The 144,179-nt window shown below is 37.0% G+C and overlaps 6 protein-coding genes, 1 long non-coding RNA gene and 1 pseudogene across 12 annotated transcripts in view; 5 read left to right on the forward strand and 3 right to left on the reverse strand.

Moving 5' to 3' along the window:
* Nucleotides 1–4,082: 4,082 nt before the first annotated feature.
* On the forward strand, nt 4,083–17,344 carry LOC122144211 (annotated as a pseudogene).
* A 3,589-nt stretch (nt 17,345–20,933) lies between these two features.
* On the forward strand, nt 20,934–21,780 carry LOC109085196. Its single transcript, XR_006159606.1, has 2 exons — nt 20,934–21,045; nt 21,187–21,780. It is a non-coding gene; the product is annotated as an uncharacterized LOC109085196 (long non-coding RNA).
* A 6,200-nt stretch (nt 21,781–27,980) lies between these two features.
* LOC109061883 (neuronal PAS domain-containing protein 2-like) lies at nt 27,981–79,385 on the forward strand. 4 transcript variants are annotated; one of them, XM_042754940.1, is made up of 22 exons: nt 27,981–28,204; nt 60,037–60,366; nt 60,507–60,558; nt 61,436–61,590; nt 62,473–62,564; nt 63,381–63,470; nt 65,779–65,902; nt 66,453–66,566; nt 67,191–67,309; nt 67,442–67,524; nt 69,543–69,649; nt 69,893–70,040; nt 70,492–70,573; nt 71,424–71,550; nt 71,648–71,751; nt 72,420–72,491; nt 73,043–73,201; nt 73,690–73,854; nt 73,941–74,131; nt 75,069–75,161; nt 75,335–75,545; nt 76,014–79,385. In XM_042754940.1, the coding sequence occupies exons 3-22, from the start codon at nt 60,527–60,529 to the stop codon at nt 76,179–76,181; spliced, it is 2,436 nt and encodes an 811-aa protein (XP_042610874.1). In that variant the 5' UTR covers nt 27,981–28,204; nt 60,037–60,366; nt 60,507–60,526; the 3' UTR covers nt 76,182–79,385. The 4 variants fall into 4 exon arrangements, with proteins under 4 accessions (XP_042610874.1, XP_042610871.1, XP_042610873.1 ...); XM_042754937.1 differs by having other exon boundaries at nt 27,982–28,204; nt 60,502–60,558; XM_042754939.1 differs by lacking the exon at nt 27,981–28,204 and adding an exon at nt 28,331–28,351 and having other exon boundaries at nt 60,502–60,558.
* Nucleotides 79,386–80,438: 1,053 nt separating this feature from the next.
* Nucleotides 80,439–87,918, forward strand: LOC109061895 (RPA-related protein RADX-like). Of its 3 annotated transcripts, none has more exons than XM_042754907.1 (16): nt 80,439–80,561; nt 80,773–81,330; nt 81,903–82,045; nt 82,135–82,327; nt 82,465–82,573; nt 83,308–83,408; nt 83,545–83,664; nt 83,746–83,838; nt 83,918–84,073; nt 84,515–84,666; nt 84,763–84,923; nt 85,511–85,558; nt 85,961–86,079; nt 86,300–86,587; nt 86,671–86,835; nt 86,977–87,918. In XM_042754907.1, the coding sequence occupies exons 2-16, from the start codon at nt 80,775–80,777 to the stop codon at nt 87,123–87,125; spliced, it is 2,553 nt and encodes an 850-aa protein (XP_042610841.1). In that variant the 5' UTR covers nt 80,439–80,561; nt 80,773–80,774; the 3' UTR covers nt 87,126–87,918. The 3 variants fall into 3 exon arrangements, with proteins under 3 accessions (XP_042610841.1, XP_042610843.1, XP_042610842.1); XM_042754908.1 differs by having other exon boundaries at nt 80,454–80,599; XM_042754909.1 differs by having other exon boundaries at nt 80,451–81,330; nt 84,766–84,923.
* On the reverse strand, nt 87,773–93,267 carry LOC109061896 (apolipoprotein O-like). The gene is made up of 9 exons (XM_019078976.2): nt 93,184–93,267; nt 92,653–92,763; nt 91,936–92,055; nt 91,808–91,862; nt 91,633–91,731; nt 89,488–89,579; nt 89,241–89,339; nt 88,538–89,135; nt 87,773–88,159 (listed from the first exon to the last, which is right to left on the reverse strand). Exons 1-9 carry the CDS (start codon nt 93,241–93,243, stop codon nt 88,071–88,073), a joined length of 1,323 nt encoding a protein of 440 aa, XP_018934521.2. The 5' UTR covers nt 93,244–93,267; the 3' UTR covers nt 87,773–88,070.
* A 5,349-nt stretch (nt 93,268–98,616) lies between these two features.
* On the reverse strand, nt 98,617–137,223 carry LOC122134590 (connector enhancer of kinase suppressor of ras 2-like). Its single transcript, XM_042754914.1, is given in 24 exon segments — nt 98,617–99,025; nt 100,528–101,229; nt 103,303–103,385; nt 103,537–103,607; nt 103,686–103,757; nt 104,012–104,085; nt 104,458–104,472; nt 104,474–104,631; nt 104,773–104,821; nt 106,189–106,237; nt 107,508–107,542; nt 107,876–108,114; nt 109,527–109,607; nt 110,852–111,012; nt 111,117–111,247; nt 113,009–113,155; nt 114,300–114,368; nt 115,951–116,010; nt 116,593–116,712; nt 117,574–117,615; nt 117,711–117,798; nt 118,136–118,338; nt 123,334–123,497; nt 134,708–137,223. Coding segments are annotated over 24 exon segments (3,099 nt in total). The 5' UTR covers nt 134,772–137,223; the 3' UTR covers nt 98,617–98,803.
* A 1,225-nt stretch (nt 137,224–138,448) lies between these two features.
* LOC122144179 lies at nt 138,449–141,787 on the reverse strand. The gene is made up of 3 exons (XM_042754912.1): nt 141,564–141,787; nt 140,599–140,791; nt 138,449–139,403 (listed from the first exon to the last, which is right to left on the reverse strand). The coding sequence occupies exons 2-3, from the start codon at nt 140,756–140,758 to the stop codon at nt 138,757–138,759; spliced, it is 807 nt and encodes a 268-aa protein (XP_042610846.1). The 5' UTR covers nt 140,759–140,791; nt 141,564–141,787; the 3' UTR covers nt 138,449–138,756.
* A 648-nt stretch (nt 141,788–142,435) lies between these two features.
* Nucleotides 142,436–144,179, forward strand: part of LOC122144180 (non-histone chromosomal protein HMG-17-like) — a 3,284-nt gene continuing 1,540 nt past the window's right edge. The window contains exons 1-3 of the mRNA XM_042754913.1: nt 142,436–142,613; nt 143,474–143,500; nt 143,840–143,869. Coding sequence (XP_042610847.1) covers nt 142,599–142,613; nt 143,474–143,500; nt 143,840–143,869 — 72 coding nt within the window. The 5' untranslated portion in view covers nt 142,436–142,598. The remainder of the gene's footprint in view (nt 142,614–143,473; nt 143,501–143,839; nt 143,870–144,179) is intronic.

The following is a 144,179-nucleotide window of genomic DNA, read 5'->3' on the forward strand; positions in this document are numbered from 1 at the left end:
ATATATAAATGTATAAATGTAAATATTTTCAAAATATATACTGTATGTGTGTGTATTTATATATACATAATTAATATTCACAATACACATACATGTATAATGTAAACAAAAACTTTTATTTAATCACGATTAATTTTTTATTTTGACAGCACTAATTCTACCTCTCTACCCTCTTACTGCTAAAATTATTAACATTTTGCTTATACTTTGGACTGCAACTGGTCTATTGCTTTCACTCAACTGGACCATTTATAATGACTGGATATGTTTTATAACAATTGTTGTTCTTCTGTTTTTGTTTGTTTGTTTGTTTTTCTTTCCTCAGGGTATTTTTTTTTCTGAATTTCCCTTCTTTCTGGAACATTTCTTTTCACACTGTGGAGAGATGGTGTGCAGCTTCATGAGATGTGAAGTTTACTGCCGATGGAGAGCTTCTGGGACATTGACAGACAGCACTTCCCAACAAGTTCATTTGGAGTTCTTTTTTTTATTATTATTATCAATTAATTAATTTATTTAGTCAAATTTGCATTCACTAATGCTGGGGTAAGATTTTGAAAGAAAACTTTCGGTCCTGTTTAATGGTGGTGCTAGTAAAGGTTTGAGAAAACTAATGGCCTTGTTTCACAGACAGGGCATAGTCTAAGCCAGGATCATAGTTCCATAAGGACATTTAAGTAATTTCATTAACATGCCTTAAAAAACATTACTGGTGTGCATCTTGAGACAAAACAAAGGCACTGGTATTTTTAAAGATCAGTCAGTGCAATTTCTTTCAGTTGAAACAGCTTAGAATTGCATTTTAGTCTGGGGGCTAGGCTTAAAGGGAAAAGTTCACCCAAAAATTAAAATTTGATGTTTATCTGCTTACCCCCAGGGCATCCAAGATGTAGGTGACTTTGTTTCTTCAGTAGAAAACACAAACTGAGATTTACCATTGATGGAAAAATCGTAGTTTGTGTTCTACTGAAGAAACAAAGTCACCTACATCTTGGATGTGCTGGGGGTAGGCAGATAAACATGGAAATTTACATTTTGGGTTAACTATCCTTTAAGCCTTGTCTGTGAAACCGGGGGTACAAGTTACAGTTTGGTAATGTTTTACAATAAGATCTCATTTGATGTAAAGGAATGATGATTTTCTTGATTTTTTTTTAAGTGTGTGTGGTGTGTGTGTGTGTCGTGTGTTTTGTGTGTTAGTAATCCTATACGTTATGGGGACCCAAGTACTCCTCAAGGATAGTAATACAAGTAAACTTTGACCTTGTGGACATTTTTAGGTCCTCAATGAGGAAACAGGCTTACAGATCATATAGAATGATGTTTTCTGTGATGGCGAGATTAGGTACCTTTGTATGTAAGTATGTAAGTGATTTTGCATTGTTCTCCAGACTGTAATAAGTGAGTTAAAGTGTTAGTGTTGGCTTTTTCTTGTGCATCAGCAAAAAATCGTTTTTGTGTATTTGTTTAAGAGATTGTTTTGTCAATAAATGTAGAGGGTTTCCCAATTGTGTGTTTGTGTTAATTGTAACTAGGTAATTAAGAGATTTTTTTTTATTAAAAATATACTAAATTTCAACTTCATTGCAAGAGATATATTGACATTGAAGTATAATTTAGTTCACATTAATTGCGTACTCAGAAGTACATATTTACCATATTTCAAAGAAAATATAAAATATACTCAAGTCCCACTTAAGTGGTTCAAAAATATCACTCAAAAATTCAACTAATTGCAATTAATGTAATTTTAAACAGTAATATATTTGAAAACAAGTACAAATATTATGCATTTAGGTGGTCGAAAACATTACATTTAATTCTCACTTATGTTTATTTATTAACTGACATTAAAGTATATTTTAGTTAAAATTAATTGCTTGTCATTTTTCTTTTATGCCAAAAATCATTATGACATTATGTAGTGATCATGTTCCATGGAATATATTAGTAAATTTCCTACTTATAAATATATCAAAACTTAATTTTTTTTATTAATAATATGCATTGCTAAGGCAGTTTCCTCAATATTTAGATTTTTTTTTGCACCCTCATATTCCAGATTTTCAAATAGTTGTATCTCAGCCAAATATTGTCTTCCTAACAAACCATACATCAGTGGAAAGCTTATTTATTCAGCTTTCAGATGGTGTATATATCTCAATTTAAAAAAAAAAGAAATTACATTTATGACTGGTTTTGTGGTCCAGGGTCACATATTTGTGTGTGAAACAACTTTTAACAAAAGAGTCAGAAAGTATTAGCATTCAGTGAAATAGATACAGGAATCTGGGAACTGACTCACAAATGAACCTTATCACAGAGTTTATTCAGTGAAAGCTGCAGACTGTTCTGACACATATGCACAATGAGGAATGACAGGAAGACTAAAACACTGGTTCGACAGAACCGGAAGACTCCACCGAGAATTGACTGGTGATATTGTACACTGGCGTGGAACATCCCTTCAGTTAAAGTGCTTTGCACTAGACAGACATTTAAATCACAGAATTGTAAACAAGACATGAGACACCTACAGGCATGAGCTCATGGTTGTTTATGATGCCTGTCCTCTGCTTCACTGCCTTTTCTGCATTATAAAATAACTGCATAACTTAATTTCCCCAGAAGGCACTGCAGTGATTGGTATAATATAGCCTCCCTCCACCGTTTCCCAGAAAGCTTGCACTTGTAGCTACACCATTGTTACACCAGTGTGAATGTAAATATGCATGAGATTAAATGTGGATGATTATTTTTAGCTACAGATTGTTTTCTGTTCAGCAGTCTCAGCTCTCAAGTCAGGATGCCACTGTTTATACGTGGCCTGCCATTGTTCGTCAGCTTGATTGTTGCAGCCTCTCAAACATCTGTAATATTGTTTTAAATTAACAAATAAAAATGAGCTTATTAATATCATGCAGCAGCAAGTGTGTGTATTTGTGTGGGTGGCTGGTTGAAGCGTTTGAGTGTTAATTTGTTGTGTGTGGCATGTTATATTATTTTTTGTGTTTTTGTGTGTGTTAGAAAAAAATTATATCGACGTATCATTTAAATTTTTTTTTTTTTTACTTAAATCGATCTTTAAAAAAAAAATGTAAAAAAAATTATTTCGACAAATTATTGAATGAATTCTATAAAAATGCATCGAATTTTGTTGAATGTGAAATTAAATAATAGGCTATATAAATATCTAATTTTGTGCGCATACACAGTTTGTGGAGGTTTGGCGTCGCTAGCAAAAAGTGGTCTTTTTAGACAACCTCTTTAAAATAAAAATAAGCAATTTATTTTAACTGACGTAAGTAAAACTATAAGGTGCTGTATATAAATTTCAATTATACAAATCCTTACTGAAAGCGCTTACTGTTGCTATGGTTGCCTCTTTACACCATCGTGAGTTCGCATCGCTAACTTTTCTGCTTACCCCCCAAAAAAATTATAATAAAATGTATGATATATTAATATACATATTTATAATATGTGTATGTAGCCTTTATTATAATGTGTGTGTATATATATATATATATATATATATATATATATATATATATATATATATATATATATAAACCTCCACACTCAGTTTTAACGGTTCGCAGAGGTGGTGGACTAGACTGAATCCCAATCTCGTTACGCTCATCGCGGCTCGGTTTGGAGCTGCACAACTGACCGTGCGCTGGAACGGAGACCGGGAGACTACGGCGCCGGGGATGCGACGCAGACTGTCGCTGATGTGTGTGGCGTCTGAGCAACAGCCCGGAGTGTGTGTGAGTCACTGTGATCCGAGGTGACTGACAATCCAGATAACTGTGGGGCTGACAATGCGCCGACTACCAAACATGCATTTGAACTGAATGGGAGCTACTGGGAATTTCGAAGGGATCCTTCTGTGACAGTTACCGTGTTATGGAAGTTATGTAAAAACGGCTTTTATACTGCATTCAATTTTCAAGTGCTCAGAGACATTTTATAAGTGGAATGGATTGGTTATATTTTCTGGAGGAATACCGGTTCGTTCCAACTTTGCCGTTTTTCCTCGAAGAGTGGATCAAAGGAGAAAAACTTTATGTGGTTTTACGCTTTTCTCTAAGAATGGAGTTGATGAAGGCGAACTTGAGCTGTCTGGATAGTTTATCCCGGGGAAACAACTGCCTCCCCGCCAGGGGCACGTCTCCCGGGGTAGCGGCCACCCTCGCCGGCGTGCTGATCTTCACCACCGTGGCTGATATCGTTGGAAATCTGCTGGTCATCCTGTCTGTGTACAGGAACAAGAAACTCCGGAATGCAGGTGTGAAGAGATACAGAAACTGTAATGTCAGGCAAACATCACACATCTTTAGATGAGATTACATTTTTAGATGAGAAATTAAAAATGTGTAGAGTAACCTATGCATCTTTAACCGTGTATAGCTAAAAAGCATCTAAACGTATTTAGGTTAAAGCAGCATTGGATATTTATGTTGGCTGAAGTTGTTCTCAGCTGCTGGTGTCAGTTTGGCATGAATCATATTTTATTTCAGTTGATAGTGGTTTTTAATTACACTATATTAAACAGAAGGTAGCCTACATAGAATTTATTTTCATGTTATATCTATCAAAACACCGGCCACATGCTTTTCTCTGTGTGTCCAATGTTTTGATGCACCCTTTTCTCCAGAATTACATAAGAGACACCAGCAAAACATGGCTGTCTTTTTAATGTTGTGCAACAACACAAGATGTTTAATGGCATAGTAACTTTTCATGTTTTTGATGTGAAAAGAAGTGTCAGGAGAATGTAACCCAAGGCACGATCACCTTAACAGAAGCACGTCAGCAAACAACTCATTTTACAGGGCTTCATTTTATACTGCAGGCAGTGTGATGAACAAACAATTACTAGATATGTGAGACTGTTATAGGGCTGCAGGAACATAAAATGCACACACAGTCTCTCCAGTGCACACACATACAGCGATGTCTAAAAATCTGAGTCCTTTAGTGAAAAATTTCTTGTATTGCTTTTTCTGATTTAATAGATTTTTATTGCAAATAATATGTTCAGCATAAACGTTAAACTGAAAGGCATAATGAATTTGAGAACTGCTTGGCATTTGCACTCCACAAGTTTGTGTAAAACCTGATGATCTACGTTAAACAGCATACTTTAAAAAAATATTCCAAAGAGCATCAGTCCTTCAGTGATGGAAAATCTGACCTTGGAGTTCACATGGTCAATGTCCCAAATTTGATTATTTGACTAGAAACAGTACAGAATCATTCTTATTCATTCACAACATAACAAAATACTGAAATGTATAATATTGCTTTCTAAATTGTCAGTGTCTTCTCAGACTTTTGGACCTTTGTATTTCTGTTAAAGGAGTCGTTTCTTTGCATGTAATCTTATACAGGTGAGAGCGAGAGAGCGGAGCTATGCCTGCGAGGGGTAGATATCTCTATCGATTTCACTGCTATGAGTTCAGGGTTATTTTCACGTGATTACGCTGTACTAGGTACGAGAATGATAATGATCTGAGCTGGGCAGACATAAACCCAAAAGATTCCATCAGAGCTGAAGTGCCTTCATCAGAAAGGTTCCATTTTTAGGTTCTACACACTAAGAAAAAATTATTGGAATTGGTTCTTTGAGGAACCCAAAGTGGTTCTTCTATTGCATCACTTGGAAAACCCTCTTTTGAAACCTTTATTTTGAAGATTATGTTTACACATGCTTAAAGCGCTCTGGGAGATGAGAATTTCTCTTGATTTGAAGACAGTGGTTAATTGTCCATGTTGGCTTCCACAGAAAGGCAATTATGAGATGCACATCATTTATAATGAGAAAATAATGCTTCAGTATGGGTAGTGTTGTTCTCTTTGCATATTTCTGTCATCAGACCGTTCCGATCTCTGCAGCTGCTCCTAACTGTTTTGGCATCGTGTCAAAATGTCTCTGCCTCAGATCGATGGGTGTTTTCCCAGCCTGCGCTGAGCCATGAGCTACTTGAGCAGATGTGCAACCCTGTATGTTTGCAAAAAGAATGGATATCCAGCATTAATCCTGACAGAGATGGACAAACACCAGACGCTTAGTTTCAAAATGATCAGTGTCTGCACATACGGCGCTGATTCCATCTCAGTGTTCAGGATGTGTCAGTAAGGCTGTTAGGGACAGTGTGGAATGTTAGATTCCGGAGAACTCTGTAACATCAGAATCCTGTGTGTGATGGTGGGAAAAAAGAGGCAAGCGATCTGTTTGTGCAGTTTCAGTGCTTGCTTTTTATATTCCTATTTATGGGTTTTAATGTCTTTAAGCGCAGGACAAGTGGAGAGAGACATGCAGGGAACCATTGGGGACAGAGACAGTGGGATCAGGACATGACACGGGCTGTTTATGTGTTGTGGGCATGTACCACAGCTAAAGTACGATTTTTTTATTTGTTTGTAAATGTTGTTGTCGGTTAATTTCATTCTTAGTAAGTATTTTAACCAGTGAAGGACAAACAGTTGTGCTTGTTTTAAGTATTACATAATAATACTACACTATGTTGTACTTTAGAATGACAACTGAATGCACTGAAAAAATCAGTAAATTTAACCATAAAAAGAATAATAGTAACTGCCAGAAATTTCATCATAAGGTTATATACATTTCAATCCATAAAAAGCTGTATCACAATATTATATACATTTTTATCCATAAATTAAACAAAAAACTTGCATAAATGTCTGTCACAATGATAAACTGATGTCAAAATGTTGACTATATGGGCTTGTACTTACTGCAGTAAGAAGGAAAATAATACTTGTATACGGCTTTGCAAAAACTGCACTAATATGTCAAGATATATGACTCAGAATTTTGGCACAAGGACACTGAAAACCTCATTCCTCTCTTTTCTTTTTAGTTTTCTCTCAGCTCAGCCTATTTCTATAGACGTCAGGTTCAGTTATGGGGCTTTGCAAGTTCTGGCAGCCTGAGTTGGGTTTAATCAATACTCTCTTACCTCCTTCTGCTGGCCCGTCTTTAGACTAGAGTGCTGATTGATAGCTTTTTAATGTCCAGCATCAGTTGGCGTTCCCACACGCTGTTCAAGAGATTCTGGCACATATTAGATCTGCCCAAGTCAAGCATCTCAACTGGTCTGAATCATCTAAAACCCAGTATAAAAAAGGTCTCTCATGCTTACCAAGGCTGCTTTTATCTGATGACAAATACTGTAAAAATAGCAGTATTGTGAAATATTATTACAATTGAAAATATCTGTTTTCTGTTTCAATATATTTTAAAATGTCATCTATTCCTGTGATTGCAAAGCTGAATTTTCAGCAGCCGTTACTCCAGACTTCAGTGTCACTTGATCCTTCAGAAATCATTCTAATATGCTGATTGGTTCTCAAGTAGGGTTGGAAAAAGGTGGAAAATTTCCAGTAAAGTTCGAAAAACATTCCAGATTTTTTGGAAACTTTTCGGAAATTTACCAGAAATTTTCCACTCCTTTGCAACCCCATGCTCAGGTAACATTTCCATTTCCATACAAAAGTCTGTACTCTCACGTTTGATCAATTTAATGCATCCTTGCTGAATAAAAGTAATAATTTCTTTCAATTACCAAAAAAAAAAAAACCCAGACTGACCCCAGAGATTCAAATGTTCTGATGGAAATTTTCACTTCTGCATTATGGTGTCTCCATTAGCAGCAGAAGCACACTGCAGTTCATCCATTACACCTCACCTGAATTAGCAGCGGTGTTTGGCATTGGCACACACTCAGGGCTCCTGATGGGCAGATGGCTTTCAGAGGAGAAGCAATGAACTACTCTCAGTGTAGTAATACTCACAGATGGTAACTGAAGGACGCATGACAGTGTTAGACTTCTCTACTCTTGCTAAGGCAAGCATACTGTTGCTTAAATGTAAAGTTAGGTATTGAAACAACCCCTAACTCTAGTCAAGGTTAGCTCTGCAGACTTCACTTCCAACCTACACCGTCACACTTGACTGTAATTTAAATAATCCTGAACACGCTGATTAGCTGGTTCAGGTGTGTCATTAAACATGATTTCTACCTTGATTTGTGCAGCTTGTTGAAGAGAACACCATGGCAGCTGCATAGCAACATCATGACAGTCACCACAACTTAACCCTTAGCATCCTGGCAGCAACTTTTGCACTTCTTCAGAAAATGTGAAAAATAGTTGCAATCTTGTGTTGTTATGCACTGTAAATTCTGTTAATGGCACATCAGTCTATGCAACACACACTCAGTCAATGAGAATGTATGGCCTCAATGCACCATTCCCTCACATAATATGCACACACACACACACACACACACATCTAGCGTCGTCAACATAATTGAATGTGTCTCCAGTTCACACTGAGGCATGTTAATGCTCTTATATGGTCATTTCTGATCTGAATGGGTTTGAATTAGATTGGAATGCATGTGTGCAGATGAGAATTATTGAGATGGAGCGTTACAATGATCGTGAAAGTCTTTGATGGCAATGGTAATGTTTTCTGGCTTGAGCTGCAGCCTCGGGCTCCACCGTCTGACCGCTGCACACTCTCACTGGACACTCTGCTTGGCAGACAAGCTCAACAGCCAATAGAATAGCTCACTACAAATTACAATGACCTCTTGAAAATCTAATAGATTTTTAAATAATAATAGAACAACATGATCATTTGCATATCGCAGTATGAAGATGTTGTTTAGATAGCTGGAGTGGGTTTGATCCGTCTGTTGGCAGAGCTCCTGAGAGGACGGTTGGCTGTTTTATATGACTGGCTGGTGTACAGGAATAATTCAGCATTAAGTACTTATGGAAATTAAGGGGGGAAATGTTCCCCTTCTTTCTTTTTCAGGCATACGCATAAACACTGGCACACACACACACTGCTTTAAAATATAGACTTTTAACTATTAACTACATTAGTTAACATAAACTACTAATGAAACATACTTCTGAAGCATTAATTAATCGTATAGTTAATCATTATTCCAACATTTACTAATATATTATTAACATCAGTTTTAAAATTGATTAATGTTATCAAATGGACCTGAGCTAACATGGACTAAAAATAAACAGTATTACCATTAACATTTACAAAGATTAATAAATATTGTAACAAATGTATTGTTCGTTGTTAATATTAGTTAATGCATTAAATACAGTTAACAAATAAATCATTATTGTAGTGTTACCAGACCAATCTTACACAACTTAAATATTCTTCCTATTTCATATATCTTTAGTAAATATGATTTTGACCAAATAGTTTTGAATAAAATAATTTGAAATTGATTTATTTTAAAATTATTTTTGTTTTAAAATAAAAAAAAAAAAATATATATATATATATATATATATTTATTTATTTTTTAAATTGAAAAAGATATTTTGTTATTCACTTATTTTGAAAGAGATTATGCAATGCACATAACTTGTATTGCCTTAACCTTCCTTTGTCCTTCATACCTTTTTTTTCTTTGTTTCTACTCACTGAGATATTTTTATGCAACTGGAATGTGAAAGGTAATGTGGGTCTGTGTGTACATAACCCTAGTACATGTGTATCTAAGGCTGTGGTTATACATGTGTTTTCAGAGTAGAATTGGTGGTGGTATCTCACCAGTATCTAATGAAATTTATAATCCAATAATTTAACAGACCATGGTTGGCAGATTTTAATGTTCCACACATATAATCCTGGACATAAGAGCGAGAGATAAAGATGAGGTGTGCAGAGTTATAATAGACTGTCTGATCTGTGTATTAAAATAAGACGGTAAAATGCATTTTAATATTAGCTAATTCCAGCAAATATATGCTCCAGACAAGCAGAGCCAGACTATCCATTAAATACATTTATGGCAGCACATACGCAGCCAGATCAGCGTCATCCTCACAGCTATACCGATAACCTTGAACTGGCTCACAGAGGTACTGGGGAAAAGAACAGGTAATTGCATTTTAATTGTCTCCTCTGAAACTCATCCACTAACTACAGATTTCTTCTGTTTCCGCACACAGCCAGATTTAGAAAAAGTTCAAGTCAGTCTTTCGGCTTTTTTGATGTTCCATCTCTCTCCAAAGAAACTATCAAACCACTCTTATATTACTGTGTGCTTCCTATTGCTTTGTTTAATGAAACTTTCATGAAAGTGTATATTGCCTTTCACAAAGATATAATAATTACACTATATTATTTTGTGTAATTTTAAGAATTAAATCAATTACATATAAAGTACATTTGTTTTATATGAATAGAGCAATAGGAAGCAAAAGGACATGTGCATGTCTGTGTAATTGTGCATGCATGTGTGTGTGTGTGGGAAGATTGCATAAGCACATTCAGCCTTGCTTCAGTCCATCAAACACCTCAGGTACTGATGCAGTCTGTGATATTTTCTAGGAGAGGTCACAATATATTGTGGCATGTTATTTTATAGATTCCTAACATTTGTTGTAGATTCTTTGTTTTAATATGGTATATTTCAAATGTCCTCAACGGATACCTCTCTCAATATACATCATTTTGCAAAGATCATAAGTTAAAAAATCAGATTTCATTAGAATGTGAGTTTTATGAAGCCATAATAAGTTGCAACAAAGATGTGAAATCTGTTCTGGTCTTTTCTCAGCATTGCAAGAAGTCTGCACTGTTTGCGTTTCCAAAGCCCAAACATCTGGATGGAACTCAGAACATGCTGACACCTTAAAACAAGCTTTCCTCAGACTAGATTTAAGTTTCTCTGCTGTTTGCAACAGAGTGAAGTTTGAGAATGAATTTGGATATTTTTGACAAGACGCTTGCCTGGAAAAAAAAACCTTTCATGTGCATCCATCTTCCGGTTTACTCTCCTATCAGATTCTTCCTTCCTATTGTTTGCCCAGGTCTTTTTTTCCCAGTTCTGCGCTGCAGAAACTCAAAAGAGCTTCTGAGTTTTTCGAAACAATATTTAATGTACTATATATATATATATATATATATATATATATTTGCATCAGGCTTTATTTTTTCATAGTGACTGACTGTCTGTACAAAAAAAAAAAATGTAAATGGTATCCACACAAATTGACATTATACATATAGAAAAAAAATTAATGAATGTGTTAACTATAAATTTCTACATTTTGTCTTTTCTCTAATATTATTAATTTATTAATTTCTGTTTACATATTATACATTTATTCATTTAGTAGATGCTTTTATCCAAAGCAACTTGCAGATGAGAAAGTGCCAGCAATTGTTACAATGCTGGTGTGCTAGCAAAACGCTTGACGAAGGAGATATAGAAAAGGGTACTTTTAATGATCCACAGGAGAACAGGGCCACGACCAAACACAGATCATCGTTGCATTCAACGTAGTCATCAAACGATAAACGATAGCGGACCAACTGGAACTAAACAGACAGGGTATTTAAACACAAGGAAAGTAATCAGAGGAATGGAAACAGGTGGGGAGTAATCAATTAACAAAACGAGGAATGGAACATGACCAAATAAGGAGAACTCAAAAGGAACAGAAGTCCATAATTGTAACAGCAATACGCAACATCGTCACTATTTCTTTGGGTTTTAAAAATTGAAACTATATAGGCTGAATTCAGAATAGCATACTCTTTCCATTTCTGCCAAATACCCTGAAGATATTACAGAAATAATAACATTAGCCTATACGATTTCAAATTCTGGAATAATATTTCTTCATACCTCCCCATTAGGAATAAACTCTTTAAAAATTGCTTTTTGTATTTCAATGACAACTTGCATCTTTCATGTCTTAACTCCTAAAAACACAGAACATTTGAGATATTCTGAATACATTTCAAACATTGTCACTTCTTTTATGGGTTTAACACTGTAAAATCATAAGCTGAATTCAGAATAGCATAAACAGCCTAAAGATATGACAGAAATAGTACAGCAGCCTATGCTGTTTCAAATTTAACAATAATACTTCTACATAACTCTGGTTAGGGATCACTGGCTTAAGTGATATCAGCTGTAAAGGAAGTCAAGGTGGAGCAATTTTGATATGATTCTGATGAATCATGCACCACCATATTAAGAATGTAAATAAGGTCTGTTTTGATCTTATGTTCTCCCATGTGTCTCCCATGTGACTTACTTACACATACTGCTCTTAAATATATGATTCAGGCTTGTAGAACATAAGTCTTTGTGTACAGAAGGAAACCAATTAAACCGTTCTGTCCAGGATAATCATGTGGATTTATAGAGATCCTCAGGCGGTCGCTCCTGCCCAGGGAACTGTCTGATCTGAACCGCAGACAAAATAAGTGCTCTTGTCTCTTTTCCCGCTCTTCCTCTTTCTCTCCCCAAATGTGATATATCAGCCTCTTTAAAATAAGCCTGTAATTATTACACTGTCTTTATGTCCTTCAACCTTGATAGGGAATAAAAAACAAGAGCAGATGCATCTCTGTTCAAGCTGGAAGACAGTGATAGAGGAAACGTTCAGCATTCACTCCTTATCTCTCATGATTTGTGGTGTTATTAGATGTTGAAATACAGCTCTCTAAAGGTTTGATACTCTGATGGTACCTTTATTGTGGTTCATGTGACAGGTTCATGCAGATATAAAGCGGCCAACTTCAAGATGACTGCAATTCAAATCCAGCTCAACCTCAACTTCTAGAGGGACCAAGATTAAAACAATGTAAAAATGCTAAATGAAAACTTGCAACTTCTATATCTTTGCTTAAGCGAGAGATTCTTTTTTAGTTTTTGTCCAAAAAACTTTCCCGTTCAGAAATGACGTCTTTGTCCGGCGCCAACAGCACTGACTTTCCATATAAATGTCATTGTAAATGTCAGCGCAAAGGACCCGCAGTGACCTGTGTGCAATTCCCTGACCATTTGGACTCTGTTGCCAGAGGATCCATTTCCAGTGACTGTTTGAAAAAAGTCAAAAACTGCTTTTTCAAGCCTGAGGTCCGACTTGAGCTTAGATTGAGGATTCTGCTCTGATCTCAGTGATGAGCTGCAGAGAGTCAGACCACTGAGGCATTTGAAAAGGGTTTCAGTTGAATAGATATTACAACCTTGAGGAATTGTATCTTGAAAATATTTCTAATTGTGCAAAATGGTTAAATTTGATCGGCTGAGTTACACAATAATTAAATAAGAAGAACTTATAATCAGGATTCCTACTGGAATGAAAGTAAAAAAGGCACTATATTTTCAGTCTAATATTATGCATACCTCATATTGATACCAAAATGACACAATAATTAATTTGCCTATTTATGTGCAAATAAAACGTTCTCACACCAAATAAGTTAGTTCTAAACAAAACCGGATTATTTTTAAATGAAAGAAATAGCTCATAGCTGCAGTAAATCAGAGTTTACATAAAAACATTTCTCTCATTTTGTCATTTATTAATATTTTTATTTATTGACACTCAGAAATAATTAGTAGGCTACTTTAAATTCTTTGTCAAGTCAATTAATTTCTAATAATAAATAATGTGTCATATATGTGTGTGATTTTAGTTTAAATGATACTGATTTTTTCGACTGGAAATTATTATTATTTACATTATATGTATTATGAACATAATATTTAAAAGCCATTATATAAAGAATAAATAAACTGTAAATTATGAGATCTCTGGATTCACCTCTAGATATTTTTTTTTAATGAACGTAACTTTTTTAGGTTACAAAACAACACTTTTACAGTGTATTTCATGATTTGTTTTTCCAATTGAATATTAATATTGAGAATTTGAGAACTGATGCTATTATGCAAGTATGTATTATAATTTTTGCATAAACTTTTTAGCACAGAGAGCTGATTGTTTGTTGTCCAGCGTGTAATGCCTCGGGTTATTGGACTCATGCTAGACTGATGGCGGGAGATGGTGATCTTGTCAAAGCACACTTCCTGTCAGCTGTGACTTCGGGTTGATAAATGTTTGGCAGGCTGAGGCACTAGTCAAAATGCACTGGTAGATTTAAAGGAAATGCTCAGATAAATCATTTCTGATGCTAAAGGTGGCACGACTGAAAAAGGTGCAGATTTAAGGCTGTCTAACAAAAAAAAAAAAACGATTTTGTGTAAGTGTGCAATTGCGCTCAGGATGATGTAATCTGTAACTGACTCTTGTTTCTCTATTTCTTTTACACGACAGTGTGCTGTTTGTTACAGACAGAACAGACCTTGAAAGTGTTCTTCAATCTCAAGTAGAAAATGACCATACACAATGCACTATTTAGGGGTAAATAAGGTACAAAGATGTAACTTTTAGCTTATGTGCCTTAGGGTACCATCCCAGTGACAGCATTCTACCTTTTTTCTGACAGTGTATATAAAGTGTGACCCAGTCTGAACACTTTATAACACTTTGCATGAGTGGAAGTCATAGGTGATGCCAGGTTTTACATGCACAAAAGGCTGCGGGTCTGATGCAATTTGAATCTGTTTCACTCATAAATGCAACCTTCGTGAGTTGTAAAGCATTTTTAGTTTTCTTGGCACGTAATCTTCTCGGCTCCTTTGGGTCGAAATGGAGATGGAGTGTGATGGAGGGAAACCGTCAATGAGAGTTCATGAATGGAAAATTGTGAGCAAAACAAGACCTGATCAGTGTTGCGCAGAGCCAAAGAATAATTGAAACTCTAGAAATGAGCTGCTTTTGAATTCAGCAAATGATTTGTAAATGGGTTTAAGGGGGCAGCTCAATCAGAAATGCATTTTTGCACAGACACAATGAGGTCATCTTTGGAGAAGATGGATGTTTCTGACCGTTTTTGTTTTTGAGATAGAACATAAGGCTGAATCACTTAGCTTTTAAAGACATTTTTTTCTCTTTGTTATCTTTTAGAGTGTTGTGAACAGTGTGAGGAGACTTAATTTTGGCCTCTCTAATTGAGTTATAAATTATACAACAGTGTCTGTATTCTGTGAGTCCACACACAGTCCTGACACAGACCTTCACATACACACTCTTTTAAAGGACACAGACACGCCGTCTCAGAGATGCACTATGCTGATATTACAGAGCAAGAAAAGTCAGTGAAAGAGACTTACTAATACTATCATATTATTATTATTCTTTTTCTTTTTTTACTTAAATTCAGATCATTTTCTGTTCTAGTTTTTGATAAATGCTGACAAATACAGTACATGTTTAGTGTCTAATCATTTGTTGCTTAAATTTTAAAGATTTAAAATGTATAATAAAAGAAATGAAATTAAATATTTATTTTACATTAAAATGTTAAATTTAAGTTACATTTACATTTTTAAATGCAAAATAAAGGATAAGGGTAAATAATGAAGTAATAATTAATAAAAAGTACAATACAATAAAACATACAATAAGTTGACGAAAAGGAGTAATAGCAATAGGCAAAGGCATCCTGTGCACAGCAGTCTTTGTGGTCCCCTAAGGGCCATTCACACTGACAGCGATTTGCAGCGACAAAGCAACCGGAAGTCATTCATTTTCAATGGGGAGTTGGTGATTTGAAGTGACATGAGCAACAGAGACCGACGGCGATGCAACAGAGTTGAGCAGAGTTCAACTCTATGCAAATGTACAGTGACATAATGTGACTATGAGATAATATGACAGTGAGAGTGCAGACAGCGGAGCATGTGTGATCCAACACATGATATCATTAGATACAGGATTTTTTGGATGAACTATCCCTTTAATTCACATAACCCCCTTGGGTTATGTGAATTAAAGGGATAGTTTATCCAAAAAAGAAAATTCTCTAAATTTACTCAACCTCATGTTGTAGCAAACGCGCATGACTTCTTTTATTCTGTGGAGCACAAAAGATGAAAAGAGGTTTTGAAAGTTGTCTCAGTGTTAGGGTCTAATTTATTATTTCTGAGCTGTTGTATTTGGGTTGTCCATAATCTTCTGTAATTGTAATATGGTTTATAGTCTCTTTCTTCATTTTTGTCTTCTGTAGAACACAAAAAAAGCTTTTTTTTTGGGTCCATGCTGCCCACAGAGGTCCACTGTTTTGGGACCTCAGTGATTTTCAAAAGATCTCATGTTTTTTCAACAATAAAAGTCAATGGGGTCCAGTTTTTCTTTGCTATTGTATTTGGGTTGCCCAGTAATCATAATTATACTATGATTTATAGTTTCTTTTTTCCTGTGGACCACAAAAAAAGGTAATTTGAAAAATATTTTGAAAGTCAATGGGGTCCAGTGTTGTCTGAAGCACTAGTGACTGTTATAAATATCTTCAGTAACACTTTAAGGTGTCCTTGTTACAGTGTTATTATACATACTGTACTGAGAAATATTAATTAACTACATGTACTTAATATATGATTAGGGTTCGGCTTAAGGTTACTCACATGTAATATGCATACTTGCAATATGGTATAATTTAAGTATGTTAATTTTCAAATAGTTACAGAATTAAGTCACTTGCTCATTCTCTCTTAATAGGTAACATCTTTGTGGTGAGTCTTTCTGTGGCTGACCTGGTGGTGGCGCTGTAACCCCTACCCCTTGGCTCTGGTCGCTCTCTTCCATAACGGCTGGACAATGGGCTCCCTGCACTGCCAGCTGAGCGGGTTTGTTATGGGACTGAGGTGTGATCGGCTCAGTCTTCAACAATCACGGCTATCGCCATCAACCGCTACTGCTACATCTGCCACAGTCTCCGATACGACGGCTGTATTCTCGTCAGAACACCCTGTCTTTACCTGCTCTGCTCACCTGGACGCTAAACCGCTTTGGCCACTGTGCCCAACTTCCTGGTGGGTTCCCTAAAATACGACCCACGCGTCTTCTCCTGCACGTTCACCCAGACAGCAAGCTCTTCTTATACCATTTGCGTTGTTCTGATCCACTTTCTGGTTCCTCTGGCCGTGGTTTCTTTCTGCTACCTGCGCATTTGGGTGTTGGTGATTAGGGTCAAAAGTCGTGTGAGGCCCAATCCGAAGGTCAGAGCGGCCGACCTGAGGAATTTCTTGACGATGTTTGTGGTGTTCGTGCTGTTCGCCGTGTGCTGGGCGCCCCTGCACTTCATCGGGCTCGCCGTGGCGATAAACCCCGCAAGAGTGGCACCGAATGTCCCGGAGTGGCTGTTTGTTACCAGCTACTTTATGGCGTATTTCAACAGCTGTCTGAATGCTGTCGTCTATGGGTTGCTCAACCAGAACTTCAGGCAAGAATACAAACAGATTCTCCGCGCTCTCTGCACCCCACGAGCACTGTTCACTGAAAGCTCCAGGTACAACACTGAAGCCATAAAGAGTAAACAGTCGCCGGCAGGAACTAATAACAATGTGAAAGAGGCAATATGTATAAGGGCGGTGTAACACACACTCTTTTCTAGTACATCACTCCCATTTAACTAACAACCACAAAATTAGGGTACAAAGGGGTTAAAGGCACAGTGGGGTAAAATGCACTTTTGTTTTTATTTTTCCACAGCACTTTTCTAAACATCATTTATTGTTACTATAAATAATAAATTATGAGATCTTCTTCAAGCTATATAGGAAGCTTTCAGAATTTGTATTTTTTTTCTGTATTTTTAAAAAGAACTAATCTTAATGACAGTGTAAAATACATTTTAATTATTTTGTTAATCAAAATAAGTAGAATATGGTGCTAAAAGTGTGCAAAGAAGACGAAAAATAAGGGCTTTATTGAACTATTTCTTCTCTTCCATTTCAGACTTCAACGCATGTTCACGCCAAAGTCATTATTTTTGTTTTCTTTGTGCACAAAATTATTCTTGTAGCTTCAGAAAATAAAGGTTGAACAACTGATGTAACATGGACTATTTTAACAATGTCCTTACTACCTTTCTGGGCCTCGAATGTGTCCGTTGCGTTGCTGACTATGCAGGGTCAGAAAGCTCTCGGATTTCATCAAAAATATCTTAATTTGTTTTCCGAAGATGAACGAAGGTCTTACAGGTTTGGAACGACATGAGGGTGAGTAATGAATGACAGAATTTTCATTTGTGGGAGAACTATCCCTTTTAGTTGTGAAATATATAATACTGTGTACAAGTCCAAGTCTCTTCTCAATTCAGTGGAGAACACTGTCTTGACCTTACACTACAGTCTCCAGGCTCACAGGCTTGTTGGGATTACTACAGCACACTGTGAGTGTATATTTAGACCATTTGTTGTTTGCTTTGGGATCTTGTCATGCTTTAGGACGTCAGACTTATGAACCGGATTGCATAAATATTTGTATAAATACTGGAGACCTTTTACCCCATGCTGGTGAGCTTTTTACTCTGAGTCTTTAGTGTGGGTTAAAGCCCCCCCTCACCACCACTTCATGCATTTTTATGACTTTTCAATAAAAGTAAAGTGAAGTTAAATCACATTTATTTATATAGAGCTTTATATTACTCAGATTATAAGAGCAGCTTCACATTTATAACAGGAAAATAACAATGTTAATGTTATAGAGATAATTCTCAAAAAAAATTAAAATTTCAGGGTGTAAAGCAGCTTTACAGAAATGTCATTGTTGAGCTTAGTTTAAGGTTAATAAAGCTGTTGATGTTGCAAAGTTCTTCAGGCGACCGTATAAGCAGCTTTACAGAAGGCAACAGTGTCATTATTCAGCTCAGTTCAGTTCAAGAACAGTGTCAGTGCATGAAATCAATAAAATTACTGAATATCGTCTTTCAAACTCCAACTGTGCAAGCCAAAGGTGACAAGCGACCAAAACTCCATCAGGTAACAGCAGTGGAGAAAAAAAAAACATCTTGGGAGAAACCAGGCTTAGATGAGGGGCCAGTTCTTCTCTGTATAAATGAGCAAACATAGGGGCGATTTATGATTCCAGGCTGCATCACAAAACAGATTTTGTGGGCTGATGTTATTCAAAAAATTTTGCATTCAGCTTCTTCTTGGAGATCAGGATACGCCCACGGTGGAATTCAGTGAGATAAAGGAAGAACAGCAGTCTATTCATAACTGGCTTATCACTGGCCTTTTTAACACTCATCTTGCTACTTGCTAAAGTCTGTGTTGAGGTCCTAACTGCTCATGTTCATAGCTGGCCAACAAACCACTACTATGCGTTCTTTTCCCACAAAATGTATTGCACCATCTAAAAAAGCACATTTTCACTCATGTGTGCCTTTAGCCCTGTGGTATCCTATCTACTCTACAGCAGGACGGGGGCCTATAAGATTGATTATTTCATGTTGAATGAAGATTCCTCAACAAATGACATGGTTGTCAGACTTTTAATGTATTTTGTTGGAGCAGACTTGAGCTAACAAACAGAGAAAATAAGACTGCAGACGGTTTGCGTATACACTATGTTGTTGAGTTCTTATAGAGATTGGCTGATACCATGGCAACCATCACTGAAAAAGACATGTTGATGCTCTGTGTGTCCTTTATAAAACTCTTTGTATCTATATGGATGGTTTTTTGTATATCAGGCAGTGTTTCTAAGTAATGGACATTTTATTTTTTATTTTTTTTTAAAGAAGACTGAGGCTTCTATAATTATTGTTGAGCCATCTTTAATTATTGTTATATGTTTTTACATTTTTGCAACAAACAAAAAAATATTTCAAGTGAAATCTTTTTGATATTTATCTACTTCATGTTGTGTAGTATTATTCTGTATAATCAGAGTTGGCATTTCCAATGCTGAATGGTCTGCATGCAATGGTGCTAAAAACTAAACCACATCTTTGTCTTTGTAGTTCTGTCTTTCTTCTGTCTCTGGTATCTTTCCCCTCCATTTGTCCAAATATCATATATCAGTCATACTTTTTCTCTACCCTGGTTATTTTACCTTCATTGTTTTCTGCACACACTACACACTCTTGCTCCTGTCCTTGAGGAAGATTTATCACTTTCTCCAGACAGAAACGCGCTGGCTGAAAGGGGCAGATGATGATGACCTGACGCAAGTTTCTCCTGATCTGTAATTTTCACAGAATGGCTTGAAGTATTAACCCCGATGCTCTAGCAGTGCTATATCCAGCACAGACATAAAGAGCTGAAGTATTTTTGGTTTCAAGTTCAAGTATTTTACTCAGTAACTAAGGTTTGATTCAAAAGTCTCTCCAGAAGTTGTTTGTTTTTTTTTTTTTTTTTTTTTTAATGCTGGTTTTAAGTTCAAATATCTCTTCTAGTTAAAAAATCTCTCAAATTAGAATAGTCTAATTTAACATAACTAATTTAACTAACTTTAAGCCTAATATCAGCCTTTTTTTTATTTTTTAATAAACAAGAAATATGTAAATTTTCTCGTAGCCATTGTAGTATCATAAAGACATTTCCATAAGTTTACTTATAGGGTTAATTATCTAACATACTTAATTTATAGTGCTCTCTTTCATAACGAACATCTGATTTGAGCCAGAAATACATTAAAAAAAAACAAATATGTGCAGCGCGATAGGTGCCCAAACCCAGGACTGAATACTACTGGTTCAGAGATGTTTCAGAAGTTTAGGTCCTGTACTGCTGGAAGCTCGTTACAGCGCCGCGGCGCCCCCTAGCGGACACGCGCGCAAAAACGCGCACACAACCGCTGTCACGGTCATCCGCATCATGTGACAAAAACCCGGAAGCGCAAATCACTCAGGATGTCGCAGCACGGGATTACGAGCTATTGAGTTCCAGCATCTTTCTTCTGTTTTTTTGTCCATAATTAAACATACAAAATGCAAAATTACGATAAGACAACTGTGGACCCCATACCTGCAACCGCGCCTGATTTCAGAGGGGTAAGATATTTTATATGATGCGCCTTTTCTGCTCAGAGTACACGTGACCTTACACCAAAATTACAATGACTAATGAAATTTTAAATCGAAATAGTCCATTTAATTAATATCGTTGTTGAATTTCAAATGATTTAAAGCTTATATTTCGACTAGTTGAATTTGTCTAATCTCTCCTCGTCTCTTTCTTCCTTGCATTCATTCAGGAATGACGGTTCACTTGTCTCTGTACTCAAGACGCTATTGTTTTTCACTCTTCTGATGATAACTTTACCAATCGGACTGTATTTTGCTTCGAAGGTCTTTTCTCTTTGAAGGTATTTGGTTCCAAAGGCTTATAAACCAGTCTTCTATTTATGCCTCTACAAAATAATAACAATAATAATATTTAATATCCATGTGTAACACTATATATTAAGTCCTTAGGTGCCGTGTTAATTCTCATCTTTTCTTCACAGCCTCTCTGGGATACTCTAGCAATGACAGCTACTTCTATGCCGCCATCGTTGCTGTGCTTGCCGTCCATGTGGTTCTGGCTCTCTTCGTTTACGTTGCATGGAATGAAGGATCACACCAATGCAGAGAGGGAAAACAGGATTAAGCGAGATGATAAAAACTAAAGGGAGAGATGGAAACACACATAACACTATCTTATTCATTCCTGAAGTGGAGAATCATAATGGAGTGACTCCATCTCTCTTTGTGTGTGTTTAATTTTCTCCTGAACGTCTCAGCCTATCAGAGAGAAGATGCCTGATTTCTCATGGAATGGTGGAGGTCATCTTTGGTCTGGCTGGAGGTTGTGTCAGAAGGTGTTAGATGTTAATCTGTGTTGTTTTTGTGCAGGGTTAATTCAGGACGGCAGAGAAGACGCACTCTTCTCATGAAAGTTCATTGTTCCTGCAGTGTCATATTCGGACCTATTTCAGTGGGGTCAGAGTTTTATGTTGACATTATGTGTTTTAGATCAATGTAGCAAACAAATCAACACTTCATCCGCCCATTGTTTGTGCCCCTTTTCAGGATCATATAAATAAAATGAATTATCAGAATATTGATTTAGATTGCTCTATGCCTGTAATATATCTTTATGATTCACATAAATATTTGATCACACAGAACCATGTGACATTTAATTAACTATTTTAACTATTTGTCTCTTTGAATAATAAGCTGTGAAATCAAAAGCTCTCACACTTAACCTCAATATAATAAGTTTTCATGACTAAATATATGTTCTGGCTTGAAAATCAGAAGTGGTTGCTACAGCTTTCAAGCTCTGCACATTTTTTATCAAGTGGAAACTCACTGTAATTAGGTTTGACAAGTGAATCCGCCTGAGACTAAGCTAGGGACAGTGACGGAGGGCAGTGAAATCATGATCATGGAGAGGGTTTCCCGCATTTCTCAGCCTAGTTTGGACAAGAAAACATGACCCCAAGGCAACACAGGAAGATGACTGCATGCAGAAATGTGCCAAAGTTTGCTAAAGAAGGGATACGTATATGTAGTTTCAATCAAATTGTAATTCAGAAATAAACCCCTGCATAGACCCATGGTTGAGACTATGACAAGAACAAGTCTAGAACACTGTTTTGAGATCAGCCTTGAGCTCTACCACACTAATGACCATTTTAAACTCTTTCCTCTAGCATTTTGTACAGAATAAAGCAGACTATATATTTCATATGCTTCATATTATACAAACAAAAAGGGGTCTTTGAAACCCTGAGACAGTCTGCATCAAGTTACATCAAATCACACCCCCAAGAATGCATTTGGGTTTTGATGAGTTTCATGATAGGTTCTGGTCTGGACAGATTCTTACAGCGCTGTTTTTCATCTGGTAATGGAAGGAATGAGGGCTTTTACATACCGACTGCTAAAGCAGACTAAGCCAAAAATGATGATGACTGAGAAACACGAAAGGGAAAAGTGAGTTAAATGGCTTGAGGGATGAAGCTGGGCAGGGAAACATCCCTGCGGAAATATTGAGAGCATGTCTGGATGGAAGAGGAAGAGCGGAAAAGGAGAATTAGTAGAATTTCCTGGTTTCCCATCCAGCTCTGTCGTTTTCTCTGTCCACTGTTTACTACTATATCTCCATTCTACCCCCTCTGTGAGCTGTGCAGCCCAGTCGAGAAACTCTACAGGACTCTACATTGCTGTCAGCAGAACTAGTCTACTGAACTCTAGATAATACAACAATAGGAGTTCATGTTTAAGCAATAAAATATGAGACGCCATGCTATAGTCAAGGCTAAAAAGTTAACACATAACCTGCAACCCATTTAACTATTACAATAAATAACCGATTGCTTTTCTAAAACATTAGGCCTGTCACATCATAAAATATGTAGGACTCATATTTAATAGATGTTATTTTATTAAGGAATAGTTCACTCAAAAATGAAAAACTGCTGAAAATGTTCACGCCTTCTAGCCATCGGAATAGATTTGGAATAATTTAGCATTACATCACTTAAATTGGATGCTCTGCAGCAAATGGGTGCCATCAGAATGAGTTATATTATGCAGAGAGGACTTGGATTTTAGAACTTTTTTTGATTTTTGTGAACTTTACACTTCACAAGATGCTAATTGATGGACTGGATTGATTTGGATTATTTTGATTTTTTTATCAGCTGTTTTAACTCTCATTCTGACGGCACCCATTCACTGCAGAGGATTCTTTGGTGAGCAAGTGGGTTAATAAATGCTGAATTTCTCATCTGTTCTGATGAAGAAACAAACTAATCTACATCTTGGATGGTCAAAGGGTGAGTAAATTTTCATATCATGATGAACTATTCTTTTAAGTAATTCTGATAATATAGTTCCTCCTAACAAACAAAACCTCACTATGCAACAAAAATAACAATCCACTAGTGCTGATACTGTACAGCAAAGCATTGTTATAAAACAATTATGTAACTATAAAATAAAAATATTTTTTTAAAAAAAAAAAAAAAAAAAAAAAATATATATATATATATATATATATATTTGAAAAATTACTTTTTTAAAAAAGTGAACCTGCCTGAGTATTTTTGTGTTCATAGCCATCTGTGTGTAATATTTTACCATGATGTGTGATTTACCTGAACGTACTCAATGGGGTGGTATAATTATAGCTCATCCAAGGTCATTGAATGGCTACCAGTTCAGTTCCTACTGATATCACCACTGTGTTGTAAGTGTGGATAAAAGTGTGTGAATAAGCATCTGATATCTAAGGGAGCAGATAACTGGCCTTATCTTCAGGATCAGTTTTCAGACAGGTACAGACATCCAAGTCTTGAACTGCTGGACTAAATGGAACCTACATGTTCTAATCATGTCTTGATAACAGAGATAGGACATGGATAGGCCACAGTTTATGTTACTGAAGCAATACTCTGGCACATACAGAAGAGAAAAGAACGGAATAAAAGACGAATGACTGAAAAATACAGGTTTTATTGTAAGCAACTGCAGTTCCACATGGGGGGGGGGGGGTATTACAGATAAATAGGGCAAGGATATCTGTTATCCAACTGTTCCTCAGACAGCAGTCCTGACCTGAAATCTAGACAGCACATGATAGAACCACTAGGCAGTCTGTCTATTTCTGTTTCACTCATTGTGTCTCCTCACTCCTGCCTCCCCAGACACAGAGATGATGGAGATATTTCATCCATTTGTGCGTCATCATTATAATTATTAATCCAGGTCTGTGTGTACGTATCTGTGAGGGTGCATACGTGCTTGAGTTTATGGGTGGGTATGTGTGTGTGTGCGTATGAATCTTCCCCTATTATTCCCTGTGACTCACTCCCGTCGTGTAAACACACATGCAGAGAGGTGAGAGGATGTTGTATAATCCTCCCCATTTCCTGTGTGCATGTGAATGTGGCTTTCTACAGTTAGACAATACATGACCTGACTGAGGTCAGAAAAGGCTTGACCATGCAGTTCAGACTTACAACCAACACTCTGATACACTGCAAACTGTACATAAATATCTCTTCTAAAATTAATCATTTATATAAACTGTCATTTTAAATGTATTAAATAATAATAAATCATATATCTACTGATGATGCCTGATACACATGGTAGAAAGCTGAATTAAGGAAGAGGAAGTACATGTCCATTAAAGATGGCTAGTGCGATGGGATTTCACTTTTTGGCTGTTGGTCAGTTGGCCACGTCACCTTGTCAGTACAGTTACATAACAGATGAAATGCATTTAATACAGTATTCACATAATTCTGCTCATATTTAGTGATTCATGTTAAGTATGAGACACAGATGTAGTCGGCTAAGTGTCTCATGGAACAAATCTACTGTAGTGCTGTAATGGGATCTGAAGCAAAACCAAAGGCAAGAAACTAGGTCAGACATCGCCAAATATTTTTGTCTAAGTATGAGTCCCGTCTCAACCTGCAAAACCAGAATCCTGTTCCCAAAGTGGAACACAGCCACTAAGTCGCCATAGACACAATTTGGGCTCTCATCCTGTATTTTGATTGTGCAAAAGTAACTAAGGGTGATTCACCGACTAGCGACCATTGCCATGGAGACTGGCTTCTCTCTCATATTATCTTGGAATTTTTTAGATAAGTTCAGTCTGAAAGAGAGAGAAAAGAAAGATGGAAACAAAGAATAATTCTAAATTCTCTCATAGAGTAATCCACAGAAGCTAATTTGAGGCTTGTAAACACATTTATCTAAACTGTCTGCACAAGAGAAATGTGTATGTGCTCAGCATTCAGTGGTAACTCTGTGAGTCATTTCTGATCAGTAATGATTTGCTATTGCTGATGATCTAGACTACTGGTCTAGAACTAGCCATCTCGACTTGCCGGGCACAGACTTGTATTTTTCATGCTGATCTTGGACCAGTTATTCATTGAGCTGAGGCTGGTACATTGGCGTGAGCCAGCACACTGACTCATTGGGTATTCTGCCAGGGCACTGGGACAGCAATGTGTGCTCTGATCTGTACTTAAACACCAAACACCCACTCTTTTCTTCACTCTCTCTTTCATGTCCCAATTTCCTTGATGGTACAGATAACTAAAAGTTATCCTGTTCTATGCATACTGTATCTATGTTATGTATACCATGTATATTATACAGCATTCTGCACTTGAGTATGTGTAATGAGTATATTCTGTATTATGTATAATACATCTAAAATTAAATAACTGAAAAAGTTTTTTAGGGTTAGTATCTTAAAAAGTATGAATTACCTTATATTTTACAGAGAAACAAAATGTATATTAAATGAATAGTTCACCTAAAAATGACTTTTTTTCACCATTTACTCAGCCTTATGTCATTCAAAACCTGCATGGCTTTTTTTTTCTTGATTAGGTTGAAGGAGGTTTTTTTGAAAAATGTTGGTAAGTAAAAAGTTTGGGTTAATTGGGAACCAAAACTGTTTGGTTACAAACATTAAAAAATCTTAACAAAATATCTTAATTTATGTTGCACAGAAAAAAAAAAAGAAAGAAAAAAAAAGAAAGTCAAACAGGTTTGAAAACACCTGAGGATGATGAGTTTTCATTTTGGGGGGAATTACCCTTAACTGAGACAATCCATGTGGGATTATTAACTTAACCATTACATGTATTTGGATTATATTTAATTGTGTATTGTGTTTTTCTTTTGTTCTGTTAATGTCTGCTGCATTCTTTCAGTGTCCTGTGTGTTACCACATACTGGTAAAAAAAATTGTATATCATGAATGCACTGTAAGTTGCTTCGGATAAAAGTGTCTGCTAAAATGCATAAATGTAAATGTACCCTGTCGGTATTTTGTGTATGTAAGGTAACACTCATGCTGTCTTAAGTTGCTAAAGAGGTCAGGATGAGGTTAATGATGAAAATAAGTCATTGTGTTATTTCTACACCATTTTTTTTTTTTTTTTTACTATCTATACATTTTACATTTTGCGGTTTACTGTAAATGAACTTTAAATTAGGGCTTTAATGATATGTTATGAGCAAGTTCTGGCAACCACATCTGCAAGTTACTATATAATTCTATTCTAAACCTCAAGTCTTATTTGATTGCTTGTGTATGTCCAACTGATAGGTGATAGTCTACGTTTACAGGTTGCACAACAACAGTGACTCAGTATAGATCAGCTGTGTGATTTCTGCCTCTGGGCTACAGCTGACTGTCCTCGACTGCCGTAGCGCGTTTCATTGACCAAGCACCGCTGAGCGAACCGTGGGCAGATGGCAATCACTGTCTGACATGACCTAGTTACAGTCCACAGCAGCACGATCCAATTAAACCCCTTCCCGCCCGCTGATCTGTGTACAGTTTGAAATAAAATCTTTCCGCTTCAAAGACTTAAGTTTCTTCGTCTTTACGGGCGCAAACAATTGGAATTTTAACGGTAAAACAAATAAACAAACAAACAACAACAAAAAAAAAAAAAAACGATCAGGGTACGAATTATGTGAATTTCTGGCTGTCAAGTTCTTCAAAGTAAGTCCTATGTGGAGACGCATATTTTGAGATGAGTTTTTCAAATTTGTTGACGTACTTGGAAAGGGCGTTAGTGGTGTACTGTTTCCATGGTTACCACCTCAGACAAACTCACCTGACGTTAGTGTTCGCCGGAATCTATTTGGAGACCGTTGTAAATATTATTTTAAATATACTTTTACGGTTGCAGAAACGTTCGAAAACACCGTTGACGGCGCATATACATATTGGTAAGTTATAGCCATAAACTGTATTAAAACAGGTTATAGCCTACAAAAATATGCAAAAATGGCACTCGTGCTCGCTTAAACTTGTTGGTCCAGATGGAGGTTAGTGATGACGCAATATTTCAAGGCATCGTTTACAGCCACAAACTAATAAGCTTTGAAATACACCTTATGAAACAACAGTCCTTACATAACATAACTGCCTGCAGAACTCCCACGCCATTTGGGAAAACTATGACATTAAAAAAAAAAAAAAAAAAAAAAAAAAAAAAAAAAGAAACATCTTCACTCTAACGTTAGTGGTATTTGTTATAACCCACTAAATCTGTAACCCAGGCTCCCCCCTTTATTTCCACACGAAGAGCTTGCCTCACTGAGACACGGCCTCCTTAATTCTCCGCCGATGACATTCTCTGGCCGCCGTTCAAACCGTTTTGAGAACGGAGAGAGCGAGCGCACACCCGCCGCGTTCCCCACCGCCGACTCTGGCGAATCCGGTCCGGCCACGCCCCTTCGCTCCTTTTAAGGTATGACGACAGCTAATGACGTAAAGCGTGAGGTGTGTGCGTTGGAAAATGAACATCAGTGAATGAAAAAAGCGCCCTGGAAGTCACTCATTGCCCACAGAAACGGTGCCGGTTATGTAACCCGATTGCATGTGTAAGGCAAGGAAGGCAAAAAACGCTCTCGGTGTGTGTCGTCGCTGGAGATTCCTAGCAACTTTTCTGTTGAAGTCGGGTTCTCATTGCTGCCTCTGATTAGGTGAGTACTGCCGGCTGTTGCTTGGTTTAGTTTGTGAAATTAGAGCACACAAGAAGAAGTGTGTCATTGTGTTAAAGGCGCCCATAACGGGTTTACATGGTGCTGTAGACGTTCTGGTCGTGCAGTTAAAGTTGCAACAGAGAGAACGTGAGTGTTTATGTCTTGTTTTTTATTAGTAGCGAGAAGTAAATTTGTTTTTCTTGAAATACATTCATGGTTTTTTCTCTGTGGTTTATTAATTTGTTTCTTAATTGTAAAGTACAGTATCTGTACTTGGTTCCTGTACTTCTTGTGAAGTGACATGTTCCAGGAATGTGATCTCTATGGAATGTGATATATGTCAGATGGTTGAACGGATTGTGTGAGTCTGCATATACATATTCATTCATTGGCCGAGTTGACGTCTCTCTGTATGTTTTTAATGGAGGTCAAGAGGAACAGCAGAGTAAAATCCAATCATACTCTGTTTTCTTTCACAGCCTCTTATGGACTGAAGTCACAGATGATGCTTTTAACGATGCCGATATGCCTGTTGAGAGTTTGAACGTAATAATAACCATCAGAATAAAAGCACTTTATGAAAAGATTGCAAGTTATGTAACGCATGACTTGAGAATCATGAGCCGGTGGCAGTGACGTCATGCCCTGGATTTCGTTGAGGGGAATAAAAAGTTTTCACTGCTGACGATGGGCTCGTTCAGACTTTTTTTTTTCACTCGTCACTCACTTATAATTTTCGCTCAAAAATGACTTTGATCTCGCTTATTGGCTCATCATAACTTTTCAAATCAGTAAGAGTGTTCTCCTCATGTAATGCTCAAACATATGTTTTTAGGCTGTTTTGTTTATAACTAGACGCTTTTTAACCCCCTACCATTCCTGTTGAAGCTAAACAGGAGTTGAGCCTGGTCAGTAACGGGATGGGGGAAACATACTTTAGGCTGCTGCTGCTGGAAGAAGTATTAGTGAGGCCAGCAGATGGTGCACACCCTGTGCTTTTTGTGGGTCCTAATTCCCCTATAAAGAAATGGTGACATTTCTGTAAAAAGAATGAGATGAAATGTGTAAATGAAGTCCTGATTCAATGTGGGCATACAGATTCCAAGAGGGATGTAAACCTGCTGACCAGACAGCTGCTGGTGTTGGCACCTTATGGCTGTTGCATGATCCACTTTGATGCTGCACACTGCTGGTGATTGCTCTGTAAAGTGCTTTGGCTGAGAAAAGTGATATATAAATGAACAGATCTGATGGAAAAAGTGGAAGGGGAAATGTGAGCACAGCACAGGTCAAATTCAAACTTGTTTGTCATTCTGCTCATTTGTAAAAGTATGTACCCATCTAGCCTAATAATCCAAGAGCTTTTTGAACAGAGCATTTAGAAACAGCTGACAGGATAAAACAAACATATAGTATATGATAAAACAAGCATGTAGTATATGATAAAACAAGCATGTAGTATATGATAACAAAAGCGTGTAGTATATGATAAAACAAGCATGTAGTATATGATAAAACAAGCATGTAGTATATGATAACAAAAGCGTGTAGTATATGATAAAACAAACATGTAGTATATGATAAAACACGCATGTAGTATATGCTTTAGGCAACGCTTATAACAAATTCAGATCTTTCTTGAACAAGAGCATCAGAACCATCAGATATCAAATTAGATTAAAACCTGTGCAGCTGGTTTCAAAACTCTGAACGTTCACCTGTTATTCTTTCCCTCAATGATGGTCCTCTTACATAATTGTTCCTTCTGTTTACTGTCAAGCCTACAAAGAGCATGAGATGCTATGTTTCATTTAAACTCTACATTGTTATAGCAGACTTTTTCAGAGTGTCTTTTTGTCACACACAAATTCTGATATCTTCTTTCAGTATATTGCCTATTTAAAGAGAGCAAAGTGAATCCTGATAACATGTGCATTTATTTTAGTGTTTCATGTGTATTTGATTTGTCTGTAGTGACTGTATTGGGGTGGGAGATTGAAAGGGAGAGATTGTGAATCAGCCTGTGTCATGGTTAATTAAGTTGGCAATTAATTAGCCATGTTAGTAACGCGCTGATTATCACCCAGTGGTCACTTAATGTAATGAAGCAATATGCTGTTTTGTAACTGTGCTGTGACGGATATTGAATCAGAAACGTGTTAAGATGTTTGCTAGTAAATTTAGTGTTGGTCAAGAAAAGAATAGTTGTTTGCAGTCAGTCACATGCTGTCCAAACCATGCAAATGGACATTTGGCAGAACCCTGGTTGTGTCTGAAATGGCCCAATACCCTTATATAGTACACTGCTTTAGGGGACAACCATTTGTAGTGTGTCCGAAACCATAGTGGACATTCAATCCCATAATGCACCTCAAAAAATAGTGCACAGTTGATGTACACTTTACGGCTAGGTGCTACAAAAATACTCATACGCTGTGTGCATCGTGCCGAATGAATTCCGTATTTCGTTCACAGCATTTCCAACGCAGTCAGTATCCCAATTTGCTCACCTGTTTTTTTGTTTACTTATGGACTATGTAAGCAGATTAATGTAGAGAACAGTGAGGACCATCTTATTTTATTTCAAAACATCTAGTTGTTCGTACTTTCCTGGCTCTTGATTGGCTCTTCCTGAGGTTGCCAGTCATTGATTATCTCAACGTTACCTCATCAGAATAATGCAGATGTATTTTTGAAGGATTTAGTGTTTTGTATAGCTCTTTTTATCTGTTTCATGTTGTATGAATAGCTCAGTCAGTTATTCTCTTACTTCAGTCCTGTATATCTGTTGCGCTGTGTGGGCAGATGGATGTGCCCTGTTCTGCTTTAAATGTTAAATTGTTCTGCACAAAGGCTCTCATTAGTAGAAAATCTCATACAGTGACTCAAAAAAAAAAAAAATAAAAACAACTCAGTGGAAACTTGGGGTTGTGGGTGGTGAGGGCATATGACAGGTACACCCCCTCTGGTGTGAGTGTGTGTGTGTGTTAGGTAACAGATGACACAGTAGCCACTGCTGGGCTGTTACGGAGCTATCACACTGGGGAAACTGGGTTACTGGGGCATGGCCTGTAAGCTTCGCCCTAGCACGCAGGCAAGCATGTCATTGTGACTCGGCAGGCAGAAATGGCAGTGAGCTGCTACTGCGCCTGGGTGTGTTAAAAAAAAGCGCCAGCCATATAAGAGCTCTCAGAGCAGTGGTGAATGTTCAAATTCTGTCTCAGATCTACAGCCATGTGAATAGAGCATGAAGCTAAAAAAAAACTGAGAAGACAGATAAAAATGAAAGAAACTCAGCAAATATTGACAGAGAATGGGTACAATGAAGGGGAGAGAGAAAGTGAAGAAGAAAAAACATTAAAGAAACCACCTTAATGCCTGACACCATTAATTAAGCAGCATTTAAAGCATAAATTGAGATTTATACATCATCAAATGAAGTCCTTAGCAAAAATTAAAGTTATACTCCACCCCAAAATGTCATTTTTGTCATTAATCACTTACCCCCATGTCGTTCCAAACCCGTAAAAGCTTTGTTCGTCTTCGGAACACAATTTAAGATATTTTGTATGAAAACCGTGAGGCTTGTGACTGTCCCATTAACTGCCAAGTAAATTACACTGTCAAGGCGCAGAAAAGTATGAAAGACATCGTCAGAATAGTCCATCTGCCATCAGTGGTTCAATTTAAATTTTATAAAGCGGCGAGAATACTTTTTGTATGTGAAGAAAACAAAAATAATGACTTTATACAACAATCTCCTCTGTGTCTCTCCACATCACCGTAGCGCCATTTTGGAGAATATCCACTGAGCGCAAGCAGCATGTGCTCTTCTGTGTCAGCCGTGACACAAGAATAAATTTTCTACATGTATTTACGCTTTGATTTGAATGAAAACTGCGCATCCATGCAGCGTGGCTGACACAGAATAGAGTACACCGTTTGCGTACAGTGGATATTCTCCAAAATGGCCTCCCCGTTTTCATCCAAAATATCTTAATATCTGAAGACGAATGAAGCTTTTACAGGTTGGAATGACATGGGGGTAAATGATTGACAAAATTTTCATTTTGGGGTGGAGTATCCCTTTAAGTTTTGATATATTATGGTGGGAAATTTACTAAATATCTTCATGGAACATGATCTTTACTTAATATCCTAATGATTTTTGGCATAAAAGAAAAATCGATAATTTTGACCCAATTTTGATAATTTTATACCCATACAAATATACCCCAGTGACTTAAGACTGGTTTTGTGGTCCAGGGTCACAAATATGAAATGCTGATTTTTTTTTTTTTAATAGTGTCAGGCATACAAAATCCCAGACCAGTCACATTTTCACTGTCTGCAAACTTTGGATGTGACTGACTTATTCCTACTTCTGGGTTTCCCAGACTAGTGTTTGTGAACCCCTGGGGGCTTTGGAGTTGATGAAAAGCTACTAATTTAAAAAAAAAATTAAAATTGAAAATAAATAATACTTTTAAAGAAAAACAATCCAAATAGAACACTTACTAAAAAAATATATTTACTTGCATGTCATGTGGCCAAGTAACTGAGATCATGGTTTAATGTATGAAATATTATTAATTAAAATCTCAGGAAGTATTTAAAGACATCTTGAACAGTGTGTATCACTTTGAATAAAAACATCATGCCAAGTGTATGTAAATTTAAATGACAACGTTCTCAATTTGCCCCCTAGTGGCAGTTGTGACGAACTTTCAATTTGTGAAGCCTCTCAGTCTCTGCACGAGGCGGCTTTATAGTTAGACTGTAAACCTATAAAACTGTACTCTGAAAAACACATTGTTAAAGTTATTTTGTCATGCCTAGATGACTTGATGTTTCTCAAAGATGTCAAGAAATCTTTCTAATGCAGTGAAGGTCTTTGATCTGAGGTGACAGACTATACCAAGAGTCAAAGGTCAGACTGTTGGTACTGACATAAATAAAACCACTGTCTTGAACATTATATGTTGTTGTTGTAATTAAAAATGTATTTCTATAATTGTTGTTGTTATAGGTTTTTTTTTACTAATAGCAGTAAAGTAGTAATAGCAATAGTAATAGCAGTAAAAAAAAAAAAAGTACATATAGCATACAGTATAGCAATAGATTTAAACTATTATAGTTGCCCACCCTCATGCCCACTGTCTCTCCTTTCCCTGAGGTCACTCAGGTGATTTTATAAGTTTGGCAGATGAATGCAGTGTGAATGATTTCTTCTCAAAGTTGTGAAACACAGTTTGAGGGCAGCACTGTTCTTTTTGGATGTGTTTTTTTTTTTTTTTTTTTTTTTTTTTTTGGAAGGATTTTACTACAGTTTTCTCAAAGCTTCTTACTGGTGACCACAACACAGTTAAACACTGGACGCTTCTTTTATCTGCCTCTTTCATTTCTTTTATTGCATACTGCTATATTTTACTCTATTATTCCTGAAATCTCATGTGCCTTTTCCTCATTGTTACTTTTTTCTTAGTCGTTTCTTCAGTGCGCTGTCCTTTCTTTGACTCTGATCAATTAGAGTCAGGCTAATCGATTCCTACATTCATGTTTAAATTAGATACACTTTGAGGCATTACTTACACTTCCTGTCTTTCCTTGATCTTGCTCTTTTACATTCTCTCTTAATCACTCTCCCCCATTAGTAGATGCTAACCTTTGTCAAGAGGCATACACAAGACCCCGAGCAGGCCCAGATAAAAGATACAGACTTTTTCACATTTTTGTACCATTCTGAAAGAAATATCTGCTGAATACTGCAGAATTAAACATAGATTATTGTCAGCAAATTTAACTGCATATTACAATAGAATATGCAGGAGATGGAGTGTGTGTAGAACTTTGTGGTGAGGCAGACTATACACACATCATCTTCCCCATATGAGCAAATTTTCTGATTTCTTACAATGTTAACACAGTAAAATAATAAAGTAAACTCAGTAATTTAACAAAAACTACATGTATAGTAAAGTAATAAACAAAGCTGCTCTTCCTGATAAGCCTCAGTTCTTATCTGCCTGTTCTCATATAGTTTACCCACTCAAGCATATTAACATCACAAACAGACTGCAAACAAAACAAAAATCAACAATTAGCAGAAAGACCATGTGATTTCTGATTTTATATGAAGCTGCCTAAAACTTGGCAGTGTGGTGTCTTTAGATATATGATTTTTTAAAAAATTTTTATGACAAAATATATACTTCAATTCTACATTTTTGTAAACATTACCACCAGGCCACAAACTTTCACCTTGTGTGTCCTTATCCATATATTTTGGAAAAGACTGTGCATGTTTATGTCTACGTCTGACTAATGAATAACCAGTGAATATCTAAAACTAACATGACTTTTTATTTAATGTCAGATATTTACACACACACACACACACACACACACACACACACACACACATAATCATCTGTTAGTTGGATTTTTCCTTGTAGTTTGCCATGAAGCTTCTGTAAACAGCCGTTTCAGGGCTTACTTACAGCTAAATGATGCAAAGTCTGATTGAGAGGTTGATAAGAAATTATGAATTAAATGTACAGTGGCTAGTGATTTATATTTGTGATGCATGTTTTGAGGATTGTTTGATGAACAAAACATTCATAAGAACAGCATTTAGTTGAAAAATAAATCTTTTGTAACCTTATAAATTTACCCTTAGTCTAAAACTCTTCGAATTTAGCTATTGCCATAGAGATTATCTCCTCTCTTGGTGTAATAAATGAGATACAAAGGTTAAAAGCTGGTACTGAATGCCTACAACCACCCCCAGTCATGATTATAAATTCTCTGATGAGAAGAAAGCTCATTGATTAAGCACTCTGCTGCAAGGCCAGAATCATGCTAAGAATATCTCCGTTGTGCCTCATTAGGTTCGGTATGCTTTGTTTTTTGCAGTGATCATATCAAAGTGTCAGCCCAGAGCAGGATGTGTCACGGATTTGGGATTAGGTCACTGCTACCACCATCAGCCATGTTTGCATTACTCACTGTCACTGACTCTTGGTCATGCTTGTTTTTATTATAAATATATATTCATGATAACATTAGGTCACATATAGGTAGCATTCTGTAAAAATACATGTTTATTTATCTAGACGTGCTTACTTGTGTATTGTTTAACTTTTATCAGAATTCAGCACTGAAATCACTGCCTGAAATAGGCGACTCATTATAAACGAATGACTTCATGTCACTTTACTGTGTTTGAAAGTTATATTTGTGTATGTAGAGTTTGTAGCTCTGCCCAGTGTCGGCGTCACAGGGAAAAGGGGGACAGGTGAAGCACTCAATGGAAATTCATCGTGATTATCATGTGAGCATTGCATCCAGCAAATGTATTTAGCCATGAACTGCATGTGCCAGAGAACTCTCTGGAAAGACATTCAAGGTTTAAAATGATTCATGGGCCATTTGTAAAAGTCATGCAGGTTTTTAAGCAAACTATAGTCTATAAACAGTTCAAAATGTGCTTTCTGCAGCATGCTAAAATTAAAGAGGTTGTATATGCATTGTAATGCAGTTACACAGAAATGGTTGGAATATTTTTACTTGGCCTGAAGCTGTAGAATTTGCATACATCATTTCTACATACAGTAACATGAAATATTGATGTCAGTGATGCAAGATGTACAGTAATACTGAAATAACAAAGACAATTTCAGTCTGTTCCTGGCACAAGGCTGTTATACGGCTTTAGAGAGGAGCTGAGATATAGTGAACAAGTCAAAAATAGACTACAATAGCTGTTTTCTGCTTGCAGAAAGTACATTTTAAATTTGTACTTATTCCTGTAATGGCAAAGCTGAATTTTCAGCAGCCATTACATCAGAAATCCTTTCAGAAATCATTCTAATATTGCTGATTTGATAATTAAGTAACATTTTGGTGGAAATCATTATATGCTCTCAGGGTATTCTCTGATTAATATAAGATTCAATAGAGCAGCATTCATTTGAAATAGAAAATTTTTAAAACATTATAAATGTCTTTACTGTTACTTTTGACCAATTTAATTGCTGAATAAAAGTATTAATTAAATAATCTTTTGAATGGGAGAATCTGGTTCTTTTTCTTTCATTCTGCTTAAAATCTCTTTTTATGTTTAATAGTGAAAAACATGTCAGATGGGTTTGAGGGGAGTAAATGATGACCTCAAACAAACCTGACATAGGTGCCCAGTCAGAGCACTTGTGAACGGCTGTAGATGGTGTTAGGGCAGATAAGTCTCTCTGAGTACAGATTTAATGGCCGTAGAAGGTCTCGCAGGGCAGGGGCAGCTGTATTGTGGTGGCTTTATGATTACGTTAAGCAAGTGGAAGTATGCTGCACATGACTGTAGAGAGAATGTCTGGTATCCATGTCGCTCTCTGTAACCTTCTAATGGTGACATACGCAATGTTCAGCACACGATTATATAACCGCTTGTACAGACGTCACTCTCTGCTCAAATGCCTCTCTCCCCCCATCCCTCCTCCTCTCTCCTTTAAGTGCTCTCTTTCTGTTTTTTTCCCCTCTAGGTCTCTTTCTCATCCCACTCCACTTTCCCCCAGCCAAGCTGACTAAAAATTAGTTTTTTTTTTTTTTTTTTTTTTTTTTTTTTTCACGGTTATAGATATGGGTGGATGTTTTCATGAAAACTAAAAAAAAAACTTTAATAGAATTATAAGTGGAAAAATGTAATCATAAATGCATGACCCTTTTAAACAGACTGATCTCCAGCTATGATTAAGTGTTGTCTGATTACACTTGCTAAAGCACTACAGTTGACTGAAAATGTAGCTATATGTGTGAGTGTGTACATGCACAGATGAGTGTTTCAGGTTAAGATTTCTTTTAATCCGTGAATATTCATCTCTTAGGCATGATTGGGGTCTTCTTTCTGTGTAAGCATGAGTGGTTATTTATCTAGGTTTCTAGGTTAGTCCTATTCTTACCACTGCTTAGAACACCAGAGTCTGTTCAGGTTAAAACTATTCCTGTCCAGGATTAATTCCATTACAGTTCATCTGTTTGGCGGTTGTTGGTTGTGTAGGGGTTGAGGATTTGGGCTTTTTTTTTTTTTTGTATGTTCACTTTTATGGCTGACTCATGACAATTCTGCACCATCACCAATGTGTCCTTAAGCAAAACATGGAAGATTATAGTTTTGTAATGCATCTGTTCTCATTTGCATTAAATTAATTTCATGCAGTGCTGTAGATTCATTCAAAATCAGTTAAAACGTGCCATATATTTAGGGCAGTTATTTTGCAAAATAAAACCAGACAGAGAGATCGCAGGCAGCCGAAGGTGGATCTCAGGAGGCGGGTCATATTTCCAAAAACCATTTCAGGGATCACTCTTAAGCCATTGTCTCGGTCTTGGAAAATCAAATCAAGCAAACCAGAAGGAGAGACAGATATTCTGAGCATGTATTTGCGGCTTTCAGCTTGTGAGATTGGAGATCAATAAACCATAAAAATAAAAAAAGAAAACATTTGAGATGCCACAGAAAACAGTAGTTTTTGATGCCGATGTAGTTCAAAGGATTAAAGCTGTCCTGTAAGGGAGGGTGGCATACAAGAAGCCATTACACAAACAGCACCATGTGAAAGCATGCCTGGAGTTACCAAAAAGCAAAATCTTATTTCGTGACCTAGATGCAGTATGAGAAAAGATTTTGTGGTCAGATGAGACCACGTCTTTCAAAGAACCATTTTCTCATGTATTTGATGTAAACTGATATGCTGTCATATGATGTTTACCCAACCTACAGTAAAGGATAGTATAGAATAGTGGCTGGTAAAGTTGGCATCTGCAAGAAGAACAGGTGGTGCAAAATACATGGAAGTACAGGTGAACCTTTTGGCTGCAAAACTGAGCTCTGAAGGAAGTTTCAGTTGTGGTTTGAAAAGTGTCATCCACCCTGTACACATATAGCTGTACAGGATGTTTGTCTGCTGGAAATATATATATTTTTTCCCCCAGCAGAATTTTGGCTGGCTTACCATGTAATAATAATAAACAATGCTTTTTTAGCAATATTTTTTGTACTTTTCATTGAAAATGAACTATTCTTTACATATTGTTTTTCTTTACAAACAGAACATTTGAAACTTTAAAAAGATGCCAACTGCTGCAAAACATGGCTGACTTTTTGGTTTTTCTTACTGGTGCTTTAAAAAATCCATCAAAAGACCATTTTGCTCATTTTTATATTAATCTTGGCGTCATTTACACAGAACATTTTTTAAACAGAATTTACGAAATTTACATTAAAAATTATGTAGAATAAAACAGGTAAAAAATGAATTGAAAGGATTCATTTGAATTGATGATTTTTTTTTTAAGCGATAATATAAAAATTTTAAAAGAATGTCAGAAAACGTCAAATAATCAAAATGATGAACTATTTAAAGAATGTTAATTGGTACACAATAGAGATCAAAATGAAGTAACACTCATTTTCCAGTAGTATTTCATGTTAGTGTGTAGCTTTTATCTGAGCTGGGTGTGCATGCAGTGATGCATTATGGGATATCCGACAGTTTGTTCTCCCAATCTGTGTACAGCCAGCTTGGGTGTGGCTCCAGTGATAGAGATTCAGGTCTGGACTTTGGTTTTGTGGTTTGTAGGGCTGACTATTAGCTAATATTAGCTGACATATATTAGTTTTTCCAGTATATCGTTATCCAGGATTTCTGTTTCCGAGCAGCCCTATGCAAATGTCTGGATGCACAAAAGTTGAGAGGGGGAATTTATGTTTGTGGCTGTTATTTTCTGTTTAATATTGCACTGTCCAGCTCATAACCAATGATGCCATCTAAGCTCATGAGTCATGACTCACTTTGACTGTATTGTCTTGTTTATTTTCCTGTTTGCTAAAAGTCCAGGAAGAGCCGTAGGCCCTTTGTGTCAGCTTACAGATATTCCAGAAATTAAACGAAAAAACAAACATCACTTCGGCTATACTGATGTGGAATCAGTGATGTCATGCTGATGTCATAGATAATGTTCTCAATACAAGTCTTTGTTGCTGTTATGCAAAACGTTAATTATCCAAGAGCCTTCAGTATGTGTGTGTGTGATGTTAGAGTTTGCTTGTAACTGTGCCAGCATAAATAATCAGTATTTCGGCTCTTGTTGCTGTTACAATCTTTCTCTCTGTGTTGATCGCTCAGTTTGCCTCTCTCACTGTCTCCCCCTCTTTCTCTTTGCGTTTTTACAGGACTGTGGGGATTGTTTGAGTGGTTAATATTAATGAAATCTAATGAAAGTTTTGAATATACAAGTAAATTATTTATGCTATGTTGGTGCTCACAGGAGAGATTGATGGTTCTTAAATTATAGACTAATGAGAGGAAACCACAACAGCCATTACACTAAAAACATCGGAGCATTAGCCAAAAGGCCTTTTAAATATAAAATATAAGTTTGATAAATGAATGCAGCCTGTATCATCAAATATTAAGATGGTTTGGTAGGTTATAAAATGGACGATTCGAAAGAGCAGTGCTTGTTGTCTTGGATGCAGAACAGGTTGAAAGATGTATTTATTATAAAAGTCAAACTGCAAAACTGAAGCTGCATTGACTGCCTGAACTGTAGCTGCAAGTGTCTGTCTTACCGACGCTGAATTGCATCTTGGGACAAGTATAGCTCTGAAGTGGCCCTAGACTAGAGTCAATCTAATCAGGTTACGTTTCAATGTGTCCCTCTGGCGAACTTACATAATGTGTTAAAATATCATGTTCTCTGGGTGTGTGTGTTTGTATAGGATGGAATACACTACAAAATTTTTGCCCTGATTTACAGTTGATGCTGGTTGCCGCAAGTCAGAGCCAGTCTGCAGATTTGAGATGAACGAGTTTTAATAGAAAATCGCGTAGTATGATGATCACATACTCCGATTTTTTTAGCTTTAGACTCTGATTCCATCCAGTCGGAAGTAATCAAAGGTTTGATATTTAGAGCCGATTTAGAACACGTATTGATTTAATTTTAAACTTTGCTGCTACCAACAAAGCACACGTTTCTGTGTAAGTTTGTTGTGTTCTGAACAACCTAAAAGTTTGGTTGTGTGTGATCCTCAATTGTTTATGGTTCATTCACATGGGGCATCGGCGTTCATGCTTCTCGTTTACTTTGGTGACATCATGCATTGAGTCATTGGAGTTGCTTGTGGCAGAAGTTAAAATTTTTTCAACTTTTCAGGTTTCAACGCAGGCATCTGCCAATCGGATCACCTTTAGATAAGCCAATCAGATCTGCATGTAACCTAGCGCAGAAGTTAACAATCATGTTCATGTAACACTGGAAAAATATTGTGATTGGGTGTTGTCATGATGATTGTCACATCAGCACCAAGTTTTAGATATGCCCTCTGTCAAGCGTCGACACTTGTACCCCATGTGAATGCACCGTTAGTGTATGATAGCCAGTTTCTCCTCTGTTTACAAAGTTGGTAAGTGTATGGTAAATCATTTTAAATGTCATGTAGTGTGTCCACATTGGGGTCCAAAAGTCCATGTTAAAAATATTCCTTTATATTCACTCTGTACATTGAGCCCTGTTTTTATAGATTTCATGGAGTGCACAGTCACTCTATTTGCTTGAAACTGCTTTTGGAAATAAATGTTTCAGTACGTGTATATGCATGTATACATTTTAAACTTGCATTACATAAATATGTATTTTAAATCATTTTCATTATGCTGAAAAACAAATATGATTATGCTGTAAATAAAGATTTTTTTTAGGTTCATTAGACTTTGTTCTGGTCAAGCTCAGGCACTTTATTAATTATAAATGGGTAATTTAACAATGGCAAGAAAGGATGTAAATAAAGAGATGGAGCCATTGTTCATTGAGGGATTGAGAGTTTATATTTTTAATATTATTTAAACAAGACATGGAAAAAAATATAGTGCAGGGCCTCTTAAGGCTTCCATACTAAAATACTTAATGTAAAAAGTGAATTTTGCACTTACAAAAACATGCTGGTTTTGCCCCAGAATGAAAATAGACTTCACAGCAGACAATCAGCCTCTTACCAAAGCCACCCTCCCATTTTCTCTCTCTCTCTCTCTGTCTCTGATGTTGCCTGTATAATTAAGTGATCACTGTTCTGTTTGATATAAAGTAGCTCACTGTTAAATTAAAAACAGACCATTTTAATTATAGTCTCTCTTCCCTTAATTAGTTTGTGTTTTTCCCCTCTAACTCTGTATAATAGACCCCTCACTCTCTCTTTTTCTTTCTGTCTCTCTTTATTCTCTTTTCTGCACAAACACATAAAGGGAGAGGTGGAGCATTGCATCCTTTTGATGACTCTTGACAGTAAAGTGAGAAAGCCTTTTACTTGATCTAATATGTGATGATTAGCTTTTTCATTTAGCTGGGTCAGACCACATTAAGATAATTACAATTATAAAAGAACAATGTGGGTTTACTACAGCAGCATAGGACACACACACATATGTGAATAATTGCAACACACACCGTCACACAAGCATAAAAGACCGGAGCACAGAACAGCCATATGTTATGATGACAGTGCTCAGGAATAAATAGAAAGATGAATGGATAGACTGAACGATGGCGCTTTTGACGTGTGAATAGATAGAGGAAGAGAGATCAGCAATTATCTCAGCTCAGAGAGTAAGATGACCTCCTGTGAAATGATCATAGAGTTTAGAGGTATATTTCTGGCTGTGGGGTTTTAAACATCTACAAGTCTTTCATGTCCTCTGAGATTTAAGCAAACTGCTGCTTTACTCCAGCTGACCTACATAATCTTGTGTAAGGCTCAACAAAAGAAGCTGAAAGGTTAAACTCACTCACTGAATTGAACATGAATCAAGCATTTTTGAAATTTTCTGCATGTTATGAATTGCATAGACTTACAATGATTGCCTTAAAAGCAATATGTGAAATGTTCCATCCCTCTGTTAAATGACTTGAGACTAAATCATTTTGTGTGTGTAAATATAATAATTTTTTTTTTTTCACAACACTTCTTTTTGGTCTTCGAATCTGATGGCTGAGGGGACTTTCCACTCATGATATATTCATCCAACATCACACAGGAACCTTTTCACCGTTTGTATCACTCTGCTTGCATTTATCGCAGCAAGTGTCGTGGCAGATGCCTAAATCCACTATAATTTTATTATACTGTTTTTGTGTCAGAATATAGGCTAGTTTTAAAAGTTTGTGCAAGAATTTAGTTGTTTAGACTTCAAATATGCAGTGTGATAATGAAGATAATGCTTTTACATTTTCAGAGACATTCTCGGAACCCGCTGAGAGCAGCCTTACCTCGGCCAGATCTTCTGGAATTTGCCGGTGGCTCTGATGTCTCTATAGTGGTTGAACATTAAATAATCTAATGGGCAGTCATTGTTCTCATGTCAAATAACATGGAGGGGAAGTCGTGGCCTAATGGTTAGAGATTTTGACTCCTAACCCTAAGGTTGTGGGTTCGAGTCTCGGGCCAGCAATACCACGACTGAGGTGCCCTTGAGCAAGGCACCGATCCCCAAAACTGCTCCCCGGGCGCCGCAGCATAAATGGCTGCCCACTGCTCCGGGTGTGTGTTCACTGCTGTGTGTGTGCACTTTGGATGGGTTAAATGCAGAGCATGATTTCTAAATATGGGACACCATACTTGGCTATATGTCACTTTCACTTTCATGTTATTTTATATAACTTTAATGATGTATATCAGAGCACTACCTTTGTACTTTTGACTGAATTGCCTAGTAACGTTTATGATGCTTGTTTGTTTTTTTTTGTTTTTCAATATTACCTATTATTTAGTATCAGATACAGGTAATCACACTGGCTCAGTCCATCTCTCTCTCTCAATATTCTACATAACACAGTTAGCTTTTACAGTAATACAATAAGCTTTTAATTAAACATTTTTATATACAAATATGAAAAAACAGTACATATAAATGCACGTACACACAAATTCAAAATTGGTTTTAAGACCAAGACCTGTTTGGTGTGTTCCTCTCGTCGGGCTCACGTCGGCGGCAGTTTGCCCAATTTAACATGTTGAATTGGTGTCGGGGCCATCGGATATTTATTTATTAATTTTTTTTTAAATAGAAAGATGGCTGGATAGACTGAACAATGGTGCTTTTGATGTGTGAATAGACAGAGGAAGAGCGAGCAGCAATTATCTCTGCTCAACTACCTCAATTCTCGCCATAGCATGAATACGTGGTCTATATAAATAAAGAAACTGAAAGCTCCCAAGAACTAGTGATTTTGATCAACTTTGTGTGTGAGAGAGAGATATAAAGATCAACAGAAACTGATTTACAGATATACACAGTAAAAGTATGAAAGATGAGAGAATGTCAGTATTTCTAATTTTTTTATTTTTTATTTTTTGGCATTTTTACCTTTTTATTAGGATAGGACAGATCAGAACTGACAGGGAGTGAAGTGGGAGAGAGAGGGGCAAGATTGGGAAAGGTCCTCGATTGGGATTCAAACATGGGATGCCCGTAGCGCTACAGAACTATATGTTGGTACACTGCCCACAAGGCTATCGGTGTTGACAGAATGTCAGTATTTCTGATGTTTGTCTTGACATATGAGTTAGGAAGTGATCTGTGGTATCAGGAAGCAGTGGTTTGTAATAGGTTATTAATTAACTGCTGAAATGAATCTGACTGTAATTTGTGTCAGTGCTAGACTAGTAAACAAACCACTGTCGGACAAAAAATAGATCTGACCTCAAATTTGGATGATTACCTGTTGCTTAATATAAACTATCAACACTTAAAATTGCAGATCAAATCATAAGCAGAAGGAACAATTGCATATTTGTGTACTGTATAGTGTGTCTGAAGAGAGGTGTTTGCTATAAAGGGAGAATATGATGACTAGATTGAATTCCTTGTGAACAAATCACTTGACCTTTTATTGGTTTGCCACAGAAACATGTAGGTTGTTGTTCTCACACATACACACACACACACACCCTTGACACATATCTGCTGTGTGATTCTAATGAGGAAGTTCTTATTGTTATTATTTCCTGAACTTCTGAATGTTGTTTGCTCATAAAAGTCCCCTATACTGACACAGGAGAATCAATTATTCTGCTGGTCCACTAATACTCTCAGAAACTCTGCTACAAATCATTAAATTCTCTCTCTCTCTCTCCCTTTCTTTCTCTTTCTCATTTCCTCCCTCGCGCTTGTGCTGGTGTTCCACTGACCCATATTCCTCTGGTAGTTCTTTAAAGCTACAGAGCCACAGTCAGCTTTCAGACCAAAGCAGCACCAACATCAAAAAACCATAAAGCAAAACACAAAAGAAATTAGAGAAGAAAGAAAGAAAGAAAGAAAAAGAAAGAGTTTTTTTTTTTTTATCTTATTATAAACCCAGTGACTCATGGCATGATGAATCTAAAACTCCCTCCATTAACAATTGTCATCAGACTTTAATTAGACTCCATTCCTTTTGATTTTATAATAATTAGCAAAGTTTTGAAGCTACTTTTGCAAGCACACCATGGCAACTAAAACTATTAAAGTATTGAGAATAATGCACAGCAATTACATCTATTTGGTGAGTACAGTAAACATGCACGGAGCCGGTAAAGCCACGCAGCTGATGTGTTTCAGAGGTTTAGCTGCTCTTCTGCCCAGCGGCTATTTGGACAGAGAGTCTGATGGAGGATTCTGTGTTTGCCATGGCAACCAATACGGTGTCCTGATACAGGCTTTCCAGCATCACACATTATTTCTGCTTTAGCTGATTAAAAAGATGTTCTGTAAATGTATTCGTTTTTTTGTTGACGGCATGTTTTATCCTTTAAACAATAGTTTTAATGCTTTAAGTGTACATGTATTTATTTGATTAATTTAGTGCAAAATTCTGCAATTTTACTTTATTATAAACATCAGTAAACTGTGTCATAAAGCATTGTTATTTCAGCTCCTGACACTGCTGCAACAAACCCAGTTTCACCTTTTGCTGCATCAGTGGAATATGTGAGAAAACTACCTCCAAAATAGAGCAGGATGTTCACGTGTGCCTTCAAAGGCAGCTCTGGGCTCAGCTTCTTGTAAATTTGAGCATCAACACATACATATATTAATCCTGGACATATTGCAGTAACTTCCAACAACAGCCATGGTCACTGTTGAATTGTCACATTGATTTATTTCATAGACATTTTGCATTGTGCTGTACACGTCTGTTCTACTTTTTCCCTGACTAATTGCTCTTTTGTGATTCTGTTTTTTTTTTTTTTATCAATCTGACAGAATCGCTTTTTTCACACAAAGTTCTCTGACTATATCTTTCCAGTCATGTTTAATAAGAATTGTCTGTTTCATCTCAAAATACTCTAAACTTTCAACACTCTTCATGGTCTTGTAAAGCAACCTTGAATTTTTGGAAAGACACTCTACAAATTAATCAAAGTTAATATTTATAGTACAATTTATTAATTAACTTTATTTTATTAACTCACACAGCACAAAGAGTTGTATCATCTTGCCAGAAATTGTTTCAGTAGGCTAACACTTTAGTATAGGGACCAGTTCTCAATACTAACTAGTTGCTTATCAGCATGCCTACTAATAACATATTGGCTTTTTATTAGTAGCCTACTTATAAAAGCACATATTCTGCATGAACATATTCTACATCCCTAATCATAACCAATACCTAAACTTAACACCTACCTTACTAACTAGTCAGCAAATTAGGAGTTGCAAAAGTCGCAGTTAATGGTTTGTTAATAAAGAGAATGGAACCTTAAAATAAAGTGTGACCATTGTTTCATTAATTTATTTTAAAGCAGCTATGTTGAGGCAAACGTGCATTTGAGAAAGGTGACCGTCAGCTCCACGAAGAGACACGGGCTGACAGCAGCACGACATTCATCAAAGCAAGAGCCAAAATAGCTGATCTTGTATGAAAATTATTTTTTATTTTTTTTTAAATGATTGCTGTCGAGCGTCTGACGTGTGTCTTTTCTCTGGCGCGTGTGTGCGAGGCTGCGGGCGGATAGTGCTGTCGTTGGTTGAGTACTGAGCTCCAGTCTGACCTACTTTCGTACTTCGCTTCAGCTCAGCGCTGTTTACAGGCGCTCGTCAGCGTACGATGTGGATCCGGTAACGAAAACACGTCGCCTAAACGCCGAGTCGCGTGCGCTCCCGTACCGCTTTTTATCCTGGGAATCTTCAGTTAGTGTGCTTTGAACATATTTTGTACCGTGTCCGACTTCAGAGTGGCTCTTTCGTGGGTTGTTTATGAGCTCACTCGTGGATTCAGTATGAGAGGCGCGGACGAGGGCAAAAGTGAAGTGTGGATCGGTAACGTTAGTCCTTAACGCAGGGTAAGATCTTCCATACATTATATATTGTAATGCCAGCAAGAACGTATAATACAATATAAGTATTCGGAGCTGTCTTTAACACATTTAAAGATCGCTCGTTTCCATTGGATTCTTCGCTTTTTGTGGAAACTAAGTGGAAATCTTAAGTTGTGGAGTTGTGAATATTAAGATATTGACGTGTGAGGGTCGCGTGGAAGAGGTTTGACGCGAGAATCGCCGGGTTCTGTGATGTTACCGCGCGCTTTCCTGCACCTTAATCTTTTTATCCCGTGCGCGATGGGTTGTATGACCGCGCAACCAAACACATTCAGTCCGGTTTTGGACAATGCAGTTATGGTAATGAAAGCTTATCAATATTTTGTCTGTGGCTTTTTCTTGTTTCGACTGTCTTGGTTTCGGATTGATCTGAAATCTTGGAATGCGGTCAAAATCGGTCACTGTACAGTGCGCTGAATCCAGTATCTCCAGCAGCATGACGCCTGCCTGCTTGGAATATATTTCACTTAATGTCGGGCTATTGCGACTTGAAAAATGACTTTTGCACTTGTGTGAGGAATTCATACGAGCTCCTGTCTGACTTAATTACACGGTACAGATGTTTTCATCCTCAGCATAGTTTCCATCAACTTGTCACTTTAATTTCTATCTTAATCAGTTTCTTCATTTAAAGTGGTTGAAAATGTGCATACAGTAGACTTACCTCAGGGCAGCTATTAAACATTTAAGAAAATAGCTGAGTGGTTTGATTTTTGTTTTAGGATAACTTATTAGTTCCGTGGCCTTGGTCTCCTTCTGCTGTTTGGGCTGGAAGTGTGTGTTTGGGTTCTGTTTGTTGTGGTTCAGGAAATAATTTGGACTTTGCAAGTAATTATTTAAGGGCAGCAGACGCGTAACGTGCCCATGGACTTTTTAAAGTTAAATTTAGACTAATGTATAAAGCAGTTACGAATTAATTCGCCTAACGTACATGTTTTAGTCAAATCTACTCTAGCAAACAGAAGTCGCGTTTTGTTTGAGGAAGCAACCATGGCAACAGAACGCCGCTTTCCAATTGCGAACATTAATGAACAAAGTTATGACGAAAAGATTATTTAGCACTTCATTACAAGTGTACATACCACATTGTTAATGTACTTTATTATGGATGCATCTTTTTAGCTTCATATTAATTATGTATACAATATTTAGAATAGTTATAAAAGACTAAAGATTTGAAACAAAATGCTGCTTAAATTGATTTTTTTAATGAAATGTATTCATTTAGCAATATCTGCGGCTTACAAATGAGGAATATCCCAAGCTCTTTATTATAAGAACCAACATTATCAGTATGCCAGTTGTGATGTGCAAGAGCAGAAATTAATTTTAGGATGTGGTGTCTTTGCTTTTGGTTGTGGATTAGTTAAAGGAATATAATCACCCAAAAATGAAAATAGTTTCATAATTTAATTACCCTCATTTCGTTCCAAACCTGTATGCCTTTCTTTCTTCTGTGGAACATAAAACAATGACTTCCATTCTGTGGAAGAAAAAAAAATTAAATGAGATGATGCTGTGTAAATCATGACAGGATTTTCCTTTTTGGGTGAACTATCAGTCCCTTTAAGTGATGGTTGTGGGTTAAGTAGGTTTAGTTCTATATTATTGATCAGTGGTTCTAACCCTTCCCAAAAGTATTTCATATCATTTAGAGGCAAGTGCGAGTATGCGTGAATCTGTGAGTTCTTGTAATATCACACATGATGGAGGCTGTTGCATGTTCATTTGATGGAGACTTGCGTGAACGCTTGTAAACTTGTGCAGTGTGGAGGAGTGTGTAGATGTGTATTGGAGCCTATACCTACATGGGCCCCTTGGTCAGTGGTGTGTGTGTGTGCGCGTGCGCTGCTGCTGTACGGTGGGCCCCTGGTTAAAGGTGGGCTCTCGGCTTCATGAAAATACTATAAACAGTAAGTGATGCAATAATTCCCTCACCCTTTACACGGGGGTCAGGCTGTTTGGCTCCTGGAAATCACTCTTTGTTGTTCTCTCTCTGTCCTTATCTGTTTTCCTCTGGCTCTTGCCCTGGTCAGGAGCCTGTTGTTACTAATTACTGTTTGCATCAATACTTCTGTCATTTCTGTGTGTACTGCACATATTGCCCTGAGAGACAGCTGTTTAATAAAAGCACAGAAGAATGCTTGATCCTCATTGCTTTTTCCTGAACTTTTCTTTCTCTAGGTTATGTTTTTGTTTGTGAGTGAGTGTGTGTGTGTGTGTGATTATGGATGAATGAGGTGCACTTGAAACATTCACCTGGCTGATTGAAACAGTGAAACATTCACCTGGCTGATGAATGCTGCATTTACAGTAAATGCGAGGAAAACACTGCTGCATGAATCATCCCAGCAGTGAATCAGCACTCCACAAAATCCACAGTGCCTTTTTTGTTTTTTACATAAATGCATTTGACATGCATTCTGCTTTGTGAATAATGAATAATTACAACTAGTTGATTAAACAAGAATTATAATTTAAACAAACTACATTTCAAATGATTTTTTTTCACTCCATTTATTGCTAATTTATAATTCATATTACTAAAATTACTAAATAGCAAATGCACTAAATACAAAATGCACAATAAATACTTGTGCCATAGATACATTTAGATATACTGTTGTTAACTTTATATTTGTAGGTGTGTGTCACTAATATTTGGTACATTGAAAAGCTATGCAGGTCTACACAGGCTATATTTGTGAAAATGTGTCATAGACTCACTTGTTTTCATTTAGTAAGGTCATGACAAAAGTATTCTTTAAAAATTGTTTCCGACCTCAAGATCTTGAACAGTAGTTTATCTCTATGTGAGGCTTTTAAGCTATTGACTATAAAGTCCATGCTTGTGTATATATAATGGTCCTCATTCATGAAGCACAAGCAGAACGAATTTCGGTTAATGTCGTTTTTACAACCATGCATAAATTTGCACTCAATTCAATAAGAAATTTGTTCTGCTCATGTTTCATGAATGAGGCCAGTACACGTCTCTGGGCTAACATCGCATTAACACTCCCGTGACACTGCACCAACATTGTGCTTAAACTGTGTGTGTTTTCCTGTTGCTGCTGTAACATTCTTGAGTGATTCCACCCCTTCCGGAATCCTCCTGGGCCCCCTATCAGCTCTCACCACTGAGTGTGACCCTTGACATCTTTCTGTACCAAACAGCTACTTTTACACACTCCTGTGTCCGATGTGTGTGCATTTATTTGGTCATGTTCAGGTGTTTGTTAGCTTTTGTTCATTGTGCGTATAAGTAGATAGGGAAGATTCTTATTAGTGAGATGTTATAGAGAATGGGGAAGGAGTTAACTCTCTGATAAAAGAATAATCGCCTTTCTTACAGTGACCTCTGTTCTCTTTGCTCAGTTTATTATTTTATGTGCTATGTGGTTGCTTTTAGCAGACAACACGCATACACACACACACACACACAGATAGATAGATGCATAGATAGATATAGATATATTAAATGGAATAGTTTATTGAAACAAACATGTATTTTTGTTGCATATCTTATTTGATAAATCAGGCTTTTATGGCTTGTAGATAGGATAATATGGACTGGAGCTCATACTTGAGGAGAATAAAACTGTCAATTCACAATGTCAAACTTTCCTGCTTGGTTTAATTTGTCATGATATGTGAAATTTAAAAATATAATTAAATAGTATCTTCACACTTTTGTATAATTAAAAAATTGGCAGAAATATTCTGTTCACATTTTTATTTGTTTAACCTACTGTATGTTTTCTTCCCACAAAACTGTTTTATAATTCATTTTAAGCTCTTCACTGGCACCTTTGTCTCCTTGGTAACCAACAGAGCTGCACGATTTAGGGAAAAAATGTAATTGCGGTTTTTCTAGTTAATGTTGCGATTTAAATGCAATTTTTTAAAACAAATTAAAAAAAAAAAAAACCCAAACATAACAATTAGATAAATTAATTAGAAGATATTAACAATACCAATTTTATTTTACAGAAAACTATTGTTTTACAGAAAACTGCAGGGTTACATGTTAATATATAGGGCTATAACTGTACATCATATGATATTGTTATGACAAAAATATTTGACAGTAATTTCTTAATTTTTATCAGGAAGTATGTAAAATCAAAAATGGAGTTCATATCTTTAATATGAAATAGGCTTTGAGCCTTTTATACATCCACTGTGAGGAAAGAAAAAATAAGGAAAGAAAGAAACTCCTGTACACTTCTATACACTGGATAAAAACATGGATTATCATATGTTTACTTTAAATTTCTTTAGAGAGAAGTATTATTTTTCCTATTTATGGCCAAAATAGGACTGAGTGCACATAACTGAGGGCTAAACTCATGTAATGTCTGTTTCATTCATACTGGATGCCAGAGGGCACGCTAACGCAGAAACTCCACATATACATCACAAAAGTAACAGAACTCAAGACGTTCCAGGAAATCCCTAATATGGACATATCTATGTGGAAAAAGGTATCAAGCTATTGCTGTGACTGAATTAAAAGAAGATATAAAAGTATGAACTAATTAAACATGAAAACAATAAACCTATGACAATATATGGTTTAACCGTGTTCTTCACGCTGTCTCTTGTATTTTCATAATAATAAAGTTAATATATAACGCAAAGCTAATCGACAAAGCCTTTATAACAGTATAGGATATATTTTCTGCCTCGTTCTGTGATAAGAAGCCACATCAGCTCAGAAAATGAACTTATTTTAAAACACTCCACTGATGTTGTGGAGTAAAATCATGTTAAAATTTTTCAACAACAGGGTTATAAACGCTTCTCATTAAGTTTGAGAGGATGTTTGGAGTGTGTTGCTTAATCGAATGCATGTTATAAGCTACTTAAACTCACAGCGCTTGCAGAAATGAGCAGCATTTACTTCTGGGGCTGTGTACATTTTTATTTCATTAAAAATCACAGCCTTTGACATTCAATATCACGATTTCGGTTTGATTTTGATTAATCGTGCAGCCCTAGTAACCAAGTAAACAAATATAAAAAAAAATTGTGGCAAAATGGCAGAACTTAGAGACAGTTATAAATATAAAGTCATCATAAACCATTTCAATGGGCCTGTTTTTACTTGGCCCCGTACTAGTTTGCTCGGATAGCTATCCAATCATGAAAAGACCAGGTGTAAATGTATTCTAAATGAATTGCAATCCGATAACACACACCACTTCAGGAGGTGGTTTGAGACTCATTCCAGAAGCAGCTGGACAAGTGTAAATGCATCTGGTTGTTTAAGGCTTGTATGTAAATTTTACTCCTCCCAAAATGGCCAAAAATAAAGATTTGACCGTGTGCAGCTTTTGGCTTTCAGTAGCTAGATGCCACAATGCTACTGCAACATGCATCATGGCCTGCCGGAGATGAGCTGCTCTCTTCAGCAACCATGTGCAAACTGATGCAAATAAAACACACTGTTTGCATCACAATTTCCGGCATCTTCGCATTTTCAACACAGTCATCATATTCATTAAAAGCGGTGAACACTACTCTCTCATCAGTATGGATGACACTTTCTCAACTGTTATGGTCTTGAAATCAGCTATTATTTATTTTTTCACACAATGAATGTGGAAATGGGTTATGATGATTTCATGTAAAAATAAACGAATATGTATGACAAAAAGTTTCCAATGGAGTTACAATGTGACCTACATACAACAGCGAGAATGGAAACCTTGGAAATAGAAATGACTGTAGATGCTTAAATTTATGTGCTTTTTTTAGTTGTTAATATCTATTAGGAGTGTTTGAAAGTTGCTCATCTTGTCTATGCTCTGTACTTTCCAAGAGGTGTCTATGTGTCTCAGGAAGTGACTGTTAATATGAACTTTGATTTGAACTCATTGCTCTCTCTCTCTATGTGTGTGTGTGTGTGTGTGTAATTTGAGGCCACGCTTTAGGTTGTAAACATGTATCTGTGTGCTACATATCACTGGGTGTGGCTGAAGGTAGATTATGTATGGACAGTCAGGTATGAATGCGCGCACACACACATTTTTCTGAAAACTAGATCAGATCATGTCCAGTATTTGTTTATGTCCTGTTTGAGGGGATAAACTTAGTATATTAAGAATGAGTGTGTGTGTATGTGCCTGTGTAAATGTGTTTGTTAAAATACTGGCAGCGGCTATTTGCACTGAGTGTAAATAGCAATAGATGCTGTTTACACTGTGTAAATAGCAATTAGATGCTATTTACACTAAGTGCAAATAGCATTTTTTTAGTGATATGCTATTTACAAATAGCTAGAGATTCTATTTACACTATGTTAAAATAGCAGGATTTTCTGCTATTTATATTTCTTATTGCAAATAGTGGCAATCATCTGCACCTCAGTATTGTAGTACATTATAAAACAGTATGCAATAATAACTTATTGAGTGTAAATTTCAATTTTAATTCAAATTATTAAATGGATGCCACCTTATTGGGACAATAAAGCCCTGCCTCCCAGCTAACAATGTTTGGTTACCAGAATGTTCTCAAGAACGTTCGCTTTTGGTTAGCCAGGAAAGTTTTCTTTACGTAAATAGAACATTCCCTTTAGGGTAGGGGAAGGTTCTGGGAACGTAACCTAAAGGGAATGTTCTATTTACGTTCCTAGGAGGTTCCCAAAAAGTTCTCTGAAGGTTCCCAAAACATTCCCCAAACCCAGTGGTTCCCAATCCTGGTCCTGGAGAACCCCCAACAGTTCACCTCAATAATCAGTACTACAAACCATGTCTTGCTTTAAACTAGTGTTTAATCATTAAAGATAATCAGAGCACATTTAACCATCATAAGGAGCATTAAATGAGATTGAATTATCTGTTAATATGTAAGATTTCTTTATAACTACCATTTAGTATAACTACATTTCTTAAGCACCAAATAACAATGACTTCAATAAAATATTGGGTTTTTAAATGTGAATTTTATTTTTACAGACATTAAAAATGAATAACATTTATTTGACTTTAATATTACATTCATTTCTTACCACTGAATTAACGATGATGTCCTTCCCCCTTTTTTAGTCCGTAAACAAAAACTTAAAAACTTGGTTAATATCATGTTCTCTTCGATTAGACTTGCAATATCTCTCTGAAATCACAATATTTACTCTCGTATATTTATTAATTATAAGTAGCCTAATTATTCAATAAAGTATAAATTTATGTATTGCACTGTATTTTATGCAACCCAAAATGATTGCACTATTTTATGTAAAATCATTTTCTATTCTTAAATTCATTTAAAATCAATTTTAAAAATAATTTTCAGTTTTTAATTTCCTTGTTTTATTTTTATGATTATCTTACTTTCTTTTATGTAAAGCACTTTGAATTACCATTGTGTATGAAATGTGCTATATAAATAAACTTACCTTGCCTTGCCTTGCCAGTAAAGCGATCAATAAATGAGTGTTAGTAAAACAAAATGACTGTTAATTTTTTAATTATGCGAGTGCGCGGCATTATGTGGAACACAGGAGAAAAGCGTGTGCTGGAAGGCAAGCACGTACAGATCAGAGGCACGTTGTAAAGAAAAATACAAACCAGTGTTTATGATATGCTTTTCAAACTGTGTTTAACCTCGGCTTAATTTCAGCTATAAAATTGGAATGATATTATCATTATAATGCGATTTGACTGCTTTGATGTCTACACTTTATTAAAAGCAAAAATAGTTTGTTTTTGTTTAAAAAATGGAAATTTTTTAGCATTAGAATAATCAGAAACAGCTTCAAAGTTTTAATTAGTTTACATGAATTAAAAATAACCTGCAGGGAACGTTCTAGGAACGTTCTTATTTGGTTCCCAAAAAATAACCAAATGGGAATGTAAGGGGTACGTTCTGTGTTTGTTGGGCTACACCTACCCGATACTTTATTTTCAACTTTTTGATTATTTCCTTCATTTTCATTGAAAATAAATGCTTTTCTTATGTAATTTGAAATTTGAAAAGGGAGAAAAAAAGTTCACCAAAAGGCGGATTTGAACTCGGGTCGATCGCGTCAAAATGAGTACAACACACGTCTTATCATCTTACCTTACCAAGGGGGACTATTTACACTTAGTGTAAATAAACACTCTGTAAAATATTTGGCTAAGGATGGGTGGCCAGTTTATAATTGATTTTTTTTTTTCGTATGTCTTTTGTTTGTGTTTCAGAGACAAAAAGAGAGATATTCAGGTCTTTCTGCAGGGGAGAAAAAAAGATCTTCTTTTCTCAGTGGCTTCCACTTGTTTCCTCCTTTTGTGTCTATAAACTTTTTATGAACAATGTATTCATGTTTAACAGTCCTGTTTGCTGTCTGAATGAGAATGTAGCACGTCCACATTGAGTAGACCGTGTGTTAGAGAGCAAGATGCAGCAACTCAAACTCAGGAACTTTATCAACATGATTCATGATGGCACTGAAGTTTTGTCATATGTGATGTGTTCTCTAGCAGCATATCTCTAGACGTTGTATAGTTTTAATTATTGATCTAGAAGTAGTATGCTGCTAAATCGGTTTCATCCTAACTCATCTTTATCTTAACCCATTCATCTTTAACTGTTGTATTAAAGTGTTTCTTAATGCAATCTTTTTTATATCCCTTGGTGGTAATTAATAAAAGTTTGTTTGTTTTCAACTTAAAACTTGGTGAAATAATTTCAGTGTGTGCATGAGAAGGCCTACATTTTGAACATTTCTATCATATTTTAACAATACTGTGATAATATTGAAAACCGTAATTATTTTGGTCACTATAATCGTGAGTTCATACCATTTCATCTTTTCTATTAGCACAAAATTTGTTATTATTGGCAAAGTTTTACACTGCTGTTTTCATTCTGATTGATCAGTTGCAGTGTGCAGTTTTCAGATCTTTTATATATATATATATATATATATATATATATATATATATATATATATATATATATATATATGTATATGTATGTGTGTGTGTGTGTGTATGTATGTATATATATATATATATATATATATATATATATATATATATATATATATATATATCATATAATACATACACAGTATACACACACATTTATTGTGGATGTGATTAATAATCACCATTAATCAATTAGATAATACTAATTTGAATACGAGTACATATTATTAGCAGAGTTTGTTTGTTGTATGTGCAATTATCAGTGTTTGTTCTGTTTATTGTAACTTAGAGTTGAATGTTTTAATAGGCTTTTAGTTGTACATCATTACTGTACATGTTTGTTATCATGAGAGTTGGCTGTGTTTATTACTCCTGGACAGTTTGCTGAATTCATTATCGACACATTGTATATTCATCAGAATGATTGCTGTTTATTATAAGCAGACAGTTTGCTGTTTATATTATTGCCAGAGAATTTGCATCATTATCATCAGTTTGCTGTTAATATCAGCTGAGAATTTATGTTTAACAGAGAGTGTTTACTATGAGAAAAGTGTTTGTTATGTTAGAAATGATTCACAGTTGTTAACTAAAACTGACTAGTCAAGTAGTGAGGTTGACTAGAATTTATTTGTTTTGATTTTAAGAAAATTATGCTTATTAGCATGCTGTGTGTTTGCATTAAGTCATTAAAACTTTTTGCTAAAACAGTAAAATCCTCTCTGAAATTTTTCTCTGAATTCATTCTCTTTAAAGCACAAGTGATACACACATGCAGATAGACATCCTTGGCCATTGCTTCACAACTCAACAGGTTTCTTGCCCCATGACCATTGCATTTTCAAGCAGTTTAATTTTACGAAATGTAACTCGAAACATTTGAATGCTGTTCTTTTCTGTTGTGCTCCATCCAGCTGCTCTAGACTTGAACACAAGAATGAATCCTATGTGCTCATTATACAATAGGCAGAGAATTTGCTGTTTATGATTAGCAGAAAGTCTGCTGTATTAATCATTAGCTGAGAGTTTGCTGCGTCTTTCTCTTTGTGTCACTTCTCTTTCATCATCTTTTTCATTTTCATTTTAAATGTGAATTAAATACGAAACTGTAGTTCAAAGGCTTGAACTATTTGTCAGACACAATTACTGTGGATTAGACCGAACAGTGTGTGCGTGCGTGATCTGTATACAAGCCTATGTGTGTGCGTTAATGTGGGTGGATATGTGTGTATACAGTAAGTGCTGTATTTATAAAGTTTGTGGAGGTCTGTATTCTAATTCTATCCAGCTGTATTCAATCTTGCTGCTTCTCCTTTGTGCTTGTCTGGTCATCACCACCGTTTTGCTGAAACTATTCTTAACCAACTCGTGTATGGTAAAAATCATAATGAATCTCTCTCTCTCGTTGTATTCTGAAGCAGCCTGATGGTAAGAAAAAGTTTTAAGTAAATTGCAAACACTCATGACTGATATATAGCAAGCACATTTCTCTTAGTAACATTAGAAATGCCAGCCCAGTTTTTGGTTAAGAAACTTTCCATTACAACCTAATATTTCTAAGGATAATAAATATTTGTTTTTTCATTTGGTCCTGAAATAAAAGCCAGTTGTATTACCATAGCTGATTTCACAGATCTGTCAGTGAGATGTTATGCAGAGCAAAACGTGTTTTAAAAAGGTGTGCGTGTGTGTGTGTGTGTGTGTGTGTGTTTGAGAGAGAGAGAGAGAGAGAATATAGGTCAGTCATTATCTCTTCTCAGCTGATAAGTAAAAACTGCCAGATTTCTGGAATTGTTTCATAAACCACAGTTGATGTGTGTGTGTATATGTGGTGATAGTTTAAGCACAGTGACAGAGTACAATAAATGTTTCCTAGTCATCTTTATTTATTAAATAATTATTTATCAAAAAAAAAAAAAATGTTTTAAAATGGACCACTGTTGTTTATTTCATAGTTGTGTTTTCAATAAATAATAATAAAAAAACTTGCTAGGAAAGTTTGGGTGAAGCTGGTTTCAGATCCTCTGCCTCTGAATGAAAGCCTCCAATCAGGGTCAAGTGACCTTAAACCAGCTTCCTCCAGTGCTAATTTAGTCAACTAGTTATTCAGGCATCCCACTGACTGTTTGATTTTGAAAACATAGTTTTGTAAATTCATCTGCCGTTTAGTGCCGTTTAAGCAGAAAGTGTATATTTTTTCATTTATATTCTTGGTGTAGGCGGTGCTGCTAACCAAATTGACTTACGTTACTGGCAAATGTCCAAACAAGAAGCCAAAAATACACTGAGCTTGCTAAGATAGGCCTTTTAATTGCAGAGAACCTCCTAACAAGACAAAAAATTCATATAACTAGCTTAAAAGCTTATGTTGAAATCCTCCTAATGACTGATGAAATTCTGTGTCAGGGTTCAGCATTTCTCTTGTTTGTTTTTATTTTCTCATGTCTTGTCTTGCTTTCCAGTTAAAATATCTAAATATCTTAATTAAAACAAGATTTGAGAAGCAAAATTGCATTTTAAAATAAGAGACAGTCTCTTGAATTAAGTTTCTTTTCCTTGACTCATTGACAAGTAGTTTTTCATCTCAACAGGGCAAGAAAAAACTATTTAATTCCAGATATATTTTTGAAACCACTACAACATATGTTGTTTTGAACACTGTCCATTCTCCACACTGCTTATCCTGTGTAGCGTCGTGTACCCAACCCAACGCATGACAAAACTACTAACTGAGAAAATGATTTTGTGTGGTGCAGTTGGAAAAGATTTGTCCCATTGATTATTTGTGTGCGCATGCAATTTCCACGCTCTCCTTTCACTCTCTCATACACTCTTTAACTACTCATCTCTCTCTCTCTCACTTTTTCCTCTTTATTCTTGTCTGTTGTGTTGGATTATGAAAAGAGCTTGGTGTAAAAGATGTTTCTAGGTCATGGCACTCCTTGCCGAAGCAGCATTTTGTGAGGGTTGTGCCAGTGTTGCATTAACGCTTAAGCGTAGGTGTCAACACAATATGTTTTGTGCATTTTAATTTCTTTGTCATCGGATATTGCATTAAACGTTTAATGCAAAAATTGATAAAGTGAGTAAGCAGCACCTCCGTTCAAACCGTTTATGTTGCCAAAGCAGAAGGATTATTGGCTGGACTAAGGTGGAGATCGACAGCAGATGTGTATATAATTAGGCTTGAGCTAAAACAGCTTTGATATACCCAGAATCTTCATCATTGTAAAGGTTGGCGTGAGAAACAATTGCAGGCAGTTATTGAATGAACGTGTAGCTCTAGATGATGAACAGGTTCTGTGGCGCATCAACAGATTCCTGTGACGGAGTTTGTTAGGTTGGGTTAAAAAAAAAAAGGATGAAAATGTATGAGTTTTATCAAACAAATTCCATATAGCATGAAGATTGTACATATTTTCACTGTGAAAGTAAAGGGAATCGGAATGGGGGGATGGTAACCTTTTACTTTTTTAATACAAATGTACCTGGTTTAAGAAACGTATATGGTTTATATACCATTAATAAACCTAAAGATTACATCATAATATTACATTTAATACAAGACAGAGTTACAATCAGTGTAACAGTTGAAAAAAATAAATGTATTCACTGTGTCTCTCTCAAGTAAGATCACGTTTCATAGTAATATTTTGCTTTAATATAATGATGTCACTGAATACATTTTAAAATAAAATATCTTAGCTGTCAGGGAATAACATGTTTAAAGCAAAAGTCTGGATGGGACTTTTCACTTGTAATTATCCAAAATCATTTTTTTTAAACTAATATAATACTTTTTTAACATTACTCTTCTGAGTTTTCAACTGTATACTTAGATTTTTGGCTGATTTTTGAACACGAAGCACACAGCATGTGGTATTTCTGCTGGCTTTGGTGAAGTGTAATGTGTCTGGAGAAGTGCCAATGTTTTATTCATTTGACCGAGAGGGAGAGAGAGAAAGAGAGAGAATATTTAATTAATGTCGGTGGTCTTTTTCCATTTTTTCGAGGCTTGTAAATACAGTTTAATAATAAAAAAAAATAATAAAATCACTCATTTGAAACTTTCTGTTGGTTGTGTACAAAACAGTTTGCCCTTTCACAAAAGGGCAATGAACAAATGTTCTGCTTGTATGATACTTTTAATATTGTTTATTATTATTATTCAGTAAAACTTGTATGTAAATGAACAATGTGTATTCTTTATCCATGTAACGTGCACCCAGGACTCCTGTTTTATTTGGCAGCAAAAATCCATGTGAACTAAAAAAACAAAGAAAGAATGAAAAATATATTTTAAATTACATAAAGGCCTACTTACAAGAGCCTCTAGTCTATAAAAAGCTTTTTTTGAGATGAGATCACCTGACCAGCCCAATACTACGTACCTAGAATTGTAAGACACTTTCAGTTACAGAATAAATTAGTCATGGGCTAAAGCAATCATAAATACAGGATAAAACCTGGCAACTAAAACACGCTTTTGTTTTCTTCAACAGGTTTCCATCATTAACTTCATGGAGAGAGAAAACAGTTTTGCAAGTGTACATTAGCAAGAGAAGACAAGAGTCAAGATAAACAGTATCTTGATGGTAAGCTAGTTATTGGCCTTTAAGGACTGGCTAGCTGTAAGAACATAACTGCAATCAACACCGGTGGCTTGCCATCAAAGATTTGTGAGTAGTGGCTAACCACTAGCATTAGGTGGAGGTAGAAGACACGAATGGGACACGCTAGCCCTTCCAGACGGCCTGAATGGGAGAAGGAGTGAGCATGGACAACCTTTTGGAGTTTGGAGGCCTTTGTCCGTCCACCCGGAGGGAATGGGAGTGAGTCTACACTAGCATGTGCTTTCTGCACATTTAGAATTCATTTTCCATGTTCTATATATTTTTTTGGTATGATTTTCAGAGTGCCAAAAATCAGTTTGAAATAGAAAACATTTTCTTGTGATTTCCTCTCAGCACAGGCAGCTGTGTGGATGATTTAATGGATGAAGATGAGAAAGACAGAGCAAAAAGGTCTGTGTGTTTAGCTCTTTATAGTCGTAGTACACATTATTGTGCAATGTTAGATAATAAAATCCCACATTAGACTGTAAACCTTTGAACTTTAATTGTGTCCAGAGGTGATTAAGAAATCACACCTCTAAAAGCTCTTCACACTTTCACTCAACACAATAGATTTTCCTTGAGAAAAAGTGTCTAGGGCTGAGAGAGAAAGAAGGAGAGTAATGAAAATTGGAGATAATTGAAAGGGTTGAAAGGATTTTTGATGGGAGGAAAAAAAAACATATATATATATATATATATATATATATATATATATATATATATATATATATATATATATATATATACATATATATATATACCATATATATTTTTTTTCTTTTACTCCCAATACAGCTACAAATGCTAATGGTCATGACATTTTCTTATTATTATTATTATTAAAATAAAGGGAAAAAAAATGTTTTCTGTAACATGAAAAAAAAAAAAAAATATTATTTGTCAGTTTGTATGACGTTGTGCACCACAGAAGGACTGTTACCAGCACAGGTGTTTGCAATTGTACTGAAATAAGGGAGCATTTACACCCTAGAGTAATCTTTCATTTGGAGACTTTATATAAACCATTAGCTGGAAGCCTATCCTCGACTGAAATTGAATTGAAATTTGTAAAATTGTTGTAGCATATAAGAGTGTGTTGTAGACATGTGTTTGTATTTCATTAGTTATCTGGGATTCTCATTAGAAATCATACACGAACACCATCATCGCATTCAGACATTTTCTTTTCGAAGATGTCATCTTGTACTTTCAAAGCAGAATTATCATTAAAACTATGTCATTAAAAATGCTTTTTGTCCATCTCTCTCTCTTACTTTCTCTGCAGGGCATCCCGTAATAAATCAGAGAAGAAGAGAAGAGACCAGTTCAATGTTCTCATTAAAGAGCTGTGTACGATGCTGCAGGGTCAAGGTCACCCCCGCAAGATGGACAAATCCACCATCCTGCAGAGAACCATCGACTTCCTGCAGAAACAGAAAGGTAAGGGAGACAGGGCACATTAAATAAAATTTCCAGATGGAAAAAATGAATGTAGTTTGATGGCCATTTATGTTGGTGCCTGTTAACACTTGTCAAATTTCTTCTCCCAACCTCCCGGGTTTTACTCTCATTGCCTTTATTTTTGTGCCAATATTATCTAATATTATTTATTTTGGATATTTCAGCAAAACTGAATTATATCCAACTCTCTTTCAAAACATCATCTCTCAGTGAAACGGCACCTGAAGTCGTGAATCATGATTTTGTTCCTCATATTTGTGTGTGCAAGGAATATTCTGCATATGTGTAGTCTCATACAGTTCTAGAGAGAAAAACAAAAAACTTAATTCTGATAAACTTCCAGAGAGGTAAACCCTATAGAAGACAAGCGAGTTGCAGATGTTGTGTTTGGTAGATGGTTTGATTTGATTCAAATTGGTTTGTATTATCAGTGCCACAATTGATTTAAACTTTGACTGTGTTTCATTTTTCACTAATGCCAGGGTTTACACATATTTTGGACTCTGATTAAAACAGAATAAATTATTTTTGCTTTGGTGAGAGGAGCTAACTTCTTCAAGCTCCTGGGAGTATCACTGCTAACACCTTTGTGTGCCAGGAGCTGCTGTGTGATGGGCCCAGTTCCATTTCCTGTCTGAATCCAGGGCACAGCTGTCAGGCCATCGGCAGAACGTTTACTGGCAGCAGATTTCACTGCTCCTATAAACAATCCCAGTGCCGTTTCCAACTTCCTTACTGTTTGCTTGAAATTTCTTTTCATTTTCACCCATTCCATCCAATCCTATTAGTCCACGCAATTCCTTTCTCAGAATTCCACACTCAAGTTCTCGCAACATTTTCCCGCTGTTTGATGTTTTCCAGAGATCACGGCGCAAACAGAGTCCTGTGAGGTCCGGCAGGACTGGAAGCCTTCTTTCCTCAGCAACGAGGAATTCACCCAGTTAATGCTGGAGGTAAAGGAATCTTGTTACCGTCAAATCTGCTTCATCAACCTTCAGTTTCTCTGTTGCCCTGTGGGAATACTCCACACACCAGCTGTATTTCTTAAGTACCTTGCTGTCATCACATGGTGCAATTTGCGAGGCTATGAGATGCCTTATAGCGCTGCTTCAGGCATAACTGTGGAGACTACTTAAAAAGAAACATTACAAATAAAGGAAACTCATGTAAGTTTATTCATGTAGCAGAAATACAGGATGTTAATAACATGTGCACAGCATTCCTATAGCCTTAAAACCGGAAGTTAAGCTTTATGGGGCATTTTTGAATTATCCCCAGAGTTTCCAGCATTAAGGAAACATTCACACTCGAACGCTTCCTTTCAAAAACAACCTCTGGCTCTTCTCGGTTCCCAGTCTAAGATTTGCCAAGGTACAAGTCTAGTGAATAAGGCATGTAAAAGCAGCAATGTGGGAGATGGTATGGGTTGGGGAATCCTTTATTTGTTTCTCGTTACATAAAGAAAACAATAAAAAAAAAACAGTGCGAACTCAAGAAGGCAGATAGACAACATTCTTCAGCTACCAAGGTTTTTCATAACCAGCTTTCTCAGTTATGATGAATTGAATACCCATTTATTACATTGTGTGAAGACAAGACCAATATTCAAAGTTCAATTCAGTCATTCACTGAATAATGACTGATGATTCAATATGGACAGAATTTTCATTGTTAGATAAACTATTTCTTAAATAACAAAAGGAACATTGTCATCAGTATATTATGAGAATTTCTGCAGATTCATAACAGATTTTTTTGTGTTATGACAGGCATTGGATGGTTTCCTAATAGCTCTTACCACAGACGGGAACATCATATATGTATCTGACAGTGTCTCGTCTCTCATTGGTCATCTACCGGTAAGTGAGGGATGGGATTCCAATAAACCCCAATCCATTGCATCCAAGAGGACTTGATTTGGTGCTTTACTTTTCATCAAATGAACTCATTACCTCTGAGAATGCCTTGACTAGTCTGACAAACTCATGTTATTAGTAATATAATTGTCATGTTTTTCTAAACTTAGATAAGGCAGCCCACACACAGCAGGTTTTCTGTAGGCTGTTGACAACAGTCCTTAGGAAATGCTTCAATTTTTTTTGGACCTTCAATTGTATTTGTGCAGTATCTAAAAATCATGAAATGTCAAGTGCTATAGCTCATGGAATATTTTTTTCTGAAATTGTCTGAAAAATATACCCCCAACTGAAGTGGAAGGTTATTGGCAGTTAAGTGGTTTCACTTATTACAGAAAAAAAGCCTATTTCATAAACCCAAATCAATGTTCCTCTCTTCTTAATGCTGCAAATGCGTCAAAATCCATTCATTGTGTGATCACATGCTGCCAGTCTAATGAGATTTGCTTTCAAACTTTACCTTTATTTCAGTTCCTGCTGTGTGTGAGTTACAAATGCGGTTGGATGATACTGATGGATACTTTCATAACTCTTAAACCCACCTTGACCTTTGGCCTTATTAAGCAGAGAGGAGGGCTTAGCAGACCCTTTTTACTGAGGAACAGAACAAGCTGAACTCAGGTGGCACCGAAGGCCATGTAACCATTATGGATCTACTTAGATTGTGCTAATACTCTTAAGATTTGCTTGAGATGGTGGTTGGGTTGGATGAAACTACTAGCTCCTATAACAGCAGAAAGCTGCCTTTGTCCACAAGGCAGTTTTAGAATTCTTATTATGTACCATTATAGTATTTATTAATAATATTTTTAATAGTATTTGATAAGGTTCAGTAATTTTGTTTTTATTAATTTTACATATTATTTGATGTGTGATTGAGATTTAATGCGTTTTAAAGGGATATTCCACCCCAAAATGAAAATTTTGTCATTACTCACTTACCCCCATGACGTTCCAAACCCGTAAAAGCTTAGTTCAGCTTCGGAACACAATTTTAAGATATTTTGGATGAAAACCGGGAGGCTTGTGACTGTCTCATAGAGTGCCAAGCAAAATACACTGTCAAGTTTTAGAAAAGTATGAAAAGCATCGTCAGAATAGTCCATCTGCCATCAGTGGTTCAACCGTAACGTTACGAAGCGACGAGAATACTTTTTGTATGTGAATAAAACAAAAATAACGACTTTATTCAACAATTTGTCTCCTCTGTGTCACTCTAAATCAACATAGTGCCATTTTGGCGAATCTGAGCTGTACGCTCTTCTGTGTCAGCCGCAACACAGGATGCACTGTTTTCTTTCAAATCAAAGTGTAAATATACGTAGAAAACGTATCCTTGTGGTGCGGCTGACACAGAATAGGCAGTTTTTGTACAGCTCAGATTCGCCAAAATGTCGCTACGCTGATGTGGAGTGACACAGAGGAGACAAATTGTTGAATAAAGTCGTTATTTTTGTTTTATTTACGTACAAAAAGTATTCTCATCCATTCATAACGTCACGGTTGAACCACTGATGGCAGGTGGACTATTCTGACAATGCTTTTCATACTTTTCTGAAACTTGACAGTGTATTTTACTTGGCAGTCTATGGGACAGTCACAAGACTCCCGGTTTTCATCCAAAATATCTTAAATTGTGTTCCGAAGACGAACAAAGCTTTGACGTTTTTTTAACGACATGGGGGTAAGTGAATCATGACAAAAATTTTATTTTGGGGTGGAGTATCCCTTTAAACATTTTAGCTTATGTATTTCAGTTAGTTGCCAACATTTCTAATTTATTTCAGCTTTATTCAAACGGACCTATTTCACATTTATAATTTTCATTAAAAAACACTTATATGACACTATAATTGGTATTTTATTACCTTTGCCTCAATTACAAATGGAAATGCAAAAAACACATATTTGATGTAGTCTACAGTTAGCCTCTATAGAAGTTACCCAACTATGACATCTGATTTTGAGAAACCCAAAAATGTGAAAAGGATCCATTACCGAAAGCTATTTTTTATAGATTTAGTTTTAGTAGCAACACTGCCACAAGGTAGTTTATTTTGATGGTGTAATTTTAATTGATCACCATAAATACTACTGCTGCTAATGCCACTACTACTTTTAATAATAATAATGTTACTATGTGAGTAATGTTACTACAAAGTGCTTAGTATTGTGGGAAATGTAGTGCATTGTGTAGCACTAATGAAAGAGAGCAAGTAGTGACGTTGTCATGGATACTGCTGTGTCTCAGTCAGATATGGTGGACCAGAACATTTTGAACTTCCTGCCAGAACGAGAACATGGAGAGGTATATAAACTTCTGTCATCACACATGCTCTTGACAGAGTCTTCTGCTGTGGACCTACTCAACAGCAGTGAGTATACATACAGTATTCATGCATGCACAGATCAACACACAATCTATCACACACACACACACTCGCACACACAGATGTATGCAGTATTCTGTGAGTGCGTGCCGTCTTAGTGGCTGGCTGTAGTGTGCTCTATATATAACTCATGGCTAATTATAGAGGCTCAGTGCGTGCAGTGTAACACAGATTATCTATTACAACACTCCGATAATCCCACATACATCTCTTACCCTGACCCCAATCCCTAAAACACACACACTCACCAATACTGAGAGATAATAATAAAACCGACACTGTCGATTATTCATCTTATTCGATCAGCAGAACCACCTCTGTTTCACTGGTCACACACACACACACAGAGAGACTGTTGTACAGTCAGTCAGGTTATTGTATTCTATTTTAGGATAATCATCAAAGTCACACTGGGGCCACAGCCATAATAGAACATTAGCCTCAACCTTGTGTAAACCGAATTGCTGTTATATCAGCTGCTAACAGTCTCTTTCCTTTCCCTGTGCACTCTTTTTCTTTTCTTTCATTCTTTCAGATGAGACACACATCGAGTTCTGCTGTCATTTAGCAAGGGGAAACATTGACCCAAAAGAACCGCCCACGTACGAATATGTCAAATTTGTTGGAGATTTCAAGTTTCATAATAACGGTGGGTTTTTATTTGTCACTTTTAGTACTCCCAGCCACATGCATCACAAACAGAGACACTAATAATTAATGGATAGGTTACGTCTTTGCTAATAGGAAATGTGAAAATGTGAAGAATCTTGGAATTGAAATAGACAGGGAACATTCAAGCCATGGCCAGAACTATGCTAGTTCTTTGTAAATACTTATTTTGCCATACATTTAAATACTTTATTATTTACTTTCTTATTTGGTTAGTATAAAATAATTAAAATATACTTGAATTCCCTAGTGAAAAATAAATGTACTAAAATGTATTTGAAATGTTAAGTATACTACAGATACATTTACATATATATGTGCCTAATAAAAATACCCTTTATATTTGAAAAATAAAATACCATTTTATACTAGTGCTGTATATAGTAGTGCTGATGTACTAAAGATATACTGAAGTATTTTTGTTTGTGCTAAAGTGGAACTATTGCAAATATAATTTAGGTACACTTCAAATTGGCCACGTTCACACTGCAAGTTTCATGAGTGACAGTCGAAAAATGTACCTTGGCCTAAGAATAATACTTGATCTCTAAAATCTGGTCATTGTAGTTTTTTTTAAACAGAACATGTTTTCTGTGTGTCACAGTGCCTCTGTCCTCATGTAACGGTTATGATCTGGCGTTCCCACGCACGCTGCAGTCCACATTAGAGGAGCAGATCTGTCTCGTAGCCACAGTGAGACTCGTGACCCCTCAGTTCCTAAAGGTAACATACACACAAACACACTGATTCACATGCACTTCAATCAATGCTCACAAATCAGTGCTCACATACTGCTTGCATCCATCCTTACGTCAAAGGAAGGACAGACTTATTGTCTGTGTGTGTGTGTTAAAGGATCTGTGCAACGTGGAGGATGTGTGTGATGAATTCACATCAAGGCACAGCCTGGAATGGAAATTTCTCTTCTTAGATCATAGGTGAGTCAAATACTGCTTCATTATGCAAACGACTCGTCTGATGTTGTGATTCTGCATGGTCTTTTATGCAACACTCATTTACGTCCATTTGAATCATGACTCCTTCTGATTATGTCATTTGTTTGATTCATTCATCAGTTGCTGACCCACTTACATCTGCTAATTCAGACTTTCCGCTGTCCCACGCACGGCTGCGAGGGCCAGCGATGTCATTAGATGTGCGTGTGCTTGAACCAGTTCTCTCACTCGTATTTTAATATGATTTTTTTATTCTGCTGTGGCCATTCATAAATTTCAGCATAGAGATTATTTACTCAGAAGGCGTTTGTGACCCCCAGAGAGTTACATAACCGTGTGTGTGCGAGTACTGGATGTTCCTGTTCCCTACAGGGCTATAATTGGACATTCGAGCTGTCTCGTCAAATTCTCTTTTAAAGGAGAAGTGTGTAATTTCTACATCACTCGCTCAAAATATTGTGGTTTTCAAACAGGTTTCCCAAATACTCCCTGTGTTTTTCATGCTCAGTCATACAGATGGTCCCGTACCAGAAATCATGCTATTGGTTGAACCAGTGCTGCTGTGTCAAGCTGGTTAAGAAAAGTGTTTTGAAACACAATGTTTACATCAACCTATAAAATGTACAAATGTTAAACTGTCTCTGAAAGTTTTTTTTTTTTTTATCAAATGTAAATTCATGTCCCAATCACATTTCCTTAGAAAAAGAAAAAAAAATACATTAACAATGTAATCAATATTTTATTTATTAAAGCCAAGCATGAATCTCAGCAAGTTAGTGATTTTAAGCATTTTACATTTATTGTAAAATAATAACTCAAGGAAGTAACAGTTTAAACAATATATTTTATTTGCGAATTTATGTCCAACTATGCTTTTTAATAGTTAACTTTTAACTATTTTTTTATTTTTCGGATCATCTGTCATCAAAGCTCAGTAAGTATTGGTAACAGACAAAATAAATTTCACCAAGCTGATTACGCTCTAAAACGCCCACGGATCAACAAAGTGGATATATCTTAAGTGTGTGAATTATTTGCTTTTTAAAATAGTCTTCCCATTAACACCATTATATTGTTCATTCTGAACACAAGAGGCGGGATTTATCGCATGAACCAACCACAGCTGAACTAACCAGTCATATCCAATCATATCTCTCATGTGACTTACCCCCATTCCTTCTCAGTTACCCCACTCCAAACTTATGACACACCATAGAGTGTCTGTTAAAACTCAATGGGCTCAGGGGAGGCGAAAGAGACACCGACTCCAACTGTAACCTTACCTACTGGTGTCACTGTTTGACAAACTTCTTTAGAAAAACGAGTGATTTATACATTTGCTTTAATGTTATATTTTGTAATATTGGTGTTGTTTTAGTTTTGTACTACAATTTTTTTTTTTTTCTCATTTAGTATTTTTATGAGGCACTTGCCTCCCTTGCCTCCTTGGAGGAAACGCCCCTGGTGTGTGTGTGTATTTTTAATGTTTGTATGTTTTATATATATTATTACCATAAAAAATATAATAACTGTTCTAAAGTTTGGGGTCAGTAAGATTTTTTGCAAAGTATTTTTATACAACAAGAAAATTACATTTATTTAAAATAGATTAACAGTTATTTTAAATTAAAATAATATTTCGAAGTATTACTGTTTTACTATATTTTTGATTAAATAATTGTAGCCTTGGAGAATCTTACGGGTCTCTTTATTCACACACAGACACATACATGACTCAGGCAGGCTATGGATACCCATCTTTCTTATTTCAGCAGTTCCCATGGTGATGAGTGTCTGCAGGTTCATCCGAGCCCCCATGATTCATTCCTTTAGTGCACTGCCAGTTTATTGGGTGTTAAAGTACATATATAAGACTGAGTTCTTGTTTTATAAAATGGGCCAATACTTGGAAATGTCCATGCGCTGGTAGCAGCTCAGTAGAAGCGTAGTATAAGTAGATAGTATGTACTGAATATGTGTGTGTGTGTGTGTGTTCACAGGGCCTCTCCTATCATTGGGTACCTGCCGTTTGAGGTTTTAGGGACTTCGGGTTATGATTACTACCATGTGGACGACCTGGAGCTGATTGCTCAGTGTCATAAACAATGTAAGTGTTATCTCTCTCACTCCTTCTCTCTCTCTTTAAAAACTAGGTCAGTATATTGTCTTGGAAATGTTGTTCTGCTTGTGTGAATCACAGAGGAGCTGAAAATGCCCCTACCAGGAAAGATGAAAGACCCTGTAAGAAGCTTTCAAATCATTTTTAGAGACTACAGATCTTGTGTGTGTGTGTGTGTGTGTGTGTGTGTGTGTGTGTGTGTGTGTGTGTGTGTGTGTGCGTGTTTTGCAGTGATGCAGTTTGGGAAAGGAAAATCCTGTTACTATCGGTTTCTGACTAAAGGGCAGCAGTGGATCTGGCTACAGACACACTATTACATCACATACCACCAGTGGAACTCCAAACCAGAGTTTATCGTCTGTACACACAGTGTGGTCAGGTAAAACACACACAATCATTATTTATCCATGTATATGGAAAGAATGTGCATGCCACACACTCTCATTTATATGTATATAAAAAGAAAAAAACATCTTTAAATAATGCTCACACAAACACATTCAAGCTTTTAAAAAAATATTTTAGGATTAATAATATTTGCAACTTACAGATATCTGTGTGCAAATGCCTGTTCATAATTACTTCAAGGGTAGTTAATATTCTTGAACTAGTCAGCACAATTAATTAAGTGTTTTACAGTATCTGTTTTCGTTTAACTTATGTTTCCATCTAGTGGTAAGATTGTGTTACTACAAATCTTAGTTTGGCCTTCAAAATTGAGCATATTCTCAGAAATTCATTACCTTACAGGATCAGTCTAAAGCTTTTCACAATAAATATATGAGTTAACGAATGAGAAGTAAAAACAAATGCTTCTTCCTGATCTAAAGCTATGCTGAAGTCCGAGCAGAAAGAAGGAGAGAGATTGGATTGGAGGAAAGCTCATCTGATATGGCAACATCCTCAGTCAAGGTTCTACACATGTCTACACAGTGCTTTATTCCTATTTGTTTAATAAATAGTTTTTCATGTTAAAGAAATAGATTACCCAAGATGTAGATGGATTTTGTTTCTTCTTTGGAACAGATTTGGAGAAATGTAGCATTCCATCACTTGCTCACAAATGGATCATCTGCAGTGGATGGGTGCCGTCAGAATAAGTGTCCAAACAGCTGATAAAAACATCACAATAATCCACAAGTAATCCACATGACTCCAGTCCATCACTTAACAACTTATGAAGCAAAAAAACTGTTTTTAATAAACAAATCTATCATTAAGACATTTTTAACTTAAAACCATTGCTGCTTGCTAAAATACCAGTCCTCTATCCATCATTTTGCTTTCTCCATAAAAAAAAATTAATCTCGTCTGAAGCAAGAGAGAAATGTGTGCAGATCAAGCTACATTTACAAGCAAAAACAGTTCTGAACAAATATATTGCTGTGTTCTGATGTGAGAGGAAAACAGGGGATATATGTTTTCTCTGGAAGAAGTATTATGATGGATTTTAGATTATGGATTTTTGTAATGGTTGAAAGTTAAAATCCCTTAATGATAGATTTCTTTCTCACAAACATGCAACATTTCACATCAAAAGACATTAATTGATGGACTGGAGTGGTGTGGAGTATCGTGATATTTTTTTCAGCTGTTTGGACTCTCATTCTGACGGCACCCATTCACTGCAGAGGATCCATTGGTGAGCAAGTGATGTAATGCTAAATTTCTCCAAATCTGTTCCAATGAGGAAACAAACTCCTCTATATCTGGGATGGATTGATGATGACCACAAATTACCTTTAATGTGTTTTGTGTGCAGGGGCAGGAGGTGTTTTTGGACATGTGTCCTCCTTTAGAAGCTCCACGGGAAAGAATCAGCAGCGCTCGATCAGTGTCATCACAAAGTTCTAGAAAATCATCACACACAGCGCTGTCTGACTCTGCGTGTAAGTACAAACACACCTCGGCTAACACTCTGCACTTATAAGGTGCACTTGTGCATCAGGTGATCATGTGAAAGCCTGTGTGTGTCTGTGTCCATAGCGAACTCATCGGTGAGGTACACAGAGGCATGTACGTCGTCACGGCAGTCTGCTTCCATTGGTCCTGAGAAGAGTTCCAGCAGAATGCCACATAGTGGATCAAAGGTACAAACGTGCACATCATCATCTTCATCTTTATCCTTTATAGGTGCAGTCTTCAGTCTTACACGATCCTTCAGAAATCATTCTAATATGCTGATTTTAACATATCTTATTAGCATGTTGAAAACAGTTGTGCTGTTTAATATTTTGGTGGAAACGCTGATGATTTTTCTCAGGATTACTTGATGAATAGAAAGTTAAAAAAAAACAGCATTTATATCTGACATAGAGATCTTCAGTTACAAAGTAAAAATCTTTACTCTTACGTTAGTTCAATTTAAAGCATCCTTGCTGAATAAAACTATCTTTTTCTTACAAAAGGAGACATTGGATGCCCATTTTCCACAAGTTGGTATCAGTGTACAACTGGCTGAGGGAGGAAATGCTAAAATGGGACAGTCCATCAGCACTTGTGGGCGGGGCTTTAGCAATATGACATCATACTGCTCTGAAAATCAGAACAGCTTTGATTATTGAGAATGTTTAGATTTTTGGGGGATTTCAAAAAATTGATTTTTATCATTGTAGGGTGGTTGTGTCCACACTGCTACAGTAAGACACATTTATGTGCAAACACCATGTAAAAGTGAATTTTGCATCTGATGTCCCCATTAAAAAAATCTTTATGGTCGTGTGTGTGTGTATCTGAATGTTTTTTCTCTCTGTTTTAGACCCTGATTCAGAGGCAGAGCTCCTCTGAGCCCACGTCACTCTCCCCCTCCTGCAGTCAGCATTCCACTGTGGTCAGTCTCTCCCAGCTGCTCTCTTTCTTTCCCCACTCTTTCTCTTTTTCTCCGCGTGTAAGCTACAGTTTAGTGTTTGTTGTAATCTTAGAATAGAAAAACTGTCAACATGGTGCCCAATCTAGAACCTCCCACATGTTTCTGCTGCAGGAATGGCAATGGTTTTGCACTGGTCCCAAAAATCTGCTGGACTTAAACCAAGGACTGCTAATAGCAAGGCTGTAATGCTGTCCTCATGCATACAAAAAACAGCCACTTTGAAATTATCTGAATAAAATTTGTGAATGTACTGTTGGTTTATTGCTATAAATTGTATTTGTTATAACTTCTGCCCATTGCAGCTCACAGTGGCATTCAAAATAGCTTTAAAATAGCTTTTCAAAATGTCATGCAATAATGTAGTCAGTCATGTCACCATTCGGCTCAGTGGAAACAATGGCCGGATTTGAAAGACGTTCACAGTTTCCGAAAGGTAGAAAAGCGATATATGTTTGCTCCTTTTGTATATTTGAGTGTGTGTTCTCAGTGTTCTGTGTGGATGTGGGTTGCAGACACAATCTCTGTACAGATTCCAGCAGCCTCAGTTAGGCGTCATGCATCAGCTGAAAGAGCAGCTAGAAGAGCGGACACGCATCCTACAGGCCGACATCAAAACACAACAACAAGAGCTGCACGACATTAAAGAGAAACTACAGCTTGCTAATCTACAGGTACAGGCACATAATTATAAACATGCAAATTGGGGACAGATAGAATACTTCAAACATAGAAAATAATACAAAAATATGAAGAAATATATACACTGCTTTTTCTTAATTTGTTTTTGAAAGAATTCTCTTATGCTCACCTAGGCTGCATTTAAATCACAGTAGAAACTGTTATATTGTAAAATATTAATAGTTTAAAATAACTGTTTGTAATTTTTATTTTGATATATTTAACAATGGTATTTATTCCTGTGATGGCGAAGCTGTAATTTCAGCAGCCATTACTCAGTGTCACATGATCCTTCAAATATAACGTTATTCTAATTTACTGCTCAAGAACCATTTGTTGCAAGTATCAGACAGTTAATATTTTTGAACTATAGTGTATTTATACCATATTCCTTCTTCATGAAAAAAAAAAGCTTCTGTATTCACAGAGGAAGTTTGTTTTGGAGTCTGACTTTAAGCTGTTTGGGTCTCTGTGCTTGCAGATGTTACTCCAGCAGCCGATACAGGGAGAATTTGCCAGTACTGGTCTGCAGCAGCAGGGTCCAGGCAGGCCGTCCCAACACAGCACCCAGCCCAAACCTCAACACTGTGTTTCACATTCATCACACACACTACTCAGAGAACAGCCCAGTAGCTCATCTGCTCAGGTACACATTACGCACAACACACACACATAAATATTACACACTCGCAGACTCATTCAGTTATGGATGTCTTTTTTGTGCGTGTTTAGGGCCAGCAGAGACTGGTTCAGACTGGACACATGCAGACCGTCAGTGTTCCAATGCAGACACACACCAGTCTCACCACACCCTTCTATAGCAACCCAATGATGTTCTCACCCAACCACGGACACCGAACCCAACAGGACACACACTGCCAAAGACTCGCACACACAGACTACAGCCAGGACGGACAGCTACGGTAACAACACACCTTAAACACAGTTTACTGTGGCAGAAGAACATTGCAAAGGCCTGTTCACAGCAAGACGAATGTTCAGTGTAAAAATTGGCTTGCGTACTCTTGAAAAATCAAGATCCTAACCTCAGAAATTGAATCATCTTTTATGAATTGTTAAAATATTGGTGTCCAGAATGACGTGAGTCCAGAGAATGTTGTGTGAACTATACACATTTTTTAAAAAGGCATAAATTAAATTATGTATGGTATGAGTAAATGGTGCTTATAAACAGCTGTTGTGATAGTATTCTACGTTGAAAAAAGTAAAGGCTTGGGGCCCAAAACAGTATTCCCAAAAATGAAAATTCTGTCATTAATTATTCACCTGACACGGAAGAGAAGTTAAATAAAGTCATTATTTTTATTTTCTTTGTGCACAAAAAGTATTCTCATAGCTTCATGACATTACAGTTGAACCACTGATGTCATATGGACTGTTTTAATGATGTCCTTAACACCTTTCTGGCCCTTGAACGTGTGGGAAAGCTCACATAGACAGCAATGTCTATGTGCAAATTAAGCAAAATCTTAATTTAACGACATGAGGGTGAGTAATTAATGACAGAGCTTTTATTTTTGGGTCAACTATCCCTTTAATACAGTATCTCTGATTGGAATAGCAGTTTCTAATGACATCTGAACCATTTTAGCAAAAAATAACTATTATTTGGCTGTTTTCAATAAATAATAGATTACAGTAGATCCATGATAGAGTAGTAACAATCTAATTTAGCCATGACTTTACTGGGAACAACAGAATAAGAGGCATTTTCTGATTGGTAGAGCGAGGAAGCTTCATGATTGGCTGATTTTGGTAGTATTACAGAATGTATAATTATAACAAACATGTTCCCTGATCTGATCAGTAATATCACACGGGGTGTTTTTGGATTGGTAGGATGCTACTAAACCAATCAATGCAGACGCTTGTACCAGACAGCAGTGGGGGGACCCAGTCTTCCCAATGCAGCTCAGCTATTCAACAAACCAAGTGAGTGTGTTTGAGCATGACGGCCTCATTCAAAATGAACATGAAGTCATAGGCCGAATGGTTGGCTGAATTTGGAAGAGCATACTACTTTTGCTATTTGTGTCATAACAGAAGTAGTACGAGTAGTATGCTAGCATACTATTCGAAATTCACTAAAAATGTTTGTGTTATAGATATCCTCTGGACCAGCAGATGATGGCTCCTTCCTTCCCTGTACAGCAGGTGAACTGTAACGCTGTGCTTGTCCCTTCCCCCGTCTTCACCTCACCAATCATGATCCCCCATAATAGTTTCATCACCCATCAGGCCACGCCCACCTACACGCCTCACCTGTCGGCTGCCCCACACAGCTTACCACTACAACAACCTCAGCAGTTCTTTCAGGTAAACAGTATTTTTACTGTTGTGTGACCCTGGACCATAAAACCAGTCACAAGAGTCCATTTTTTTAAAATTGAGATTTATACCTCACCTGAAGGCTAAATAAATAAGCTTTCCATTTATATATGGTTTGTTAGGATAGGCCGCGATACAACTATTTGGAAATCTGAGGGTGCAAAAAAAATCTAAATATTATTATATTATATCTTAGCAATGCATATCACTAATCAAAAAATAAGTTTTTAAATATTCATGGTAGGAAATTACAAAAATATATTCATAGAACATGATCTTTACTTAATATCCTAATGATTTTTGGCATATAAGAAAGATAATTTTGACCCATATAAATATACCGGTGTTTCTTATGACTGGTTTTGTGGTCCAGGGTCACATATTGTCTTGAATCATGTTGTCTGATTCATATGAATGCCTCAAAAACATGGTAACCTTTCTCTTTCTCTCTTGAAGATGCAGCCTCAGGGTCTGATTCAGAGTGCTCCCACTCAGGCCTTATTCCACACCCCTAGCGTTCCACAGCAAAGCACTGTGGGATATGTACAGCCACAACAACAGCAGCAGCATCATCACTCACAGTCCGGCAACCTGTCGGACTACAGAAACATGCTCCCACGGTAGCCCCGCCACCTGGGAAAAAAGCCAAGAGGTTGCCAGGAAAGCGCATTGAGCGTTTAGCTCTGAAAGGCATGATGGGATGGGACTCTCTCGGCTCAGGGGAAGGCTCGTTCCCGAGCCAAACCAAAATCAAGAAAGCCAAAGTCCCTCAAAGTTCCCATGACAGCAAATGATGGTGATAACGGCACAAGGCTCAAGGACTCTGCCTGGCCCTCGACTGCACACAGAGGATGCTGGGATACGTACGAGGAGCCAGCAGGCACACAGGGGTCAAGTCAAGCAGGCGCTTTGATCGATACGTAAAGGACAGAAAGCCGTGGAGCCGTGGTTTTTGGTACTGTAATGTTACAGTTATCTGGACTTTTCAACACACAAATAAGACAAAATCAACAAATCAAGTAATGCCTTGACAGAGCGTAAACTCCACTGCATGTGTTCTGTCCTCAACCGCTACTAAAATACTAACTAAAAGAGAAATCACCCCACCAACAAGAAGAAAAATACACGGTCATGAACTGATTTCACGCGTCATATTTCATGTATGTGTGCAGATGGTTGGAGCTGGGCATAATTCAGCGAAGACCCAAATATATTTCAAAACATTTGGCTTCCTGTTATCATCTGCAGAGCTCGTCGGCAACCTCCTGTAGTTATGTTAACGCTATCATAAAGAAACTTGAAACACGTTGTATATTATAAATATTTAAGAACAATTTCGCACTAGGGCAAACTTTCCTACTGCTGAGTTCAACTCAATCCCTGTTACGCTTTGTTTCTCAATCCACTGTACTGTATGTAGAGTTTCTCCACATATTGAGTTCTGGAGCATCGTATTTCAGTACTTTTTATTTCATATTAAGGTTCTAAACATAGCTGGTCAGGAGAAGCATGTTGGCTTCCCTGATCAAACAGTTCTTTGAGTTTTCAGACGTGCATGTGGTCTGCCTGTCCACACAGTAAACCTACATTGATTTGATGTCAATATGAGCACAACAGATGTGCTTTAAGATTTGGTTTCAGTATTACACAGGGATGAAGCTCTGTCTAATTTATGCTTCGTAGTAGAGGGACTTTGTTTTATGGTGGTGGGTGCAAGTGCTGCAGCAGTTAAACTGCAAACATGAAGATGTAAAATAAGACTGTAATGCAGGTTGAATGATTGAAGACGATCATAATGTCAGGGCTGCAGAAATGGAAATGTTCTCATCTGCCTGTCACTTGGGCAAAGTGTTTGACAAATACAACTCAAATATTAGTAAAAAAAAAAATGTTTCCCCATTACATTTTTTTTTTTTTTTTTTATTATTATTTTTTGGGGGAGTTGATGTAGACACGGAAGTGTCAGGCAAAGGGCAAAAAAAATGTTTAGATGTTCTGGAATGTTGTAAAACTCACAGACACGCAAATAGGCAAAAAAAACTCAAATAATCTTGACAATCAGAAAATCATTTACATTTTTTTTCTTTGCTGGGACTTCAAGCTTGCACTTTCCTCCATCCTGTCACGTATGGCACATTTAAGGGCTGGTGCTCATTATTTTATTTTTTTAAAACGAAGGAAATTCTGTTCAAGACAGTCTAAGATCATGTGCCCTTCTGTATGTTGTGCAATGCAAATCGAAAAACAAGAATGTGTGTAATTTATACTTTAGAAGAGAATTCTGTTTTAGTCTTATATTAGCAAGAAACACTTCATTTTAGTAAAAGCCAGCGTGCTGTTTGAATGAAAACCAAAAGTATTTTGGTACAAAAATCTCTTCAGCATTCCTAGAAGTCATGTGTAGAAAGTGTGAAACTCCAACTCTCTCATGTGTGACATCTCCACACAGATCAAATAAGATGTTTCAGATACTACAAGCTGTTCTCAAAGGAAGCACTCCAGAGATTTTACATCTACACCTTACAATAACAAATCCTCCATTCCCAAGAACTCATTTAGGTCCCAAACCAGCCCACCAGAACCATTTCGAAATGCTTTGAAAGTTTTGTGAGTCACATGACCGGTTCATCTCAGCGTTTTGTTCTGTCTCCCTGAAGTCACACTAGAAAAGATGAGGTAGATGTTGGTGTGTTTCGCATCGGTGCCTCCCATTTATCACCTTCTGCTGCTCTGAGATTATCTTTGGGTCTCACAAGTGCTCTTCATGTCTCTAGACATGAGAGAAACTACATTTTAAGTCAGATTTAACTGTTAATTTTAGGCTGCTCAAACTACGAAGCCATCCCAATATGGTAGATCTGGTCTAAGCTGGTTAATAGGTGGTCATTAGCTGCTCCAACCATCTAGGACCAGCAACAAACCCAGACGGAGGAGCTATAAAACATTCATTTTAAAATGAGTAGGGCAAATAAATGCAAAGGTTATGACTTCTGCCAGTTGCCACTGTGATGGCCATATAGAGTGTACACCATCCCCCAAACAAAATGAGCTGTTTCATCCTTCATTTATTGCCCATTTGCGGTGTTTTCATGAAATATTTTTTAAGGCTCAAATGTTTCTTGAGTTAAAGGTTTGATTGTTTTGCAGATGTGTTTGTGTTCATTGATTGGGTTGTGAGTGAAGGAAACTGTACTGACTCTCTCATCTTTGTTCTCTTTCTATGCTCTGGTTGTGGAGACTGCACTTTATTTTTTTTCCCTTCCTAATGTCTTTTGCTTTGTGCTCGCTCTCTCTGTCTCTCTCTCTCTCTCTGGCCTGAATTTCTCCCCAAAAGTGTCTGTTCTGATGAGGTTTTAGGCCTCATGGATTCATGAGTGTGTGTGTTATATGTGTTACCTGATCAGGTGACATTGTCAATGCATTTATATTCTCCCAGGTGAGGGGAAGAGACGGAAAATGACACCTGGCATAAACAGCCATCTCTGCTGATACCCTGCAGAAAATACATGGAAGATATTGTAATATAAGATATACAAAAAATGTTTAGAAAAATATAGTTGTTTATTTTATAAGATGTCAAATAGATTTAAATAAATTTATATGCGGTGTATGATTTGAAAGTAAAAACAGTTATTGAAGTGTCTTACTTTGGGGGGACGTAAAGCTTTCTGTTTCTCAGTTCAGCGAGTTGATGTTGCACAGTCAATGTATGGCTTGTTTTTCCCCCTTTCATTCTTCTGTGTACATATACCATCACGACAAGCTTTAACATATTGTTAATATTGTTTTAAAAGAAATTAATAATAAAAAAGTTTACATTCTGAAACAGTTTGGATATTATAGCGACTCTTAATTACTTTTCAATTCACAGTATTTCTACATAAAATATAACTGTTTATATAAAAGTAATACACATTTAAAATTATGTATTATCACTTTTATATAAACATTTGTTATATTTTATGCAAAGTTAAGATTAATTTGTGAAATACACATGAATTCAAATGTACCTTCAATACGTACACCATTCATTGATTAATAACGTTTTTGTGGTTATAAAGTACATTAGTTATCAAATGCATATTATGAATATATATTGGATGAGGAAAACACATTTTGCTTCACATTGTATCCCTCAGTTTTATGTTTCTTCTGAAATTGTGGTTCTCCAAGAATGTACAATTTGAAGATATTTTTCAGTGGTAATTTGGGACCTTAAAAACATTTATATCAAGGCCTGCTATTTTCAATGAGGATCAAATGTGACCCTGGACCACAAAACCAGTCATAAGTATAGCACAGCAATAGCCAAATATACATTGTATGGGTCAAAATTAATGATTTTTCTTTTAAAGATCATGTTCCATGGAGATATTTAGTAAATTTCCATAAATGTATAAAAACTTGATTAGTAATATTCAGTGCTAAGGACTTCATTTGGACAGCTTTTAAGTCAATTTTCTCAATAATTAGAATTTTTTTTTTTGCACCCTCAGATTCCAGATTTTCAAATAGCTGTATCTCGGCCAAATATTGTCCGATCCTAACAAACCATACATCAATGGAAAGCTTATTTATTCAGCTTTCAGATGATGTATACATATTAATTTCGAAAAATAGACCCTTATGACTGGTTTTGTGGTCCAGGGTCCCATATGTGGTTATAAAGTACATTAGTTATAAAATGCATATTATAAATATACAGTATATCGGATGAGGAAAAGCCACCTTTTGCTTCAAATTGTATTCCATAGTTTCTTGTTTTTTCTGAAATTGTGTTACTCCAACAATAAGATATTTTTCTATGGTAATACACCTTATGACCATAAAAAGGCGGCTTTTTAATGTGACACGGGATCAAGGCAGAACTCTGTGGTCCGTGAACTTAGGTGTCGCTGTTGTGTCCTCCGTGCCTGTAGGTGGCGCTGTGGTTTAGGGTTCAGTTGCTCGGGAAGAAGAAACACGAACTCACCGCGCGCTTGGAGTTTGTTTACATTCCGTGAGGTTTGAGCTGACTTCATGAGCAATAAAATCGCATACACGTAAATTATTTCAAAATATAAATAATTAAAACCCTGTAAATTTCATATAAGTAAGCTTAGTGAGTATCTGTCTCCTGTAAACAGTCGCTTCTTTATACTTATTCAACGTCGTTAAATGTAGAGTTAACAGGTTTGAGTCTGGATCTGGACGTTGTAACCGTCTGTGGTTTCAGTGATGGCAGGCCCGTCGGATCGCAGTGACAGCGGGTCCGGTTCTGCTCTCCAGGCGGTGTTTGAGCAGCTGCGGTCCGCGCACACTCTCTCCCTGACCCTCACCGGCCCGCTGTGCCTGGCTGTCATCGCTCTGGACCGCTACCTGAGCGCACAGCATCCCGCCGCTGAGAGCTACAGCTACGACCTGACGGTAACGGACGGCCGGTGGCGGATAAAGTGTCAGCTGGCGGAGAGTCTGAGTCGGTGGGTGAGAACGGGCTCGCTGCGCTGCGGGGCCGGGGTCCTAGTGTCCCAGCTGTCGATGGTCCACGACGAGACGAGGCTGAGTCACAGCTACATCAGGATAGACAGCATCCACAGCGTCGTGGAGCTCCCGGAGAGGTTTCTGTCCATTCAGGACGTGGGGAGTATCCCGGAGTGGTGTCAAGACCATGTGACCCGTTCCGATGGGCCCCTGCAGCTGAGCAGAAAATATTATTTACCACTGTGGATAAACGATGATCCTTATGGAAGCGTCTGGGTTCCTTATAGCCCACCGCCAGACGTGGTCATTGATGGTATGACATCATGTTCTTTTCAAAACTTCTTTCAAGACTCTGTTTAAGGTTCACAGTGCAGCCCCCAAAAAGTAATTTAAATTATTTACCCATCTTTGCTACTAGCCTTTAAACCACTATGTTTTGCGCATTTCTCAGCAAGAGTTTTTTTTATTTGGTATGTAGTACAAAGTTTAATTTATGCAAGTCAGAATAAGTATATTGTTTAATTTTTTTACTTGAATATATCTGTTACACTGAATGACGATGAAACATTTCGCCCATATTTTGTCATTTTATTTTGACGAAAGTTATTCGAAGCATTAACGTAGTAGACACTTCACTTATATTTAATGTTTTCTGAAGCTAGTTATTTTAGCACCAAAATGATGGCTTATGGTTATTATTAATAAACTTATAATAGTTTTAAATAAAATAAAATACTTGTATTTGAACACAAATGATTTGTGTAAAAGAAATGAGAATGTGGAATAAGACAGTTAACACTAAGTATCATTTTATCGCAGCTGCGCGTAATTTGTTGTGTAATAGGAGTGTGATCTTTTATTATATTTTATATTTCTGTGTGTCAGTGTCTAGAATCACACTTCTGGCAGATCTGGAAGCGTTCTTTCACAGCTCCAGACGACCTCTCCCTCTGCTTGTCCGAATTCTGCACAGGTCCAGGATACGGTACTATGGCAAAACAGGACAAAACATTGACTTCCCATTTCAGGTGAGTCAATGTCAAAGGTTCTTCAGCACCGCAAACATTTTGGGGCTATGATCTCTTTCTTTCACTTCCTCCCTCTTGCTCTCTTTCAGGTGTACTGTGAGGTGGCTGATCAGAGTGGCGTCATGTCTATGGTTGTATGGAATGATCTTTGTCCTGAATGGTTCAACAGACTAACAGTCGGCTCGGTTCTGTATCTGCAGCAGTACTCACTGAAACACAGTTATCAAAACCGGTCTAGACCACATATCCGCACACTCTCTCTTATGACTTTCCACTCCATTGGTATGACTCTAGAGCTTTTTAGTTGCTAGCTTTCTTATGCTGCATTTTCACCTATTTTATACAGGTTCAGTATTGGACAATTTCTTGAAAAAGTTTTATTTCAGCTCTTTGTTTGTGGTTGTTCTGTGGGTTTGTAGAGATCAGTCTGAATCCTCGAAGTCCTGCCTCTGTAGTGACAGTGATTCCTCCAAAAAGTGTTCAGCCTCAGTGGGATCTGCCTGATGTCCCATACAACTTTGCCACAAGGTACACAGATTTATTTTAAATTTCAGGGCACCCTCAGGTTGCATTATGTCCCAATACAGGATGTCCTGCAAGAATGTACACTACTAATCAAAAGTTTGGGGTCAGTTTTTTGTTTTTGTGTCTCAAAAAGCATACAATAAATTGTTCAAAAAGTGATCGTAAAGACTGGATAATATTACAAATGATTTGTGTTTCAAATAAAGGCTGTTCTTTTGTACTTTCTACTCATCAAAGAATCCTGAAAGAAATGATTACAGTTTCCACTAAATCATTAAACAGAACAAATCAGCATATTAGAATGATTTCTGAAAGATCACGTGACACTGAAAACTGCAGTAGTGACTGCTGAAAATTCAAGTTTGCCATAACAGGTATAAATTAGACATATTATAATATGTCAAAAATAGAAAGCAGTTAAATTGTAATAATATTTTACAATATTACTGTTTCACAGTATGGTTGATCAAATAAATGCAAACTTGGTGAGCATAAGAGAGTTGTTTTTTACAAAAACAAAATCTTACTGATACCAACCATTTGATATGATAACATAAATCAGTGTGTGTCAAATGCAAATATGCAAACAAAGCATAGCTAAAAACTAATGTGTTATTTTATTGGATTTTAATTGCATGTTTTTAATACCTTTATATTATTGATTTGTCTTATTTACAACACGTGTACATTTGTCATGAAGCCAATCAACAATTTTCTAAACTGCTCCCTGTGATCAGGTCAGAGGTGGACTCGATGAATAATAACCAAGCCTGTGACATCATTGGTCTAGTGACATACGTGGGCCGGGTTGAGCGAATTAGGAGCAAGGAGAAGACAGGTATAGTCTTTTATTAAACAGCTGGTTGTCAGTAACAGTGCTTGCTAATATAAGCTACATTATTACTATTCATACTTAGAGTTGGGAATTGATCAAATCATTGTTACATCTGCTTGTGCATGTGTGTGTGTGTCAGGACCTGAAAAGTTCTGGGCGTATCGTTGGGTACATGCAGTGGATGGGACAGCTGACTCACCATTTATCCTGGAGATCTTCTCCTCATCCCAGCCAGAGATCTTCAATAACATCTGCCCAAGTAAAACAGCAGTCCATGTACACATTCATTGCATTTATCTTAAGCTAACTGACCTTATTTATGATCTCTCTTGATCTGCAGTGACGTATCTGGTGTGCACCCAGATGAGAGTGTGTAAGACGGGCTGTTCTGTGTATCTGACCAGTAGCACAGAAACACAGCTCTTCATCACAGGTAGATTTCAGCCAGTGAGGTCACAGATAATCACAATCAGCTCAGCTTTAATTATTTGTCTGTGTGTGTGCTTTAACAGGCTGTCATAAAAAGCAGCCCTATGTCAATGAGCCAAAAGTTAAAGCATTCATTCAGTGGACTAAGACACTGAAGGACAGTGTCATGCTGCGGAGGACTTCGGTTGGAGGACATTACTGCTACCCTCCTGCACCACCCACCAACAGCAACATGACCAGTGAGATTTAGCCTTCCTAAATTTAAACAGTATTGCAAGATAATTGCATAGTCGTGCATTTTTTCTTTTTTGATTTCCAGTGTGTTCAAAAGACTACAGAATTGTTAATTGCTAAAGGGATATTTTAAAATTTAAATTCTGTCATTGTTTACTCATCCTCAAGTTTGTGTGGATTTATTTATTCAGTGGAACATAAAAGAAGATCTTTTGAAGAATGTTGGTAACCATACAGTTGCTGGTAGCCAGTACGGAAAAAATACTATGGAAGTCAATGGCTACCAGCAACCAAGCATTCTTCAAAATATTTTCTTTTTTGTGAAGACAAAAATTCATACAGGTTTGGACAACATGAGGGTGAGTAAATGATGACAGAATTTTAATTTCATGCTGAAATATGATTTAATTAGACACACTAAACACATGAATACCTGTGTGTTGCAGATGAGCCGATTACAGCAGTGGCTGATCTGAAGGGGGAGCTGCAGAGCCTGCAGTACAGAGAGCACAGGAGAGTGGCTGTACAGGGTTATGTGGCTGCTGTGCAGTACCACACATGGCCACCACAAACTGAAACACCACACAGTGAACAACAGGTCTGTACAACTCAATCAAGATGAAACAAGCACCATTAGGACATTTGCATTTTTTTTAGGAAATGTGCTGACAAAAATAATGACACGTCATTACAGCAGGAGGGTGTCTCTGTACGAGGAGTCAGTGACACTGGAGCTGCCGCTGCTCCCTCCACAATGGATGAGATGACTCTGACACAGAGAGAAATGGATTCGACCTCGCCTGATTCTGATATTACAGTCTCCCCCAAACGCAGGAGAGTGCAGACAGGCTCAAGGTAAGGCACTCTTCACCAGTAGTCATAATGTATTGTTCATTGTGGATATTGAGGATATTGTTCATTACTCCAGTCTTCAGTGTCACATGATGCTTCAGAAATTTTTAGTATATATGCGAGATTTGGTGCTCAAGAAAACAACTTTTTTTTATTATCATGAATTGATAGTTTGTGATAGTTATGATAGTTTATCTTGTGGCCTGCATCGGCTACATCCCGCTCACGATTCTGGGTAAGAGCAGCACTTGCAGAAGATTTTGTTGATGCAACCATGATACATTTTGTTTCAGGATTCTTTGATTGATAGAAAGGTACAAATCTTTTGATTGGAAATGACCTCAAACAATTAAACAGCGGCTTAAATATTTAAGGAAAATTCTAAAGCCAAATAATTACATTGTCAAAAAGGCACAAAAAATGTATGTCAATAAAACAGTGCAAAATACTGACAGGTAAGGCCTTTATGGCTGGTTTACTTACCATTGGCAGATGTGGAAACAAGGTTGAATGAATATTGCTTTAATACTTTTTATAAAGTGTTTTTGATTTCATTAGTGTGCCACAAATATTTTTCCCTCTTTATTCAGAGAAGTGCATCGGCAGTATTTCACCAGATCCAAAATGCAGTCCAACAGGTAATCTAAGCATGTCTTACTTCAGCCTATTCACATATTTTTGTGTAATTCAGCATATTAGTAATAACAGGACATATGTTTTTTTTTTCTTTAAATTATTGTGTATTTTAATCTGAAAACCTGCCTGTTGTATTTTGAGGTTCTACCCAGCTGAGATTAAAATAGGTCAGACTGACTGAAATTTCATTTGATGTACATTCAAACTTGAAGTTTTACATTTAATATGCATTTATTAAAATTTCCGTAATAATGTACATTTATTTAAATTGCAGTGCGTTGTCCTATAAATGTCCATCATAAATGCATAATGTCAATTTTAAATTAGCCTTTTTTTTAACTGAGGTGCTATGAAGTCAAAATTTATTTCCTGGAATAATTGACTGCTTCTGATTGGTCCCTCAGGCAGGTGGGCCTTTCCTCTCATGAAGAGGAGGAAGAAGAACGTCAGGATGAAGGGGAGTTGGAGTCAGAGGAATCTGAGGTTGAAGATGCATCAGTTAGACAGCCAGCTGTAGGAAAAGGTGTTGTACCCTCTAAACGTCACTGCCATAAATATATAAAATATGTAAATACATAAATTAATTTTAAAATAAACAAAAGAGAGTTCTTTAAAATTGTAATATTATTGTATTTTGATAAACAGCAGTCTTGGTGAGCATAAAAGACTTTAAAAATCAATATATTTTATTGATCTCAAACTTTTGAACTGTATTGTCATATAAATGTTGTTTTTTTCTAAAGAGATCGACCACACATTACAAGTCCCACACGTACAGCAAGCTGCCAGCCACCCCACTGTATTATGGGAAAGCGGAGTCTGGCCTTTAGTGAAACAGCAAGTGACTGATCACTTTTGCTGTGGTAGACTCGATCAAGAAAGCATTCCTGAAAAATTTCACTTTGACGACAGAGAAGTTCTACTACATCACCTGAACCTGAGCCCAGCCAGATGGACGCCCGATCTGACCTCACAGACACACACGCACACACCTGTGGCCTGCACCGGGTACTTCACGCTCACGATTCTGGGTAAGAGCAGCACCTGCAGCTCACCATATTGTGGACTGGAGCTATAGCTTCAGGTGATAACCGGACTTCTCTTTTTCTCTCAGGGCTGAATCAAAGAGCTGCATTAGATGTTCAGTTTGTGCCTGTCATCTCCCCTGATGACCCCAGAGCTGCTGGAGTGCCGCACACTCAGCATGACAACTCCCTGCTGTCCTGCATATCAACAGGACGACTGTGTGTGCAGCCAGATGGTAGCTGCCCCGCACCAGGTGTGTGTGTGTGTGTGTGTGTGTGTGTGTGTGTGTGTGTGTGTGTGTGTGTGTGTTCGGTTCACATTCTCCATCTCTTCTGAATAACCTGTGAGTCACTGTGACATATTGTAGCACTAAAGTGTGTGTGTTTTTCTGCAGGGTCGTTGATGTGTTCTGCCCCTCAGCTGGAGTCGGAGCGCGTGATGTGTATTGTTGATCTCTGTCTGCTCGGAGAACGCAGGGTAGAAATGATCTGCTCCAGACTCTACAGGACAGCAGACATCTGCCAGCCTGATGGCACTCAGTGAGACGCCCACACGTCATGAAAATAATCATGCAAAGAAAAAAAAGTCCTGTGGCGATCAGATGATGGATATTGGTGTGTTCCAGTCCTAGTTCAGCTGTTTTAGGGCACTGGAAAACTGATTTTATGTGTAAACGGGGCAGAAAGGTATTTTGTATTTGTAATAATAACATGTTTGTTTGTAATTTCAAAAAACATTTTAGAAAAATAAACTCAAACCCCAAAACTTTTTTAAATACCTTTATTTTTATCTTAAGCTTTTCTATTGCACAGGCAATAAAGATTTATGTAAAGAAAGCATAAATTAAACAAAAACACGTTAGTGCCCTTTGAGAAATACTGTCCAAAATGGTGCTGGACAATCCCACTATTGAAAAGCAGTTCCCACTGAGTCGTGTTTGATATATTTTGAAACTAAAGATGCAGCGTGAACTAATATTTTGAAATGGGTCAAGATTTAACAGCTGTTATCAGAAATTCTGACAGATTTCCAATTTCAAATTTACTCCTAACCCCTGTAAAATGTATTTTAAAAAATACATGTATACATCAAGTGTGTGTGGTCCAGTTTTAGATGTAAATTTGTCACAGTATAAAATGAACACAGAATTCTGTTGCTACAGGAATTGAGGTCAGAAATAAATCCGGAGATTAAGGGACCACAGGCTTTTTATTAAAGTACCATTACCCTGGGTTTTCCTCCATAGCGTCAACAAAATGTAGATAACGTGTTAACACAGAATGTGGCTTTGTGTGTGTTTGATATTCCTGCTGAGGTAAGAAAATTCTCACAAGTGTGAGGCAGCACAGAAAGAAAGAAACGTGGCATTACCTTCCTCCACATCACTGGTAAAACCTAAATATCCTAATCACAAAGTGATCAAACACTGCTGGAATCATGGCACATTAAAACATTTCATCATATGCTCCATCTTTCTCTGTCGCTCATTCAGCTCCGTGTGCTGTACATGTCTGCGTCCTCTGGATTAGACTGGCCGTGGTCAAGCAGAGAAGGGTCAGGAACAAAACGTGACTTCACTAGAATGGAAAGAGATGGAGTGGATTTTAGCATGGGGAAAAAGTGAAAAGTGCTTATGCTGTCAAGTCATCTAACAATTCTTGTTTTTGCAACATAAACATTGAAGATGCACATGAACGGTTTGTTATCAGTTTTTTTTTTTTTTTTTTCAAGAAATTAATACTTTTGTTTAGCAAGGATGCATTAAATTGATCAAAGGTGAAGTAGAAAATCATTTATAAAGAGATTTATAACATTTACAAAGTTAAGGTAGCATTAAAAAATTTTGAAAAGAAATTGATCCACAGGAACTATCTAGAATCGTTCATTAGACTAGTTGGATGGGGGAATGCTAAATCCAGACCAGACTTGCTTCATAACTAACTATGTTTCCTCACCTGTGGCTGGCTCATCTACAGAAGGTTCAGATGAAGGCTGGGCCTCCTCAGCTGGGAGAGGTGTCAGAGGAATGGCTTCTTCAGCAGGGGGCGGGCCAACAGAAGTGGGTTCCTCGTCTGCTGTAATTAAGTTGGCAGCTTCAGGGGGTGTGGTTTCCTCTACAGTAGGTGTAGTTGAGGGCGTGGCCTCCTCTATAACAAGTTTAGGTGCAGGAACATCAAGTTCTGAAGCAGCAGGGGCAGCTTCTAGGACTATTTCAGGATCAGACTCCACAACAGGAGTAACATCCATTTCAGCAGAAGGTGCTGGCTCGGGAACACGGGTGGATTGTGCATCTAGGACAGGCGCAGGTGCAGGGGGAGATTCAGATTCAGAGAGTGGGGCAGCGATTCCAGATGCTACATCAACAACAGGAGGAGGTTCTACAGAATCTCCTGACACATCTGCTACTGCGGCTAAATCCACTGAAGGGACAACTTGTGTTACTGGTGTGACATCCTGATCTGGAACAGCAGCGGCCGGCTCAGACTCAGGTGGGAGTTCAGAAAGTGCTTTAGCGGGTGCTTCTGTATCTGAGCTTGCTACAGCGGCAGCAGACTGTAAATATAGAGTGTTAGTGAACTTTACATTTGCATTTACATTGATTCATTTACCAGACACTTTAAAACCAGCATGGTTTTAATATGCAACTTTGTAGATTACCTCCACACTAACAACAGGCATGGTGACATCTTCCTTTGGTTTGGATTTAAACATTGAAGCAACAGATGAACTGACAGTATACACCTTTTTACCAGTAATCTATGAAAAAAAAAGAGAGAAAAAAATTAGGGGAAATTTATATATTTGAAAGTATATAAGCAATAATTTTCTAGGTGTGGGTGAAAAAATAACCAAGTATGTAGGGGATTTTTTTTTTTTTTTTGAGTGCGAGAGACAGAGAATGTACCTTCAGGACTCCAACAGTCTGTGTGGGGTAACATACTGCAGTACCAGCAGTAGCCAGACCAAGAGGAAAGAAAATCTTCTTTAAACGAGAGCCTGCGCAAAAGCACACATTTACACAGATGCTGCTTACTATTCAGTTAAAGTAGGGCTGGGTATCGTTCAAAAAAAGTTTCTGAACGATACCAATTTTATGAAATCCGTTTTAACACTATTACATTACCTCAAAAAACTTCTTTCAAACACTCGATGGTGATTTAAAGTGAGTTTTGAGTAAAAGTGTAGTGTAAATCATCTAAATTGTCTTATGTAGCATGGTGGTTTTAGGTTGTGTATTGTGGACGGAGATCTTTTCTGAAGTGCAGTGAAAACACAGTTTGGTCAAGGACTGTTTTTATTTTAAAACAAAAATGCTCTAGTGTAAACGTAGCCGTTCATCTATGGGTGTTGAGATTAGAGCTGAAACAACTAATCGATTTAATCGATTAAAATCGATTATTAAAATAGTTGTCAACTAATTTAGTAATCGATTCGTTGCTAAATAATTTTTATTTTCCGTAAGCGGTTCATTTCGTGCATATTTTAAATCTGCGGTGACCAAAGTGTGGCAGTAATGAGCCACCGGAGGTTTTACTCAGCCAGTACAGCAGGAGAAGTAGCGACTAGCCAATAGCTGGCCTCGTTTTATGTCACGTGCTTCCCGCACAGCGTCTCTCTGCAGCATTCAGCGGGATGGGTGAGGCAGGGCGGCAGTGAAGTAAGCTCGAGTAAGAAAAAGAAAAAAAGCGGAAGATAAAACTAATCGGACGAAGTCATCCAAAGTGTGTGGAGCAAAAAGAGAGCAAGCCTAACTGTTAAGCCCTGAACATTTGGACATGTTGACCTTTTTGCACTGCAATGCAAAGTTTTTTTCAAATAATGAGTGAATAGTGTTCTGCCTCATTTCCCACAGGTAGTCGAATTCCTGTCAGTTCAGGCATAAGCTGTTTTGTTAACATTTTATTGCTTTATCACATTTTTGAATTTTGCACTGTTATAAGGACCACTACATATTTAAATCCGATGAAAATCACAGTGTGCAAAGACTTTTATTTGTGTAGATTCTGCAGTACAATGTTGTTTGCAAATGTTTAGTCCTAAAAGCTGATAACATTGCTTTTTAACAATTAACATTTAAAGCTTTGTCGTTTACCAGTCCATAATTCAGTCTTGCAGCCTAATTATGACTGACTGAGAGAGGTTAATGTTTAAATGTATTTGAAATGCACTTTTTTTCTAAGCATTCACTGCTCTTTTTCACACAGCAGGTTTTTTGTGTGTATAATTTTTTTTCCTGACAACCTTCTGATGGATTTTACTTTAAATTTTACTTTAAAATGTGAGTTCCATTCAGGTTTCATGCCATTGGCACTTTATTGGAAGGATTGTTTACAATTTCACAGCATAAGCTATAAAGCTGTTTCCCAGGTATAAGCTGTGTGTTTACAGGAAAAAAAACAATAAAATGCAATTTACTGCAATTTTAATAATGTTTTATTCTTATTCTTCGTGATAATATGTTCTGAAAGATTCCTTAATAAGCTTTGTTTGGGATGTTAAAGTACTTTAGGAGCCCTAAGGATTGCCATGGTGAAAACATTATTTGAAATCTCCTTGTGAAATTTGCTAGAGTATGTATGGGTCAGTGTTTTGATTGCAGAAGAGTTTGACAAAGGATAAATAACACATAATAAAACACAACTCCAGGTATGTTTTTGATGAGGATATGACAATGCAAAATGGTTAAAATCTCTAAAAAGTCTATGTTGAATGATAAAGACCCTTTGTTAATAATTTACTTGTGGGGAAAAATGGGCAAAACTAAAATATAAGTACATAAAACCGATTCATCGATTAATCGTAAAAATAATCGACCGATTAATCGATTACCAAAATAATCGTTAGTTGCAGCCCTAGTTGAGATGCTTGCACACTATAGCCTTGATGCCTCACCAAAGCCAAATTAAACCCCTTGGGTATCAAAATTTGGTATATCAAACGACAAGACATTTTTTGATGCTCAATGGTATTGAAACAATTCGGTCAGTGCCTAAAAAAAAGTATCGAACGCGATACCAGCTCTATTTTTAAACAGTAAAACAACACTTACCCTTGCGTGCCAGTATCAGGCCACCCAATCCGGACACACAGATGACACCCACTCTAGGCAGGAAGCCAGGAGGTGGATCTCGAAGGAACTGATACGAGTCTAAAACCAGAGAATGTCAAGAGTTAAATGGCAGGTTCACAGGTCATTTCCTCCTCCTATCTGACATCAGGCTCACCTTGCCCTGCATGGTAAACAGATATCACTCCAACTTTGACTGAAGTGAAGGTGTTCTGTAAAAACAAGAACAGATAATCTTTCATAAACTCACACTACTAACAATGAGAAATGAAGTCATTATCTCACCTGCACTGCTCTGACGTACGGCTGCAGGCCCACCCTCACGGCCCCCAGCCCCGTCTGCACTACCCCAGGCTGTTCCTCCACAAACCGCACAGCAGGACCATCTGGAGAGTAGATAGACAACTGGACAGAGACAGAAAACAAGAGAGAGGTCATGGTGATATATTTAACATGGGTATTAATTTACATTCAAAAGTTTGGGGGTGGGTGAGATTTTTCAAAAATACAGTAATATTGTGAAAAATTATTCTTTTTCACAAAATCAGAATTTAAAAATCAGTGTTTTCTATTTCAACATTTTAAAATGTAATTTACTCCTGTAATCAACATTACTCCAGTCTTCAGTGTCACATGATCCTTCAGTAATCATTCTACTGCACTGATTTGCTGATTTCAGTTCAGAATATTAGCAGTTGAAAACAGCTGAGCTGCTTTATTTTTGGTAGAGGCCGTGATACATTGTTTCAGGATACTTGTGATGAATAAAAATTCAAAAGAACAGCATTTATTTAGATTTTTTTTAACTGAAGTCTTACTGACCCTACACATTTGAATGGAAATGTACATAATTTGTCTATAACATTTCAAACAATTGTATGGTACATTGTTCATACATTTTAATAAATATAGTAAGTCACTCAGGTATTTAACAAACTGCACACCACATAGATACAGCAAAAACAGTACTTTTAGTATGGTATATACATGCTTTTTTCTTACCTCTCTTGGAGATATTAGCTTCTCGTTTATCTTCTCATTTATGGAATAAATCCTGAATGAACTCAAACCCACTGCAACAACAGCAGCAGGAAGCGCAGCATATTTCAGAATCTGAGGATCAACACAACAGTTTAATAATACAGACTGGCTTGACCATAATATCAAGATATTAAATGACTGCAAATTCATATAACATAGTATGTAAATGGTACTACCATGGTTCATGTACAAAACGTTTTTAGCCTGTGTTGCGTACTCTTCATTGAACGCGTGTAGTATAATAACTATGAGCTTTGGCCTGGCTGATTGATGATCTTGCTGTGTCTGTGTGAGAGAGAGAGTGAGTTTATGAACAGCATGTTCTTCGCTCTGGTTTTAAAAACACCGTGCTTACGTTCTGATTAACAGATGCATCACCATGAAAAATGATACTTGTCAAGATGTTTGATACTATTCTGCAGATTGCACATATTATTAAATAATTTATTAAACACTTTCATTTGAACTAACTCAACTGGAAGTGTAACTCACCTTGGCCGCCATGCCGGTCCCGCCCCCTTCGGTCTTACTACGGAAAGCAGGAGGAGTCATGAAAGCCCTCAGAACGCGAGAGAATATTCCTGATGGGGTTCTCATAATAATAATAATAATAATAATAATAATAATAATAATAATAAATACCCAAATTACGCCATATGACAGATAAATTATTGTTATTATTATTTAAGTAATATGTTTATTATTAATAATAATAATAATACTAACAACAACAACAATAATTGTTATTATTATTATTATTATTATTATTATTATTATTATTATTATTATTATTATTAGCCTCATCACATTTGTTATTTTTCCACCCCATATGAGGTCATTTACAGTAAAATATAATATCATATAACATATATTCGTTCCTTCATTTTATTAATTTAAATTAATATAAATTAACCACGATTTAATATAACAAGGGAACGAATTCATAACTCATGGCCACGGTAAAGATATGTGCAGGGATCCGTACTTGGTAGTAAGCAGTTGAAAAGAACGTTATTTGAAGTACGAACTCATAAGTGGGAAAACGAGGGTAGAGAAGTTAGTCTTAAGGACATTTGTGGATGAATTTGACGAAAAGAAGGCCGGAGAGTGCAACTAAAACGAGTGAGTAATGTATTTTACATTTTTATGTCTGCGAATATTTCTTGGGGCCGCCGTGCCAAGACTGTTTGCATAGCACTAGTGTTTCTCAGCCGAGGTTATTATAGACTCGTCTTGTTAAGTATTGGGGTAGAGTATGCTACTCAAGGTTGCTTTTTATGCAGAGCACATTGGTTTATTATGTAGTTTGCTGAATAGACAACTATTAATTACTCTTATGTTGGATTTGGATGACTTGGTACTTTCTAAAGATGATATATTTACAGTGGTGGCAAAAATTATTAGAACACTAGTATTTTCACCAGCTAAAAATGGTTTTAAGTCAGTTGTTTCTATCTTTTGCTGTGGTGTGTCATTAGGAAATATCAGTTTGCATTTACAAACATTCATTTTGCCATTAATTGTAATAATCCAGTGAGATTTTTGTCTGACAACAGGCAGTACTCCACACAGAGATCTGATCTGATCATCATCATCCAGTTTTTCTGGAATGACATGAAGAAACAGAACAAACTGAGAAGAACTGTGGCATCGTCTTCAAGATGCTTCAAGAGACCTACCTGCAAAGCTACAGTACTGTTAAAAGTTTTAGGCACTTGTGTAAAAATGCTGTCAAAAATAATGTCATATCTCTGTGTGGAGCACAGCAAAAGATAGAAATAAATGAATTAAAACCATTTTTTAGCTGCTGAGAATACTAGTGTTCTAATAATTTTGGCAAACCACTATATAAGACTACTCGGATGAAAATAATATAGTGTCCTTTGTGAATGTGTTTAGTTTGGTGTTGTCATGATATATAGCGAACATCTATAAACACCCCTTTATGGTACTTTGATTTTGTTAATACTTTTTGATGTAGAAAGATAAACATGTATAGTGATGAAAGCCAAAATATTGAATGTCAAGGATGTATATTTATTGAGTAATCCACTATTTTCTAAATTTTCACCTGAGATTCAGAGCCAAATTAAAAGAGGGTAAAAATTACTTTAGAAAGCTCTGTATTTTAACACAGAGATTGGTAGGTCTAATCCCATAACTGTGGGACTGAGTCATTGAGGGTCTTTAAAATTAAGATACCAAAAGGAAAGTTTGTTAAAACCAGATTCTAAAAGGATATTAAGATATCTTTAATAATTTTAGGCTTGGTTTCACAGATGGGACTTAGCTTAAGCCAGGACTAGGCCTTAGTTAAATTAAGATACTTAAGCGGCTTTAATAAAATTGCTTAGAAAATTTTTTCAAGTTTGCATCTTGAGACAGAACAATGGCACTGACATATTTTAAGATATGTAAGAGCAAGATATTTTCAGTTGAGACAGCTCAAACATGCATTTTAGTCTAGGACTAGTCTTAGGCAACAAACACTAGAAGAATTTTTGAAACTGTCAGCATTAGCATATAATGGAACAAAGATTGCTAAAGTCAACAGATTTTACAAACAGATCTGTGTGTGAAAATAAAATGATGCTGCCAGCTTTCTCTGGGTGTATTCACACCTGTCTTGTTTGGTTCGATTCAATCAAACTCAAGTTTGTTTCCTTCTTGGTGCAGATCTTTTAGGCAGGTGTGAATACAGCAATCACACTTGGGTGTGGACTGAACAAACGTACTAAAACCCAGCTGAAGAGGTGGTCTCAGTCCGGTTCCAAACAACCCTTACCAAAAAGTAGTATACTTCAAGTTTATTTTATTAAGTATACTTAAGTAAAGTTCAAGTATATTTTTAGTTTTTGTAAGTATAAGTCAAGTACACTTAATTGTCATTATAAGTATATATCTTAGAAGTACATAAAGCCCATTTCTGAGAAGTACATAAAAAGTAAACTAAAAGTATACTTTCCTATTTTTTAGTTTAAACTAAGTATACTAATAGCACACTTGAATAAACTTCTTTTTCGTAAGGGAAACTCTAGTATAGTTAAATGGATGAACCAATGTGTGAACCAGTGTGAAAGCGAACCACATCAAAAAAAAGAAAACAAAAAAAATAGACATTGTATTTGGTCCTGACCAAAGCAAGTGAACTAGCAGACTTTCCTGGTGTGAATACACCCTATGATAATTTTTTACCCTCCTGTAATTTGGCTCCAAATCACAGGTGAACATTTTGACCCACCTCTACAAAATAGCGGATTACTCAGTAAATATGGCAGCTGTGGCCTTTTGGGCAGCTGTGGCCTAATGGTTAGAGAATTGGACTTGTAACCCGAAGGTCGCAGGTTCGAGTCTCGGTGCTGGCAGGGGTTGTAGGTGGGAGGGAGTGAATGAACAGCGCTCTCTTCCACCCTCAATACCCATGGCTGAAGTGCCCTTGAGCAAGGCACTGAACCCCCAGATGCTCCCCGGGCGCTGGATATATAGCTGCCCACTGCTCCGGGTGTGTGTTCACTTCTCACTGCTGTGTGTGTGCACTTGGATGGGTTAAATGCAGAGCACCAATTCCGAGTCTGGGTTACCATACTTTTCACTTTCAAATATACATCCATAGCATTTAATATTTTGGTTTTCATTGAGTTGACACGGAATGACCCATACGGGTCCAGGGCTGACTTTCTACCCTGCTGGCTCTGTCTCCTATTCCAGGTTAATGAGCCGAAACAACTTAAGTAATCAGGTGTTAACTCAAATTTAAATGATGTTGGTTTGGTGGTAAAGATCTTGCTTTTAAGCCATCAAGCCCCATGAAATCTTTGGTAAATCAATTACACACGCAGTTGTATTTCAGCCTGAGATTTCATTGGACACTGGAACCATCACATAAGATAGCATCACAAAACACAAATGCAGAGTGCAGAGAACTCAGTTTATTAGTTTAACATTTTACAATCTGTATTATATATATTTATATATGTATTTATATTTCTGAAAGCAAAGAGGGTTAGCTTTGAATAGTACTGTGAATAAATATCAGGCTCTTCCTGGTGTTTTAATATACAGAAGGGGAATTTTTGCAAGAAAACCTTGAAAAAAGAGCAATATGTTCCGTCTCAATGTTGCAGTGCAACTTACACCTTATACAGCATAGCCGTGTGGGGGAAAGAGGGGGGGACATGCCCTTAAAACCACAGTGAAACCCCGATGGAACACACTCACTCACTCACACACAAACATCTCATGAGATGAAACACAGTGAAGTGTAACAGTTAACTGCAATGGGCAGATGTGATTTTGAGAGTAGCTTTGGTAAGAAAGCATCGACCACGGACGTAAAAGTATTATTGTCTGTGTGTGGGCAGTGTGCGTGTGTTTGTTCCAATGAAATTTACAATTAACAAGCCATTGAATGAGTACATTCTATTCAATAAAAATACATCCCACAAGATTCTAAAAAGTGACAATCAAACATTACTGTAACACTGAGCACATATGCAGGGCTGTGTTTAAAACCAATGTGTCTGTAATGTGGACGAATGAGAACACACGCACAACATTTAGAAAGGGGACGTTTTGCGCTCCACCGCTGGGAATGAACCAATTGATTTTTTTGTATTATTTTAACCTCTAATCTCTCCCGTTTGACTTTATCCAATTCTAGAATCGTCAGCCACTGACGTCTAGAATTGCAAAAGGGAATTTATTAATTTATATGTTGGCTTTAGGCTTGTGGAGTCTGTCAAAGGGACACGTACATTAGCAAACAGAAACTAACGACCTGAATGTAGCCCATAGCTCAGAGGTAATGACCAGCAAAGACCCGGAAACAAGCAAAAACAGTCATAACATCAGAGAAGCAAAGCTTTTCATCTTTTGTCATCTTTTTTTGTAGAAAAAAAAATACAGAGTAGAAAGGTTCTGCGTTTGCAGAGTCAAAAGATTGCATTCACGAGTACAATTCACAGTTTTAAACAAGGAAAAAAACAGAGGATGCAGCTATGCAAATAATATGTTCTTATATACAGACTGTTCTCTGGCCTGATAGCATATAGTAATACTTTTTTAAACCATGCATGAGTTTAGCTATAATATAAATCTTCTAAAGAAGCCAAATTAAACACGTTACTACCTGCCAGGAGTTCATCTTTTCCCAAATGCAAATGTCATCAGACTCTCAAAAAGAGACTCTTCGGCATCCAACTGACTCGTTTTCTGTCTTTTCTCTCATTTCTCTAATACACACACACACATACGCACACACACACACACACACACACACACACACACACACACACTTTCCAACACTCTTGCTTGCTTTGAGAGTTGTATAGAGTAACACAGTAGGGCGGTGTTGCTTGGTAAAACAGAGTAAAGCCTGTTGCCCATGGCTACATGAGTGCTCTTCCTGCAGCATTCCGAGGGAAGGAAAAAAAAAAAAATAAAAAAATGAAATTATATATATATATATAATATATATATATATATATATATATATATATATATATATAAATAAAATAAACTTACAAGCAAAATCTTCAGAAGATATATTTAAAAAAAAAAAAAGAGAGAGATTTTTTTAAACTCCAATCAGAGAGAAAAAATAAAATATTTGTTTTTAAAATACGGTCCTACTTTGTTCAACAGTTTGTCAATTAATCTGAAAAGATGTTTCTTCAGGCATGCAGTGGGCACCTCACAGGGGCCTTTCTTCCATCCGTCTCAAAATGTGGCCGTGATGAAATATATTGTACAGAGTTTGCAGTGAGCCATAAATGTGCAGGTAACACTTTCGCTTCCGTGACTTTTTGAGCAGTTACAGTCGCCTTTCGGTTTCAGTGGCTGCGTGTCTGTCTGCGGTAGTTCTGGAGGCTGGGTCAGTTCTTTGACATTGATCTTACAGTGTATTGGTCAATCAATCCGGGTGCCACTCGCGGTCAGGAGGAGGGCAGTATCAGGTCATCCGTCAAGGAAAAAGTGAAGACAGTCTGGATCCACAGTGTTTTTCAAAGTGTGTGTGTGGGTTTGAAATGCACGACTCACTTTATTCATATACCTTTATGTCTGTATTTTAGCATGTGACTGTTTGTTAGTCATGTGGGTGCGTGACTGTGTTTCACACGTGTGTTTCTATGAAAGAGTGAGTGTGCATCATCAGCGTTGGCGAGAGAGGTGAAAGGTCGTTGGACTCGCTGGGCGGTTCCAGTGGGGCAGAACTGAACTCACAGACATCCAGGAAGAGCTCATGGTTACGTTGCTTCCATTCACGAAACTTCCTCGAGGTCAAACAAGGGTCGTCCAGCAACTGACTGATTATCGCCAAGTCGCCCTCCTTTGCCTGTTGGTGAAGAGGAAAGAGAGAGGTTGAAAATTCACTCAACTCCAAAAAGTCAAGGTATTATTTGTAATCTTCAGATTTACCAAAACATCAAAAATCTGTGCATAGAAAGAATGTGAAAGGTAAGGCAGAATTTTCTGAAAATTCAGTTAACACTACTAAACAAACATTAAGTCACCTAATTAGTATTCATGAGCTAAGCTAATAATATTTAAAAACATGCAATTTTACTGTTCAGGTAGTTCCTACACCCTTGCCAGGTGGCAGCTTACAATCTTGCTAAATGCTTGTGGAGATCCTCTAAAATTTTCCAATAGATTCCTCTCCATTTTTTTTACAGAGATATATTTTGAACTTGACCTATTCAGACTGTGATGGCATTTCTGTAATAATATTTTTTTTCTATTTCCTTTATAAAATTGGTAATGCATGCTACTATTGAACTGCTTTGGGTTAGTATGATTTTTTTTATATACTTTTATTAAAGGTTTAGTTTATGAAAAGATGGTTTTTGCAGTGGCGTTAGTGATTAATTGAAGTGCTCATCTGTGTGAAGACGTGCACAAGTTGGAACACAAAATTAGATATTTTTGAGGAAATCTGATGAAATCTGAGAGCTTTCTGACCCTGCATAGACAGCAATGCAGCTGACACGTTCAAGGCCAGAAAGGTAGTTAGGAAAACAAAAGTTGTTAAATTGGTAGATGTGGTGTTAGTGGTTTAAAGTATTGTTGTGTAGGTATGTGATTAGTTTTTGTGCAAAGAAAAAAAAACTTTATTCAACAATTTCTTCTCTTCCGTGTCAGCCTTTGATGTGCGTTGAACCACTGATGTCACATGGATTATTTTACAGATGTCCTTACTACCTTTCTGGGCCTTGAACGTGTCAGTTGTGTTGCTGTCTATGCAGGGTCAGAAAGCTCTCGGATTTCATCACAAATATCGTAATTTGTGTTCTGAAGATGAACGCAGGTCTTACGGGTTTGGAACGATATGAGGGTGAGTAATTAATGACAGAATTTTCATTTTTGGGTGAACTATGCCTTTAAAGCAAGGATGTGTTCAATTGATCAAAAAAGTAACACAAGACTTGTATAATGTTACAGAAGATTTCTTTTTCAAATAAATGGCATTCTTTTTTACTGTCACTATCACAGAAATAAACTTATATAAAATAAACACAGAATAAACAAATAATAAAAAAAATGCATTAAAATAGAAAACGGCTGTTTTAAATGTAATAATATTTTACAGTATATCTATATTATTGCATTTTAATCAGATAGGCTACATGTTTTGGTGAGCATAAGAAACTTTTAAAAACATACAGATCCCAAACTTTTACCACAGTAGAGTACTTACACTATTTTTTGTGTTGAATTTATCATTCATCTACAAAAAACATAACTGGCGTGGAGTTTCTAATAGAAGTTTACCCTGTTATAGTTTACATCCAAACCCAAAAGTAAAAAAGGGTCAAACTGCTTTCTGTGTTTGCATCCCTTTAGCGTGGAGCGGAGAACCCGTATACGGTGCAGTCGTTCATTTGTGGCAGGGTCATTGCTGCGTTTGACGAAGGAGCGTCTGAACTCTTGTTTGGTGGAAGGCCTCTGCTGGCCAAAAGCCGAGAGACTGGCCTGCTCTAACGATCGGTACAGCTCCTGCAGGCCATCCGTGCCATCGGACACTTTCTCTTCGCTCTCAGGCCTCCTGCTGCTAGATTTGCGAACCTGCTTTTCCTCCTCCTCTTCCTCCTCCTCTTCCTCATGGAGATGAGTTCTTGGCCTCAGAGTGCCGTGTGTGTGCGCGTGAGCGTGTGTACGGGCGCTGCGGTGCGAGTGTCCGTGTGTGTCGCGATGGCGAGGGAGGCTCTGACTACGCTGCTTGTGATTGTGATGGCGAGGCCGGGACTCTTCACTGTCCGTCAACGGAAACGGCCCGTCACGTTCCAGAGGACGCCGGCGCTGGGCGGGGAGCGTGGCCTGTCGGTGCTTGTCAGGTGTCAGCAGGGCTGGCTCCTCCGCTTCTGTGGTCTGAAGGTAGTGTAGGCCTGTGCTGGTCAAAGGAGTTTCAATCAGGTCCTGCCATGAGCGGCGTTCTCGATGGGAGGATCGGCAGGAAGAATGGGACTCTTCGGCGGAGGAATGCGAGAATGTGGAGCCACTGGAAAAATGGCGTTCAGGAAATGGACTGGACGAAGTTGCCTGAGGACAAAAAGAAACACTGGTCATTATCATTGTCAGCTGTCTGTCAGAAAAGTAGAGGTATAAGATGACAGTCAGAGAGAGCGGCAGTTTGTTTTGCACCAGTAAAGCGCTGGTATGGGAGCTGATGTTCAGCAAACCTCTCTGTGAGCAAAAAAAAAAAAATGACCCAAACTGACCATGTTACATCATATATTGCCATAAAACAAGCATGCAAATCACAGCTTTTATTTGCAGTTTATTTTCTCTTTGGAAGTAATGTAAATTACAATCTTGATGCCATTATTATGAGCTGGCAGGTCTTGGTAAGATTTTTAATACTTCTGAAAGAAGTCTCTTATGCTCACCCAGGTTGCATTTCTTCGATCAAACATAAACTAAATCAGTTATCCTGTGAAAAATTATTACAGTTTAAAATTACTGTTATCTATTTCAACATATTTCAAAATATAATTTATTCCTGTGATTGCAAAGCTGAATTTTCAGCAGCTTTTACTCCAGTATTCAATGTCACATGATCCTTCAGAAATCATTCCAATATGCTGATTTGTTGCTCATGTAATATTTATTATTTGGAAGATCATTTTTTTGAATGGATTAAATGGTTGTGTGTAGCCTATAATCTAAATAATTTTTACAAATAATTATAAATAAAAACTTTTTTACTATGAAGTTTCATTCATAAATTAAAATTTGAAAATCAATTTGAAATCAATTTGAATCAATTAAAAATCTATTTCAGACAGAAGGGGGAAGAGTGGTTGGAGGGAATAGGAATATGAACAAGGTGCTACAATGGGTTCTTATATTTGTATAACGAACCTAGATCTGTGCCATGCAGTTTTGTTTTGCAAATTATATTTAAAAAAATTGCATTATCCTGTCATCACCCTGATGCTTGCATTAGTCATTATCCTGATGCTTGACTTCTGATTTTACTGGTTCCTGATTTGAGGTTTAAGTGGAAATTGTTAACAGGCCCCAAAACCAGACGCCAATCACTGTGTTGAGGTCATCACCGTCATCACCACACTTTTTTTGCAAGGTATTAGCAAGAGGAAGCTAGAAGTCTGCATTCCCGCGGCTCTCCCCAGATTTATTGCAACGTTGGATTAAATTCTCGAATAAAACACGGTAACTCTGGTGTAATCTGAATGAGAGCGAGCGGTCTAACAATATCCCATTCCCGACGTCCTTTCAGAACAGCATATCTGCGCTTTACTCACTCTTATCGACCACCGTACAGCCTGCACTCAGGACTGTTATGCACACGCTGCACGCATGAACCAGTGCTTTCTGCTTCAAGTATTTTATTTGTGGGGTCTGTGCATGCAGCATCTGCATAACAGTCCTCAGAGCAGGCTGTACCAGCGGTGAATATACGGGCCTCAGACAGAACAGGCAGGTTGTCGATCAGTGACAGAGCAGAATAAGGATGGTGCTGTGCTTGAAGCACATTCAACTTGGACTGGACAATGGTGAGGTTTACTGTTAAGAAACCCATGCCAGGCAAGTCTGACTCGGGACATTCTTCTGTGATTTAATTTCGCAATGGCTACAAGCCAATGATTTTGTACATATTTTGCTATTAATTTTAAATGACAGATGTCGAATAAAAATAACATAGGCTACAATTTTTGTAAAACCTACATTTTTTTTTTTTTCTCTGCAACACTTTTTCCTATTGTGCTGACAGCAAAATGTAAAACTAATTTGAGTCTGGACAAGATAGATAAAATAACAAATAAAATTTTTGTGCAGACTACAGTTATCTCTCTCTCTTTCAGTAGTGGAAATTTAAATGTGAGATCCCCTAGATGTGGATCCAGCCACGCCCCCTGGATCTTGTGTTCTGCAGTGAGGGGCTACTGCGGTGCGGTGGGGTGGAGGGGGTTGTGATTAAACCATAAAACCACATGATTTGTTGCTTCTTCACCACAGTAAGAAAAACTCCCATACTGTCACAGCCCTAAGTGTGACGGTAGAAATAGAAATAGTTTCTGTTAAAGAAAATGAAAATGTGTTTTGGGCTGAATGTATGCAATGTGTACTTAGATGTGAGTTTAGACTCACAGAGGGGTTGTGGTGGTAAGTGGCTTCCTGTTTGAGTGTCATAGAGCCATCAGCCTCATCCTGGTCACTCTCACTCCAGTAATCTAAAAAAAAAAAAAAGAATCACATATACATGACATTATAGTTTATAATAGTCAGATTAGGTTTTTACAGAACAATGAAATGGTGAAAAACTAGAGTCAGTGAGATCACAGCACTATGGGCTCATGATTTCATCACAGGATGTGATCTCACCTTCATCAGGACGCGGTACCGGATCATCAGGCGTGTAGCCAATCGCAGCCAAGCCTAAACGGTTCATCCACCTGACACAGGAAACACAGACGTGAGAGGAAATAACAGAGTGGGGAGCTGATGTCTGAACGGGCTCTGAAACCACTTACCGGTTCATCTCCTCTAAATGATCTGTAGCAAAAAAGAAACTCTTAATTTTGGGATGACATGCTTTGAAGGCACTGAAAAAAAGACAAAGACAAAGAGACATTCACACACAAATACCTAGTTTACATGTGTGTGTGTGTGTGTGTGTGTGTGTGTGTGTGTGTGTGTGTGTGTGTGTGTGTGTGTGTGTTTGTAAAAGAAAGATCAGCAGTTCTGCAGTGACACAATTTCCGCTAGGCGATGGGTTTCAAACACAGACCCACCCAAAAACCAGCAAACCAAACACAATAGAGAGAAAGAGTGATTATTGTTGTCCTCTAACACTCACTGTTTCCTCCTGCACTCAATTGCTCTGTCTATCCGAAACTCTGGCAGACAGATGAAGCCCTCTGCTTTCTCATCCTGAACAAAGAAATAAAGAGAAATAATTTCGGCATCATAACTACGGCAGTTACATGACAGTATAAATGCACAGATTTTCTCTAAAACTGAGAGATGTGATGCATACTTTAATATGCAAAAACTAGAAAACTAAACGTCACTCCCGGGTTTGAGCCTGTTACCAGGCCATCAATGTAGGCAGCAGGTAATGAAAGTGTTGACAGTTGTGTAATTAGTGATAATAGTAGAGATTGACTGGCTGGATGTGGAACTGTAAAGCTATTTTAGATCCCAGAAATAGTTCAAGTGGAAATGGATAAAAGATTGAATTCTATACACTTCCATACATCCTACACACAACCCAAGAGAAGGGAATTGTGTTTGTTTACTTACGTTCTGATTGGTGTACCCAGTACAGGTTGGAGTCTTTGAGAACGAACCAGTACTTCTTCCATTTCTGTGTGAAGTAGCCGGTGGCATCCTTCTTTTTCCATAGCCAGCCTTCACAGTCACCATGACCCAGATCTTTGCAGGCAATACGCCTCCTGCTGGCACTACTGAGGGAACCTACACACACACAGCATATTAAATGACCGAATAACATTGTGATAATATTCTTCTTGACAAACACAGCACAGTATAACAAAACACACAACCCATGCGCTCAAAGTAAACCCAGGAGCTTGTATGCATCTCATCTCATTGTACCTTTGCTTTTTTTCCTGGACTTGATCCTCAGAGAGGCATAATGTACAGACTAGAGAGAGGAGAAGAAGGATGCATAAGAAACAAAGAATTGCTTGTGTCATTCTCATAAACCAAAACCTTGAGGATTTCTATAACAGACATACAGTATACATGTTCCTCCTTACATATATTACAAATCAATAGGGATGTAACGATTAACCGCGAGCCGGTCAAAAATCGATTAAAATATGTAATGATTCAAATCAGTTGAGATGCCATATAAATCGCGAAACATTTAGAGTAGGAGTTTAATATGAATGTATCTCTGAGGGGAACTGACTGTGTTTAGAAAAGTTTATGTGGTATTTATTTTTTTTTTCATCTTGCCTCTGAACAATGCATATTAAAGTAGTATTCATATTTCATCTTGCCTCTGAATTTACAGCGGTAACCAAGGAAACACTGTATCATTGCTGTTCATAACGCGCCACCTGCTGTCAGAGAGTGAGTCTGCGTCTCATTCAGCTCATTTGCAGTTTTGTTCAGATATGTTTTATGTGATATAGTTTCACAAAACTAAGTCAGACCATTCTGTTTTTTGCTTAAAATTTCTAAATTAATGCAGTCTTAGATTAAAAACTACTCATGCAGCACGCATGCTATATCTTTGTTTGGATCATGATTGAAATCCAGTAGTTGCCTCTAATCTCAAATGGAAAGAGCACAGAAAAATCCTTGTTCATACTAAGAGATTTATTTTATTTGTGTAACATACTTGTTTGATTGGGGGTTGTTGGGGTAAAATTTCAATTTAGTTCTGTTATATTTAAATTTCACAAAGAAACGTGCAGCATTAGCCTAATAAAATGACACTTTTTCATTTACTGTATAATGTCTTCAATTTCATTTTGTTAAAAAGAAATAATGAGAAAATGGATTTGTGAAATCAAAATCGTGAATTGAATCCTGAGTGAATCGTTACATCCCTACAAAGTCTACAAAATATTAATTTTGAATTTAATAAGTAATAAGAAGCATACATCCTCATTACTGCAGTGTCCTGAGCATGATCTAATCTTAAAACAAAAAAAGTATTTATATAATTAACAATATAGTTAGACAGATAGTGTGATTAATATTAAACTAAAGCATTTGTTTTAATCAATTAAGAATCTAAAGCATTTGTTGTTCATTTCTTATATTGATAAATGTACTTTTTGTCTTAAAGTCCAATCCTGAATAATATAATAAAAAACTGGTGTTCATCAACTAATTTCTAACTACCACAGCTCTTTTTTGCTGCCATATTGCAAATAAAAATTCTCTAATCAATCAATTAAAAAATTTAAACTTCTGAAAATTGTATCTGTACCTCTTGTTTCCAACAATATGTATTCGCATTAACACTACTGATGCTGTAATGCGCTTGTGGTTTACCTTCCTCATTGATGCACCTGCTTGTCGGTCCAGTCCTGAACTGGCATATCTGTAGAGAGGGACAACAGGACAAAGACAACGAGACAGTCAAGAGACAAGAAGAGAGTTCTGTTTTCAATGGCGTTTTTAATTATGTGATTATTAGAACTGCCTGAGCATAGCAGTGTAATTTATGATTCCACCTGCAGCAAGAATAAAATAAAAAAAAAAAAATTTTTTTTCTTTCTCACCTATTTAACTCAAACAAAGGCACAGGTAGTGGACAGGATGCTGGGGTTTGAGGTTAACTTCATAACTAAATGAAACCACCCTAGCACAGCACCCTCAAACATACACAACCCTCCTCTCTCTCACACACACACGGGCACACACACACACACACACACACACACACACACACACACACTAGTAAGGACTATACTCTTTAATCTAATTCTCTTTATGCATCGTAACGGCAGAGAAACAGAGATCATTCCATGTTCGCACTTACAGCTTCAGTCACAAAGCAAACAAAAACCTTCTTGAAACTGCAGCCAAGGAATTTCTGTTGCTCAATTTTTTAAATAAATGGCGGTTCATTAAGATCCTCACTGTGGTGACTGTTGTATGCTCAAACAAAAAGTGTGCAGCACCTCTCCTTCATATTTGTTGCACTAAGATGACATGCTGTCAATTAAGAACTCAAAACTTGATTTATGATGTAAAAAAAAAATTAATTACCATAAAACCGGCCACATTTATACATCAATGACATCAACTCTATGTTCAGAACCCTGGCTATTCCAGTGACAGTCAGGTAATAAGGAGGAAACAGAATTGATACTGTTAATCATAACACCACCCACTCTAATGATAAGAATAAAATATGGGGAAATCTACTTTCTAGACATCTGGCCATGTGTAGCACTTGCTGTCCTGAAAACCTTTCTGAATTAGCTCAGCGATGAGAATCAGAGGCTGAAGGTTATTCAGTTCGATTTAAACCATTTGAGTGTCACATGGCAGGGTAGATTATGATATATTATTGTCAATCTGTCACAGTGTAATGCAGACTATGCAAAGAGGCACATATTACAGCATGGACCAGTTCAAATCGATATTAGACCCAACAGTCAACCCACAGCTCATGTGTAAGCACTGTTTTTCCTAAAGGGAGCGTTTACAAAGAATTATTGAGGACAAAGCTGAAAATAACAGCCAAAAAAAGACATTTTTTGCCATAACCTTTACTCTTTGTGTTAACAAGTCAACCCCAGAGGATAATAATTCAATAATACAAACAAATATGATCATTTAAGGAAGGTATGAAGATTACTTACCTATCAGCATCTGCTCGAAGTGTGTCTGCAGCTCTCTGGGGCAAAAAGCAGAATGACAGAGAACAAGAGACAGAGAGGAAGACTGATTTGAATTTCCTGTTCAGTGTTATGAAAAAAACCCCACTGTTTCAAAGATGTGTGTGTGTACAGTCACGTGATCAAATTATGGATCAATAATTTGACTAGTATGTCACTAGATGAGGCAATTTTTAAATTTTTTATTAAACAAATATAAATGTCAGAATGTTTGATATGCCTCGAAGTTAAAACACTAGTATTTGAAGACCAAATCGATGTTGACTGACATCAAGCAATTGCAATTGCGTGAGAAAAGTCACAGCTCAGATCAGATTCGACATTTCACTTACATGGTAGTGTGGCATCGTATTAGAGTCGGGCACGGGGAAGGGCAGCCCCTCAGGGGGACCTGTGTCCAGACGCACGGGAGGGGCAAGCATAGAGGGACTAATGGGAAAACTGGGACTGCTGGGATTTCGGCTCTTCTTCCTGGATCGCCTGCTTGTGTCACGCTGGGAAAACTCTGCCTCTTCCTGGATCAACAAAATCCTATCATCACTGAGGAACCGCAAGAGGGAGGAATCCGAATCTGATGGGCAAAGACAGAAACCAAGCAGTGAGTCACATTCTGAGCCTAAAACATTAGAATGGGAACAAAAGCGTACTGCAAAATATTCAACTTTCCATGACTCCAGCTGCCTCGGCACGAAGCTACTCTTACACCTTCCTGTGTATGTGTGTGTGTGAGGTTTTAGAGGTTTATTTCCCCTCATGGAGGTTTGCTTTCTATTTACATCTGTGCTAATGTCACCTACGCAATCTCTGTTCTATTCTTAAAATTGTGTTTCCACAAAAAAGAAACAGGGAAGTAATAAATTAGTCATTTGACATGGTTACATGTCACCTTTCACACCCCAAAAACCAAAAAGTATAGTTGGTTACTGTCATTTTTTTTCCTGAATCTTTAAGTTAAATTAGATTAACACTCACACATTAAGAGGAGTTGGTAAAGATCAAAAATATCAGCTGAAAGCTACTAATTAAATATAACTTTTTCATACCTTAACTTTTATGTGTTAAGTCTTTTCTTTTTATTGTTGATATTCTACATTAATCAACTATTATAAGTTTCAGTGTTCTGTTGTTGCTTTTTGGGAGGGAAAGAAATTCTAAAATATATTCAGAAAAAAATGTACGCTGTACTGAACAACCAATGCTAGCGGTAATGGATGTATACATTTCCTCCTGCTTTCTGAAGCTCAGATGGCTTCTTCAAAGAAGTCTGTCTTACACTTTTGCTACTCTCAACTTTCACAGACAAGCCTGCGTAACAGTATTTCCTGCTTTTGGCTGCAAAGTTCACTAGAACAAAGTCACCAGCTTACAGCGCTTTGTTCTCTGTTCTCATGCTCTGAAAAGTCAGTTCTATAGTTTTGTGACATTTACATTCTTCATATATACTTATGAAATCAACTTACACTGCAAATGCCAGGATATGCAACTAAGAATGCCACGTGATGCTAAAAAACTTGATTGTGTTTACCAAGAAGCAGCTCCTAACTTTGTAGTTAACTTCAAATACCAACATTAACACAGACATTCAGATATTAAGAAAACACATGTTTGGTATAATGTAATATGTGATTTTTATAATCACAGATCTCTGAATATGAGGGGCACTTCCTGAATTCTAAGAAAATATGAGTGGGCTTACACCTCTTTTTATTAGTGATACTGAAAGCGTTAGAGATGGAACATTTATTACTGACACTGAGCTCTGACCTAAAATCCTCACAGAGGCCAACATCTGTCCATTTTTTTAAAAGACAGAACTGTTAATGCCATTTTTAAGTGGACCACCAAAATCAGTGTTGGCCATGGGTGTCAGAAATGTCTACAATAACAATAAGGCACATAAGGTTTTAATTAAAGTACAAGTTGGTGCCAGTGGAGTAAAAAGTAGTTAATTGGTTAAATGTGCCACCAAATTAAAATCCTCACCTCTGCTTCCTCTTTTGTAAACTCCAGATTCTTGAGGCTCTGCCAGCCATTCAGTTCCCATTGAAACCTGCCGGATATCACCTACAGGCAGAGACGTATATTATTTAAGTGTGTATCTGTGTATGTACTGGTGTATTTCAGAGCATCTTTCATCTATTCTCTTTGTGTGTATTATAGTGCATGTAGTAGTGCAACAGCAATATACTAAATGGCTGAGATTTGCAGTTTAAAGCCGGAGCTCTCGAGTGGCTTAATCTCCTGTAATGCACTGCGTCTATGTCCGGCTTAAAAAATGGCCATCCAGACATGATGTAAGATGTACATTATGTAACTTCGCATAAGCAAATACAACAGTTTATTTAATAATATATAAAACAGTGCGCAGTTCCATATATTATTTAAAACAGAGAATGCAGTATTCAGTATGTAGTGTATAGAGACAGTATGTATGTACCATAGTATGTTGTTCTGAATTGAGAGTACCTTATGTATATGAATTAGGACAGTAACAAAGAAGAAAACTCTTTTAAATTCAAACTGAAACATAGCAATCAAAATCATCCTGTACAGACACAATAATTATTTTTAATTAAAATGAGCATTAATTGTGTATATATATATATATATATATATATATATAAAAATACAATCCTAATATTTTTTAATCTAATATATATATTTTTTTTTTTTCATTTTTATATACATTTTCTAACTTAAAATCAGAAAGCTTTTATTTTGGTGGCTTGCTGGTAAGTAAGTATATGTGCCGAGTAAAGCGCGTCAGTGAATGAAATGTCACAGTTTTTCATTTTGCTCTGAAACCGGCAGTGCATAGCCTAGATTTGTGCTTTATATTTGAATGGAAATCTTATGCAGTATTACAGTTAGTCAAATTAGTGCATTGACAGCTGTCAACCATGTTGGTACACAAATGAGCGGTCTGAACTTATTTACCCAGCACAATTTTTATTTTGGTCATGCATGCTCACCTGTGCACCACTTTCTTTATATGTATTATTCCTGATTAAATAAATGGAAATTTGCAGTAAAGAAAGCTAGGGTTCCTCTGCTTCATTTTGAAAATAATGCTACAATGCAAAAAAAAAAAAAAAAAAAAATGCTCATGGTCCTAAAATAAAGCTCATTTTCTTAATAAAAAATATAACTTGAGGACATCAATAATAATTACATACAAATAACTTAATTTAAATTAAGGTTTAAATTAACCATAATTCATTTTAAAATCTGTTTACATGTAAATATTATTTATTTATTTGTTCATTCATCTTTTTGCATATTTGTAATTTTCAATTGCATCGTCTTACTGTGAGTTGGAGTCCGGTCTCTGCGTCGCAGTCCGGTATTTCTCCCAGAATCCTCTTCCAGGAGGGGGAAGTACTGACCCCCCAGTACTTCCTGTTCTACATAATACCCCGGGGAATCCGAGCCAAACACACCAAACCCACCCCGATCCAGATCATCCTCTCTAAATGAGTGAGAACAAGAGCCAACGAAAGAAAAAAAGGGGAATTACACCGACATGCTAAATTAAACAGTTTTGCATACATCTTATATTTCATATGTGAATACCTGTGTCCGTAGACAGGGGAAAGAATAAAAACATCATGTCCCCCAGGTGTGTCCACTCCAGGTGACAGGCCCACTGACCCAAGCGTGCTGGGTGGAGTGGGAGAACCACTGCAAGGACTGGTGGACAGTGGCTGTCAATCAAAAACATGCACAAAATAGCCTCAGTATGAAGCAAATGACACTTTGTTGATGTTATATTAATGCAATAGAAAAGAATTAGAAGAAAATCAGCTATTAGACCATACAAATACCAGACAAGTAAAAAACTTTTTTTTTTTTCAAATATAGTTGTACAGTATGTTAGTCTGGTGCAGTTAGTTTCACTAGAAGGCAGGACAGAGATCAGTCACACACACACACGTCTAAAGACCTTTGACTAATAAAGGACCAAGAGTGTGATGATAGTGTTGCCCTTAGCAACCATGAGCGCTGCATCAGTCAGTTAGAAATGAGGAAAAGCATAGCAACAAGCAGTAGACAGCAACCCAAGAACAAGAGACAGGAGAATCATGTACATTAAATACTCTGATGGATTTATCATTAGCAGTTATCAGTGGGCATTGTTTAATTGCACATAAATATTTCAGTACAAATATGTCCTTTTATTCTTTAGTCATTTTATCCAGTTGTTCATTTATAGTGCCATCTCTAGAGGTGAGCGATATACCGGCTGGTATGATTCATCTGTAGAAATCTGTCAACCGGTAGAGATTTTTGACTATCGTCTTTATCACTGTTACAAGCTCACATGATGTTGCTGTGCTACGTGGTCACGAAAACTTGTCGTTTGCAAGCATTTTTAAGCATTGCGTTTTAAAATCAAATGATTTTAAGCCATTGAAATGCAATCAGCAGCGAAAGAGAACTCATTAGGCTATATGCACGTGAAGTTGCTGCTCATAGAATGTGTTATTTTTGTCGCTTTATAGGCCTTGAATGGTTAAATACACACACTTGTATGTGAAAAAATTCCCGTCCCAGCAAGTTTCCTCTTAAACAGTAATTCAGGTCTTAAGTGAAAGCAAACAGCTGAGAAAGAAAACGTGTAGCAGTATATTAGATCTGGGCAGCTCTTAAAGTGACAGCAGTCTAATGTTCATGCTGTCTGTCATTCACGCTAATCAGACAACAAATGAGAGAAAATCTCTCACAGCTCTTGAGCTAAATCACTTTAATAAAAGGAAATATATTTTTTATTTACACGGTGAAGAATATGTAGTGTTTTTATTCATTTGATTACTTTATACAATGTAGTATTTTTTTTTGTCCTATTGCTTGTTATTAGTTTCAGATTTGTGTTTAATCTCTGACTGTTTACTTGTCTTCAGTGAGCTTAAGTTTTTTTTTATTATTATTATTTAGGCTAGTATTAGTTTTTTGTGATATTTGTGATATTGACACTGTTGACAAGAAATAACTATATTGTGATATATATCCTTACCGTGAAATAAAATTACTCATACCGTGATATATGATTTTGGACATATTGCCCACTCCTAGCCATCTCCATTCAGTAATTCACAATTGTACAATATATCTTCTCTTTAATTGTTTATTTATTCATTCAGGAAGGATTTAAAATCCTCTTTCACCGTAAGTTGATGTGTAATTATGTCAATAAGCATTATGTCCTTTAAACCACCAATGTGGATTCATTCATGAGTGAAGGTCCATTCCGCTCTGCTGTGTCGTGACTGTGAGGAGAGGACACATGTGCAAGCTTTAACTGCATCTGTCTGATACTTGTATCCAGAGAAACCACGGAACTCTGGCTGCCATGGCAACAAGCCGTACGGAACTCATTCACTGCTCTGAGATGCACTCATACGCACACACTACATATTAAATAGATACACTTGAACAAACACATTGAACTATCCTGACACACACACCTGCAGGGCGAGTGGTTTCCAGCGGGCGTTCTTCAGCAGTGCAGGGGTGGAGCCCAGAGTGTTCTGTGGCCTCTTCTTCAGTGTGAGGATGACTCCACCCGGATCCTCACGGAGACAGTTGACCAAATTCTTCAACTGCCAGCCCACCTGAAAGATAGAAATGATTTACAAATAAAAACTAAATAAATAATGTTAAACTACCCTAGTAAAAAAAAAAAAATGCCATCATTTATTTAAAATACATTTATTTCATATACTAAGTATACTTCAAATCCATATTTATTGACATATCATGTAAGACTTACTGATATAAAACTATAATTACACTTTATTTGGAGTATTTCTTTTCTGCACAATGCACATTTCTTAATATGTGTTTTAAAATGTGTTTTAATATTACTATTAATAAGGATTGCGTGATCTCTGTATAATATCAGTCTTTAAATGCAAAATATTTCAAGTGTAGCTGAAGTATACTTGCAATAGTTCCACTTTAGTGCAAACAAATATACTTTAGTAGGACTTCAACACTACTCCCGCATAATTAAAGCGCATTAAGCACAAAATTAGATGTTCCAGTTTAGCAGATTAAGTACGTATACCAGTTTAGTTTATCAAAAGTACAATTACAAGGTAGTTTTATTAAGCACATAAATATGTAAATGTATTTGTAGTGTAATTAGCACAAAATAAACATATTTCAAATGCATTTTAGTATATATTTTTTCCACTGGGGTAGTAGTGTGAAAGATTAATAATTAGCAAAAAAAGGTTTAGAATATAACATTTAAATTTGGAGTACCAAGTAATGGTGTCTGGGGTTTACATTATTGATTGAAGCCCTGTACGTGACAGATTAAGAATTAGTTTCCTCATTTTATTAATTCATTTCAGCATTTTCATTGATCCTGGTCGCATTGTAGTAATTTATTGAACAAATGGCCACATTTGACAAAAACGAGAAAACCAATTAATAAGTTGTGGAAAAAAATTCTTAATTCCTGGACACAATTTGACTAAATTGAGGGAATTAATTCTTAATCCATAATAAATTCTTAACTTGCGGCCACAATAAATATATTTTTGTCCACAGGTCTCTGTAGAAATCTTAATGATTTCCTTAATGAAAGGAATAATTTCATATAAAGGAAATGTTCATGATAGGTTTAATGAGATCCATCCTGAAAACCCTTGAGCATCAACTGATAATCAATCATACCTGCGCACACATTACTGCACATATGCTCTGATGCAAGGTCAAAACAGATGTCAACCACGCAATGATACACACCACAGTTTGGTGATTGACCTGAATGACCTCGTCACCGGCGTGGATCTTCTTACAATGATCTGCAGGAGACTGCAAGAGAGAGAGAGAGAGATTAATAACCCTGCTCATTATAGAAATAAATTGGACACCAGGTGTTTCTGTGTATTGCATCATACATGCCTAAATGTTGACCTTCCCTATAAAGAATGTTTGAGGGTCTTTTAATCAAAATCTCACTCATCCGGGCTGCATTTCCCAAAAGCATTGTAAGCCTGAGAAGATCGTAGAGCGCATTAGTGCCAGTGGTTTCTAGAATCAACAAAGCATACAATGCTTTTGGGAAACACAGCTCTACTCATTTGTTCTGCCTGTATATGTAAATAGCCAAACGTGTATTTCAAAGATTATTTTCATAATCTGTTCAAACACAGTAAGCAGTCATTAGATGATGATTCTATGCATTATCGACTTACAGTACAAATCTTGCAGCGACAGTCTGCCTGGGGCAATCTTAGATGAAATGTCTTTTTCAAGGGTACAACAGTAGACATTTTCAAACCTTTTGGGGTTTGAACAATTTTTCCCAAATGTTTAACCACTAAACCATGCCACCACACCAGTCCAGAATATTATCCAGATGATTTTGCGTTTGCTCTGATGTGTCGTTCTCTAAGCTTGATGAGGAAGATCATCCATTAGCTGAACAGTAAATGTGCATTAAAGAGTTAGAAATCAGTGATTTCTGTTTTTTCAGCAGCTAAAAAAGGCATGTAGCTTGAGTCCAACCTAATTGAACACGTGCATAAATGATTTAACAACAGCACTGGAACAATCCACCATTCCAAGCAGCTCTGAAATCAAGTGCCTGCTCTATGCGGATGACCTGGTTCTGCTGTCCCCACAGAAGAGCTGCAGCACAGCATGTGCTTTATAGAGCAACACTGCCTGAAATGGGCACTGACAATCTGAAGGAAACCAGAGCTGGTTTTCCTACAGATAAGAAGTCCTATCTCACAGCATCACAAATGATGATCTTAAAATTGACATGGGTTTAATCTAGGTGTTGAAGAACTCAGATGGTGCTTTACATAGGGCCCTATGAAATCTGTTTTTGTTTGTTTGTTTGTTTTTTCCCCAAATTCATTTTTTTCTGTTAAAATTTTTCTAGACTCTGTTTTAATGGTTCAATTAAATTAATCAGAAAGCATGTCTAATTAATTAAAATCATGAAACTTACACAATTTAACATCAATTTATTAAAAGTTTAAAAAAATTTTTATTTATAAGGCCCTATGAAACACTTTTCAACCTCTCTAATGCATTTTTAATGGTTTTATTAAAATTGTCAATTTGAATGGTTTTAATAAATGTTAATAAACAAAAGCATCTCTGAATAATTGATTTTATTTATTTGTTATTTCTTTCTCTCTCTCTTTCTTTCTTTTTTTTTTTTTTTTTTTTTTTGAAATACTGTGTTGTGTGATTAAATTTTTCTTAAACCTGTAAGACAAACCTGAAAAAGGTTGACAGTTTAAATGACCATCCTGGCATTCCCAAAAGGGATTCTCCAAAATTTGTGGGAAGTGAGGCATACAGCTGTTTATAATTTTAGGCTTTGGATTGGGGGAATTTATATGAGTCAGGTAAAGAATAAATCCAGCTCTGAACTCACATTCTCTGTGGTCCCAGTGATCACATGAAGACCGTCATATGTTGACTTGATGTACATGCCCTAAAAAGAGGAAAGAAGCTCTTGTCAATCATAAAATCAATCAATCATAGTGCATCACAGCTAGAGTTATACAGATTTTTCAAACGGTGCTAAAGTGTATCATTTCTGTCACCAAATGGAACTGCAAAAACAATGATTGTTTTCAAACAGCTTTCTCATTCTCGCTATTGGTCACACAAACAGACAGTCCCATGTATTCAGAAATATTGTAATAGTAATATGTAATAGTCATATTTACAATTGTGAAACTCAGAATTCTAGATGATACAATGTACAAAACAGCTCATAGATAAGTGCAAACTTAATCAATCAATTTACAGTGTTTGCTTTTTAAAACTATAAAAATTGTTAAGTACCAAATATATTTATGCACCACATATTTTCATCATTTTGAATTCAGATGTAGTACTTGGGTATTTATGCTACTTTCATGATATGTCTCCAACATTAATGCATGACATGCCATAATAATACAGGTACACTTTAAGGCAGCATTTGTCTACAAATAGTTGTCTCTTAATGTATAACTCAGCATGTGCATTCTCATATTTCTGTTGATTATAGAAGGGATTTTTTACTCACCAGGCCCTCGCTAGGCATTACGTTCGTCAGATGGACAACCTCTAAGTGGGCAGACTGTGACACCAACGAATCGGACGACAATGAAATAATGTGCTCACAGATACCTGATAGAGTCTTGCACTGCGAAGAGAGATAAAGACAGAAAGACAGACAGTGTTGGCAGTCCATGTTTGCGGTTGTACAATAAATCTCTCAGTCTAATTATAGCTGTTGAACTGGAAAGGAACAGTGAACACTGGCAACACTGCAACAGTATGAACCATTCACATGAAAGGCATTCAGCGTCATGAAATGTACCCATAATGTATAATGAATCAACGTTATTAAGTCATATGCTATATTCAGATTTATTCATGCTATATTTTTCTTTCATCTTTTTCTCTCTATTTGTCTCCATCCATCTATTCCTCCCTCCCTCTCTTTCTGTTCTACAGGCAGTGATCCTGAAGGGAGAGAAATTCACAATCTGCATTATTCAAGATATCCAACCTTAGGCTAAACACACACATAACAGCTTTTTGCTTCAGAGCATGCTAGATTCATGTGACTCCACAATCACGTTTTACTTGTGAGTGTGTGCTCCTTCACTATACTTGTAAAAGACTTCACAACTACTGTATAGCAAGATTATATTATCAAATTAAGTCTTATAACCAGCCTGTAGGGATAGAGGATGTTCCTCACTTGTAAAAAACTTTTATAAAGTGGCCAAATAAGGTCTATGTTATCGTCTAAAAGGATATTTTCTTTACCTAGAAAGGTGGTTGCTCCTGAAAAGCAGGATTTAGACATTTTCACAAATCAAACAATACACAAAAAAAAAAAAAAATTACTTTCCCTTTGGTTTTCCTTATGGCTTTCATTTTTATTGCATTACTGAGTCAAAGTAATTGCCTGTGGTATTCCAAATCAGATGTTCTCAATACAGTTAATCGGGACTGTACAAGTTTGTGTGTGTGAAAAGGCTTAAGAAACACTCACCACATGTAGAATCTTATTCTCAGTTTCATACACTGTGCAATCCTGAGAGGAAAAGAGAAACACGTACATTAAAATAATAATAAATGACTGTGCTGTTTGTGTGTGTTGAATACCAAAACACTCACACACACACACACCTGCTGTACTATGGTGGTTAGCTCTAGACAGAGCTGAACAATGTTGTTCTTCAGCACTGAGTACTCAGAAACACTGACAAATGGAGACCTGCAAACAAAGCAAAACACACACACGAAGAGATGAACACAAACAACTATCCATACCAATCAACAAGTGTTACATTTCCCTTTTTTTCACATTTAAAACATGACCTGACCCAGGCTTGGACTCAAAAGCTATGTTTCTGGATAGTTGCCATTATACAAGCAAAACATGAAATTAGTTTGCTTTCCGTCTGTTATTTTGGGCAGTTTATCCAGGCTGTTTGTCTCACTTTTGATTCAGTACCATAGAGTGTGATTCAATATTATGATATTGTATGACTTTCAGGTTTGTTCTGTTCAGCCCAGGCGAGTTCATGCCCTGTTTAGATCTGTTTAAGTACCTGTCCAGCCAGGCTAGTAGATTTTTAGCTGCTCCGATGAGGTCAACAACTGAAGTCAGGAAGTCGTTGGGAAGGCGTCGCGACACCCGTCCGTCATAATGGCCCCCGCGACGGCGGCCCGTGATAAAGTTCTGTAGATTCTTAGCGGATGCATTGAGTTTGTGTGACAAAGTCCGCAAATTCTCGGTCTCTAGACCATAGTTCTGCAAAGAGAGAAAGCAAATGGTTGAGGTGTTTATACTACCATTAAAAAGTTTGAAGTCTGTGAGATTTATTTTATTTTATTTAGCAAGCATGAGCAAAAGTGACAGTAAAGACTTATGCGCTATTACAAAAGATTTATATTTCAAATAAATGCTTTTCAGAACTTTCTATTTATCAAAGATTGCTGAAAATAAAGAATATATAAAGCAGCACAACTGTTTTTTACTGTGATAATAAGAAATGTTCCTTAAATACACCAAATCAGCATATCAGAATGATTTCTGAAGGATCATGTGACACTGAAGACTGGAGTAATGGCTGATGAAGATTGATTTCAAAATATATTTAAATAGAAAGCTGTTATTTGAAATTGTAACAATATTTCACAATATTACTCTTTTTTTTCTCTATTTTGCCTTGGTGAGCATAAAAAGATTCTTACATAACATTAAAAAAATCGTACAGACCCCAAACTTTAGTGTATGTAGTGTTCGACAAAGCCTGATAGATTTATTATTTTAAAATGTTCTTTTCACTAGAAATTCCAATATCAGTTTTGTTGAAGATGGTCCAGGTTAGTACACCAGAAATCAATCTTATGGCTGATTGTATCATTGAGACACTGTGTAAGTGTAAGCAGAAGAAAAACCCATCAAGCTGCATTCTCACAGCATGTACAGAGGGTCATCACTACACGCTAACAAAGTTACTCAGAAATAAAAGACTGCCTACACTGTGAAATGAAATAAGGCACACAATCAAGTCTCCATTCATATCTGGCAAAGGCATTACTCAGAATATATGTCATTTTCTCAGAACTGCTGCTTGGAGACCATGGAACTGCAAAACCCATCATTTCTGTTGAATCGATCAGCTGAATGGTTCAATAATTGGACCATTCTGATTCACAACTGACTGTTTCAAAGCTTTTAGTGGCAAACAGAAGATTTTCTCACATTTCTTTCGGGTTTGTTTATAGTATTAATCAACTGGACCCAACAACAGGAGGGGTTTTCCGACTCTCGATTTTTTTCTTTATATGGTGTTTGTTGGTACCTGCAGCACTGACATGTCATTTTCTACAGTCATGATTGTTGTTCTCTTATCTAAGTGCCACAATCGCTGCATAAATTAGAGCCACAATGCATATTAATATGCAGACACCCATTAAACATTCCAAAAATTATTATAAATAGATCCTTATATAAATAGGTTCAACAGTAAGATCTTTTTTTATGTTGTTCATGGCACCTTCTTAAAAGCTCTCCGAGGCTTCTTTAGAATTGAAATACGTTTTCAGGTAGCTATGTATGTCAGAAAAAATAGCAAAAGATTTTAAAAGAACAAACCCTGCAAGGTCAGCAGAATCCTGTGAGGATTTAGGAATGATCTGGTGACAGGTGACTCTTGTTTTAAAGAAGGTTCAATGCAACATTTATGAGGAGAAAAATACTTTGAGATGGTGCTTCAGAGGGCACCCGTTGTGTGTTGCCTTACTTCCAATTTTTTTATTCTGTTCACCTCACGATACCCAATAACAATATTCCAGCGAAATTCTGTAATGCATTTTTTATTTTCTATTGTGTAGACTGCTGAAAAATTAAGTATAATTTTTAAGCTGAATTTAATTTATGCATTTAATGAATTTGGATGTGCCTCACATGGTCTGTGTCACTGCATGGTAATATCAGGGATGCTAAAATATTTCTGTTGGGTTTTGTGAGGTATGCACTTTTTTCAAATATTATTTTCTTTTAAAGCCAAACCCCTCATTTTAGCTAAGTGGTTGACAGACTGGTGACTCTAATGTACAGTAGGCGAAATATTTATTTGATCCCCTGCTGATTTTGTAAGTTTGCCCACTTACAAAGAAATGAAGGGTGTGTCATTTTTATGGTAGGTTTATTTTGACGTATAGAGACAGAATACCAACCAAAAAATCAAAAAAAAAAACATTATATAAAGGTTAGAAATTGATTTGCATTTCAGTGAGTGAAATAAGTATTTGATCCCCAAACAAAACATGACTTGGTACTTGGTGCAGAAACCCTTGTTGGCAAGCACAGAAAGACATTTTTTGTAGTTGGTCTGCACACATCTCAGGAGGGATTTTGATCCACTCCTCTTTAAAGATTCTCTCTAAATCCTTAAAGTCCGTGTAAAGTCAATATTAAATGTGTGTTCTGAGTTTACCACCCATCCAAATTTGGATGTTTAAAAAAAACATCAAGTGAATAAAATAAGCTATCAAATTCTTGAAAAAAATATGCAGTATTCTCTCCTCTCAAACACTAGGGGCGTGTCCGCTGGTGGCCCTGAAACCACGCCCACTCGCAGAAAAGCTGCAGTCTCTCTCAACTGTCTTCCTCTGCAGCTTAGTTAAATGAGGAGACCGAGCTGTTTTGTAAATTATTGCAACCAGGTATTTATGCATTTACGTGATGAAGGCATAGCTAGCTAGCAACATCTAAGCGGTAGTAACGAGCAGCAGAAACTCGCGATTAAGCGGGCAAACCACTGCGCTGTAGTTATTAAGTGTGTTCAACCTGAAGAAGGGCTGTGCAGAACAATCAATGTATGACACGAGGGCGATTCGAAAGCATGAGGAGCCGGTCTGCCTCTCTATAGCTCTGTACTTTGATGTCACACACCTATCGATATGCCAGTGCTGCTTCAAATCGAACACATGTATTATACTGTTTGGGTAGGGGCCATGCTCAGTGACTCCGTTTCATCATTGAGTCATATTTTTAGCCCAAAAAATCCTGAACATGAAATTTGTGAAAACCTGTTTAACTCCACATTTAAGTGTTTCATAGTTCACAGGCTTTGTAATGTTTCCGCAATGCATTTCTAACAATTAGAATGTGTTTTAGAAACATTTCTCAGAATTGACTTTACATGGACTCTAAGGTTTCTTGGCTGTTGTTTGGCAACTCAAAGTTTCAGCTCCCTCCACAGATTTTCTATAGGATTGATGTCTGGAGACTGGCTAGACCACTCCATGACCTTAATGTGCTTCTTCTTGAGCCACTTCTTTATTGCCTTGGTGGTATGTTTTGTGTCATTGTAATCCTTGAAGACTTATCCATGACCTATCTACAGTGTTCTGGCTGAGGGAAGGAGGTTCTCGTCCAAGATTTTACAGCACATTTGCCCCTCAATGCAGTGAAGTCATCCTGTACCCTTAGCAGAAAAACAGCCCCAAAGCATTATGTTTCCACCTCTGTGCTTGACTGTAGGGATGGTGTTCTTGGCATCATAGTCAGCATTTATCTCCCTCCAAACATGGCGAGTCGAGTTAATGCCAAAGAGCTCAATTTTGGTCTCATCTGACCACAGCACTTTCTCCCAAGCTTTCTCTGAATCATTTAGATTTTCTTTGGCAAACTTTAAACGGGCCTGTACATGTGCCTTCTTGAGCAGAGGGACCTTCCAAGTGCTGGAGGATTTCAGTCATAGTGTGTTACTAATGTTTTGCTTGTGGTCCCAACTGCCTTAAGATCATTAACAAGCTCCTCCTGTGTAGTTCGGGGCTGATCCCTCACCTTTCTCATGATCATCCTTACCACATGAGGCAAGATCTTGCACGGAGCTTCAGACCGAGACTGATTGGTGGTTGTTTTGTATTTTTTCCATTTCCGAACAATCGCACCAACAGTTGTGTCCTTCTCACCAAGCTTCTTGCTAATGGTTTTGTAGCCCATTCAAGCCTTGTGCAGATCTACAATCTTATCTCTAACATCCTTTGACAGCTCTTTGGTCTTGCCCATGGTGGTGGGAGAGGTTAGAATGGAAGATACAGATAGTGTGAACAGGTTATACACCTAACAAGCTGACATTAGGAGTAATTTCTTAAAGTAGCAGGACTAATCTGTGTTCCACATGGGCACATAACCAATCTGTGGAAGTCAGAATTCTAGCTGGTTGGTTGGGTGTTTTGGTAGTTGTTTAAATAATTGTTATGCTAATTGGTTTGTAAATTTTTTTTTATGTGTTTTTTATGGATTTTTTGGTTGATATTCTGTCTCTATCTGTTAAAATAAACCTACCATAAAAATTAAAGACCCTTCATTTCTTTCTAAGTGGGCAAACTTACAAAATCAGCAGGGGATCAAATAAATATTTCCCCCACTCTATAGCCTTGTGGGCAGCACACTGAAATACAGCACAGCGCACTACGGGCATCCTGAGTTTGAATCCCGACTTGAGGACCTTTCCCGATCCCATCCCCTATCTCTCTACCACTTCACTTTCAGTTCTGATCTGTCCTGTCATAATAAAGGCAAAAATGCCAAAAATAAATCTTTAAAAAGTATACCATTTTAAATTTATATTGTATATTTTTTCAAATGTATCATTTTTGTTATAGTATCTTTATTAATTTTATATTTATATATATAATATATTTACTTTAAATCAAAGTCTGTAGAAACAGGCATTTCAATGTCAAGTGGTGTTATTGTTTACTACTATTAAAAATGTAAAAGTTGTAAAAGTTGTTTTCATTCATTTAAATTAAGATAAAAAATATTACATTTAGATAAAATTTAAATATACAAGGCAAAAATTTTCAAGTTGTTTAAGTTAACGTACTAAAATTACGGACTAAAATCTAAATATAATAAATTACAATTACATATAAATTAAAATGAACTAAAATAAAAAATTATAAAAAATAATAATATGAAAAGAAAATGAAAAATAAACTAATTCAAAATAAGTCATCTCTCTCTCTCTCTCTCTCTCTCTCTCTCTTTCTCTCACACTCTGTCTATGATGCATGAATTCCTCCCGCAGCCAATCAAAACCAAAAACGCATCTTCCCTTCCCTCCACACACTCCCTCCTCTTTTTGTGTACTGGTTGGGAGATCCCCGCTGGGTGCTAATCATTCAGTGTTAAGCGGAGTTTGATTAAAATGTCTGTTGTGTCATTAATACAAAACAAACACATCATTATCACAGCCAGTCTCTTTTACACACACACACACACCAGTGCGCAGAGTAAGTCCACAGCCTCCAGAATGAGCTCCTGGTGTCCGATGCGGGTCACGCCAAGCTCTTCCAGCTCCTGATGGGTGATGTGAAGCAGCTGCTCTCCGGTTATCTGCTCTCTCTCAAACGTCCTCATATACTGCAGCAAACAGTCGTCTAACCCTGAGAGAGAGAAAAGTGCAACACAACCATGTGATCAATTCATTTATGTCATGTAATAAACTTAAAACGTGACCCAGTGTAATGGCGCTTCTCTCCATACAGAGAGCTGTCATTAAGATGATTAATACACAACACACACACACACCACGCGACGCGCAAACACACCGTAAAACTGCCAGTGATGTCAAGTGGCTAATTCCTATAACAGTTTGTGCTTTATCCTAAAAAAAGACGATAAACCACTTAGTGATTACAGACACGTCTCTGAGATCAAGACACACACCTGCATTTCTCTCTCTCTCTCAAACACACACACACACACACATTCTGTGGCTGAGAGACTCTTCAGATGGAACATTCAGAACTCGCAGATACACACACACTCTGTCCTTCAGAACCAGCTCTGTGGTCTCAAATACACACACAAGATAACCTGTGTTAGTTTCCTGACTTGTGTGTGTGGGTGTGGGTGTGTGTGTGTGTGTAGGATGTCCTTCAGCTAAACAGACTCTCTCTCGTGCTCATTCTCTTCATTCTCTCGTTCTGCTCCAGCTATATGGGCTGCTTAGCAACCGTTGCTTAGAGACGGGGAGGTAAGCCTGCACAGGGAATGATAAAGGCCTCCATTTCCTACAGTCCTACACACACATACATACGTCCATACTGGAAAGGCGCACGCATACATACACTGCAAACATAGACATGCATTTCACACACAAGATGTTTTAACAGCTAAAGGAGATTTTTGTGATTTAAGCAGCAATTGTTACATCCAACAGAATTGCACACGGTTTCTTGAATGCTCTCCCTGTATGCCATTGGTTGGATGAACAGGCCATTTTTTAACGGGTGAAAATACTAGTGTTCTAATTATTTTGGCCACCACTGTATTTCTGGACTAGGTTTAATAAAAATAAAAATCAAATATTTAAAAATATATTTCTATTGCATATTTTCCCTAGTAAAAAAGGTAATATATTTCTTATAAAACATTTATTTCATAGTAAGAATAGTTCAAATCTATTAACATTTACTGACATGTCGCTCAAGACTAATTCATATAAAAATTATAATTACTTTATTTGCAGTACTACTTGTGTACAATGCAAATTTCTAAATATTAAGCCTAAAACGGTTTTAATGTCACTATTAATGAGGATTGTATGATCTCTGAATAATATAAGTCTTTAAATGCAAAATATTTCAAGTGTGCCTGAAGTATACTTGCAATAGTTCCACTTTAGCACAAACAAATATACTTAAGTATATCTTTAGTTGCACAATTAAAAAGCACAAAATTTGTTGTTCCAGTTTAGACGACTTTACAGGGTATTTTAACTATGTAAATATGTAAATGTATTTAAAGTATACTTAGTATTAAATAAATGTATTTTAAATACATTTTAGTATATTTATTTTTACTAGGGTGTATATATTTTATAAAATATTAAATAAAATAATATTTAATATTACTAAATCAATCAGATTTCACCAGCCAAAAGTGCACTGAAAACAATTTTTTTTAGTAAATTTCCCAAATAATTATAAAGAAGCAGCAAGTAACACACTGAATTAATCAAGAAATTTTGAAGTAGAAAGACTCAAACTGAATTTTCTCGTAAACCAAACCCAGCAGTCGTTGTTTTATTTAAAATGCCCCTATTTTGGGTAATGAAAGGTTCATATTTTGGTTTTGGGAGTCCCCAACAAAAGGCTGACATGCATGTAAGGTCAAAAACACTTTCATTGTCTTATAATATCCATTTATTTTTACCTTACTTGCTCAACAACTCCCAAACGATTCGCTCAACGATTCATTTTTCCAAACCCCTCATTTGCGAGACACTAATCTGCAGTGATTGGTTGATTGGTCTCATTTTTATTTCATCATGAGCTTGTGATGCCTGATAAAGCAGCGTTTGTGAGCGCAGTGCTGCTTTGTGTAGAGCATTACCAGGGAAACTGCTATTTCACACTCCAAAAGTGGCACCTAGTGGCAAACAATGAATTTACATTTTTATTGGTACCAACCTTTTATACAGTCAATGGTACCAACACGAAAAAGACCAACAAGTGGGCGGGCAATATGCTAAAGTTTAATGTTGTCGTCAACAGGAAACGACTTGGGATTCGTTTTTAAAAACAACTAGTTTCAATGATTCAGAATCAACACTTTCTTTTGAGAGACAATAACTTTATATACGGTGCCCTATCAGATTTAAAACTTTGCAGGATGTTTTAATTCACTTAGTGCTGTGTCACACACTGCATGAAAGGTAATTTTCAAAAATCCATAATAGAGGCACTTTAAATCTTTGAAAAATAAGTTGTTACATTGTGATTTTTAAGTGTGAGATTGGGTAGAAATAGCTCATTTTAAATAAATCAATTTTTAAATCATTTCCAATGTTTTAAAATTGCTTGTTTTATGTTTTTAAAATTGCTTGTTTTATTTTTGTTATTATTTTTCTTCATGATTATTTTACCCTCTTTTATGTAAAGCACTTTGAATTACCATTGTGTACGAAATGTGCTATATAAATAAACTTGCCTTGCCTTGCCTTGCCTCACAGATGTATAAACTGCCCATTTTCACCTTTTTCCAGTGTCATGGTCTCTGCATATAAAGCTAGAACAGCAGACAGTACTTCATCATAGGAAAAATGCTAATTATCATGCATAATTACATTCAATTCTCTGTGAGTATAGCCTCCTTTAAGAAACACACACACAATCTCTTCAAGTCCACTCTTCTGGTTTACAGCCCACCATCTCACATCTGTGCGAACACATTACTCTACGCTGATCTAAGAACAGCTGACAAAGGGAAAATGTATCAGGTCCCTCCCACCGAATGAGGTGAGTCATCGGGAGGAAACCCCTTAGAAAATGATCAAACGCTCACTCGAACACACATGCTCACAAACATCCAACCAGTCCAAGGCCAGCTGCTGCCGTTTCATCTTTTGATACACCCCACTGTGGACACCGGACATCTTGGGATCATTTTTTAAAATCTGTTCACCACCTGTATTTAAACTTCTTTGATCATCCCAGTTAGCGCACATGACATGTCATTAATGTTGACTCTCTGCTCTTTAGTCTTTTCTTTCACGATATCCCCAAATCGTTCTACAGCCCCACTCCATTAGAATCTCTATGAGATTCTCTATTAGACAGTAAAGGCAATTTTAATGTTTCAAAAGTTTTCTATTTCAAATAAATATTTTGAATGTTCTATTCATCAAAGGATCCAGAAAATAATATATTACAGTTTTTACACAAATATTAATCAGCACAACCGTTTTCAACTGTGGTGGTAATAATAAGAATGAGTGCAAGAAATGAGTGCCCGGAGTGTTCTGTATTAGTGAGAGAACCTGATCTTGAGAGCTTCAGGGAGAGCAGGTAATGAGTGATAAAAGGCTCAGTTCAGATAAGGTTAGGAAGAGCAGAGCACTTTCCCCACCAATGCAGTCAATTTGTTTTGGGTTTATTAAACTGAAGGCATTCAACAAATAAGTTCTTTTGCAGTGCTTGAAACACCACAAGAGAGAATGTTTAAATGGAGTTCTTCTTCTAAACTGGCCTGACCTCTTTAGTTTTGAGTTCACTTTTGTTTTCATGTCCCCTTCAGACAACCAGTCTTGTCTATTTAGAACTCTTTAGAAATCCAGTCTGTATTAAGAATAACTTAACTTCTTCTTAACTTTTAATAACTTCTTTAAAAATCCCATGAAAAGGCTTGGCGAGTACAGTATTTCATGTTCAGCCTTCCTGTAGCTCATAGTAGAACACCGTGGTAGCAACGCCAAGATCACGGTTTTGATTTCTTGGGAAAACAAGAAATTATCAAATTGGATAAAAACATCTGCTGAATAGATGTGAACATTTCCTGGTGAAACAGCATGTTCTAATGTCATATTTTAAAGAGTGCATGATTTTTTCTTCTTTCAAATACATGAATAAAAAAAGGTAATGGCCTCAAAGCTAACATGAACTAAAAGCCCTCAATGTCCAGATTTTGATTTTATGGGTCTGCGTTAATTGTGACCTAAAAGGTTAGCTTGATGAATAGATTTGCCAAATTGCAATGAAACTGAATCTCAACTACAGGTTCTAAAACATTATCTCTTGAATTAGAAAAATGCAGTGTTCAAATAGAATACTAGTATACTGAAAATGCTTGTATGCATTGAGAAACATTTCAAACAGAAATATGCTATATTGTTCACACATGATCACAACGCAGTATGTGTAATATATATATATATATATATATATAAATTTTATATATGTTTGTTTGGTTTTGTGTGTGTGTGTGTGTGTGTGTGTGTGTATATATATATATATATATATATATATATATTTATATAAACACACACACACACATGCAGCGGGTAAAATAAGTATTGAAAACATCACCAGTTTTTCAGTAAATGTATCTCTAAAGGTGCTGTTGACATGAAATTTTCACCAGATGTCGGTAACAACCCAATTAATCCATACATACAAAGAAAGCAAAACAAATAAGTTCAGAAATTAAGTTCTGTATAATAAAATGGAATAACACAGGGAAAAAGTATTGAACACGCTTACTGAAATGTATTTAATACTTTGTACAAAAGCCTTGGTTGGTAATGGCAGCTTGAAGACACCTCCTGTATGAGAAACTAGTGGCATGCATTGCTCAGGTGTGATTTTGGCCCATTCTTCCAGGTTTTATGGGCCTCTACTATAAACTATAATCTTTTGTTCTTTCCATAGATTTTCTGTTGGATTCAAGTCAGGTGATTGGCTGGGCGATTCTAGCAGCTTTACTTTCTCTGAAACTGAATGAGAGTTTCCTTGGCTGTGTGTTTGAGATAATTGTCTCGCTGAAATGTCCAGCCTCAATGCATCTTCATCATCCTCGTAGATGGTAGCAGATTTTTATCAAGAATGTCTCAGTACATTTTTCCATTCATCCTACCTTCAATCATATGAATTTTGCCAGTGCTACACCGTGATGTTTTGGGGAGATGTGCAGTGAGTGCCATTTGACCTCCAAACATGGTGTGTATTATGGCATCCAAAGAGTACACTTTTTGTCTCATATGACCAGACTATATTCTCTCAGTATTTCACAGGCTTGTCTAAATGTTGTGCAGCAAACTTTAAACAAACGTCAACATGCTTTTTCTTCAGTAATGGAGCCTTGCGTGGTTGCACTTATTATTTTCTTTGAAACAAGTGTACCTGTTAATTCCAGGTCTTTCTGAAGCCCTCCACAAGAGGTTCTTGGACAACTCTTCTGATAATTCTTTTCACTCCTCTGTCAGAAATCTTGCGAAGAGCGTGGTCGTGGCCGGTTTATGGTGAAACGATGTTCTTTCCACCTCCGGATTATGGCCCTAAAGTGCAAACTGGAACATTCAGAAGTATAGAATCCTTCTGTAACCAATGTCATCAGTATGTTTTGCAACAATAAGGTTGCGAAGGTGTTGAGAGAGCTCAATGCTTTTACCCATCAGGAAATGTTTCTAGTGTGACACATTGGTCATCAGACACCTTTTTATTGGCCATCAGTTTGGACTGAACCAATTAATATTAATTTCCTATAACACGCCGGGTCAGGTTTGCTTCTAATTACTGATAGATTTCAGCTGGTGTCTTGGCCTTCCATGCCTTTTTGCACCTCCCTTTCTTCATGTGTTCAATACTTTTCCCCTGTGTTATTCCACTTTATTACACAGAACTTAATTTCTGAACTTATTTGTTTTGTTTTCTTTGTATGTATTACTTGGATTGTTATCAACATCTGGTGAAAATTTCATGTCAACAACACCTTTAGAAGTATATTTACTGAGAAAAATGGTGATGTGTTCAATACATATTTTACCGACTGTATGTGTATATATATATATATATATGTATGTATATATATATATATATATATATATATATATATATATATATATATATATATATATATATATATATATATATATATATATATATATATTTTTTTTTTATTTTTTTTTCATTCTTGGCAGTTCAAAGTTGAGTTGAGTCATTATTTCTTCTGATGCATTTATTACACAGTAAATTAAAGGTAAAGTTGAACACTTTCTATTATAGGATACAGTATTCAGGGCAGTGAGCTCTCTTGTATAACACACAATTTGGCAAATGTATTACAGCTCATCCGGGATTTCCATGCTTACAGAAAATGTGCATGCTATATACTGCAGAAACAGTGAAAGTAGTGTGATAGCAGTTTTTCTGAAGAGGCAAAGTAAAGGGGTAATTCACCACTGACAAGATGGGCTTTTAGCAAAACTAAAAACTTAAATTGGACGAGAGAAAACAGAGCTATGGCATTCCCTTTTGCAAGGATACAAAAATGTGCAAGTATGATCTGTAGTTTTCTGTTATCTGGCAAACTTTTGATGACAAATACATGGATATCTCTGTGCAGGTAACACAGGGAAAAGTACACATCGTTTGTTTACATATGCTACTTACATGTAACAACACAAACCCTGTTACAAATCTGTAAAGTTACGCTATAAATGCCTGACCAAGGCCCTGGTGTACTGTTATTTAACCATAAAATATGAAGAGATAGAAACAAGTTGAATAGGTTTGCAAATGAAATGCCTTGGTCTCTGGAAAGCTTTTATTAGATGAAACAGGTGCACCACTAGGGCTTATGGACTGTGCACTCAGTTTGTTAAAAGAGAACAGTGGAGATAAATGCTCTGATAAGCGACAGTAGAGTAGCAGTAACAATGAACCCTGGGAAGAGCCACTGCAGACAGATAATCTCCAAATAATACATGTTGACAATGTTTGTTTTTTTCTGTTAAACTAAACACTTATCATAGATACAACCAATATTTAATGCAGCCTTAAAGGGGTCATATGATGCAATTTCAAATTTTCCTTTCTCTTTGGAGTGTTAGAAGCTCTTGGTGAATAAAGAAGATCTGTGAAGTTGCAAAGACTAAAGTCTCAAATCTAAAGAGATATTCTTTATAAAAGTTGCTGGTCACTGAGGAAATACATCAACTTTGCACTGTGGATCGCTGAATCAGCTTTCACCGTGGACGAAGTGGAGTCCAGCCCGGGGGCGTCACATGTGGTTGCTGCAACACCAAGGTACGCTCCTTCATAGAATCCGCCTGCCGCACAATTCTCAAGCCGCCCGCCTCTGCTCATTCAAGCTAGCCGCGGCTCACTCTAGACCACGGCTCACTCTAGGCCTCCGGCCTCTGCTCACTCAAGGCCGCGGTGTGTGATGCTGTTTCGCTGAGAAATTGAAACTACTTTGTTTTTGTCTTCCAAAAGAAAACACGACTAGAAATCATGTTTATATCACGTTTATAATGGGTTTTATGTTTATGTCTCATCGCTCCGGCCAGACAGCATCACAATATGTTAAGAGGCGTAACATTTCCTTCACACACTTGAGGCATTTGTCCAATCACAATGCGCTGGATAGCTGGCCAATCACAACACACCTTGCTTTTCAGAGAGATGAGCCTTGTGAAAATCCACGCGTTTCAGAAGACAGGGCATAGAGGAGAAATAATAATGTACAGTATGTGGAAAATAATGTGTTTTTTTTTTTTTACCTTAAACCGCATAAACACATTTCATTACACCAAATACACAAAATAATGTTCTTTTTAGCAGCATCATATGGCTCCTTTAAGGAATAACCTCAACAAAAGAATCACTGAACTGCTGAACCAAATGCAGAGCCACAGTCTAACTGTCATCTTGGGCTTTAAGACCCTATCATATGTCAACCTGCATGATGATTTCTCAAATGTAAGCTGTAAAGGTCAAAACTGGACACTCAGCAGAGTTTTATATTACAAAACGTCTGTAATGTTAGAGGAGGCAGATTATCATTACAGACATCATAAGCACATGCTACATCTCTGCACCAATGCAAGTTTTTTTATTGGCATTCTACCAAGGGTAAAAAACGAAGAATGAAATATACACATAACAGAAATATGGTAATGGCAGCTAGCCAAAAACTGGAAATAATAAATACGATTTAGGAGAAAACAGTACACAATAAACACAAAAAAAGCAAACAGTCATGCTGACCGACATTTGATTGTGCAGGATCTTAAACAAATTTGATGCAAAGTTTGAAAATAGCAAGCATGCATGCCGGCAAACTAACCCTGCACCAGGTGCTCTGAGGTCTGACAAACTCTTTGTCAGCAGTTATTGTGAAAATTATGCACAAGCAGCTACTTTACAGTTGCACCTGAGACACTGAACCGAGTTCCTGAAAATGGAAACTGTCCTGTGCAACTGGCCGTGAAACCTAGTTCTCTAAAATGCAGAACTAATCAGTGATCCTGCACTGCTTTTTAACAGCATATTTTACATTTTAGGCTATTTTATTTAGTTTGTGAGTTTGAAGTCTGTCAAGAAGTTATCTTTCATTTGAGCTATCCTCCCAGGTTTGCACACAAAAACAACAGTGTAGACAGATTCACGAACAAATGACTCTTATGAACCAGTCCTTTTCTATTCATCAAAAACATACAGTACGATCGGGGTAGACTGATTCACAAATAATTGCCTCTTAACAGCCGTCTCTTTTCAGTGAACTAAAAACTTACAGCCTGACCATGGTAACCCTGATTCACAAACAAATGATTCTTTATGAGCTGGTTCTCTTTAGTGAATCAAGAACAAACAGCATGATCAGTGCAATCTGATTTACGAACATATGATTCTTGTCAGCCATGTCTTTAAAAAAATGAGTTAGATGGGATTTATTGAATCCTGCGAACATTGTGTATGTAAGATTCTGAAGGAAACACTGATTCATTGATTACATGAACTTACATGGCAGTAATAGCAAAGAAAGAGAAAATGATCCATCTATGGAATGAGAGCCATATAATGGGCTTCAATCTATATGCATCTACAAAAAAATTATTGATTCTCCTGTGTACACTTGTTCATTATTAGATTGGTGGCAAAGGCTTTCTGACCTTTGAAATGCTCATTGGGTAGAGAATATGAGCAGCTGAATGTCACGTGCACTAATGCCCTTAAACTTCACTTCAGATTACGTCTGATCTCGCTGGTATTTTGGCCCTCTGTCTCTCCACCACAGCTGCTCCATTATGTTCTACTTATAGCATCTGTGTATCATCCATCAGTGTGTCTTTGCATGTCATCTAAAGAGGAACGTGTCATTGATGGAAAAGGATTTCCAATCAGATACCGATTGTTATGACTGTGTTGCTTTTTAAAATGTCATCAGTATTTCCCAAACAGGAAAGGCCAAGTCCACATCCCTGAGCTATGAGAGCATGACAAAACCTGCATAGTGTGCATTCCTGTCTGGAAGCAGCATATGGATACTCTCTCTTGCTTTCTTCTGGAGAGTGTGTATGGGGTAGAGGGTTTTGTAAAGCTGTTTTAACCTATTTGCCTTTAAACTAAATAGTATCAATGTTCATGTTCCTAGCATATCATTATTAATAAGCATAATTGTGACCTTCTCCTTAATTAGGTAATACAATTTATAATCAAATATATAACAATATCAATTCAGGTTTTCCTAGTTCTACATGAACAGGCAGTAGTACATTTTTTTTTGTATGACAGTCATTACTAATACTAATATTGTAATTGAACTATGAAGTAACCATTCTGACATGTTGTAGCATATGACAAGAAGAAAAATAATTGTTACTAGTGACATAAATGTATATAGTCCAGTTTTCCTAGTACTAACTGAATATACAGTAGTACATATTTTTCTGTTCTAATTATTTCTACTTATATTTTAACTGAATTTTAAAAGTAGTCATTCTGACTAGTGATTAAAATGATAGTGATATAACAAGTAAAAAGCAACTGTAACTAATGAAATGAGAACTGTTACTGATCATTGGGACAGACACTATAGGCTCTCATAAAAATAAATACAAGTAAAGCTGAAATAGACAATAACTATTAGGATTCGTCTTAGTACATAAGAAACAAGTAGGTCAGCTAGTACATACTGTATTTTTTTCTAAATAAAACAAAGATCATTGGTGTTTTTACAAGAAAATACTATTTCAATTTTTCTATTTCAAAATGTCACATTTAATGCAATGTGGGTAACACTTTATTTTACAGTGTCCTTGTTATACATGTTACATGTACTTATTATTATAATAACAATATTTTATGCACAATCGCATGCAAGTAACCTTAAGCCTAACCCTAACAATATAGTAAGTACGTGTAGCTAATTAATATTACTCAGTAATTAAATATATAATTACAGTGTAACAAGGACACCTTAAAATAAATTATAACCACATTGTGTTAACATACTGTTTCTTTGTAATTGTGAAGTTTGCTAGCAATTTCTGAGTGAAAATTGTTTCTATACCATTTTTAGTTACTAAAACAGAGATAGGTAGCAGTAATATCAAATTCAGGTAAGAAATGTACAGTCTGTTCTCAGTAACAATGGAATAGTTATACTTGTGCAAGTGACTAGAAGGCACTATGTGTACTGTGAAAAAGTTAATAGATTGTAGTCAAGCAAAGGAATTGAAACAATTGCTAGTAAATCTGTAAAAAAAAATAAAAAAAAAAGATACTAATATTAAACCCCATCTAGTCACATAAACACTGATACAAGTTATTTTAAAGGAATAAATGTTCGCAATGGGGGCACTGTCAAAGCTCATCTGGCTTCCACAGATACCGTCATCCCTCTTCTAGTCCCTAGATTACGCGCATCTGCAGCGCAGCACAGCGCGCGACGGCCTGGTTCTGTCCATGGTGCTAGTTGTCATTGCGCGAGGGGAGATTTATTCACTGAGGCTGGAAGCAGCCTCTCTGTTTCTTTCTCACTGTCACTATCTGCGTGCGCACGCATGCACGTATGTGTGTTTGTTTAGGCACTGTATGAAAATGTCATGTCGTCCTTTGTGCCATTATAACCGTTTTGGCTCATCTTTTTGCAAAACAGAACACGCATATCAAGACCACATGCATACCCCCTCTTGCGCGACGCGTGTAGCGCTGTGCGGATCACACACACCACGGTGCGCCGAGCAGAGGCGCAAAATGGCATACAAGCGCGATCAATACCTCACTGCAAGGGACTCTTCCCGCTCACCCATTCCTCTCCCACCGGCTATAGGTCATGCAGAGACACTGACATGACTGACATTTTTTACCTTTCATCCAGTCCAGCACCTGCTTTGGGGACCATTTGCTGATGGGCTCCATAACCAGCGCCATGGCTGGTGTGCGTTGATTTCTCGGTTGAATTGCGTATGGAACGCGCGGACCATCCGAACCCAAAGAAACAGAACGGAACCGCCGTTAGATCACAGGGGTACATGTGATTCCGTTGCATTGACGGAGCCTCGCTGTTGGATACATCCTCGCGGAGGACTGCGACGGTGAGAGATCCACACTCGTGTCTCTAACCCGCCCCCCCTCCAGCGCTCTCTCTCTCTCTCTCTCTCTCTCTCTCGAAAGTGAGCACCTGCTTCTCCAGTATACCGAGTGGAGATGCAGAGGGGAAAATGTGTCTTTCGCCCCCCTCCCTCCCTTCCGCGCTCGCAACGCTGCAGTATCACATGGGTCAGCGGTTCCGTGAGCGCGGGGACTGTTCGGTGGCACTACCGATAAACGCTGAGCAGCTCCACTGGGTCCGTTACTGAGCGCTACAAGCAGCCGAGTGCCTTGCAAACGACTACTTGGTATGCGTGCTTGTATGCGTCTCTCTCTTTCTGGGTTGGACCGTTTTGGGTCTACGCGAGCTCGCTCCTCTGTCTGCGTCTGGAAAAATTCTGCGCGCCCGTTCGCTTACGTCACTCGCAGCCCAGTATCACTCGAATAGCAAAAGTCAGAGTGTGCGCCAGGGAAACCGGGTTACCCGATAATATATACAGAGAACAAAAGTCTGAGCGGCTCATCAGTGATCGGAAAGGCACAGAAAGAGAAATCAGAATGGGTATGAGTAACAGATAAGGACGTCCGAGATTTTTTTTTTTTTTTTTTTTAATGTAGCAGAAATGGCCATCACATCATTGACCCATATGCATTTACATTCCTATCCCGTACCACAGGACATCAAAATATGGCAAGGAAATAGACTGAATGTTATTCTAGCCTGGGCCGTTTCCAGAACTAGTGGAGAGAGAGAGAAAGAGAAAGAGCGGTCCATCTGGTATTATGGTTTACCACATGGTGCCAGGCTAAAGAGTCCGTTTAGATGCCTACAGAGCAGCTACAAGAGTGTTAAGTAGCCATGTTGGCATAGAACAGATTAACACACACACACATACACACACACACACACACACATGCAAACACATTTACAGATCACAGTTAACAGTTAATCCTGTTGATGATGCTGTGAGTTTGGCTTCTGTGCACGGTGCCAGGAAATCAGCATGCGCGCGCGCGCGCACACACACACACATACACTCTCACAAGAACACTCATGGCCCATTAACTGTTATGTCGGTGCCTCCCTAAATGTGACGTCAGCATGACGTCAAATCAGTATGTCAGCACATTCATGGCAGAAAATGCATTTAGGTTTTATTTCTTCCATCCATTACTACATTAAAATGCAATGCTTAATATAACTTATTGAATGCAGTGCGCGTATTTTAGCTATAAACATCGATGTAATATATAAAATCTTAATTTTCACAGCTCTGGGTGAAGGACAATGTCATAGAAAGTATGACATAACCCTTCATCGGGACATTGGCCGCCGTTCCCGAAGCTCCCAGTAGAGGGCGCCAGCAATATATCAGCATTTGTTCTCCATCTGTGTGTCATTTCACAGTATGAACAGCAGGTGTCAGTATTTAATAACAATTACTGAAAAGGTTCACATCATAGAAATATTATCACAAACACAATAATGATAAAAAAAAATGGATATAACTGAATTATGGCAACATAACTGAGGACATAAGTTCTTTAGGATAGTGAAAGTGTAGCAGTCAGCAGCAAGACTGAGGGAGAAAAACAACATTGACTTGGCTGTTTAGGAGGAAGTGGTAACATTTATAAAGGTCTATACACAGTATACACATGACAGTGTGACTTTGGTTCCTCTTCTTCCAAAGTACCTTGTGCTATTAATGTCGATGGAGGCTACAATGGAAGAGCAGAGGCTAGAAAAGGATGGTGGATGAGTAAAGTGAAAAAAAGAAAAAAAAGGATGAGAAATATTTAGATGTTTCTGAGTTGTTTGCAATTCATTGGTCAACACAATTTGTGATTCTCCGAGGGTTGGAAAGGATGAATTTAGAGAAATATTAATTAAACTCTTGTCAACAAAAACAAAAATTTGTAAATGAAGCAAAAAAAAAAGTGCAGTACAATACAACTTACTATTTACAATGGGGGGGGGGGGGGGGGGGTAAGCAAGGAAGCATTAAATTGATCAAAAAGTGAGAGTAAAGACATTTATAATGTCACAACAGATTTCTATGTAAAATAAATTCTGTTCTTTTAACATTTCTATTTATCAAAGCATCCTGGGGGGAAAAAGTATTACAATTTCCACAAAAAGTATCACAACGGTTTTCAGAACTGATGATAAGAAATATTTCTTGAGCAGTAAATCTGCACTGTAGAATGATTTCTGAAGGATCGTGACACTGAAGACCACTGAAAAGACTGCTGAAAATTCAGCTTTGCCATCACAAAATAAAGTTTTTTAATAATGAATATATTAATTTGTTTTGTAAATTTATAACAAAATAAAAAAAAAAGATTTTAAATTGTAATTATATTTAACAATATTGTGGTTTTATTTTATTATCGATCAAATAAGTGCAGCCTTCATGGTGAGTATAAGACATATTTAAAAAAAATTTATATATTATTGACCCCAAACTTTTAATCCTAATTTTATAACTTTACACAGACAAAGTCCCTATGTCTCATGTTAACACAAATTATATAAATCATATGTCTATACTTTTGAAACGTGATGTTTCTTTAAAGGAATAATTCACCCAAAAAGGAAAATTTGATGTTTATCTGCTTACCCCCAGGGCATCCAAGATGCAGGTGACTTTGTTTCTTCAGTAGAACACAAACAAAGATTTTTAACTCAAACCGTTGCAGTCTGTCAGTCATATAATGTAAGTGGATGGAAATCACAGCTTTGAGAGTCAAAAAACATACACAAACAAAACCAAATTAAACCCTGAGGCTCGTGATGATACACTGATGTGGTACTGACAAAACAATCGGTCTGTGCAAGAAACTGAACAGTATTTACATCGGTTTTTTTTTTCTCTGATTTTAACTGCAATGTCCGAACTGTCCTGAGCGCGTTCTCAACAGTTGGCGGCTCATGCATCTTATTTTTCTTCTTGCTTTATGGTGGATCGCAGACTTATAAGAGCATTACTGCCACCTATCTCTCAAGTGGACCATTGATACTCCTAATTGAGATTGTAGATAGAGTGTCAATGGTCCATTTGAGAGATAGGTGATCTGCAATCCACCATAAAGCAAGTAGAAGAAGAAGACGTGTCAGGCTCGGGACGCGTTCAGGACAGTTCGTACATTGCGATAAAAATCAGAGGTAAAAAAACAATATAAATACTGTTCAGTTTCTTGCACAGACCAATCGTTTTGTGTCTTTACACATCAATGTATCATCAAGAGCCACATGGTTTAATTTGGTTTTGTTTGTGTATGTTTTTTGACTCTCAAAGCCGTGACCCCCATCCACTTCCATTATATGACTGACAGACTGCAACGGTTTGAGTTAAAATTCTTCATTTGTGTTCTTCCCCGGGTGCTGGATATAGCTGCCCACTGCTCCGGGTGTGTGTTCACGGGTGTGTTCGCTTCTCACTGCTGTGTGTGTGCACGTGGATGGGTTAAATGCAGAGCACCAATTCCGAGTATCGGTTACCATACTTGGCAAATGTCACGACTTTCACTTTCACTTTTTTACTGAAGAAACAAAGTCACCTACATCTTGGATGCCCTGGGGGTAAGCAGATAAACATCAAATTTTCATTTTTGGGTTTATCCCTTTAACGTTCATTGCCTTACCTTGTGTACTTCATTGTTATCATAGTTATCAACATGCCACAAGTGCTGTCAGTATTGCATGCAGAACATTCCTTTAACAACACAGATAACTTCAAATATTTGTGTGTTGGTCAAAAGACAGGAGCCCAACATTGAAAATGTTACGAGGGCAGGATCTGTGTGTATTTTATAAGGTGGTTTACTCAGCTTCTGAGATTCGCAGCACAGGTGAGCTGAAGTGAGAGGTGGCTGGAGCTGAACAAGTGCTTAAATATTGCACAACATTATTGGATGAAGAATCCACCTCTTCTTCCTGACTGGCTGTCTGTTCTTTGGCTACAGTCAGGCTGGTGGGCACCAATGCTGGCATGACGTCAGTGCTCAGCAATGATGATCCACAGCATGCCATGTTATGCATGTGCTGACAAAACACCTCTAGCATTTGGACTTCTAGGTAGCCGTTCAACATGGAGTTGGTAAGCCTTCTCTCCCAGCCAGGACCCTGAACGCTTTCCATGACAAGATACTCCTCGTCCTGCTGGGTCACAGCCTCTGCCTGTTGACCTGCTTCCAGAGAGGGTTCCAAAGAGCTTAGGTCCTGCGACTGTAGCAGTGGCCCGGCGTCTGGTGGGTTGAGCAGGTCTGGGTTATGAGGGCTGCAGTGCTCCAGCCGGTCACCAGCAAGCCGGAGGTCTGGATAGTTTTTGCAGAAGCTGGGACAGCACCAGGAGCCAAACAGCATCATGCCCAAGTGATCCTCCCCGCTACAGCTGAGAATGGGCATACCATTGCTGGGTGCAGAGGCTCGGTACTGCCCTTGCTTTTCCAGGCATTCGGGCCTGCCAGCTGACAGGAAGAGAAAACGTGTCAGGCACTGCTATAACAACCTCATCTTAACAAAAAGCCCAGAGTCTGAAGCAAAGAGTCTTAATTCACCGAATGACTGTTTGAATGTCTCTATACAAATGCCGCTTTTGTGCAATTCACTTGGACACTCAGCTAAATGAGGAAGCACTTGGAAAAGTTTGACAAAATGTTCTTTCTACTTCTTCAAACAGCCTCTTTTGCATTGTCATAGCTGTAAGCTGAACTGGAATATTAGCAAAGATGCTAAAATGGACATTGTGTAGAATGGTACATTATTATCACTTAAAGTCAACATGCAAATTACATTCTGATCGTCTTTTCTTCTCTATTGCAAAGTGTACCTGAGTAACGAGTCAAACAAGAAAAAAGAGGGTGAGATTTTGTTAATGTGGAATTGATTGGATCCTTGTCTTGCAAGTTGATGCAGTCTCGTGTGACTGACAGGTTGTTGGGAGGGGAAGTTAATGTTTTTGATTAAAGATGGGGCACATGAATCTTTAAAAAAAAACAGTGATAGCCATCTTTTATAATAAACACTGCGATATTTCATGAAAAATAAGGTTTGTCCATCTTGATTGTTTCATGGTGACTTTAAATGCATAGTTCACCCCAAAATAAAGGTTTTGTGTTCATTTACTCACCCTCATGTCATTAAAAAACTTGCATACATATTTATTTCTGCTATGTAACACAGAAGATAATGTTTGAAGGGCTCAGTGTTTTTTTCTATAAAAATAAAATAGTCTTGGACCCCATTTATTTACATTGTATGGATATTCAGTTGACAAATTCTTCAAAAAGTCTTTATTTGTATTCTAAAAAATCATATAGGTTTGTAATGACTTAAAATTTTTAATTTTGTACATTCTGCATTATAACTGTTCTGTATACTCTACTCAATTTAACACCTACATTTATGTGGCTTTTCAATCTGTGGGCTAAAATGCTCAGCAGCATCACACTTCCCTCCTAAAATGTATTTTTACATATACTGACTGTTCCCAGGACCTGGGCCACATTCGTATTCTATAATTAATTTTCCTCCATTGTTCAAATAAAATAGCTAGTTTGCATCACCTGGCATAAAAACAAACATCTCCCAAAGCCATCAGTCAGATTATCATGAGCTTATTTTTACACAACTTCATCCTAATAACCCAGAATGGTCTCTCACCTCTCACGGTTCGTGGTGTCAGAGGAGATCTGGCAGCAGCGTTCGTCGTGCAGGGGTCAGGACGGGTCGTGGGGGTGGGTGAGTGTGTGTAAGCATGTCCATCATGATTTGTGGTGTATTCTGTGCAGTTCAGAACATGAAGGAAGGCTTCTCCAAGCATGATAGTATTTCTATAGTCTATGATGATAGCCACCTACACAGAAAAGCACAGCTCTAGCTTCAAATGAAACAATATTTTAATACTTACTACAAAACAGAGCATAATCAAACAGAACATCAAGCATAAAATGAAATCAAACTGAAATGAGGAATTTAGCAGAACTGAATGACCGAGTTATGGAAACTTCTCACACACACACACACACACACACACACACAAACACACAAACACACACTGAACATACTGACTGCACTTCCTTCCTCTATAAATGATTTATATTAGCAGGACTAGCAGAATCTACAAATTAAATGACAAAATTTAACGGTGTAGTTCATCCAAAAATAAAAAATTCTACTATCATTTACTCACCCTCAATTTGTTCCAAATTTGTATGCGTTTCTTTCTTCTGTTGGACACAAACGAAGATATACTGAAGAATTTTGGTAACCAAACAGTTGATGGTAGCCACCGACTTTCACACGATTTATGGAAAAAATACTATGTGAAGTCAATGGCTACCATCAACTGCTTGGTTACCAACATTCTTCAAAATATTTTCTTCTGTGTTTAACAGAACAAAGATCATTAATGCTTGGAACAAGTGAAGGCTGAGTAAATGATGATTGAATTCGTTTGGGGTCAAATTTCCCTTAAAGACTTTCAGAATTTAGAAGAATACTACAATTTTATCACTGTAATCAGATCAATCAAATACCAATTTACCAACTAGTGAACAAAACACCAGCATATAACTCTATAATCACAACTGTTCATTTATATAGGCTATATAATAAAATAAGCTTACCAAATCTTTTAGAGTGGGATTCCTTGTAGGCCTATAGATGCAGAAACAGAGATTTCAAGAGTGACAGTAATAGCCAGCAGTGTCCAACGTATAGTGTCACTTTTGAATAGTTAGTCTATCTATCTATCTATCTATCTATCTATCTATCTATCTATCTATCTATCTATCGATGGCTGGCTGAGGTGTTTTCTCTGGTCTGGTGTCTCTTGCTCTGTGTAGCAACAGAGGAAGTAAGCAGTTATATATCTCGCGCACACACACACACACACACACACACACACACACACACAGACACACACACACACACACACACACACACACACACACACACACACACACACACACACACACACACACACACACACACACCCAAACACTTACACAGATTAGGCCTCTGCTTGAATAAAGCAGAAGAGAGAAAAGTCTTGTGGCTTCCCTTTTCTATAACACATTACCACATACTAACTGAAAGTGTGAAAAGAGCTCATAATTAAGGCAAGCAGATACATCTATTCACCGGCTTCAAAAAATTCAGTCAGCAATTAGTTAATTTACTGAGGATGAGATGCTGTGGCCATACAGCGCATACAGACACAGTTATGAAGGAGGGTCTGACTTTATTACTGGGCTTAAACGGAAAGATATTCCTCCTCACATCAGTATTGTATGGCAGAGCTTTATTTGGTGCAGAAGGCACATAAAACTATAGGTTTTTAACGTGTTGGAAGGGGAAGTTTTTACAGGAACGTGCACCGCTGGATTTACACCTCAGGATTTCGCGCGTAAATGCACAGCGGAGGTAAGAATCTGCCTCTTCGGTGGCGGACCCAGCCGCCCGCTGATTGGACAAGCGAAACGTCAGTCACAGCGAGGCCCCGCCCCCACCCTCCCATTCAACCACTGGTTCTAATGTAGCCCTGTGTTTACTACAGAATTAGTGCATAGCGGACGACAGTCTCCTGAACTGTGAACTCCGAATCACAAAAGATAACCTGTTAGTTTTGCATAAAAGAAGAAAAATATCCCAAACTCAACATGCCCAAGAGAAAGGTATGTAGAAAAGCCGAGCGCGGCGTACGGCTACACTTTTGCCCTTACTAATCAGTCGTGAAATTAGGAAGCCCTCGAGACAATGTTTTTTTAATAAAAATCCAGGCGACTTTTTTAGAATCTGTGGGCAGGTAAAAAATCGTTGTCAATTTTGCGATTTTTTCCCGCCGGATCGCGGTGTTTTTGTCGACGGTGGTGCGTTAAGCAGAGGGGTTTTAGTGGAGCAGCGCTGTGCTGAAGCTCGGCTTGATCTCATGCCCGTGGAACCGCAGCCATGCTGCCCTCTCTCTCTCTCCATCTCCAGCACAGCGCGACGCGAAAACCGACGATTATAAGCGCAATCGTGGCTCAGTCGCCGTCGAAGGGGGATTAAAAAATAGCTGGATAGCTCTAATTTTCTGAATGGTGGCAATTTTGCGAAAAGACGGTCGCGTTTTTAAACAATTTTAATGCATTTTCTTTGTTCGCCGTGGAAGAGGAGTGTCATGACGCCTGCTTGCCGCCAGGCGGCAGCGCTGAGGCGGGATCATCGCGCCCCTCCTCCTTATTTAAATGTGCGGATCCCGAGTCTTGTAATGCCTCCGTGAAAAATAATAAATAAAAAAAAATCGACACACCATTTTGCACCGCTGACAATGAAACTTATTCACGAATCTTCAGCTAAAGCTCACTGAAGCGTTAATAAACGAAAAAAAAAAAACACATGTTTTGGCAAACCAGCATGTTGCTCACATTTACAAACGTGCAGAACAGCACATCCCAATGTTTCTACAAGTTTCCCTTTTGTTTTTCCCGCCCTTTATGTTAATTAAATCATAGCTCATGTTATAACTTGTGATATTTGTTTTGCTGATTTGCAGGGAACTGATGGAGAAGTCAAGGAGGAGGTGAGAAAGGAAAATTACAAAAATATCTAAAGCAATAATGGGTTGCATATTCAAGTAATCAAAACCAGTACTTTATGTATACATTTACATTTATTTATTTAGTAGGAACTGTTATCCAAAATCGAATTACAAACAAGAAACACAAGTAATTTGTCATAAGAGCCAATAATATTTGTAGTACACTGTGCCAAGTTTAAAGTATAAACTCGCTAAGTGCACAAACTAGAAGTGACATGAGGACAAGGAACAATTCTTTATTTTTAATTAACATGATTTGCAATATATAACTTGAACTTGTCCATAAATAATTAGATTTTTTATTCTTTCTTTCTCTTGTAGCCTCAGAGAAGGTCTGCTAGATTATCAGCGGTAAGTTATTTTGTTATTAAAGAGATTTTTAATGTTACCATTATGTCATTATTTTGTTTTTAAAACTTTTCTGATCTCAGAAGACTTGAGGAACTTTAAATATAGCTTGTAAATAGTTTTTAGCACTTCATGTGTTAATAGACAATTGAAATCCTACAAACCAACACTTGTACCACTGATCTCAGAGCAACAAGGTCAGAAAACATAATATCTGCCCGAGTTTTTTTATTTCAGCATATTATCTGTATTACATATATATATATATATATCTTTATTTTTTTACTTCAGCATAGTTTTGCCAGTCATTTAA

This window comes from Cyprinus carpio, unplaced genomic scaffold, assembly GCF_018340385.1.
Source record: "Cyprinus carpio isolate SPL01 unplaced genomic scaffold, ASM1834038v1 S000006615, whole genome shotgun sequence".
Classification (NCBI taxonomy): Eukaryota; Metazoa; Chordata; class Actinopteri; order Cypriniformes; family Cyprinidae; genus Cyprinus; species Cyprinus carpio.

What these genes read in the sequence shown, in the direction of transcription:
- LOC109061895 (XM_042754907.1), top strand. Translation starts at nt 80,775, where the DNA reads ATGGCAGGCCCGTCGGATCGCAGTGACAGCGGGTCCGGTTCTGCTCTC. An exon ending in ACATTGACTTCCCATTTCAG is followed by an intron (nt 82,046 to 82,134) that starts GTGAGTCAATGT and finishes GCTCTCTTTCAG; the next exon opens with GTGTACTGTGAGGTGGCTGA. An exon ending in ACAGCCAGCTGTAGGAAAAG is followed by an intron (nt 86,080 to 86,299) that starts GTGTTGTACCCT and finishes TTTTTTCTAAAG; the next exon opens with AGATCGACCACACATTACAA.
- LOC109061883 (XM_042754937.1), top strand. Translation starts at nt 60,293, where the DNA reads ATGGGAGAAGGAGTGAGCATGGACAACCTTTTGGAGTTTGGAGGCCTT. An exon ending in TTTCTCTTCTTAGATCATAG is followed by an intron (nt 67,525 to 69,542) that starts GTGAGTCAAATA and finishes GTGTGTTCACAG; the next exon opens with GGCCTCTCCTATCATTGGGT. An exon ending in AACCTCAGCAGTTCTTTCAG is followed by an intron (nt 75,546 to 76,013) that starts GTAAACAGTATT and finishes TCTCTCTTGAAG; the next exon opens with ATGCAGCCTCAGGGTCTGAT.
- LOC122144179 (XM_042754912.1), bottom strand. Translation starts at nt 140,758, where the DNA reads ATGCTTGGAGAAGCCTTCCTTCATGTTCTGAACTGCACAGAATACACC. An exon ending in GACACCACGAACCGTGAGAG is followed by an intron (nt 139,404 to 140,598) that starts GTGAGAGACCAT and finishes TCTTCCTGTCAG; the next exon opens with CTGGCAGGCCCGAATGCCTG.
- LOC109061896 (XM_019078976.2), bottom strand. Translation starts at nt 93,243, where the DNA reads ATGACTCCTCCTGCTTTCCGTAGTAAGACCGAAGGGGGCGGGACCGGC. An exon ending in TGTTTACCATGCAGGGCAAG is followed by an intron (nt 91,732 to 91,807) that starts GTGAGCCTGATG and finishes CTCTGGTTTTAG; the next exon opens with ACTCGTATCAGTTCCTTCGA. An exon ending in TGTAGATGAGCCAGCCACAG is followed by an intron (nt 88,160 to 88,537) that starts GTGAGGAAACAT and finishes TTTCCATTCTAG; the next exon opens with TGAAGTCACGTTTTGTTCCT.